The sequence below is a fragment of the Urocitellus parryii genome, chromosome 1 (assembly GCF_045843805.1).
Source record: "Urocitellus parryii isolate mUroPar1 chromosome 1, mUroPar1.hap1, whole genome shotgun sequence".
NCBI classification, from domain to species: Eukaryota; Metazoa; Chordata; class Mammalia; order Rodentia; family Sciuridae; genus Urocitellus; species Urocitellus parryii.
Window position 1 is genome coordinate 66790811 of NC_135531.1, and position 144179 is coordinate 66934989.

General features: G+C 36.5%; 1 protein-coding gene across 3 annotated transcripts; it reads left to right on the forward strand.

Annotated features, from left to right (window-relative positions):
- Positions 1-16096: 16096 nt before the first annotated feature.
- On the forward strand, positions 16097-106640 carry Vcan (versican). 3 transcript variants are annotated; one of them, XM_026394558.2, is made up of 14 exons: positions 16097-16166; positions 22521-22895; positions 25842-26016; positions 26103-26230; positions 40060-40353; positions 46521-49508; positions 67028-72247; positions 75427-75540; positions 77005-77118; positions 82224-82382; positions 83570-83652; positions 99297-99441; positions 104195-104377; positions 104521-106640. In XM_026394558.2, exons 1-14 carry the CDS (start codon positions 16097-16099, stop codon positions 104646-104648), a joined length of 10176 nt encoding a protein of 3391 aa, XP_026250343.2. In that variant the 3' UTR covers positions 104649-106640. The 3 variants fall into 3 exon arrangements, with proteins under 3 accessions (XP_026250343.2, XP_077656617.1, XP_026250344.2); XM_077800491.1 differs by lacking the exon at positions 67028-72247; XM_026394559.2 differs by lacking the exon at positions 46521-49508.
- Positions 106641-144179: the final 37539 nt, after the last annotated feature.

Below are 144179 nucleotides of genomic sequence, written 5' to 3' on the forward strand. Positions count from 1 at the left end.
TGTCATGATCACTTTGTCTTTTATAGGATTTCTTTTTATTTTTAAAAAGTGGCAACAAAGACTTTTACTCTGCATTTTCTAGAAAACCAAAAAGGATTTAAAGTGTTGGTTAGAATATTTGCCCCTAATCTGTAAAGTTTTTTTTAAAAATGTTTATGACACAGTCTTAGAGAATTCCTTTTCCCCTTTTCTAGAGTTTTTGAAAGTCAGTAAAGGTATATTTAAAATCTGTAGCATTCTTTCACCATCCAGAGAGCATAGTTGGTTCCTTGTGCCCATGTTCAGTTAGATCAGGGAACTAAACATGAACTATTAGTTTTCTAAATTTGAATAGGACTGGAATCTTGTCATTCCTAGTGCAGCAACAGATAATACCACTTATAAGAATGCTTTACCTGATCAATAAAAGAGGAGAATATGCCCAGCACAGTGGCACATGCGTGTAATCCCAGCAGCTCGGGAGGCTGAGGCAGGAGGATTGCAAGTTGAAAGTCGGCCTCAGCAATGGTGAAGCACTAAGCAACTCAGTGAGACCCTGTCTCCAAATAAAAATAGGACTCGGGATGTGGCTCAGTGTTTGAGTGCCCCTGAGTTCAATCCCTGGTACCCACCCCCCAACAGAGAGAGAGAGAGAGAGAGAGAGAGAGAGAGAGAGAGAGAGAGAAATGATCCTAAAGAGCCTTGGAGGGAGATTGATTGGCTGGCTGCCCCAAGCTCAGCCAAGTTTCTAAAGACAAGATCAAGGCAAGAAAGCGAGGCACCCTGCTTGTGGCTTATGGTCTCTCCTAGGTACCAAATGTCTGAATGTGGGCCTGGCTTTATCACTATCTGGAATCTTGGTGTTTACATAAACAACATCCCCAATACAAGGATTTGATTTCAAGGAGGACTCAGAGATTTTAATTACCATTTGATCTAGGCTTGAGTGTAATAGACAGGTAAGTATAGTTATAGTTATAAAAGCTACACAAATATTTTCCCATTCAAAGACTTCTGATAGTTTTGTCAGACATTGGAGAATAAGAAATAACTGCTTTCCTATTCTATTTGAAGAAAAAAGAAAGAAAGCCCTCAAGAAGAATTACATAGATAGCTATAGACTCTATCCTGAATATGCCTGGTATATATTTTTTTTCTTTCTCTGTTATAGATAGCTGAAGGGGGAAATCTGCTCTAGAGAAAAGAAACATATATTCAAGGTGTATCATTTCAGTTATTTGACAACCTGAACTAGTGCTTAATTTTCCAAATAATAATGTTACAAGCCATAGAAGAGACAAGGCATGCAATAGAAAGTTTTTCAGTACTGTCTATATTCTGAATAGTTGAGGCTGCCTAAGAAAGTGACTTTCCCCTGTGGAACTACTTGGTCAAGGGTTGTAATGTCTATGAATGGTATAAGAATTTGTAAACATACAAGAGCTTGAGAAACACACTTGACAAGATAAAAGAAAACTTCATAATGTAAGGAATATCTGACCCACAGCTTTTTATACAGTTCTATCACATGGAAATGGTTTTATTTATGGTGAGTGTTAACTATCTGCATTTCCATGGATATTAATATACCAATAGAAGCTTGTTTCTGCTCCAGTTCTCCTTTGTATAAATGTTTTGTTACTTAACTATATTATGAAAGGAGCATAGGGTAATGAAGAGATGATAAGATTTTTGAGTGGCAGATCTATCACAAAGTGGTCTTGGACAACTCACTTAAACTCTTCGACTCAAATTAAGTCTACTCAAATGTAAAAACATAAATACTGATACACATCTTGAAGACATTCAGAAAAACATCCACCCTAAATGCCTAGAGTACAAATTTCAATGAAAATTCATTTTGTTTCATTTTTCTTCTTTCTGAATGAAGTCATCTTGAGTGAAAGTTGTACTCTGATAAAAACTCTGCTTTTAATTGTGTGACTTTGGAAGAGTCACTTTCTGTACTTTGATGATACATTAAATGGAAAGGTTGAAGTCTGATTCTTTTCTAAACACTTGATGTAATAAAATTTCAGTGTTAAGAATGGTAGTATAACTAATGGTAGGATAAACAGTTCATTACAAAAACAAGCAAACTTATTTTCAAATTGTATGATTGATAGTTACATGGCTTACTGTAGTGAACAGATAAAAAAAAAAAAAGAAATGAAAAGTGCATTTTGAGAATTGAAATGGTCCTGATGAAACTTTCACCTATTTATCATTTAAAATCTTTGATTAAGAAATTCAGAGTGAAGCTGACTTTCTCCTTCAATCACTACTATTCTGAGGTCGGGTGATTGATACACTTTTCTAAGTAGAACCTTCCATGAGAATTATGAGGATACTTCCCTATTAGTGTAGAGAGGAAAGTTTGCTATCCTTTCCAGTATATCTAGTGTTATACTGACATGCACCTAGGACTTATTTTGTTCTCATTGTATTAAATCATACTTGACTTCAAAGAAAAAGAAAATCCCAATTCCTTCTTTCTGAGGGCAGAAATCCTTTGTGTCAACCGATTGACCCTTTGCTCTGAAAGGTCCAATTGGAAATCTTTTGTGACACAATGCAGGGGATTCTTTCTGCATAGGGGGTGTTGTTTACATAGGGGGTGGGCCTAACAAAAAAAAAATCTCATGAACCCATGAAAGATTATGGTCCTAGTTCCTGAAAACATGGAAGATGATTGTTACCTCCAACGAGTCTCTGTTTCTCAGAAAAAAATAAATAAATATTTTACTATAAGGGACACTTTGAAAGACAGAGGGAAGGAAAGAACGAAGAATGCAGAGTCTAGATTTCCGTGGAGAGATGAGGATTTGTGGTAAAGGAAGAGGATTCTCTTTGAATCCAACGAGGGATTTGCCTGGGGGTATTTCCTGTCCAGCCTTTTATTACCAGGGTCTTTGTGTATTGCGGTGCCGCCAGGCTCCCCATTGGGCAGTTCCCCGGGGAGGGTAGTGGGGAATTCTTACACTTTCTCTCGAGGACTCAGAAGGATCTCATTTTCTCAGTGTCTCTTTCAGGTTGGCAGGACTCTTGAGCCTGACACTTCTTATTTGCGACAGGCAAGCTCAGTGGGCGCATAAACGCACTGTAGCCAAGTTCTTTGCTGATTTTACAGAGTTTCCTTTGCTCCTGGGAAGGATTGACCATATTCAATTGTTTTGTGTTTGCCTACCCTACAAAAGCCTGGGGGCTCCTTTCCCCTAATTCAGGACTGGCAGCATGGGGGGCGGGGAAGTGGGGGTGGGGAAGGGGTGGGAAGGCAGTGGTTTCCGCGAGCACGATGTTACTGAGTGAGTCGCTGAATGGGGAGCGCTGCTGTCCCCAAGCCGATTGGTACTTCTCCTCAGGAAGAAACGCTGAGAAGTGGGAGTGCCTGGGGAGGGAGGCAGGCGGTCCCTACCACAGGCGCGGAGCACTGCCTTTCCGCCCCTCCGCCTGCTTTCCTAGCCTGGGCTCTTAGGAGTGGTTGAAGCTGCGGAGCGCTTCTGGAGCCTGTGAATGAACCCTCCTCCTCTCCCTCCTCCTTCTCCTTGCTGAGTCTCCTCCTCGGCGCTGACGGTACAGTGATATAATGATGATGGGTGTCACAACCCGCATTTGAACTTGCAGGCGAGCTGCCCCGAGCCTTTCTGGGGAAGAACTCCAGGAGAGCGGGTGCAACAGCCGCGAACATTAGGTGCTGTGGACAGGCGCTGGGACCGGGATTTGCGGCCAGCCCCGCATCCTCCCTCATCCTTCAGCAACGTCCCGCACCCTCCACACCCTTCCCCAGGCCACCACGCTTCCTATGTGACTCTCACGGGCAACGCCGAGTCCATTTGCACAGCGCTGCGGTGATTTTTTTACCCAAACTGCAAAAAAACCGCCTTTCAAGGTAATCATGTTTCTTTTGTTCCCCCTTTAAAAGAAACTTATAGGAGGCAGAAAAAAAAAGCCTTCAGCTCAGAAAAAGGAGGTACATTGCAGTTGGTAGAAGGATTTAATTAAGGCAAAGAAAAGTAGCTGTAACGTAAAGTTAAGGAAATGTTTGCACTTAAAAATTCAGGTAACTTTCAAAGGGATTTTTGGAGACAAAAATACAGAGGGACCTTGGTGCCGAAAAGATCCAGACAAAAGAAACCCCGGGTGGGGTGGAGGTAGTAGGACTAACGGAACTGGGAGAAGGGATTTGTAGATAAATCCTGGAAAAGTCGTGGTATCTCGAGCTGGAAGGAGGGGAGGGACCCCTGGCACCTTGATTTTGTCTTTGTTGTTAACCAGCTTGAGGCAAAAGTTTGAATGGGGGCTCCCGAGACTTGCCCACGTACAAGTCCCTGAAGCCACCTTGGTGCAGACCACCTGGTTTCCTGGTCCCTGGTGTGTGGTCAGTGCCTGCCGTTCCTGGAAAGTCACTTCTGGGCAGCTCCTGACAGTGCAACCTTATGCCTTAGCAGCCCGGGACCTGCGCGGACGTGACCCCCTCAGCCGCAGGCAGTATGGGAGGGGGGCTGACCCGGGAGGTCCGGGGTCCAGGGTTGAGTCTCTTTGACTACTTGGGGGATGTCACAGTTCTCTCCCGAAGACCCTGTGTTCTTTTGTCCTGCGCGCGGTGCTCCGGGGCCAGCGGGGAAGGAGAAGGAGATGGGGGTGGGGTTCTTGGAGCACCGCGGGGATCTTGGAGGCTCCTGGGCGGGAAAGCTTGCTCAGAACCCGCAGGTATAGGCAGGGATTTTTTTTCTCACCCTTAGGAGAGAAATGGGAGTTGTCGCTCCCGTCTGTATAAGCAAACCAGTGCCCAGGGCTCTCTCTAGACAAAGGTGGCGCGGGGTCCCAAATCAGGGGCCTCTGGTTCCAGCCTTCTCTCCTGGATTACAGCAGTTCTCGGTTCCCTTCCATATCCCCACCCCCTCCCAGTAAAGTTGAGCAACTTTACTGGCGGGTGGAATGGCTGCGGAGTGAGTGTGTCGGAAGTCCCAGGGGACTCCCTCGGCTGCAGGGTCCCATAGCCCTGCGGAGGCGTGGGTGCTACAGAGAGACTTCCTTGAGGCGAGCAGACCAGGGGCAATCTGTTGTCCCGGCTCGCTGGGTCATCGGGCGTGGAGCGGTCAGAGTGTTAGGCTATGGGGAACGGGGTAGGAAAATAGTGTCAGAGCCTAAACTATTTGCTCTCAGGTCCAGCTGCGTCTCGGCAAGTCCTGCGGGTCCCTGGGAAATTCTGAGGGAGGGGGAAGTCTAACGCGCGCCTGAAAAGCTGTACCACCGGGCACACACCCACAGCAGAAAGACCATCTCGTGGCGCGTTCCCTTCTCATCTTTGTGTCTCCCTTTCTGTCTCCATCTTCTTTAACTGCCTTCCCCTCTCCCAGCCTGTGCTCGATCTCACTCCTGGGTCCCCTCCCCCACGGCTGACAAATGAATGGCTAGTGTGAAATCTCAGCCTTCTCTGTCCGAGGAGGCAGGCTGGGAGGGCGGAGCGAGGAAGGCGGTGCGCTCCCTCGGATCTGCCCCCAGCTCAGTGTTTCGGACTTGCAAAACCCAGATGTCTAGGAATGGGGAGTTTTTGGCGGATGTGGGCGCCCCCTGATGGAGAAGTCTAGCACAAGTGGAGAAGGGGCGCTCCCCAAAGCAAGAGAACCGGGCCGACTTCACAACCTTATGTTCAAGGATAGAAGGCACTCGCTTTCCCTTTCGTAATTTTCCACTTCAGAATCCAATTCGTAAATCTAGGGGTTTCGAAAAGCTGAAAGAAGAGACGAGACTTTTGTCTTTCAAGGTGCACAGGAGCCTTTTCCGAGTTTGCTGGGCTGCACGCAGCGCTCTGAGTCCAGTCTGCCGCTTAGACTAACACAACGCCAAGGACAGATCTAGGTTTAGGGGTTCTAGACGCACAATCTTGGGTATCTTCAAGAAAGATAATACAGAATACCTACTTTTACAAATTTGAGCGAGGCCCATGACTACTTGAAACCAATGCTAAGGCCCCGCCCCAGGATATTGCAAAAGGAGGACCCATAATCTAAATCTTAAATTCTTCAACTTCAGGACGCACGTTACTCAGGGAAATTGAGAAGTCGGGAGCCTGGAGGAAAAAGAAAGGAAAGGAAGGGGAGGGGAAGGAAATGGGACAATGAAGGGAAGGAGGAAAAGAAAGGAATGGACATGGGGTAGCTGAACGCAAACGCCCGAGAACCGAAAAAACTCCTTTTAAGATTTTTGACCAAATTTCTCTTTTTCACGCTCACAAACGATAACAAATGCATCTGGAGAGGCGTGCTGAGATGGATGGGTGAGAAGGAACTTAATGAGCCGAGGTGGTCCAGCTCCACCTACAGGAGCTGGGGCTGGGCTGTGGGCAGCCTTCACTTACTCAGCCCGCGAGGGGGAGGAACCGCGCCAGACACTCCCCTCAGCACCGGGTTTCGCCAGCCGCCACGTGGGCTGGAGCTTCAGCTCCGGGCCCGAGACGGGTGTGACTTCCTGGGCTCGGAGACAGCTGCACAGCCGCACCGGCAGTCAATTCAGCCTGATTACTCTGGTTACAGCGGCCAATGGGGGCGGGGCGAAGCTGGACTCGGGCAGGACAGAGGAAGGCGGGGCCCTGGTCTAGCAGAGTGCAGGGAGGCCGCGCACCCAGCGCTCCCGGCCGGCTGAGCGTCTGCAGCTGGAGCAAACCCAACTTCTATTCAAATGGCGCTAAACTTTTATTAAAAGACTATTTAAGTTTTTTTTCCCCTCCTTTTCGTCTTACTTCTTAGGAGTGTTAGGAGAGATACAGAGTGGCTTTTTTTTTTTTTTTTTTTTTTTTTTTTTTTTTTTTTTTGCATTGAGACGAGGAAGAGGTGAAGATGTATTCCAAGCCAACTCTTTTTATTTTTATTTTGGCACAAAAATGAGACGAGAGGAGCTTATCATGTACTCTATTATATTAGTTTTTAAATACATTTGAGTCTGTCTAAAGAACACTTTTAGTCAATTACAAGATTAATCACGGTCCAGACTGTCAAAGGACAAACAGAATTGCATGGGGGCAAGCATTAAAGGGTTGTGGGTGTAACTGAGGTCCTTGTGCATCAATCAGGAGCCTTAGAGTGGGTCAGGACCACGTATGAGTTCAGAACAAATGACAGAAGGAGAGACCTAGGAGAAAGTGGCGTAGACTAGATGCTGCTAAAGTTGAATTTTAAATTTGCCTAGTTCTTCTATTTCGGAAAAACTGTTTTAATGGTCTCTCCTATCATCTTAAATTCTGTAACGAATTGATACACTTTCCTTTTGTTTCCTTCTAAAAACTGTAACCTAAGTTGTTTCAGGTGCTGCTTGGCAATTGTACAAAGCCTGTTGTGAAAATAATCATATAAAGTCCTAAAATAAGATATTGTGAGATTAATATAATAGGAAAGCAGGAAGGCACCATGGAAGCTACAATTAGTTTTCTGAGGTAGAATCCATTTCCAGTTTGGGGAATAAGTAACTTTGAAACCTAAGAACAGAGTGTATCAAAGAGGTCTTAAAGAGTCTAGCTTCTAGTTCTAATCTTTAAGAAAGGAATATTTTATAATTGTATATACCTGTTCCCAGTGTACCAATAGAATCCAAAGGATTGAGCCATTGCTTCCGCCAACAGGAAGTCTCCAGTCCTTAATCTTGTGGGTGGTGGAAAGAGGGATAAGATATAAGACAATCACTTAGGATTTATGTAAGAGTTCAAAGTTTCATTTTTTTGATAGATTAAAACAATTAAAATTCTTCCTAGATTAAACTAATTTTTTTAAAAATGAAGTTTGAAAAGAAACTTCTTAGGTTTATGTGTCTACAGATGTAGATTTCCTGTTTGTCTGTCTTTCTCCTATTTGCAAATTGAAGGGTGATATCTCTGATATTCCAAGATATCTGCATGTACATACTAGTAAATTTTGTTTGGAAAGGATCTAAATAGCTAACTCAAAGCTGAATATAATTAATGTTAAAGATACAACCATTGTTCTTTCTTTTCTTACAATATTATGGTTAAGTACTCTGTAGTTAATGATTGATCACTAATTGAACATCAGAACCTTTGAGAGCACAAAGATCAACTTAGTCTGTCTCCCACAGTCTTAGAACTAAGCTGTACTTTCCTGGTGGAGTTTAAACATTTTTGTTGACTTTATTCATGGATAAACATCAATAGACAGTGTATTTTAATGGGATATTTCTCTGTGAAGGAGTAGAAACTCTCAAGACACATGGTTCTTTTGAGGAAACAATGAATGGCTATAGTAGGTTATTTTTTCACCACCCACCTAAAGAAATCTGTTAGGACAGACAAACACTCATTGTTGGGGGTTATTTGCTCAGGTTTGAGAAAATATGCTAATTGTTGCATAGGTTTGTGCTTTACCAGAAAACACAAAGCCTGTACTCTCTCTGATTTGGAATCAGAACAAGGGAGAGTAAAGGCAAATGTCTTGGCCAAGCTCCATTTGGATTAGTGAATTTTTGCCAGTTTCTTCTTGTAATCCAGACTTAGTAAATTGTATACATTAAAATATACATGTATATATGTATAAAATGTACAAACATATGTGTACATGCAGTGTTTTCAGACACTGCTAAGTTCTTATCACTGAATGTGCCTCTGGTTGTCTTTCAATGGTCAGAACAAAGGATCTTTGTTTAATACATTTGCCTGTTATGTTTCCTAATATAAAAGATACAAATGTAGATCTACATTTAAATTTATTTCTATACTTATTATATATAGTAGACATCCTACTTCATTTTTCTAAGATTTTTAAGAAGTTTTTATGTCTATAAAATGAAATTACATATTTTATAATAAACACATCTAACATTTAATAAATTATATATTTTTCACTATTAGATTACTGATTTGATATTACCTGAGGTACAGCAGGGTAAACATTAGCCTTGAAATCATAAAGTTTGAGTTTGACCCTCCAGTTAGGAAGTAAAATCATAAAGTTTGAGTTTGACCCTCCAGTTTAGCAAGTAAAGACAGAACTTCTGGATCTTTAATGTCACAATTGATTAAATGAATATGCATTCATAAAGATCAAAAGAGTAAATACCTATGAAGGGGCTTTGAAAAGTAAAAAACTATACAAATTTGGGATGATAATATATTGTGCCCATGAAATTCATATTGATCTAATCCTGTAACCTTAATAATAACAGCATATCCAAATCAGGCGTTTTTTATTAAACAAAATGATGCAGAGAGGGACATACTATCTAAAAATTTTTCAGTTTTATTAATCAGAAATAAAAGTTCAGAAATAGACTCAAATGGCACAGTCATTCAGTGAAAAAGAAGAATTATTTAATAAATGATTTGGGGACAAGTGGTCAACTTAAAATAAATCAATATCTATTTCTCATTCTAAAATATTTTAAAGATAAATATGAAATGTAAGGAATGATTTTTTTTAAAAGAAGTTATTAAAAAACTGACTAGAGGAAGACATGGGATTTCAAAAAAAAAAAAAAAAATAAGCCAGGAGGAGAAAGACCTGTCTTAAGCAAAACATAAACCCAGAAGCCAAACCAGAAAATATGATAAGTCTGATTCAATAATAATTAAGTTATCTATACAAACATAGCACATTTGGAGACAATCTGCAACACATTTAAGACAAAGGGCTAATAACTTTAAATATAGCCAGAAAGCTTAGGAACAATTAAAATAAAGGAATCTATATTTTTTAAAGGGACAAAAGTTATACACAGGTAGTGTCAAGGAGAAATAGAAATGTTTTTAATAATATGAACATATGTATAGACTCATTTATAATTAGAATAATAAGTACCAATGTTCTGCTGTACCATTTTTTTCATCAGTCTGTACAGTAAAGAAAAAAAGTTTGAGAAATAAGTGTGTTGTCCAGGTTGTAGAAAAACTGAGTCTCATCAGATATTGTGGGAGTGCAAATACGTTTATCTCCTCTAAAAAATAGTTCGGCAATCAACTTTTTTGATTTACCATCAAGTTTTTATAAACACATATATCCTCTGACCTAACAATTCTACTGCTACATAGTATCATTTAGATATTGGTACAAATGTCCCCAAAAAGAATGGATAAAGATATACTTTGCAGCATTGTTTATTTTTCTTTTCTTGAGCCACATCCCTGGCCTTTTATTTTTATTTTTATTTTGAGACAGGATCTTGGTAAATTCCTTAGGGCCTCACTAAGTTGTTGAGGATGGCCTTAGACTTGCAATCGTCTTGCTTCAGCCTCCTGAGCCCCTGGGATTATAGGTGTGCACCACCATGTCCACCTACATTTTTTTTTTTAAGTTGTAGATGGACACAAAAACTTTATTTATTTATTTATTTATTTATTTTTATGTGGTGCTGAGGATTGAACCCAGCACCTCACACATGCCAGGCAAGGGCTGTACTAGGAGCCACCACCCCAGCCCTGCAGCACTGTTTTTAATAGCAAAAATTTGGAAACATCTTAAAGCTTCCTTATGGAGAACTGGTTAAATAAAAGTTGTTACTATATCTATTTATGAAAATAACAGAAAAGAAATGAAAGTAATAGAAAAATAGAATGTGGTGACTTGGAGCAAGAAAGTAAAGCACAGAACTGTTTATATTGTATGCATCTAATTATGTAAAAACGGATATATATTCATCCTTTTAACAAATATTTACTGAAAATCTTAGGCACTATGGACACAGGAGTGAACAAAACATCAAAGACTGCTTTCTTGGAATTTCTGTTATGATGATTAGAGAAAGGTAATTCTCAAACACATAAGTAAAATGATAACGTGTGCTACAATGAAAATAGAACACATGAAAGGTGGAGTAATAAAGGAAGCAGTTGTCAGACAGAGAACAGTGCAGGACTGAGGGACAACAACACAAAAAAGCTTAGCCAAGCCCAGGTTCAGGAATTGAGTCTCTAGTGTATGCGCTATAATGACTACAGTGACACAAATTCATGAAACTTCATGTCTAAACCACCAGATGTCTCTCTGAATTACAGCAGTTATTCTCAAGAGAAGAAGAGAGGAGTAATATGAAAAGCAATGCTCACTGCATCCACTTTGTGACCAAGGTACCCTAGACAATTGGTTGTCTAGGGTAACTAAGTAGCAGAATTGCAGACAAAACCTCTGTGTCTGCGTCCTGAAGTCACCCCTTGCTCAGTTGGACTTCTCTAAAATCAAGGGAGAATACTAAATATCTGTTTAATAGAGAGGCTTGGCTCTCTCTGAGGCAGCCTATTCCTGGCATGACCCTCCTCTCTGCAGACAGTTCTCATGGACAGGAGTCCTGTTGACCTTGTCATTTTGTCTCCCAGGCAACGGAACAGTTTCAGTCATCTGTACCTTGATTGTTTGATGGCTCTTTTCTCTTCTCATTGACTTTACTGAAGTAGAAGGCTAAATATAGGCACTGGTTCTCATATCTTCCAGGTCTTTCCATGCACACAGACTTGTTATCACTAACAAACAGTGCTTACAAGACAGACACGGAAGAGCAGAAGAATGGAAATGAAGGTTGGAGTGGTGCTAAAAACAGAGAGAGTCTTTGAGAGTTTTCCACTTAAAAAGATCAAATGCAGAAGACAAACAGTATATTTTAATAATCAAGGACACAAGCATAGCCTTAAGAAAATTAGAGAACTAAAACACAGACTCTGGGGAAGAAGCAATGGGAATGTGACTCTGTGGCAGTACAAGCACTCTGACAAATTTACTAAACAGATAAATGATCATCCTTTAATTTGAGCGTTGCAAATGCCGGTGGCTACAAGGACCCTAGAGTAGAAATGGATAAGAGGCTCATTTGGGCAGTGATGACCTCAAGCACAGGGACTCAAGGGGAGAACTGCTGCAAAATTATTGCTGATGATTGGCCACTAGGAACACAGACCTAGCATTACAACATCTTTTGCTTATTCACAAAAAGAGATCAGGACCTAGCCTAAAGACAGGAAAACACTAAGTTCTTTCTTTCTTTTTTTCTCTCTATTTTGGGGTGTGCGTGTGCACACCTGTGTGCAAGTGTGTGTTACTGGGGATTGAAAACAGGGGCTAACCCTTTGTTTTGAGGCAGGGTCTTGCTAAATTGCCAGACTGACCTTGAACTTGGGGTCCTCCTGCCTCAGTCCCCAGCATTGCTGGGATTAAAGGCAGGTGCCATAACACTGGGCTCTTCCCTATATATTTAATGCACTGGCTTCCCTCCTCTAGTCTTAGGGGCAGTCCTAGGGCAAGTAATGAGTATACTTGTTTTACTTGTATAGTTGAAGGACCACCCCCACATTCAAAAACTAAAGATGCTTTTATAAGTATTAAGTATGGCCCAAAGAATTAGAATTTTGAGTATCTTTTTTGGGGGATAGGAAATGAGGATGCAGAAGACCATCCTTGAATGAGGCTCACAACTTTCTCTGTTAGTTTTGTTATGAGATTTGACACTGTAGATATGGACAAATACCAGATATGAGGTGATAGTAAATATTCAACTGGACTGAAACAAATGTATTTCAAGTATTAATTAGCCCTGTAAGAGATTATTAATTCATAAGGAATTATTGGCACCAAAACAAAGGGTCAGCTTAGTGATAGAGTGCCCCTGTCCTGAAAAGTTATTGGTCCTGAAAAAGAAATGGAACTATTGGTCATGGTCAACCAACATTCTTTAAGGATCTGCTCTGAAGGCTTTGTGGAAATATTGTGAAAATTAGAAGTTTGAATAAGATGCTATTCCTGAAGCCTACTGGTCTACAGAGGAGATAAAACATATTTGTACACAATGATTCAAAGTACATAGCAACAAGTTGCAGGGTAATTTATTATAAGCACAAAATTGTACATTGCTATTGTATGTGACAACCTAGGTTATAATCTAGAGCTTTAAATAGTTTTAATTATTAGTGATATTAGGACAGAATTTGAACACTTGTAGAAACCCTGAATTAGAAATTTGTAAAAAATTCTCTAGTTTTAGGTGGACACAATATCTTTATTTTTATTTATATGTGGTGCTGAGGATCGAACCCTGTGCTTCGAGCAGCCAGGCAAGCACTCTACCACTGAGCCACGATCCTGGCCCCCCCGAATTAATAATTTTAATAATAAATATTGAGTATTGAATCCACTGTGTTACTGAGCAAATATTTTATGGGATTACTTTATCAATTCTTATAATCACTTCATTAATAAGTACTAATGTTCACTCTTGAATTGCTGTAGAAAATTATGCTTATAAATACAGTCATTTGCATTAAATCTGATAGTGGATGCAGGACCTGAATTCGGTGCTGTTTCATAGTGGAATCGAAATTTTAAATTATGCTTATAAAGGTTTCCTGGACAAAAGGAAAAAGGAAAAAGGGAGAACAAGTTTTCTTGTAGGCAAGTAGGAAATTATTAATTTATAAGTATAATGAAAAAAGTTTCTTATCTGGATTTAGTTAATACTCATGAAATACGTTATATTTAGTAGCATTTTATGATACAACCTAAACTTTCACGCTGGCTGTGAAATTGACATCTTTATTATTATTTTTTTTTTCTGAAATGTAATGTCATCGAGACGCAAGTAAAATATAAACTTGTAAGCCATACCAGCTTACTGAGATGTCTTAGAGGAAATCCAAGTGTAGAAAATATGGCATTGCTCAGTTAGGATTTAACAAAGTCTATTAGTATATCCCAGTGATTATACGATAAATACAAACTCAGTAATCAAGGTGAATTTAGGATTATTAACTGTATGTTTTCTTACTGTGAATTATCAATTGATCTACAGATGGAAAATCTGAGATTTGTAGTGTAATTTGGTTTAAAAAATGTGCCTCAGGCCATAGTTAGAATTATAGAAGTTTACAATTACATTTTAGAAAGGTTCTAACTCTTATTTCAAGATACACAAAATAAAGCCAGATGTAGAATAATATTCAGAAAAAATAAATAGCTGTCATAAATTATGAAGTTGAATTGGAGCACAAATTGGACTTGGAGTCTTAGAACATTTACTTCTTTTCAATCTAGGTTTCTTAGATCATAATTTAGTTGTTTTCTAAGGAAGGTCAAGGAAGTTATTTAGGGCATCAACTCAAATATGTGTCAGTATGTCTTCAGCTACAAATTACAAAAACCCTGATTTCATTTAAACTTCACTGGATATGTGAGTCAGCTTTCCATTACTGTAGCAAATACCTGAGATAGTCACCTTGTAAAGAGAAAAGACTTTTGACTCACATTACTGGAGCCTTCAATCCTTGATTAGTTGGCCCTTTTGGTTTTAGTCCTGTGGTATGGCAGTGCATGATGGTGGGAGCATGTGGCACAGCGAAACTGCTCACCTCATGGCCAGGGGAAGAAAGAGAGAGACAGAAAGGACCAGGGTCTCATGATCCCCTTTTGTGGCATGCCCCCAATGACTTAAAGATCTTCTACCAGGCCATTCCTTTAAGCCATCTGTCCCTCCCAATGACACCAAGCTGGGTCTAAGCTTTATCACTAGGCTTTGAGGGACACTTAAAATCCAAATTATAGCAAAGGGTTTAAACATAAAGAATTTATTAGCTCATATACAAGGAAGTTCAAAGGTATAGGCCACTTGAGGTCTAACACTTGAGGACTCATTGAAGCCTTGTCTTTCCTGGTTCTTTCTCACCTTCATTCTGAGAGGCTATCACCTATACTCAGGTGTGCGAGACAGCTACAACAGTTTCAGGAGACATGTTCTTTCACGACAATGTCAGTGAAGAAAAGTGGCCATCTCTTCCTTTTTTTTTTTTTTTTTTTCTCTTCTTAAGATGGATATATCTTTCCCAGGAGTTCCCTACCCCACCCAGAGGCAGGGAATTCCTTATATTTAATCAGCCAAAATTCAACCATGTATCATTACAAAACCAAACACTGGAAAAGGAAATGAGGCCACTTATAATCTACTTAGGATATCAGAATCATCTTCTTGGAATGGGGTTTGACTTAGGCTTCTCGGAAGTACATGGCTTTACTTAGGGGGAGACACTAGAATGGAGCTGGAGTTTTGTTAGAAAAAAGAAAGAAGAATGCCTTTAAGGGAACATTCTTGGCTTCCTTGGTGGTTACTGCTCGCCTCATGGGGACTGGGAAGCAAAACAATTAGGAAAGAGAGGGGAGTCCCAGAGTCTCCTGCCAGGGTCATGCCATTGACATAAGACCTCGTTCTAAGTCCTCCTCTTAAAGGTTTCTTTCAACTTCCAATTGTTCCAAACTGAGGAGCAAGCTTTTAACATGTGGGACTTTAGGAGATATTTAAGATCCAAACTATAGCAGTCCCCAACACTGGTTCTTATCCTCCTCATAATTACAGTTTCATAGAAATCCAAGATGGGAGGGCACCATTTTAAGATCCATATATTGTCAAACATCTTCCTTAAAGTTACACAATAAGTCAGAACAGTTTCCTGGCTCTCTATGCAGGGTGTTTTCTTTCAATATTTGCTCTTGAGACTTTCAAAAAGTAGGGTCTGCTTTAAAACTGAGGGCAATCATTGTCCACTTGTGTAATCCATAGCTCCTTATATTTGTTTTTTGGTTTAACCAGCTAGAAACTCAGTGGGGGTCTGTGCTCTAAAACATGCACTGAAGTCTTTACTCTCTGTTTTGATATCATGTGCCTTAATCACCAATAGGTTCCTTCTCACCTTACATTCATCTTACTTTCAACATTTCTGCTCCATTTTTTCACCTTCCTCATCTTTTCTTGTTCTATGATCAACTTCCTGTTTCTAAATCGACTCTGTGGTTGCTTTTCCCTCTTTGTGCCAGGTCCTAGCTGCTAGTTATTTAGGCTGTGGTCTCTCTTGTTCTTCCTACAGCCTACTCAGTTGTGACTGTTATTCATATTCGCACTGTTATATATCCCTGAATTGGGTTATGGGATTATTTTGGTAACTACTGTCTTGGGTGACATTCAAATTAATAATCAGAGTATTGAGATAACTTTTCCTATTACAAGTTTCCTCCTGTTTTCACAATCCAAGAGGAGCTACTTCTTTTACTCTTATTACATACAATGAACAAATAACATGTGATTTATGGCCTGCCCTGAGTCTGAATGCTTGCAATTTACTTTTTGTTTTTCTCGTGTCTAGGACAAGATGTTGATAAATATAAAAAGCATCTTATGGATGTGCTCAACTTTAATAGTAACCCATGCAATGCATAAAGGTGAGTAGTGAAAATTTCTTTATTACTAACTAAAGTAAAAATTTAAATACCAGTGGGTGGAATGACAGTATGGAATCACTAGAAAAAGTATTTCTTTTTTTTTTTGTAAAAAAATTATAATCTATTTAGTGCCCCAAACTTTTGGTTAAAATTGTATTAGGTTGTAAACAGTGATTTTAAATAAATCAAAATGAAATAATGAGCAGGTTGCTAACTATCCAGATTCTTCTTGAACTGTGCAAAAAGTCTCATATGGCATTGGACATATTTTGAAATTCTAACTTCTTCAGAACTGCTTCTCAGAGACTTTTCTATACGAGAAAAGTAAACAAACAAACAAAAAGATTACCTGGAGTTGTGGTGCACACCTGTAGTCCTAGCTACTGGAGAAGCAGAGACAGGAGGATCCCTAGTTTGAGGCCAATCAGGGAAAAGATTAAAAAAGGCTGGGGGCACTGGGGTTGTGGCTTATCAGTAGAGCACTGGCCTAGCACATGCAAGTCCCTGAGTTTGATCCTCAGCACCACATAAAAATAAATAAATAAAATAAAGTGTCCAACTACAACTAAAAATAAATATTAAAAAAATAAAGGCTGGGGGTGTGGTTCAGTGATAGAGAACCCCTGGGTTAAATCCCTATAATACACACACACACACACACCAGATTTTTAAAAACTTAAGAGGCTAAAGTTTGAAAAAAGTCAAGAAGATAAAGAGAAGTTTGACAACAAGGATTTGTCCCTACCTTCCCCCTTTTGTTTCTTTTTAAAAGGGTAACTGGGCAAGTGCATATGCACTGTTTTTCTTAGCTTAAAATTCTATATCCACATGGTTAGGGGTCCATGATCCCAAGTTCATTATTCAAAGGACATACCAAAGAATTTGAAGAAAAGACTTTCCTGCACTTCACTGACCTTCTGTCTCTGTACACTTCACACCTAACTTCCATTTCTTCTTCATGCTCCTTGCTTCAGACTTTGTAAACTAATTTGCACATGCACATACTTTTATCTTTCCTAGTTTTCCACATGTAATTCCTTTTGCTTGCTACTCCTCCTGTTTTCCACAGCTCTGCTTTAATTTATTCTTCAGTACTCAAGGTTTGAGTGTTACTCCCTCTATCATCCATGCATCCATCCCTGTGTCCATCCATTGATTCTCTCACCCACCCACTCATTTATTTACCTATGTGCAATATCTTTTTAGTACTTTTAATTTGGAAATATTATTCGGGGTGTCTGGGGATATACCAGCAGAGAAATAATACATTGTCCTAACTTCTATTAAGCTTAATCCCCTAGGAAACAGGCAATAAGAAAATAAACTATATAAGTTTTTTTTTACATTTTTGTGATTGATGAAAATAGACTGAAATCATAGAGAAAGGTTTGGGTTGGGGAGAGTATTCTTTTTGAGAAAGTATCATTAAAGCTGAAATGAGAATGTTAAGGAGTAGCCAGCCATCAAGATCTGGCCCTAAGTAAGGAAGATATGTAATGTGTTTAAACAACAGAAAGGTTACTGTAGTTGGAAAACAGTGATTAAGAGCAAGGTAGGGAATATAGACAGAAATAAACAGAGGACCAGCTCTTATAAATAATAACATCTAGACTAGAATTCCCTATGAATGAGGAACTGCTTTAGGTGCTTAATACTAATTCATTGAAACATTTATTATTAATGTATGATATACAGAAAACCAAGGGCTAAGTAACTTGTTCAAAGCCCCACACCCATTGAGTAGCTGAGCAAGGGGGAGAACCAAGGTAGTCTCAGCAGTGCATGTTCTTCTCCTCTGTTAGGCTTTGTATAGAGGGCATTGCAAGCTCTAGAGAAGATGTGATTTTATTCCAAGAGCAATGAGTCTCTGAAGAGTGTCTTTAGCCATGAAGACATGAGTTCATAAATGTTTTTAAAATCTCATTTTTGCTGCTTCATGAATATTTGGCTAAAAAGAGCAAGAGTGGCAGCAGGAAAATTATTTAGGGGGTTATTTTGGTAGCTGGTACATGAAATAGGGTAGCTTGTGTCAGGTGGTAGCCAACACCAATGGAGAGATGTGATTTGGGTGGGTAAAGAGGTAAAGTGATGCTAAGTTGGACTCAGACCCACCAATAGAAGATGGAGTCTGGTGAGGGAGGAGAAGAATCTAGAATGCGCTGAATCCTGGCATTATTTCCCTTCTTTCCCTTTCCTGTTTTTCTGTCCCCCTTTCAGGCCAACATACAAGCCTTCCTCCATCTATGTGTTTCCTTTGTACCCTGTGATATCACAACTGTCACAACACATGCCACTCTGTTATTATAAGCTGTTTGAAGTAGACTATAAGCTGCAAAAGGGCTGTCATTTATCTTCTAGCAGAGAACCTGCTGCACTACCAGCACCGAAACATTTAATGTGTTGACTGAGTGAGTGAGGGAATGAATGAATGAATGCCACCATGAAGGGCTCAGGCAATGAACTATCAGAGTCTAGGTTCCCCAATCTGTTAACAGTCCAAGAGTTCAAGAGCTGTCCTTTTAAAAGGCTTCAGGAAATGAAGGCGAAGGGCAACAGAGAGGAAAGGGCAACAGCATCCAGTGAAGAGAGGGTATATCGCAAGGGGTCTGGAAAGGGGTGGCCAGTAATGGAGGGGAAACTATAGAGGAAGTAGTAGGCAAACCTCCCACCACTTAAGTTTAGACTTACAGAAAGAACTGACACAATTAAAAGCAAAATAAAACAACATACAGTGTAGCTCTTTCATAGTATTAAAAAATAGTAATAATCAACAATATTGAGTGATTTGTACATATCAGGCCCTGAACTTTGTAAACACATGATCACTATTGGAATGTAATTATTTTGAGGCTGTCTTCAGGGAATTTAATTTCTTCTTCTGAGAGGCAAAAAATTAAAAACTACAAGATATACAATATTACGGCAGTAATTTATTGAGTTGATACAAGCATGTTCTTTTGTCCTAAGGCTTTCTCTGTTTATTTCTCAGGTACTTAAGAGGTCTGGGGCAAACATTAATGAGCACCTTGTCTACTAGTTATTAGCTTTATTTTAACACACAAAGAGCTCTTTGCCATAGCAATATATATCATATTAGATTATAAATTGTAGTGATCATTGATTATCTAGCATTGACCTAGTTATGGTAATATTTCTGTAATAATAAGAAATGGAGACATGTGCACAGTCAAGAGCAAATGAGTGAGCTAGAACATAATGATGTTTATTGAGAATGATAAATTTCCATAGTCTCTACCTGACATTTATTTGGCTCAGGTCTCTCTGTGTGTAGTTGATCCAATTGTGCAGATGGAATTTACATAATCCTTACTCTGCAGAATCTACTGACAGAATGAGGGGTAATTGATAATTCATTACTTAGAGCTTTCTCTCTTACTGTACTCATTCAGGCCACAAACCATCTGGTGTGGTGGGAACAGTGAAAGTTTCTGTTAAGATTCATTTTTATTTCTTGCATTGTCAGTTTCAGACAAATCCCTGAAGGTTGCACATTAAAAAAAAAAAAAAAGATTGCATAGTCTATACAGAGTGCATGCAGAACTACTAAATTTGCTTCTTAAAATATTTAGATTTTGTAAGCTTAGGTCTTGTGACCAGTGAATTAAGACCCAAGATTTAATACACAAAATATTTGACCACACTGCTTTTTGTTAATTTTATCATTAAGATTGGGTTCTACATGACTATGTGTTTATATCTGACCAAAGCTTTTAATTTTCTTATGTCTATAAACATCCTATCTAAGCTGGATAGACCAGCTGATTCTCATGTCTGCCCTATGCACCAAAGTTGTGAAAAGAATCATAATTTATTAATAAATACTAAGAAATTAGAAGTCAATTATCCAAGACTATTTTCTAAGGACATAGATGAAAAAGAATTTCACAATTTATGCCATGATTAAAGTTCATGGTAAAGCCTATTTATTTTTTCACTTAAAAGCAATATTTAATTAAAAACAGTATTTTATTTGTGGAAACTTACTATATTTTATTTGAAGTGAATAATTGATTTTCAGGAAGAAAGATAAGTTTTCCTAGAACATCTGCTGAGTGTACATTAGGAGAATTTCAAGTTACAGAATTCTCACCCCTCCTCTTCTTAGAATCCTATTGTTGACAAAAAAAAGAGATATCTTTGTTTTTCATCATCTTCCTAATTGAGTTCAAATTAAAGGAATATGAACCAGGTAGAAGTTACTCTTAGGATGTCTTCTGTGGACTTCATCGATTTGTTTAAAAGGTCATTAAATTTCCAAAAGATTTTGGTTTGCATAATAAAAAGTATAGAAGTAGGGTGAGTTTGGATACAGAACAGTAACTAAAATGAAAACTTACATGATTTAATCTAGAGTCAGGGGAAGAAACCAATGAATACCCAAACTAAGTCTTCTCCATTAGGTATAAAGAGAGCTGTGTTCTGGCTCTGATCTGGTTTCAGTCAGTTTGAAGCTTGTCACTTACTCTTAGTGGGCATCCTTAGTAAGGGATTGGAGCAGTTCTACTCTAAGGGTGAGCTTTATATCAGAAAATTTATTTTCTAAGTCAAGAAAATCATTAAAAATGGAACCTTGATATTGCATTACAAAAGCAACATTTCACTTTTTTTTAATTGGTGCATTATAGTTGTACATAATGGTGGGTTTGGTCGTAACATACTCATATATGCACACAATATAGCAATATAATTTGGCCACTATCATTCCCCAGCATCATAATAACATTTTAAAGAGTAGCTTACTGTTGCTAATAGCACATTGTGTTTTATTTTTAAATGATCTTTTTAAGTGCTTTAGTTCTGTTTGGAAAAGCTGCACATAGATTAATAAAATGATTAAAAATGTGTGGTAGCAATGACCATTATAAATTTGAGATAGATAGGGAATTTTTATAAGAAATACACTAAATCCAATAATGTATCATTTTAGATTTATTTGTATCATATAAAAGGTTTCATAGATCAATGTTTTTAAAGTGAAATTCTAATCTTTAGCAAAAGAGACCAATTTTTTTGGAGGATATATTATCTACATAGTATCTTCCAGGAATTTTCAAAATGAGTTATTCCCAACTGAATGTGCAGGGTTAACTGACAGCTGTATCACTTCTGATGTGCGTCCACACTGAGCTATGTGTCATGCATACCTTTGACCACAGTACTAGATACATATCATTTTGCTAATATGAAATAGATGAAAAAGAGTCTCATAATTTATGCCATGATTAAAGTTCATTATTTTTCTTCACCTGGAAGCTACTATTAGCTTGTTGAAGTGGGCATTGTTTGTGCGTCAAGGACCATTTCTATTATTACCCACACATTCTAACTTAATTAACAGAGGTTAGAAGATGGGAGGAGAGCAGGAAAGAGCAGAATGAATTCCGGTAAGAGTGAAAGGACATTTCATTTTGCACGCAATGGTGTTAAATTGTAGTCAGTGTATTCTTTGTCATTAAAAGTTTAAAGACTTAAACAGAAAAATATTTTAGGAGGGTTAGGTGAACAGAGGCCAGCTTTCTCACAGGACATAATGAGAGGTCACTCAATCACTACAAAGTGATTGCAGGTGGATTTGCCATTGTAATGAAAGACTTTGGTTCAAATAGCGGACCAAAGAGAGCCCTTTAAATGTTAAATTCCCCTTTCGCCAGTCCTGTGAAGTGCTTTAGAAAAAAAAAAAAATTCTCACTTCCTCCTTCGATTTTCATTTCCTCTAAGGTATTGTGGCAGTTATCTTAAACTTTTTTTTTGTTGTTGTTGTTGTTTTCTGACCTCTGAACATAATTTTCACCTTTCAATGAGTTTTCCTAACAAGGGTCTAGTCTGTTTAGCCTTCAGGATAGATTCTAGGGACTCTGGTCCACCCCCTCCTTTCTTAATTGTTTGCTGAAATTTTTTCTTTCTTTCTCTCCCCAGCTTTTTTTATTTTCCCTTCCCACCTCCCTTCCCCTCTTTTCTTCCTTCTGTGGTGCTGGGGATGTAACCCAGGGCCTCATGCTTGCTAGTACCAACTCTAGCAATGAGCTACACACCCACAGCCTTATTGCTTGCTTTCCCCCACTTATTTTATCACTTTTTTCATGTTAAATGCTAATTTACAAATACTTTAAAATGACCTCTACATTTCAGTACATTAAAATGAACTTCATTAACCTCTGTCTTTGTTACAGAACATTATTTCAATTGTATGTATCTCCTTTATATAAAAATCATCTAATTAGCTCACATATTGAAGATGTAACCGCTGTAAGGGGTTCTTATCCCTTCATATATTTAATAGATTTCATTTGTGATTTTCAGGACTGTTAATGCCATATTTTCTTTTTCCTTTAGTCAAAATGGAAAAAAGCCCACCTGTTAAGGGCTCTCTGTCTGGAAAAGTCAGCCTACCTTGTCATTTTTCAACCATGCCTACCTTACCACCCAATTATAACACCAGTGAATTTCTCCGAATCAAATGGTCTAAGATTGAAGTGGACAAAAATGGAAAAGATTTAAAGGAGACTACAGTTCTTGTAGCCCAAAATGGGAATATCAAGCTTGGTCAGGGCTACAAAGGTAGAGTGTCTGTGCCTACCCATCCGGAGGCCGTGGGCGACGCCTCCCTCACCATGGTCAAACTGCGTGCTAGCGATGCGGGCCTCTACCGCTGCGATGTCATGTATGGAATTGAAGACACCCAAGACACAGTGTCTCTGACTGTGGATGGTAAGGCTTAGTGAATCATCCGAGGGTGTATATAGCATGATAGCTGGTTTGGAGGTGGTGTGAGCCGGTATGCAAAAACAAATGGTTGCTTGATGTCTGGAAAATACATCCATCAACACAGTAGTCCAGTTTTCAGAATAAAGTGCTTTTCATTAAGAAGTCAAGGCAGGTGACTTGTGCAGCAACTTCACTGTTATGTAATATAGAACACTGGAAATAATGAATACCTCAAGACCTGACACATAGTCAATGATCATCACTTTGATGTTGAGACCTATCGATGATTACTTTACAAGACTATAGAAGCTGATACATTTTATTTAACTATTTGTGTATTTGTATATGCACCTATACATACATTCACAAAATTTTTCCTTTTCTCATTTTCTTAGTGTGATCATTCAAATCCTTGAGTTTGATTTTGAGAAATATAAATTTTATCTTAACTTACATTGAAGAAATAAGATATTTAGTAAGTACCATGGTATATATCATGATGTCTTAAAAAGGCCAAGACTCAATAAATATTTGAATTGGATCAAAATAAGAAATCAGTGAAAATTTATTAAGGTTAATGCAGCAGTTGTTATCCAAAGAGACATTTTAGTCTTACCTTCCTTCTAGTGAAGTTTATATGTCACTTGAATTTAAGATAGGAGACAAAGCAAAGAAAAATTGCTCTAATTGGGCACACACATAATGGCATAGCTCTTGAAAGCAGACTGTTTGGCACGTTATTAAGCAAAATTCTAATACCTAGACATGACGGAACATATTTTCTTCCAACCCTCCATTTCCCTATAAAATATTTACCTTTCAGAAATATATACAAAGGATTTTACTAAAACTCTTTCTTGTTTAGCCAAAAGGAAATACTTCGAATTCCCAGATGCAAAAGACTAACTTACTGAGCATCCTTTAACGTTTCCGTTCTGTAAATGCATTTTTGTATCACCCAGCTACCCACTAACTATCCTTTGCTCTTCTAAACTTTCCATCATTTATTTTAGTTAACCTAAGTTTGTACCACTCTTCTTATATATGTGCATCTATCACTTTTTAATTTCCCCAAAGGGATTTAACTACTTCTTACAATTTTTCATCATTAAAGAATTAGCAATGGATTTGCCCCTTGCCCCTCTGAAACAATGAAAATCCTCCACTTAATCCCCTTAGCCCCATGGGGTCTTCAAATTATTCCAACAATTGCAGATACTTGCATAGATCCATACTTACATAGACCCTGCCTTGGTTGAGAAGCCCCTCTTTCCCCCCTTTACCACCAATCTTCAGTACACGTGGAAGATTTTTAATTACCAAGAAAATTATTTGAAGCACTGATGATTATAAAACTAATTTAAAACCACTTAAATTCTTGCTTAGGCCTTACTGAGCATTTTAAGCTATCTCTCATACTTACCAGATTGTATCTTACATACTTCCTGACAATTTTCGAGAGGTCTATAAAGGTACAAATTGGCATTTGGTGATTTTTTTTTTTGAGTCATGAAAGATTAGATACAGGAAAATGAATATTAGAGCATCTACTTGGTGTCTATTCAAGTCTTTTTATATTGACATTGATCATAGGGGCTGATCTATGAGACGGCTAGTGTGTTCCACTGTAGGTACTTTATTGGCATATACTTTCCTGGAAGAGGGAGACCATATAAGGACAGACATGTAGGAGAGTCTCACAGCTGGAAGTCAGGTTGTGGAAGAGGGACTGCTGTCAACCCCAGGAAATTGGTGGGAATAAGAGGAGGGTGGCTGATCTCATGGAAACAATTCATTCCAAACAACAAAAAGTGGTTTTAAATGACATGACTCAATAAATTTCACTCATAACACCCAGTTGCCCCAATTTTCGTTTTCCTGTGACTTCCCTGGCATATTAATTTGACTCAATGTGATGTCTTTTAGAAATGAGTCATGATATTTACTCCAGTTAAAAATGGAAATGCTCTTGTTGAGATGACGAGAGAAGGCCCATAATCCCACCCCCTCAGTTGTTCTTTCCTTACCCCTTGGACAGTTCTGTTAATCTTGCAGCAAGGTTCAAAACCACTGGTTTAGGCAAACCCAAAAATACCAAAAAAGTGAAATTTGAGGCAAATACCAGGATGCCTTGCTCTACTCAAAGGAGTCTGGAGAACTTTGTTTCAAGCCTTCTTTGAGATTACTTACTTGTCATTGCAGAGACCCTAAGGTACACTATTCATACAGTGCGTATTTTACATGTTTGGGTAGCACATAATAACCCAGCTAATAGTTTAAAATAATTTTCCTAGTTTGACCTTTAAATCAATCAAATAATGAAGGTAACATTAGATTCACTTCATGGGAGAGGAAATTAAGGCTTGGGGAGCTTGACTTGTAGATGAGTAGGGAGCACACTAGGTATTGGAATACTTCTTCTCATTCGTATATGGTCCAGTGTCCTTTCTACCTAGCATATTATCTCTGATAGTAAGGCTTCCTATGTTTTATGTTGAGGAAAAAAGGACTCAGTGAACATTTTCAAAGAAAAGATGAATGTTTCAAGTCCTTCTCATGATTGGCCCTGGGTAAAAGGATGAAGTAGAGATGTTGATTTGTGATTGCCTTAAGTCTTTGAATCTTCCACAGAACCTACTAGGGTCCCCATTAGGACAAGTATCTGCCACTTAGGATTTAGTGACAAGTCTCTTTCTTAATTTTTTTTACATGTTAACAACGACAACAAAAATTCCTGGCTAGTTAATGTTCTAGTGGAGCAGAATGTGACACCTGGATGAATGGTGTTCTTGAAACTCCTCAAGTCAACCTGATTTTGCATAACTAAAATTAAGACTTATCATAGCACCATTATGGTGATTAGCTAATTTGATATATAACTCCATTGAGAAATTGCCCACAATAAAGTGGAAGATTTGGACATGCTTGTAATTGCTATTGTCTTGGCAGGGGTTGTGTTTCACTACAGGGCATCAACCAGCAGGTACACTCTGAATTTTGAAACTGCTCAGAAGGCTTGCTTGGACATTGGAGCAGTCATAGCAACCCCGGAGCAGCTCTTTGCTGCCTACGAAGATGGATTTGAGCAGTGTGATGCAGGCTGGCTGTCTGATCAGACTGTTAGGTGAGAAGTCTGGGGGCCAAGGGTTTTAACTCATTAATTGACAATGAGAAGAAAATGCCACTTACTAACCCTTTATTCTTTTCTAGGTACCCCATCCGGACTCCCCGAGAAGGCTGTTATGGAGATATGATGGGAAAGGAAGGAGTCAGGACCTATGGATTCCGTTCTCCTCAGGAAACTTATGATGTATATTGTTACGTGGATCATCTGGATGGTAAGATGTTCAAGTTTCTGTAGCTTCATTTTAACTAAGAAAATTGATAAAAGACCAGAAGCGTCTTGGAAGAGGGCAAGTCTTCAGACTTGTTTGTATTCCACACAGCAGCACTTGGTTTAAATGACTATATGATTTTGTGGTAAAATAGGATCAAATTAAAGTGAAGAAGGAAGGAGGAGTGTGTAAATGATTTTGCAGGTTCAAAATGTCTTTTGCTAATGGCAGGTTTTCTTACAGTCATGCTGCTCTTGGACTGCTTCCAATGCACTTTTAGAGCATTAAGAATAGAAACTGTAAGGGTGGTATCTATTTTAGTGAGGACTTCAGGTAAAACTCTGTGATGGCAAACCACTGGGCATCTGAGTACTGATAAACACTCAGAGCTCAACTCAACAACTCTGTAAACTAGCCCCAGAAGGGGTTTCAGTTTCCTGCCTGTTTACTGTGTTACACTGATGTTTAGAGCAATCATTTATTCATTCAACCAATCAACATTTTAAAATGTATATATTTAAAAATACCTATTTGCTAGGTACTCAGCTGTTAGAATTTTGGAGCGATTTAAGATAAAGCCCTTGCTTGAAGATGCTTTGAGTCTGATTGATTTTTGGCTCTTTTTACTTTTGCCTGAGTTAGAGGTTCTTAAAGACAAGTTTGATTGAATAGTGCTGACATTATCTAAGGGGTATCAGGCAGATTTTTTATAAAAACACATGGAATAGAAGTTTTTATTACTCTGTGAATGGACTTAAAAGCACAAGTAGTGCATTATGCTATAAATAATAGTGGGGTTCATTTTGACATTTTCATATATGCATATAACATAGTTTTCTCCATTTTAGTCTCTAGTACTTCTTCTATTATGCACTGATAAATAAAAAATTAAAACATTTAAAAGCTCATATGGAGGTATTAAATTGAATGATAATTTCAATTTTGGCTGCATACACATAAAAAGTATGACCCCAACTATTTAAATGTATAAAAGGAGAAGATTGGATTATATAATTTCTTGGTCCATTCCAACAGTAAGATTCTGGGATTCTATTTATATGATTTTTATTTTGGATATCTTTCTTTCTTTCTTTCTTTTTTCTTTCAAGTTGGAGTTTTGTTATATACTCCTGGACTAAATCAATCCTCTTGTCCTTGCCTCCCTGAATAGCTAGGGCAGGTGCCTGCCTCCATGCTTGGCCTGTGATCTTATATTGTATTAATTGAGCAAATGACCATAGAGCCTGAAATCTAGAATGTAGGTAGCTTCTATCTTCCTAACACTTTGAATTGATTTGAAAGGAAGACTGCTTTCAGAAACGGTACTTTACTGTGGTTCTCCAGCATTTTAAGAATCTCACTGTCATTTAAGACTAGCAAATGTATGTTTAAAACCAAAACTTCAGATGCTAACAGCTTCCATATTTTTGTAGAGGAAAAGAAAAACATGTGTAACATCCACTCTATGGTAAATATATGTAAAACTAGAACTTTTCTCTTCCTTTTATTTAATAATTATAAAAATAGAATAGGAGACGGTTGGTTGGTGAATCTGGTTTTAGGGAATGAATTTGACTAATGTTCTTTCAGTAGGGTAGAAATTTATATCTCTGTTGTTTAAATTTAGAATAATATATCAGAGTGTCATAAAAATATCTGGAATGCTGTTAATACTGAAACTTACCATTCCAGCATGATACACTAAAACACAGGTAGTTTTTGAAAAAGTATATGTAAGATCTTTACCAAATATTATTAAAATGGTGGGTATTCAGATACAAATTGAGGACCTGATTAAAATGTGGACAAGCATCCCAAGCCAGATTGTTTGATGGAAAGACAGATTTTTGTTCCCATGATACCATCTGCAGGAGCACCCTATGGGCCCTTCTGTGTGTCTTTCCTTCAGTTTACCCCAATGGAGCTACTAAAATCCTCCTCTCTAAGATTTTAGACTCCCCAACTTCAAGAGAATTATTTCAAGCTCAGAGGAGGGATCTGCAAAAATCCCAGAAATTCCAGTCTCTCTGAAAGTACTGTTAGAAAGTCTTGGTGGTAAAAGTCCTGCCAGGGATCTCCCACCCACATTCCACTCACTGGAGCTTCACCCTTGCCTTCTTCTCAGAGTGTCACAACCAGTGTTTAGGAATTAGGCTGTGTCAGAAGGGTGGCTCTGAGGTTATGTGCAACATCTGTATTGAGCAAGGATTTAGTTGTCTTCACAGAGTCCTTCCTACCTCTGTAAGCATAGTTGCTTCCAAGGCAAATGTTCTGTGTGGAAGCAGTTTCTGCCTCAGTGAAACCCAGCTCCATAATTAAGAATAGTTAAGAATAGGGAGGACCTCAATTGAGTCCCAGCTCTGCCATTTACTACTTGTGAGATCCTGGGCTTATATCTCTAAGCTTCAGTTTCTTCTGTTAGAAGAAGACAATAGAAATACTTGCTTTTTAATTGTAGCAGGAAGGTTGAATAAGATAATGTGTTAAAAAGCTTTTATCACAGTGTGTGGCATAGAGTAAGTGCTTAATAAATAATAGCTGTTATTATAGCTATGGGTATATGAGAAGTTCTTTATTTCCACTGAATTCTTAAGAAGAAGAAAGGAGTTAAAATCGCAACTCTGTGAATTATGTTCAATATAGGAAATTTTTTGACAATGAATATTATTGAATGTCAAAAGAATCCTGATAAACTGTGAAATTTCTTTTCCAAAGATTTCTTAAAAATAAAATTGATATTAAGTATTATAAGTGCAAATATGCTACTAAAGTCTGTTGGAGTCATGATACTTGAAAGATGTAGGGAATAACTGGGAATGAGACACTTTATGAAGAAGGGTCATTTTTAATATGAAAAATAGCTTGCTTGAATATTAGTTGAATAATTAAAAAGGACTGGTTTAATTAATGCTTGAACATTAATTGAATAGTTAAAAATAACACTGTAGTAAAATAAAAACTTTCTAAATTATTCCATCCAAATTGTATGAAATAACTTTATTCTCTAATTAGAATATCATATTCCTAACTTGTATTGTTTGGAAATAACCTGGTGTCTGATTCCCTGAAGAAGGTCAGGGACACAGGAATACACCTGTGTTGCCATTGGAGGGCTTAAATAATTCTGAAAGTATTCTTTCTGTGACTTCATATGGCATTTATTCAGAGGTGTATGTGTGTGTGTCCATCCCTAAATAAGATAAATAAGAGGGGATTGTGAGGAATACAGTATAAATATTTTACCTAAAAAATATACATTTGAACTTTGAAAAACTTCACTTCCTTTTAAACAAAATTAATAGGTTGACTATTTGATTTCTTTATGATAGCAAGTACTCATAACAACAGAGTTCCTTTTTCTTGGGCCTTTTATTGTCCCTATAGATAAATCAGAGGGTGGCAGATGTGGTCAGATTGCCTTCTGTCATGGTTGGGCCACTGAGTTCCTTTGCAAATAAGTCCATATATGCAGTCTTGTGCCCTGACCTGACAAATGATTGATCCAAGACCTCATTCTCCCATAACCCAGGAGACCCACATGCTGTCTTTGCATGGCCTGTATCTTCTATGTTGCCCTACCCTTTGGCTTTTACTTCATTAGATTAACCACCCTACTATTCTAATTCCTGGTTTTTATGCATGCTTTGCAGCTCCTTGACAGACCTACACTGTGGACTCTGTTTGTCTTGAAATCTGCTAGCTAAAGCCTGATCAACTGTCACCTATTTACCCTCATTTTCCTCCTCTCCAGAATGACCCTGCACACCTGCACCTGACCCTCCAGACCCCCTGCTTGCTGCTCCTGCAGGTCTCCTTTGTCCTCATCTTCTCAACATTCTGATCTTATCTGTACTTGAAAACTTACTTCTTCTGGGACCCCCTTTTTGGTTATTCTAGCTCACACTGAGATTTATTTGATATGAACTCTTACTTTAGTTAGAGTTGGTTCCATGTATTTTGTTGGTTTCTGGTTTCTCAGTGTTCATCAAATATAAAATGTTGCTAGTTTTATTTCTGTGAAACTACTATAAGCTCTTAGTAAAGACAAGGCCATAAACTTCTGTATCTTTCTGAGACACTCTCAATGGCTTATTTTGAAACTAGGACACAAAATAGTTACCAAGAAATACTTGGAGGTAATTGCAGTTTTCTTCCAACCTTCTTCTTTTTTTGGAAACTGCTTGATGCCACCACCTGTCCATTTTAATAGCATTTAAAAGAATGCTTTGCTTTGTTCACCAGATTCACTAAGGATTAGCGTTAGGGTTTTGCATGTGTGCTTTCATTTGTTCCAGCATCATTTCTTTAAAAATCTACTCTTTCTCCATTTAATGCTCCTAGCATCCTGTTAAAAAGCAATTGACCGTAGATATATAGCTTTGTTTCTGTACTCTCAGCTCTGTTCCATTGATCTATACGTCTACTCTTATGCCATTGTCTTTTTTCCTATTGTTTTATAGTAAAATTTGAAACTGGAAATCATGAGAGCTTTACTCTTCTTTTCAAAACCATTTTAGCTATTCTGGGTCCATTGAACTCTCACATGAATTTTAGAAGCTTGTCACTTTCTATAGAAAAGCTATCAAGGATTCTGACAGAAACAACAATGAAGTGCTAGACCAACTTGGAGTAAATTACCATCTTAACACTATGAAGTTTTCTGACCCCTGAACATGGAATATATCTTTCTGGGTTTAAAGACATTTTAAAATTTCATTCAACAATGTCTTGTAGTTTTCAGAGTATGAGTTTTACTGTTCTTTTGTTTAGTTTTAAGTATTTTATTCTTTTGGATGCAAATATAAATGGAATTTTCTTAGTTTCTTTTTCTGATTATTTATTGTCATAAGTATGTAGAAATGCAACTGATTTTTATATATTGGTCTTGTGTCTTACAATGTTGCTGTACTTGTCTATTCATATGAACTGCTTTTTAGTCTTCTTCATTTTATTATTGTTTTAATCAGCTATTTTTTTTTTTTTTGGCTGTTGTTACTAAAAGACTCAACAAGAAAATGTAGAGGAGAAAAAGTTTATTTGGCATCTCACAGTTTTAGGAGGCTCAGTTCAAAGACAGTATGATCCATTCCTCAGGTCTTGAGGTGAGGCAGGACATCATGGTGAAAGAGTATGGTGGAGGGAAGCAGCTCATATGATGATTAGAGGCAAAGAGAGAGAGAGAGTTCCTTTTGTCAGATACAAATTATACCCCACAGTCACACCCCCAATGCCCTACTATCTTAAGCCACACCCCTCCTGCTTTTAGTTACCACTTAATCCCATCCAGTGATTAATTCACTAATTGAATTAAGGCTCTCATATCCCAGTTATTTCTCCTCTAAACCTTCTTTCATTGTCTCACACATGAACTTTTGGGGGATGCCTTACACCCAAATCATAACATTTCACTCTTGGCCCCCAAAACTTCATGACCATTCACAAAGCTAAATACATTTAGTCCAACTCCAAGAGTCCCCAGAGTCTAAACAATTCAAGGATTGCTCAAAAGTTCAAGTTCAAAGTCTCCTCTGAGACTCAGGGCAAACTTGCATCATGAGTTCCTGTAAAAATCAACAGTGATTTACAAGTTTCCAATACATGAAGTTACAGCATAAACATTTCCATTTACAAGAATAGGGGCACAGAAAGATGAGATAGGACCAATGCAAGACTGAAATCTAGCTGGACAAAACCAAGCAAGTCCCATAGCTCCATGTCCAGCATCTGGGGGCACTTGGCAATGTGATATTCTGTCTAAAGGGCTTGTGTAGATCCACCCCTGTGGCCTTGTTGGTTGCAGCCCAAGTGACCTTTCTCTTGGCTTGTCTCTGCTCAATTCCTGAGCTTTTCTAGGACAATGTCCCATGTAACTGACATTTCTTAATCTTGGGTATCTGCACTGCAGCTTTGGCTTCCTCCTCAAATCTCTACACAATCACTGTCTCGGGGGTGTCTGAAGAGACTCTGACCCTGCTGCACTTTGACTGGCCCCACACCTTCCTTTGAAATTCTGGTGGAAGCCTCCATGATTACCCATCTCCGGCATCCTTTAGTCTTGTAGAACTAGCAGTTCATGGCTGATGCCAAGGTCTGCTGCCGTCTTGAGCCCTAACCAAGCCTCCAGGGTCCCTAGGTGCAGAAGCCTCTGAGTTCCTGAGTAGCTGAGCATGTTTAAAAAACTTCCTAGGCCCCCTTGTGCAAGAAGGTTAACCCATTGGTCTCTTCTTAAGAGAAGTTTTACTTTTATTTCCTTGAGTCTGAGATGGACAGGATATTTCCAATTCCTGAGATACCCTTAAGCCATCTTTCTTATTGTCTCTGGGCAAGGCTTTTAGCATTTCTTTAGTGGCAATAATGTTTTTAACAACTTCATTAGTCCCAGTTTTACTCTCACCCCCCAAGTTCAAGTTTTTCAAATTGTTCTGTTCTGCTTTCTGCTTCTGATTATCACAGTAACTCAGCTAAAAGCCACCAGCAATATCCACCACTGCTCCAATGCTATGCTATCTAGACATTTCTTCCATCAGATGAAGAAGTACATCACTTTTAAAATCAGCCTCAAAGTCATAGGACATGGACAAAGTACAGACAACTTCTTAGCTAAAGAATACCCCAAATGGCCTCTCCTCCAAATTCCAATAGTATCCTTCTTTACTCATGAGACCTGTCTTCACTGTCCACAGTCCTATTGGCTTTGTGATCTTCTGATCTCCCTGCAGAATTGGCCTCTAAACTTTGCTTACAACAATCTAAAGCCCTTCTATCTTGCACTGCTAAGCATCTCAGAATTCCACTCACAAATTCCAAAAAGCTCCAAAAGTTTCTGAACTACATGGTCAGGTTAGTAACAGCCAAAACCCTAATCCTGGTACCAACTTCTGTTTTAGTCACTTTTGCCACTATGATTAAAAGACCCAACCAGAACAATTATAGAGGAGGAAATCTTTATTTGGGGGATCATGGTTTTATGTGAGGCAGGTTATATCATGGTGGAAGAGTGTGGTGGAGGGAAGCAGCTAACATGATGATCAGAAAGCAGAGGGTGGGGGTCACTTCACTGGCCAAATACAAATATATACCCTAAAGCCATACTCCCAATGCCCCACCTCCTCTGGCCACACTTCACCTGCCTTCAGTTACCACTCAGTTAATCCTATCCAATGATTAAATTTCACTGATTGGGTTAAGGCTCTCATAACTCAAACATTTCTCCTCCAAACCTTCTTGTATTGTCTCACACATGAGCACACCTGACATCCAAACCATAACAATAATGTTAGCAAATATAAATAAAAATGTCTTAATCTGAACCCCTTGAAGCATGTGATAGTCTTTGCTTCTAAGGACCTCTGAATACAAAGAGCTTCTTTGGAAATACAGTGGCCATTTACCGCAGCTATGAAAAACCCCAAGTAAATCAAAAGAGGCTGATCCTCCTGTGTTGACCTGAGGCCATACTATGCCTGTCAAATCAAATAGCACATTCAATCTTTTACATATTTTGAAGGCTCAGAAACCCAGAAATTGTTTGGAACCTTTTTCTTACTAATTACAATTCACTGCTCTGTCAATGGGAAACAATGGGATCAGACATCCTGAAAACCATAAAAGCATGTCTATATTTTAGTGGGATCTTCTTGTGTCTTCAAAATGATATGCATGAGATCTTATATAATAATACATTTGTAAATATTCAGGTTTGCTTTCAAATTACTGTTAATATGTTTTAGAGAATATTAACTATCATGGTAGACTAATGATAATATTCTAATTATTAACTAGAAGTTTAAAATGTCAAAACCAAATTCTATGATTTTAAACCACACTACACTTTTACTTTAGCCAGAGAAAAGTAAGAAATTGGGAAGCTTCTAGACTCTTTATTCTCAAATTAGAAACATTGTGAGTCTTATGCTAACTCTAGGTTGTAAAATGGAGTGAATTTATTTTAGCAGCTCCAGTATTTTCTTGTCACTGTTAACAGAAGGTTGTATTTTGTGCAGGATGTAAGACTAAATTTTAGGGAGAATTGCCACACTTTTGAATGATCTACAAATGCTGGTGCTTTAAAGATTATTTATCAGTATATGTTAGTTGTTAACCAGACATGTACAGCTGATGGGTTTTGTGATTCAGAAGATAATCCGTAGTAGTCCATTAGTCCTTTCTGCTAAGATCTTCTATATATAGATGTTGGTAGAGAGCAAGGGGGGAGGCAGGGGGAGGGCAATTGAGAGAGCAAGTGGGTGCCTTTCTTTTAACAAAGTAAAAGTCAACACTTCAAGTTCAATGATGTTGAATTGTTATCACTATGACATTGGTATATTTTATATAAATGGTTTTATCATATGGGTATTTAGATGCTCATTGAATGTGATTTCTTCCAGCTCACTTATCATATCTGTAGATAAATGCATACTTTTTGTTTTTACTTACATACCATTTGACTCAAATTTTGAGGAAATGTAAAACCATTCATATCTCCTAAACTTTCATAATGAAAAAAATAAGCCTAGGGCAAAGGGCATCATAATCAGTTTATAGAAATTGATGTTCACATCAAACAGTTCAGTATAGTCCAATTATAAACACAAATGAAAAGAAGAAACTTGAACTTTTATGACACTACTTGGGAAATACATTCATCTAGAAGATTGTGGAACTCTCTCAGGGTTGACTACCACAGAGAGCAGCCCATTATCTGCAGCCTATGACAGAATTGCACAATTATCTGTGATCAATTTCCCTTTGGTGATTGCACACAATTGTCAGTGGGAGAGAAAGATTGTATCCCAGTTTTCCTCTAGTCTTGGGCTCCCTAATAATTTTGCTGAGTGACTCCTGAGTTTATATACTTGAGCTTTCCAACATTTTGGATTATTATTACTGTTTTGGTTTGTTTTCATCATTGTTTGCCATTTCAAAGTGTCATTTTTTTAGTCATCCAAGAAGCCGCTTTTCCACATAATGATCAAAAGTGTGGAAGAAGAACAGGAATGGTCCAGTTTCCAGGGAGTCTTTTGTGACTAATAATCACATTAATTTTCCTTTAATATTTCTACTGGCATTAATTCCATGATTAAGAAGAATTAAATTTAGGAATGTTATCATTATTAAAATCTCAACCAACAATGTGTTCTAGTTTTTTTTTGTAGATCATCCCTGGAAAATTGATGAAACAATTAATTCAAAGCTAGATGCATTTAAGTTGAAATTTTGGGAAAAAAATAAGACTTAAAATACTGCAAATATGTTTTATCTATGAATATGCAAATTCTTCTCTATGTGAAATCCTCTGTTCTGCATTATGTACATACAAATATGAATATATACATATAAACCTCAGCAAATTCTTATAAGTTGACATTTTATCTAAACTAATGTGTTACATTGTGTATATAAAAGAAATTTTGTATATTTACTGATTTTTTTTTTGCTCTCTAATTAGAGAAAATGAAAATGCTCTCATGGGTAAATTATCATGTTCCAAATCTATGCTTTAGCTATAAATTAGATTAAGTATCTTATCCATGTAGCTGTTTTGATGAGGCTACTTCTGCAACTTAATAGTAATTGAATTTTTGTCAAACTATACAAAAGACATTTGTTTTCTAAGAGGAAAAATATCAGATATCTGAAATTACATTAAACTGTTTGGTGCAAATGTCCAGAACTGAGATAGAACACAACCTCATCCTATGCTAATTAAATAGCATTTTCTCTCAGAAGACTCTGCATCCCCCACCTAGCTCTAATGTGGTTCTGAGATAAAAGGTTGGAAGGAATTTTCATTATTCACATCAGAGGCAAAAAGTTGCCTGTAAGGTAGCCTCAGGGTGGGAGCTTATGCAGCTGGGCCAATTAGGTCATGTTGAGAGAGCACAACTAAGCAAATGTCCCCAGTTGCTTTGCTTGACTTCTCATGTTTGCTGTGATCAATGGCTTTCTCTTTTGTCTCTGGTTCCTGACTTGGCTTTGCCTCTAGACTTCAGATTTTATCTTTTGACACATCCTCATATGACTGTTCCTTTCTGAAACCATGCCTGGATTTACTTTATTGTCATTAATTCAGACTTCATTTCTGTCCAGTTTCATTCCATTGTGCTGTGAGAATATCTATTTGATTTTTACGTAATTCTGAACTATGCATGGAAAAATTGAAAGTAGATCAATAAAAACTTTGAGAATGTTAACAACTTGACTGCTCTTTCCAGCGTAACAGTGTTCAATTATTTTCTGTGATATATTATTGAGGAGAAATCTGCTGCTTTTATTGTTGGTACCTTGGCTTACTTTTGCAAAATGAGATTCTTTTTAAGACACAAGTCCTTTGTATTTGGCTTAAATTGCTGTTTCAGACCCTTGCTCAGGGTTTTCGGCTCTGCCCTATTCCTTTCTTTGCTCACTTGTTGTCTTTGACACAATCTTGGGAGGCAAGTGACTTCATGTACATTTGGCTTTGTTCTCTCCTGCTCTGATTTTGTTACCTGGTCTGTTCACTCTGCTTCTGTCTGAAGATTTACACAGAGGCTTCCAGAAACTTAATACTGAGTCATGTCTGTTGTAAATCAATTCAGAATCCTCTTGATTGATACACAAGAGCAGTGTCTTAGAGCAATGTTCTTCAAACTATTCAATGAAACAGATCCATGTACAGATGTCCTGGGGGTGATGTTTCGGAGGTTGATACACAGAGAGAACAGAAGTTTGGACATACAACTTATCATATTTTGTATGAATTCAGGATTATCCAGTAAGAAATTAAAGACATGGAGAGAGTTCTATAATGTAAAGACTTCACCTTATCATTAGGTTTTATAGGTGAGCAAGTTAATTTTCATGCTAAACAATTAGGATTTAGGAAGTTTAGGTAGTTAATTTTGGAACAGGGTTAAAGTAAATGTTTTTTTATTTTTTTTCTCATTCTGAAACAAAATGACAGTTATTCCCTATATGATGGCTGATCTCTCATTGCCTTTGTAGATGAATTTTCTCATTCGTTACCTGAAAGTAAACTCAACTGATCCAATTAAATCATCCTTTTCCCAGCTGAGTTACATGAAACCTAATGGTGATGCTCTTCCAGTATATATATAGTTGTTGATGGACCTTTATTTTATTTATTTATATGTGGTGTTGAGAATCGAACCCAGTACCTCACACATGCTAATCAAGCTCTATCACTGAGTCACAACCCTAGCCCCTCTAGTACATTTTTCAAAAATTTTTATTTGCAATGTTTGAAAAATTCCTACATATAAATGAAAAGGAAAACAAGTACTCTGATGATAACAAAATTTGATCAAAGTAATAAAATCATTTTATAGGTATCAGAGAGATAAATGGAAATTATACCCTCTAAATAAATGATTAAATTAATTAAAATTTTGCTATAAAGTCAGATTCAATAGGAATTTCTACATGAGAAGTTCCATAAGTCGGCCTGTATTGATTTAATAGTAAGGGAATCCTTTTTAACCAGGCTATTTCTTTCCTTCAATATCCCAAACATGTTTGCTGCTTAAAAATGGGAGTCTAATTATCATTCTGTCATTTCTCCTCATTTAGCCCTTTGGTCTGGGCTTATTTGGAGAAGTTAAGGTCCCCTCACAGTGGTATTTGAAGAGTGGAGTTTTATTCAGTTAATGACATTTCTTTGCCCTGCTCTGTCTGGCTGATCACTCTTGTTACTTAGAAGCAACAGTGGTTTTTGCTTTAAAGTGCAAATGGCATGAAACTAAGGCAACAATGCTGATATTTCCCTATAATAGCAAGGCCAAGTGTTCTACGTTTGGGGCACAAGTGTTGGCATTCTGTCCTCCTGAACACTTGCATCCCTTTCAGGCCCAATATAAGTGTGACACTGAGATGAATTGACTGCTCAGGGTGATCTTGCTTCTACTTCTGCTATTTTCCATGTTTGAGCCAGGTCAGTCCATAGGAGATGGATTACCTGTAACAGGCAGAAGCCATCCAAAGCACTGCACTGGAGTTAATATTACTTAGTGTGCCATTTGGGAGAATTGAAAAAAGAGATCTTATTTCTTAGCAAGAACTTGAAATGCCATTCATTTAACAAGTATTATTGAGTACGTACTCTGTGAGTGGTATTGTGGCTTTTATGCTTTTTAACATTTAATAGGGAGGGAGACATCGTGGGAGCAGGGAAGGGGAACTTCTTGTGGATTTTTGGATTTGAGATTATTGTTCTTTGCTGAAATAGATAGTTAAATATAAAAACCTATTCTTACCTCTACCACTTCTTTCAGACAGGTAAAAGAAATTTTTCTCTCTCTTCTTCCAATAACTCTTATTAGGATTTGGCATGTTTTTCTCAGTAGCAATTTTAAATTTAGAGAAAAATTGATGTGTGTGCTTTGGCTGTTTTCCTTTTTTTTTTTTTTTCATGAAGTTATCACACACTCAGAGTAATGGCCCTATTCAGTTTAAACAGTTGCTTGTTATTTCTGGCTTAAGTCCAGTGAAGATTCAAATCATGAGAGCTCTTTGTATCCCTGTTGTATAATATATCACAGAATCAGAGATCAACCATAATGAGATAGAAATGGGACCTGCAGCTGCTACAATTATGAACTATCGATATTTCAGCTTCCTCTCTTATTTTTTTATTCCTCTTTGTGTCTGCTGTATTTGCTTAGGTGTTCTCTAATCCTACCTCTGTCTTTTGGCCACTTGTGCTCATATGTGAAAAGCATCATTTAATTTGAGTGGAATTTTTCTTGGCAAATTGTTAGACAAGTTACCCAAATAAAATTCCAACTTAACAATCTGTAAAATTTCCAGCATACTTTATTGCAACATGTTGACTGATACTGAATAAGCCCTCTGCTAAATAATCTGATGATAAACAAAACAAATGTCCAGGCTTTCCCTGTTATTCAATTAGCAAACATAAATGTCTCTTGAATCTAGTTAGAGCCCCTGCTGGTACTTATTGGTGCCTTTGTAAAAATTAGAAAAAAAGTGCCCCTTTTGGGTAGACAGATTCTAAAAAGTATCCTGTCTGGGCAGAGCAAGTAGAAAAATAATGTTCCTCCAAAGGGGCTTGGGTCCTTTTGGCTGGCTGGGTGCTAGCTGATGTCAACACCCATACACCCTTGGCCTATGCTGCTTTCTGGGCCACAGCCTAAAAACCAACATGGAGCTTGGAACAGGAAGCAGGAAACAGTGTCCTATTTCTTCAGTCCCTTTCTGCCTTCAAACATCTGGAAGTTTTCTTATTTGGGGTTTAATGGGAGTCAATCTATTCTGATGGTAGTGGCATGTGGGGAGTGGGATCATAGAATTACTACTTGATTTTGGTATAAACAAAGTGAAATCACCATGTGTAGATCAATACCGCTTCCTCCTTCCAGCATAAATTGTTACAAGTATATCACAGGCTCTTTCATTGAAAAGAAAATCCATTTCCTGGAACCCAATGAACCGCTTGGAAAGATTTGTTCATTTTAAGGAATTATCAAATGACGGCTTCTATGGCCTATGGGAATATATATATAACATTTAATACGGAGGGAGATATTGTAGGAGCAGGGAAGGGGAACTTCTTGTGGATACACACACACACACACACACACACACACAAACACAAACTCAGAGTCATGCACATAGAACAAAACTTTTCTGATGTGTTGTTCTTATTATATATTACTAATAATTATATCAAAATATCCCTTATGTTTTCTGATTTACAGTTTCAGAAGCTGTTACCTTGCTATGAAAAGTGTCACTCCCCCCTTGTCTGTGCTTATCAAAACAGGAAAGAAATGAATAGAAAACCTAAGGATTTCCCCCACTTCTTCTTATTCCAGGTGATGTGTTCCACATCACTGCTCCCAATAAATTCACCTTTGAGGAGGCTGAAGAAGAGTGTGAGAACCAGGACGCCAGGCTGGCGACGGTGGGGGAACTCCAGGCGGCATGGAGGAACGGCTTTGACCAGTGTGATTATGGGTGGCTGTCGGATGCCAGCGTGCGCCACCCTGTGACTGTGGCCAGGGCGCAGTGTGGAGGTGGTCTACTTGGGGTGAGAACCCTGTATCGTTTTGAGAACCAGACAGGCTTCCCTCCCCCTGATAGCAGATTTGATGCCTACTGCTTTAAACGTAAGTGTTTAATATCTTTTTAAAATTTTCAGATTTAAAAAAAAAAACTTGAAAGGCATGCACAGACTTCAACTAGCCATTGGAATGGATTCCATATCTTGCAGTATGTGCACAGAATGGAAACAGTTCAGGGACCTTCAGAAGCAAGCACATTGGACAGCAACAAGATGGCTAAAACAAGAGGAAGGGTGGCAAATGGATTTTTAGAGGGGATGGGGAAATATTTGGTTAAGGTCTTAACTTTATATGTTGTACCCAGAATCACAGAACGTATTTCTGAATAATTGTTTTATATTATTTTAAGTCCTCAAATACAATTTTTTTTATTGGTGCTATAATGTTGAGACCAACTATTACTGGGTAAATCCTTGAATTCTGTTTGTCTTATTTGATATCACTTTCTTTGAAATGGCAGAGAATTTAGATTTCTGTAATTGCAGGTGAGTAATTAGAGCTGACATGGATCATTATAACGTTCAATTCCCACTTAAAAAATGAACCATACTGTCAATAAAAATATCCATGTATCTCATCTTATTTCAAGTAATGGATATGTGCCTTTTAATGATCAAATCTATACTGAATTAATTGAAGTATAGTATGTCCCCTTTGTAACAAGTAAAGCAAACAGGCTATCTTCAATTATGTTATTTTGGCAACAATAATCACATGACATAGTATCATGATTGTAGAATGCTTTAAACAAGAAAGTAACTATAAGCTTATTGTAATATCTACTGTAGGGTCTATATTGTGCTAGCCAAACAATGAATGCCTAGAGTTTTGGGGGACCATGTGGATGTCCGACTAAGTCATATTATATTGAAATATCATAGGTTTTTTTTTTTTTTTACTAGATTGCCAATGTATCTTGTTATAGCAATATTCAACATCAATGAGTAGAAAAAACAGTAGGGTAATTATGTAATTGGTTTCTAAACTAAATATGCAGCTGTATTCGTCAGTGCAAAGGACAGAGCTATAATGTCAAGTAGTCAACAGAATAGATGTTAGTTCAATGGAAAGGTTTCTTTCCACATACTTCTTTCTGTCTCCCAGCAAGATGCCTCTGCTTGCACTTCTTCCTCTGGACTCAACTTTCTGAGTGTTAAAGCCATGTGTTGTGTGTTAGCTTGATACAAGCTGGCTGATTCACAAAAGGCCATTGAAAATATGAGCTTTTGTTTTCAGACCCTGAAACAACAGAAAAAGTCTTTCCTAATCATTTTCAGGAAAACAACAACAATTAACAAAAACCTTATTATAAAAGTAGGTGTATATACATTTCTTGAAGTTGCAGTCATACTACACTGATTTCCAGATAACTTAGGCTCTAATATCAGCTTTGTATGAAGTAGCTGATGTGATGAAGGAACAAGGTCAGATTATGTGTAGGAGGGAAGGGAAAGGCTAACATAAAGGAGGAGCAGATCATCCAGAGGGCCTTACCCAGTTGACTTTTTCTGTGCTTTATAAAACTGGCACTAGAAAACTTTTAAATAACATGTTTTCTTCCCAAGGGTAAAACTGAAATCAAAATCTGTCTGTTACCACAAACAGTAGCAAAGAATTCATCTTCCTGTGTTTTAAATTATTTATTTAAATGAAAAATTCACATGAGTGTATAAAATAAATAATGAGATACTTAGATTTAAATAGATTAATCACCTACTAAAAATCTACATAAAATAGGAAATATGTTTGAAGGTTTAGTTCTATTATTTTCTAATTCATTTAAATGTATATAACTTATAAATAGAATGGGTTCATAACTGGGTTCTTTTCTCCCTAGACTGGAGTCCAGATCCTTGTTTATTTCCTCCTTGCCCAAGACCTAAGTACATTCAGAATTCATTCAGCACATAAGAGGTTAAGAAAGTTCAGTTATAACAGGAAAGCCTTCCTTAAACTACACACAGTATCCATAGCTTCTTCAAATTTCCAGCACATTATTTAAGGATATCATATATTTTTAAAGACTTTGAGAAACATTCTCAATGATCAATGTCCACTTTTCCCACATAGTCTAGTAGTGACTAAATTATGTAGGGGAACATTTGCAGGAGTCATGAACTCAGCTATAGTCCTAATAATGATTTCCAGTGATGGACGGCTGGCTGGTTAAGTAGTAGAATTTTCTATATGCCCATAGTTTTCTCATTTGCTTTTATCAAACATGGAAATTGTTTTTTTTAAACCATGTGAGTAAATATTCTAAATCTTATTTTACTGTAATTCCCTTTTTCCTTGTAAGTCAGAATAGTACCCTTACAATAACTGATAATAAATACAGTTAGAATCTATTCTGGTTAAATAAATTTGAACAACAGGTGAATGAATGTCTTGGTGAAGTAAAGTTTTCCTAGTTCTCCTTCATGATTAAACTAGACTGTGAACTTTTAATTTTTTCTTTGACCTCAGAATTAAACATGTTCTGTGAAATTCAGAAAGTAATACAAAGGGCTTTGAGAGTTCACTCCATATATCCCCAAATTTAAATGAATCAAAACCATCCAAAACTAATGAAAATCTATGTTGCATATTATTAAGATCCCCAAGAGAAGGAGAAGGGCGTGATTCCTAGAAAAGCTGTTCTAAGATTTTAATGACTATTACCCTCCGATAGTTTTTATAATTATCTAAGAGTTTAAACATTATTTCTAATTATCTAAGAGTTTGAATCCATATTTCCCTTTTAAGTTGGAGACCAGTATCTAAATAACAGTCATTTCTATTGAACACAATTGTTTAATTGTCCCTCAGGATCTTCTCTAATTGTAATAATTTCCCTGTTTCAAAAATCTGAATTTCTAAACCCCTAATCATCATATAATTTTGTTTTGATCCTTCATTGCTTTTCACATCCCTCTGTTTGATTAAGTTTGGAATTAGAAATAGTGGTCTAGAGCAGACTAAATTGGTTCCTGCCACTTTATATACTAGTCTATATATCTGTTTACATTTAAAATTGACATGCCCTTCCAACCTGTGGTCACATCACTATTTTTTTTTGTGACCTAAACTAAATCATAATTGGCCCTATGGTGCTAATGGTAATCCTTCTCTAATTTGTATTTCAAAAATGATTCCTGTCTATTAGATTTGAATCAGGATTCAGTCACTCATGAAACTTTTAACAGATAGTTCAAACTCTAATTTCACTGTTTTGACTTTACGACTTCCCTCAACTGTGAACCCAGGGTCAACCTATCAAATATCCCCTCCATCTGTGACCTCTTCTCATGTTTATATATATTTATATGTATCAAATTTAATACAGAAGAACCAATTTAAAATTTCTCCATTATGTAGATAGTGTGGGGTAGGAGTTAAATCAACTATCATGCTGCTAATAGGGGTTTTATATTTTATTAGGAAAATCTGCCTCATGTCTTGCAACAGAAGCACAGAGAAGATAGTCCATAGGACATAAAATACCATAAGTACTGTGATGTAAAACATCTGTGGGGCAGACAGCTGCAAAGGTTGGAAGGGAACTTTTGTGGGAACAGAAATATGCTGGGTTTTGTTGGCTTCCTCAATAATGAAGTTGACGGAACATTGGTAGTTTTCCAAGACCAAACGTCTCTATGTGAATGTACCTTCTGGGAGGGGGGGGATACTTTTAGAGTACTCTAGAGTTGTGTTTTCATCTTCATAAGTCATCAGTAACACAGTGATATTTTTTCTTAAGACATTTCTTTGTAGGTATTTGTACACTTAGAAAATTATTTCCTTTTTTGGAATGGCCCGCAACAAATGGCACAGATGACCAGATACACTGAGCTATGATGGAAGTCAGCTGTTAAGTTGACGAAAAAGCCACCCAACCCCAAAAGGAAGTCTGAGGTTTTTCATTCTGGGTTGTAGAATTAATTAACGTAATTGTAAGCAGACTTTCTTAAATGGGGTTCTAAAATTATCAAAATCCTTTTTTTTTTCTGAAAACAAAATCACATAAATCCTGGTTTTGTAAGGCAGAGATACACTGCTAACACTTTACTATATGACAAGTCTAGAAGACAGCAATATTGAACTGTATAGTAATAATTAACAATGATATATGTTTATTTAGTTTTTAAAATCTGAGTCCATTTAAAAAATACTATAAAAATATTTTTGCAGCATTATAGAGAGTTGCTAGCAGAGAGCGTGGGTTGGAATGTGGGAAGACCCAATTCACAAGACTTTTCTTTGGCCCCAAAGCAATATCACCTTCTTTTAAGTTAATTTCATCAGCCATGGAAATACTCAGAGGGAAAAGGTAAAATTAGCTTTTTTGTTGTTATTAATAATAATATGATTAGATTTTCTCTAATATGTAGTTTTATAAAAGGTTATATTATGTTTCCATGGGAACTTTCTCTGTACATATTTTTTACTATTTCCCCAAAGAATGCTATTATAAGACAAACATGATATTTGGCAGTAAATGAGGTAACGGTTATGAAATTTCAGAGGATAGAGAATTGAATTAAAAGAAAAATAGCCAACCACATTTTGGGTCTTTAAGTTGTTCTTGTCAATCAAAGTGGACCAGTACTTTTTTTCAGGAAATGAAGGCAGAAAGAGTTTTTCCTAAGAAACGGGGAGAAAGAAAGATTATTTAACTTTTTTTTTTTTAAAGACTTCAGTTCTTTTTTGTTTTGTGTTGTTTAATTTTGTTTTAATAAAAGAGGATAAATAGTGACAGGATTTAAAGAACATTTACATGCACAACAATGTAAATGGTCACCAAGTTTTCCTTATAAAATTGATGATTCTGGGCTCTAAAATGATTTAGGACATGATGATAGCTAATAACAGCACGTGCCAGACAAAAAGTAAGGAACCTATTATTGTGCTATTCTGATTACTATAAAATCACATCATTTTATCATTAAGTTTTGACAGAGAAGATGGAGCCATAAAGTACCTAATTTTGTTTCTCAAGAGGTCCTGTTTGGGGATTATTAAAAAGAAGATACCAGATATTATAGATTCTGCAGATATTACAGCTATTATCAGAGAGAATGGGCATTACCTGTACAACCAGCTGTAAGTCCTACAGGATGTAACAAAACAAGAATTATGAGTTTCCTTAGAATACTTCCTATCTGAGTTCAGTGGCAACAAATTTTGATTTTCAAAAATACTAATTTCTTAAAAAGCAAATATTTATATGCTAGGCTGCTATAGTTTCCCTGTGTCAAGGAGTTTTATTTATAGTAGTCATTTTAGTGCACTATTTAAATTTCTTTAAACAGCCCAGCCATTCTCTGTCAATCTGGAGACATTATAACATGGCTTTTTATGATGATACATTCCTTTATATTGCCAGGCTCTACCCTTTTCCTGATGCTCAGGGTAGATCCAGTGACTTGTAATTATGGACATAAAACATATCATGTAGGCACTGTACTTCCTGTAAGTTTGTGTTTTATATTAAACTAAGAGTAGGACCAAGACCCTGAAGATGGTCATACATAGTGTATAGAACATAGAACCACAATGTAGAACAACACATGCCAACCATCCTCTGCCAGACACACTGTATAACTTGTTAGAAACAAATCCACAGAGTCAAAAGGAAGATGAAGACAAATGTCCAACACCTGGAATCAAGTGAAGATTGGTATAAAAAATTTAATATCCTGTTTTTATGAAAGTCTCCACATGATGGACAATGTAATGGTTTGTAACTCAGTTGCATTTGATGTGGTTTTTTTTGTTGTTTTGCAGTCTGTGACACTCCCTCTCCCCTGAGACGCTGTGCAGTTTGAGAAGGAGGGAGGGTGTGGAGAGAGCTAGTGGCAGGGCACAGTAGCTTCCAGAATAATAGTGTCAAGTTTTCCCACTAGGTGTCAAGGTGCTGCTGTTGGTTATGATAAATAAGCTCCTGTGCCTCCAGAATCTGCATTTCCACTTTTTTGGACTTCAAATTGAGAACATGCATTTATACCTGTGGGCAAAAATTCATTCCCTTACAATATAAAACAACTTACGAATTTCAGTAACTATTCAATTATCTCTCTTTGGGTTAAGTACAATTTTTAGATTCCTTTCCACCACTAAATACTTTGGGTTCACCTGAAAATAACACAGCAGCATTTAACAAACACTGGACATACAGCATTTTTTTATTTTTAGTGACTTGTCTAATCAACTCTTTGAAATTATTTTTCTAGCTAAACAGAATATAACAGAGTCTACAACCGTCGAATTGAATATCCTCGCAGAAACTACATCACCCAGTTTATCCAAAGAACCACAAATGGTACTCGACAGAACTACACCAATCATCCCTTTAGTCACCACATTACCTATCATTACAAAAAAGTTCCCTCCTATAGGAAATATGGTCAATTTTGAACAGAAAGCCACCACCCAATCTCAGGCGATCACAGACAGATTAGCCACTGTGTCACACACGTCCGTTGGGAGTTCTGAGAAGCCTTGGGATATGGACTACTACTCACCTTCTGCTTCAGGACCACTTGAAAAGCCAGACATATCTGAAATTAAGGAAGGAATGCTCCAAAGTACAACTGTTGTCTTCCAGCATGCTACTGATTCTTGGGATGGTATCATGGAAGATACAGAAACAAAAGAATCAGTAACACAGATTGAGCAAATAGAAGTGGGTCCTTTAGTAACATCTATGGAAATCTCAAAGCACACTCCTTCCAAGGAATCATTTGTAACCAAAACACCATTTGTATCCACAGAAATGACCTCAGAATCCAAAACTGAAGAGAAAACAATAAGCACCACTCCTGATTTGGTGAGCACAAGTCACTCTGAATTCACCTTGGGAAAAGAAGATAGTGAAGACAGAATACTTACAGCTAGATCTGATCAGGGTACCTTGGTCCTTAGCCAAATACCCGAAGTCATTACAGTATCAAAGACTTCAGAAGACACCACCCACTCTCAGTTAGAGGACTTGGAGTCAATCTCAGCATCCACAACTGTTTCCCCCATAATGATGCCTGACAATGATGGATCTTCGATAGACAGCTGGGAAGAGAAACAAACAAATGGTAGGATAACTGAAGATATATTTAGCCCATCTTCGTCTACTACACCTTTTCCATCACAGCACATTACAGAAGTAGAATTGTTCCCTTATTCTGGTGATAAAATATTAGTAGAGGGAATATCTACAGTTATTTACCCCTCACCACAAACAGAAATGACACAAGGAAGAGAAAGAACAGAAACACCGAGGCCAGAGATGGGAACGGGTCCTCATACAGATGTTGGAATACAGGAAAAGTTCACCAAAGATCCATTTATAGGTAAAACAGAGGAAGAAGACTTCTCTGAAATGAAGCGCTCTACGTCTCCTTCAGATCAAATTCATTTTACACAATCTACTATGGAAATGACCACATCTTTTGATTCCCCATCGTGGACAACAATGAAGCCAACTGTGAAGCCAACAGAAGCAAAAGATGTTGAGGAAGACAGTGGAACAGCTCTGGTTGGATTAGGAACAGATGGCTATCAAGGTACTGCCAAGTCTGAGGAAGATATTACCACAGTGCATTCAACCCACAGTACTTTAAGTGTGGAGGTGGTCACTGTATCAAAGTGGTCATGGGATGAAGACAATGCAACATCAAAGCCTTTAGAGTCCACAGAACATGCACACTCTCCAGAATTTCCTCCTGTCTTACTCACCACTATGGGAACAAATGGAAAGGATCAAGAAATCCCAAGCTTTACTCAAGATGGAGGAGATGAATTTACTCTTATTCCAGATAGTGCTCAAAAGCCATTAGAAAAGCTCACAGATCATGGGAAATTCACAGTTAAATTTCAGCCAACTACATCTATTAGTATAGCAGAAAAGTCAACTTCTAGACCTTCAACCACTGAAGAAAGAGTTCCACCTACCACAAGCACAGAAGAACAAGTTCATGCAACCACAGAAGGAAGTGCCATGGACGAAGAAGAAGATATAGACATCTCTAAGCCAGAACCTACTGTCTCTCCCTTTGCATACACTTCAGATGTGGAAGGAGTAACATTTGTTAATTATAGTAGCACCCAGGAGCCTACTACCTATGTAGACATTTCCTATACCATTCCTCTCTCTGTAATTCCCAAGACAGAATGGGGTGTGTTAGTACCTCCTGCTCCATCAGAAGGTGAAGTTCTAAGGGAACCCTCTCAAGACATACGTGTCATTGAACATATTCACCCAGAAGCAACTGTGTCTCCTGAAACTCTGAGAACAACAGAAATCTCACAGGGAACAAGTCAGGAAGAATTCCCTTGGGATGAACCGACTTCAGGGAAACCAGTTCCTGCTCTGAGTTCTACAGTGGGTCCCCCCCAGGAGGCAACCACATCTTTGGATGAAGAGGGTGATGGATCAGCATTTACAGTCTCTGAAGATATATTGGGAACAGGTTTTACGAGAGTCCCGATTTTAGAAACAACTCCATTTGGAAAAATTGAGTCTTATCCACCTGGTGCTGTAACTGAGCACAAAGCAGAAAAAGATGAAATGGTAACACTAATACCAAGTGTCAGGCCCAAAGAATTTTTAACTCCAGAACCTGAAGAAAAATATGAAGCAGAAGGTAGTAGTACAACAGAATTTGTGTCACCTTTGAGTCCTCTGAGCACCCGTGTTACCCAGTTTGTAGAGGAAGCCACTACTGAGAAAAGAGAGAAAACCTCTCTAGATTATATTGATATAGGCTCAGGGTTATTTGAAAAGCCCAAAGCCACAGATCTTGCAGAATTTTCAACAGTCAAAGCTACGATTCCAAGTGACATCCCCATTGCCTTCAGCCCAGTAGACAGACTCCACACAATCCCAGCATTCAAGCCATCTACCGCATTCACTGAAAAACCACTTCTCATTGACAGGGACCTTGGCGAGAAAACAACACGAGACATGGTACTCATTGCACAATCAACATCTCATGTTCCTCCCACCACCCTTGTTGATATTGTAACTAAGGAAACAGAAACCGATATTGATAGAGAGTATTTCACCACGTCAAGTATTTCTGCTACACAGCCAACAAGACCACCCACTGTGGAAGGCAAAGAGGCCTTCAGACCTCAGGCATTTTCCACTCCACATCCCCCGGAGGGGACAAAATTCCACCCTGATGTAAATGTTTATATTATTGAGGTCAGAGAAAACAAGACAGGTAAGTCTTTGCTTTCTAGACATGCCTTTCAAGGCAATCAGCATTTTATATTGAAAGTTACTTTTTGGAAAAAATTAATCAACATACCAAATGCTGCCATTAGAAGATAACTGGAGTGTGAAAAAAAATGTATTAGCTTCATATATTTGTACAAGAATTGGAAGAATATGTTAAACAATTTGGAAGAATGTTAGATACGATTTTGTTTTAAAGTCATAAGAAGCCCTGCTTTACCATCTAATATAACCAAATCATCACCGTTACATCACTTCAGAACATGCAGAACAAAATGTTTTAATTTCAGTGTCTTTCCATACATTACTACTCAAGTGTAGCACTAGACTGTGTTAACATTCCATTGGTCTGTAACCATTAACCCTTGGTACTTACAATGTGGACAGCTAAAACACTTTTGCATATCCCTAGTGTTGACAGAAAGACACCTAACCATTTACTTTGATTTTTTTCCCCATGATTTTGCAGGTTTATTATGCAACTTGTAGGTGGGTAATAGTTTAAATATATTTTCATGCAAATTCAACATATTTTTAACCTATTGTTTTTAGTACCTTGATATGTTGTTTTTAGTCCCTCAATGCGGCACTATTAGGAATGCAATCTAGCTCATTTCTAGGTGTTATTATAATTCTTTGTATCTAATGGAATTTCAGAAGATGGATATGTAAGCAGACCTTTGTTTGCAAACACTAGGCTGTAATATTGTTTGTATTATTATTTAACTTTTTTTCTCTAGGAATGTTTGCAATGCCTTCTATTCCAATTCAAATATTTTAGCTCTCTGACAGAATTCGTAAATGCTGTTTCTTTATACTGATTAATACTTGCAATTGTCATTATCAAAAGTGACTTATTCTTGCCTAATTCTTTAATTCCTTAATTCTTTTAAATTTGGTAAGTTGAGTTGAAAATGAGTAGCACATGCACCAGTGAATCGTCGGCTTTGATGATGGGTCCATCAATAGATGAATTCAAGCTTGTCTCTTTTCATTTTAAAAGCTAAGATGGCTGATTTTAGGAAATTGTTCTTTTCTAATTTTAATTTAAGAATTAAATGAATAAGCATTCATTTTTCCTTGACCTGACTTTGAGAAGCCAGACTGCAAGGATATCGTTTTGGTAGGGTTTCTTACTCCCTTTGGGTCTCATTTTTCTGAAGAGTGATGCTTTCTCTAGAGTGCTCAGGAGCACACCTGTGGGAAGTAGGCTGGTAGCTCTATTTTTAGGTCAGTTAGAATCCAGTTGGAAATATGGAAATTTATGGTTTCTATAGACTTTGTATATCTAGAATTGTTTCAGTGTAAACTGTTTGCATGGCAATGAATAGTTGATAAGAGAACATATCCCCCAGAGCTGAACTTAATCTCCACTTCTCTGCAGTTTAAAGAGGCATCCTTTCCTTGTTAATGGTGCTGTTTCTTGGAAACCATTACATATTTCCTTTCTTCTACATTCCTTTTCTGTCTCTCAGAGCTGAGTAGAAAAGAGAAGTTACCAAGAAATAGGAATGATGATTGCTGTTAGTAGGATTAGAAAAGAGAGAGAAAGATGTAACCTTTGGGGGGGGGGGAAGTGAAGAGAAACAAGGAGGAAATTACTGCCAATACATAATTGGAGAATTTGGAAAAGTACTTGAGCAACTTATTCTATAGAGGTTTTCCTCAATTTATATTACTCTGTTAATGTAAATATTGAGTTGAATTGAATAACATAAAATGCAGTACAAATGTTCTTCATCTACCAATTCTTTTAAATGGGAGATTGTACATTGTTAGGACAATCAAATTACAAAATGGAACAAGCTAAATTGAGGATACATAGCACCTTAGATTACCCGAGGAGAGTTGGCAGTCATTAGGAAAACAAAAACAAAACACTTAAGTTTATAAGTGGTTATTCAAAACAGAGAATCTGAATTACCCAGCCTGAAGCAATTTATACTAAGGGTCTAGTTTTTTTTTAATATTTATATTTTTAGTTTTAGTTGGACACAATACCTTTGTTTTATTTATTTTTATGTGATGCTGAGGATTGAACCCAGGACCTTGCATGTGCTAGGCCAGTGCTTTCCACTGAGCCACAACCCCAGCCCCTAAGGGTATAGTTTTATGTGAGTTATTGACATAAATTCATACAGACCTGGGAGATATGAATAGGTGTATTTTTCCCCTCCCACTTTTAAAATGTGGAGCTCTGCTCCTCTTCCAGCTAATTTTGTTTTATGTTGATTATAATTGGTCAGAAAACTGGAATATTTGTATACCTCCATCAGGTGGGGTTTCAGTGCATGTGTAAGAGTGTGTGTGTGTGTGTGTGGAGGTATGTTATCTATTGAGCAATCTATCATCTCTAGTTTTGTGTGTTCTATATATGCTGTCCTTAATAAAAAACCATTGTTTATTGTCTTTATAAAACAACGAGATTTATTTACTCAGGCCCAACTGCTTACTTACACTAATATTATTTGTTTCCAATAAGAAATTCAATTTTCCATCATTTTGAACTTTGGCAAGGGAAAACCCTAAAGCACATGTTCAATTAATGAGTTCTAAGGCAGGTGCATACATTAATAAGGGAAAGTGCATATATGCCTGGAAAACTAACCTTTTTATGTACCAAGGCACATTTTTCCAGACTGGAAAATCCTAGGTGCATGTATAAACTTGTATAAATCTATTCCTCTGAATAGAATTGACCTTTACATATACTTTGTATCTAAATAAGCAAAAATACCACCCATGCTACATTATACCAAGGCATTCATAATTTTTTGCTGCACTCAGCAAGTCATATAAATCTCGATTTCTTTTTTTTTTAATGCTATGAAATAAAACATGCTACTCAGGACATGCTTATGTTATATTTGTTCAAGTGGATCTTAATAGCAACTTAAGGGTGCTGTGGCTGGAGGGCAACTGGTTAGCAGTTAAAAAAATCTGAAGGAACTTTTCAGCTCATTAAAGTTTTATGAGCTGAAAAATGCTATGGGGTGTGTTTAACAGTGGTTCAGGGGATACTGAACACTTGACTCCTGTCTGTTTCAGGAGTAATTTGCACACCTGCATTTTGAAAAATTGTTGAAAGGTTTTCTTTGTGAATACATATAAAGGCTACAGAGTTTGAAGGTGTAGGAAGAGTTTCAATTCTAGAATTTTTTTTTAAAAGCACTATATTAAATCATTTGAAATGTTTCAAGTTAACGTAATAGAACTATAAGTTTTTTTAAAAAACTGATATACTGGTATCTTTAAGTTAGAGAATAATTTGGAAATCTGGACTTTAAATACCAATATTATTAGACAAATACTTAGTTATAACCTTAAAATAGGCAGTTCTTAGTTTTTTTTATATGAACGAGTTCATATATGCTACTCTGTGTCAGGCCTTCTTGATATTGTCTTGTTATATTTTCTTTTTATTGGTTTTATCATTTATTTCTACACAAATATAAATATAAGGCAGACATAAAGCCAAAATTAAACTAAAGTGATATAAAAATTAAAGTACTGATAAAATTACTAATATAATGCTATTACAGGTTAATTAGATTCTGAGGAAGAATTTTGGGCATCAAAATTAGAGTTCAGTTTGCTCAATTTCCTAATGGAGAATTATTATATATTATTGTTTATAAAATTCAGCATTAACTCCCATATGATTAATTTTTTTTCATCAATAAAGCTGAGAAATATAAATAAAGCTCAATAATTATTTTCTGAATACTGTGATGTTATGGAGAGGATAAGAATAAGGAATATTGGCTCTGAGAACAAGAGATATCTGGTCAAATACCAATATTTATATTATTGATTGCATAGTCATTGCTTTTTAGACAGTTATGTTTATGCAAGATAACCTCATATAACTTTTAAAAATCAGGTGCTTCCCTATCCATCAATTCCTATAAAAGCATAGACACTGGAAAGACTAATTTCTCAGTGGCATTCTTTTGGTTTATTGAGAGTATATAATTTAGGACTGGGGTTATGGCTTAGTTGCAGAGCACTTGCCTAGCATGTGTGCAGGAGTGGGTTTGATTCTCAGCACCGCATATAAATAAGTAAAAACTAAAAAAGTCTACTGAAAAAAAAGAAAAAAAAGGTCTACTAACAACTGAAAAAAAAGTATATATTTTAGATTTAGTTAATGTTACTATGGGAAGATACCTTCAATGGAAAGAAAATAGCATGGTGCTATTTGATATCATGGTGCTATTTGATTCTGCAGTTCTTGGCTGCTTCTTTCCTCCAGAATTTCAGAGTCCATCCACAAAAGAAGATGAGTTGGTGTCTGCACTGCACACATAGGTGGCTGCTTTTGCTGAGCTACACTTGTGGTTACTACTAGAGAAGCACATTTTTTTTTTCCCTCTACAGGGCATTAGGATGTCTTATCCCATTGCTCATTGACTACCCACAGTCTAGAAAAGGATAGAGTTCTTCTTCAATTATTCAAATAATGAAAAGGGAAAAGAACTTTTATCTTCCCTTATTTCCAATAGTGTGATGGGGAAAAAATTGACCTGTTTCTAAATTATTAGTGATGTTAACACTGTACTGTAGATAATCCTTGTAAATGAATTATTTTGTATATGTAACACATACCTACACATACAGAAATGTACACAGAGAATTTCATTTTTCAAACTGCACTGTGTATTTTTTTAACTTACTAATCTTGAGGAAAACCTTTAAACAATTCAAAGTGTTTTCTTTAAAGGTTGAGGTTTAATAACAAAGGAGGTATTGCCTGGAGAGCCAAAAGAAACTTTGATGTGTCCTTCATAAAATGAATACTTTCTGAAATTAGCATTGGCAATTACAACTTACCAGTACTAAAACTACCACCAAGGAAGAAGTGTTATCCAAAGACAAATAACCACACAACTATTATTAGCAGGTATATTGAGAAAGATGAATACATCATCTTTGAGCAGAGCATAGTCAGTCAAGAATCATCTTTAGGTAAAGCTACAACATGCCTGGTCCTTTTTCAGATATTAAAGGGTAGAGGGAGAAAAAAAAAATAAACCATAGACTCTGTTGCCAAGCCTTTCAGTGCATATTGAGGAAAATATTAACATAATCAAATATAATTGTAGTATAGAAACATATAATTACACGCTACATAATATGGTATGACAGACTATAAGTGACAGAAGAGATCATCAAAGGAAGGAATCAGACAAGAAGTTAAGGAATATTTCAAAAGAAGAAGACAATTAAGCCAATCCTGATCGAGTGGTAGATTAAAACCAAATTATTGGAATCCAGTTATTTGCCAGTTGCTTCCCAATCAAGACTCCCCAGTAGGGCTAAGAAACACCAAGTATAACTACCCATTTTTAAAAATAGGGTAATGATCAGAGAAGGCATGGCCAGCTTCAGAAACAGAATGCCTTCTTAGGATTAACCCAAAAACCTACACGTTGAAACCAGAGATATTAAGCCAGGTTTCCCAGGAAGGAGTGTTATTACACTTTTGTGTGTTTCAACAGTTATTACATTTTGATAAAGATAGCATCTTCTGTAAGTGTGTTTAGCTTTTAAAATATACTCCCACAAGGTATCATGGTTTAGTACTATGCACTTGCAAACTTAAATGACATAAAAGTACTTTTAAAGAGTGTCAACATACTTAAAGGTGACTTAAAGGTATGTGATCTCTAAATTCAAGTAAATGTTGAATCAGCAGAATCACAGAACAGGTACTCTAAGTTGCAGAATGTGGAGTCAGTCTTTCATTTGCTTATGTGCAATGTAGATCCAGAAATGTATTAATTTTCCTGCCAGAATGTTTTTACTAGAAGATGTATGTAATAACTAGTTTTATATAGAATATTTTCAAGTTTGACCCACATTCTTTCCAAATCACAGGGGTTATGAAACTGAAATTGTATATCGGTATATTTGTACATCTGTCTAATATGCCTGTGCACATGTATACATATATATCATACATACATATATTTTGTAATTTATTTAACAGCTAAATAATCACAATGTACCAACTACACTAGAATTGGAGTTTTTGAAGTATACACCGTACTATTCTGAATGAACATGAGTAGGTAGTCAATTTATTCTATAGGGTACAAGAAAAAGGTAATTGATGTAGTAGAGCCTTTGGAAAGAGACTTAGATTCATGGTCAATACTATCATTTAGGATCTATTTGGTCTTGATAAATTGCTCACCTTCTGTAGGTCTTATCTGTATCATAATACCACACCCTCATAAGATTGCTTCAAGTACAGGGTTTCCACAAGCCAGCTGCTGGGGTAGGTGTGTCTCACATGTAGTATTCCTTAAGTGAGGAAGGCAGGAAGCATGGTGCTTAGCACAAGGGAACTGCTTAGCACAAATGAACTTCTCTCAACTCCAGAAATTATTGTTTATCCAAACTTCTAAATGTAGGGAATATAGATTGTTTTGTACTAAATAGCTAAAAGTTAAACCATCTCAAAATTCAAGATGATTTATGTCTCAAGGAGCCCAGTATAATTGTACTTGGTATCTGCTTGACTGAAAGAGCATGTTAAAGTTTTAATCCTTTGTGGTTATGTTAGTTTAGGGTTATGCTGCTTTGTGCAAATCAGAAGCAGCTACAGCTTTTATTGAAACTTCAATATAGCATTGATTCTGTTGTACCTCAGAGTAGAATTCATTAGTTTTATGGTTTTTTTTTTTGGATGTGTGTGAAAATTGGGCTTAGGATTTCAACCAACTACCAATTTAACTTTTTGTCTGAAAAAAAGAGATATTTTTTTTAACCACAATTCTTTACAAGTGTGTCCAGGTGTTGGGACTGGCCTCTTCTTGCTTATTCACAGACCGCATGGCCATTCCCTGCTGTCTTTTTGTTGTTGCCAAGGAAACCCCCAGTTCTCTACACAGGGATTACATTCTTCTTTCTTAAAAGCTCTTAGATCATTCATTTGTGCAATGAATAAAAAATGTATTCACAGGTCCAGACAGAGTTCAGAACTTTTGGGGGGGAGGGGTGTAGCTGGAGAGATGTGGTGAGAGGAGCGATAGTAATAAAAAGAAAGGAAAAAAGAACACTCTCTGAGGTTGCATTTTAATGAGGTGAAGCTGAAAATTTTTATGTTTTTAAGAAGATGTTGCCTATTTTTATCAGTTTAGAATATGTATAGCATTAGTCCTCAGTGAGACTAGTTCTTCATATACAAAAAACAGTTGGTTGTGAAGAAATCAATTCCAGGATTAGGACATAATTAGCAAGGGTAGAGGTGTTTTAGTGAAAACTGGTGTATGTTTTTTCATGTGCATCTAAGTGTTTTGAATTTTTTTACAGCATAATAGAGATGATAGAAATTATGAAATTTTAAAACTAGAGCATCAAATGGACAACAGAGAACCGATTTAATTGCATTAAAATGCTGTTCCTTAGAGAGTGTCCGTTTTATTTTTTAGTATGAGTCATGAGGGAGAAACATCTATTGGCAAGAAAATAAAGGATATAATATTCTTAAAAACAGTGAATTAATACTTTAGAGGAAAATGAATTATGGAGAACCTTCTAAATACTTGCTCAAATGTTTAGGGTAATTTATACAGTCTTTCTCCATAAATAATTTAAAGTCTAAACTGGAGATTTTTAACTCAGAAATAACCTCTGATGTGAAGGGTAAAGTTTAATTGAAGTACGCTATCACTGTGATATGCCCAACTTGTTTGCACAGACGTACAGTACAATCAGTATACAGTAAACACCTTGACTGGCTTTTCGTGACTTCATCTTGTCACCTTATAGCACAGTCTTCTTGATTCTCATGAGAGCAGTTCAGTTGCTTTGTCCTTATGCTGTGAAAGGTTTAGTTTTTCTGAGATGAGAAAGGGAAAAGTAATATAATAATGTATAATTCTGGAGAATATGCTGGAATAGAATACAGTCGCCATTTCCCTATTGGAAATCTACTTCTTCTACTTTATTTGGAACCTACTTTACTATCCAAAGATAAAATTCTCAGCCTATCTTCGAATGCTCACCCCTAGAACATGTTTTAGAAGTTTGTTGAAATACAGGCATTTGATCAACACATTATGTAACTGGGGAAAGGAAAATAACAATTTATAACTTAATTGGGAAGGCAACTTAAAGTAATTAGTAAGCAAGAGAGTATGTAGTAAGGGCCAATGTTTGCTCTGAACAGAATTTTAGAGACTAATACGAAATAAGTTAAGATAAGAAGCATCTTTGGCAGGTAAAGTTTCATAAATGATCTCACAAGCAACTCAGGGTGCTCACCTGCTCCTGTAGCACCCATTTAGTTTTCCTGGAGGGCCCAGGGACAGTCCAGCCAGGCACTAGCTGCTGACCACTCATGATGCTATTTTGTGGGATGTTTGAGGAGTGATGGGAAATCACCCGGTGCTTAAATATTGCCCACACTGCTTCTTATCAAGGAGCCTCCACATAAAAATAACCACAGCCCCCTCCCCACTAGACACTTGGAATCTGAATTTCTAATGATGGAGCTAAGACATTTATATTTTTGTTTCCTTTTTTACTTTAATTTTTTTGTTAGATATTTGTATTTTAAAAATTGATCCCACATGATTTTGATGAACAGTGAGTGATGAACACAACTCTTAACAAAGGTTTTCTGAACTTCAGAGGCCAGTTAAAAGGGAAGGACCCTGGGAGGAGGCTGTTTTCAGCCTTTGTCGGTATATACTTATATGCCACCAATTTGGAAAGGAAAGTATTTATCTGACTCAGTGTTCCCTGAGTGAAATCGTGGTCTTTGCTCAGATCTGGAGGAGTGTATTGTTTTTTACAGATGTTAAGGAATATTGACTTCTGTAAATAAGGAAGAAAATAAAATTGAATATCCTTGAAATCTATGTTTTTAAAATTCAGGAATAATGATAGTTGAATCAAAATTAGTAGTGAAGGATGGGAAGTACATTTTTAATTGCTTGGAACTATATACCTCACTTTGTTGTACTCCTATCTACTTCTGTCTGCAAACATCGGAATTAAAAGGAAATATGCTTATGGCTTAAGGATTCTTATGGCTTAAGGATTCTTTTGGCTATACTACCAAAGTGAGTTTGTGCAATTTATAGTTACATTTGAGAAGTATAGTGATTACTGTCTTGATATGTCTATGTGGATTCGAAAGGAAAATAAATGATTAAAAAAAGTATTGAAATTAAGTAGATTTTTTTTTAAAGACTATTGTCTTTCTTTTTTTTTAATATTTATTTATTTATTTTAGTTATTGGCGGACACAACATCTTTGTTGGTATGTGGTGCTGAGATCGAACCCGGGCCGCACGCATGCCAGGCGAGCGCTCTACCGCTTGAGCCACATCCCCAGCCCGAAATTAAGTAGATTTTATAACCACAAAAATCTTTACTGTTCGAGTTTTTGGTAAGATTTTGTTAATTGTATGTCAGACTTTGAGCTGTAGTTGCAGCCAAAGAACAACAGTCCTCAGTCCATGATACAGATCTTTCAAAGAAAGTATTGATCCAACAGAATGTGGACTTTTTCATTCTTGATGATAAATACCTATGCAGCCATTCTTACAATGCAACTCTCAAAAGAGGGGCTAAGTGAGTAAAGTATGGAGAGCATTATGTGTTTAAAGGACCGTTCACTTCAATTTTGGCAAATGGAACTTAGGAAGGTGAGCAATAAATGAAACACCTGGGAAATTTATAAGTCAGAAACCACATGAAATAAATCTCATGGCATACACATCAAAGATATAGTCACTTGGGGCTGAGAAGTTTTAGAAAAGATATATAGAATGTCTAGGGTTTCATAGCTGGATGGTCAAGTTCAAAGCGGATGAACTTGACCATCCAGTGCTTGTGAAGCACTGATTTCCTGACAAGCCTAGAGTGAGAGTGGGGTGTGCAGGAGGCGGGTGTGTGTGTATGTGTGTGTGTGTGTGTGTGTGTGTGTGGCAGACACAGAGATAGGGATATGGGCTGCTGGGCTCCAGTGCACAGACTCAGAAAATGACAAGAGAGAACTGAAGAAGGGGCAGTGTGGGCCAGTTAGTGAACCATCTGAATACCCTATTGGAGAGGCCGGGTGGAAGACATGACCAAAAACTACTGCCAACTTTGAACAAAGCAAGGGGCTTGATTAAAAATAAATTAGTGTTTGTAAAGTTTAGTGGATAATTTTCTAGGAGCTTAAAGAGGCCTTTGTTTGACTTTAGTTAAAGCTTTTGCTTACTTTTAAGTCCTTTATTCTAAACAAAGCATTTTGCCCATATTAGAATATGTAGTTATCTGTGTGTCTGTTATCTATCATCTCTCTATCACCTATCCATCCAGCAAGGGATTTGAAAATGTTAGAATGCTAAGTGAAGAGGATAATGAAAGGGCTGTCCTGTGATGGGTTTTTGTTTATTTGCTCTATTTTTTAAGGAAAAATGTAGAAACCTAAATTACTAGAATTACATCATTTTCATATAGCTCTGTTTCACTGTTCAGAAGTTGCTCAAAGGTCCTAAAATTACTTGACTCTGCTCTCCAGGAAATCCCTCACTCTTCAAAATTAGGAAGATAGGAAATCCTTTGGGCCTTTTCTATAAGCAAGCCAAGCCCTCACTCGGTGGCATGTCCTCAAGTCACTTAGGCCACTCGGCTGTATCTAAACACATTCTTTCCACTTGAAGGAATGACATTATTTGAGGATTATCTGAAGTTGGGAGAAGAGATGATTCTCATTTATCATCTCCATAGCATGTCTGCCTCTTAAAAGTGGGGCCATCAAAGCACTCATATTATTTATGCACATATATCACCCTTTCTGGGTATAAACTTCATGAATTGAGAAATGTTGAACTTCTTGTACAGCACAGAAAGCTGCCGTTTTGAGGTAATGTGCTCTAGTGGTACACTAAATGCACCTCAGCTAGCAGAGCTAATAGGGAGATAAGGGTCACAGAACTCAATATTGATCTTTTGATCTTCTCCTTAATCTCTCTCATCCCTGGGAGGATTGAGTATTGATACAAATATCACATGATAGTTAATCATGGGAAGCAAAAATATCTGACAAGACTTGGGAAAGATGTTGATACTATAATTTCTACCTTCAAATGTTTTTTAACATATTGAGTTGGCACCCTTTTTAAAAAATGTTGAGGATTCAGGATATTGAATCTGGATAAAATTCACATTAATTGCTTGTCTTTGTTTCTGAAAGTGCCAATCAGCATTTTATTTTAGTTGAGAATATATGAAGGTGCTGGGTGTGGCGACAAATTCTTGCAATCCAAGTGACTCAGGATGCTGAAGCCAGAGGATTGCAAGTTTAAAGCCAGCCTCACTTAGCAACTTTACGCTTAGTGAGACCCTGTTTCAAAATAAAAACTAAGAAGGGCTAGGGATGTGGCTCAGTAGTTAAGTGACCTTGGGTACAAAAAAAATAAAAAGAGGGAGACTGGGAGTGTGGCTCAGAGATAGAGCGCTCGCCTAGCACACGCAAGGCCCTGGGTTCGATCCACAGCACCATGTAACAATAAATAAATAAAATAAAAGTATATATAAAAAGAGGGGATATATGAAAGGGGAATGAAATTGAAATATTTGTTTCTTATTATTAGATCTATAGGTATGTGTCCAAAAATTTAAACATTATAAATGATTTTAAGCATTCACTCTTTAAGTTCTGTAAGTATTTCTCAGGCATTTCAGTATGACTATCTATTGTATTTTTGAAATAAGGAAGAAAATATTTTGTTCTACATTACATTGGAATTCATTTTAGTAATAAAAATGTGATCCTTATATATCTTTGCTGAGTAGATTGATATTACTTACATTTAATTAAAAGCTCTTAACTTATAAAATCCCCTAGAGAATATGAACTTTAACCAGCTGCCTATGCATTGGAGCAGCTATGTTTTTGGTCTGGAAACAGCGTGACTGAAAGACTTGTGCTGTGTCTACAAAACTCTACCATGAAGTACTTAAAAATACTTGGTGAATGTTTGAGGTCAGCTAGCAATAAAGCTTTGTGTGAAATGTCATTAAAATCCCTATTAACCATGGTACTAGTATATTCAAGTCAAGCTGTTAAAATACGTTCACATAAACATAGAAAAGATTATACATACAGTCTACAGAGTTCTGTGGTTTGACTCTTGAAGTCCAAATAAAAGTTATATTATTCTTAGAGTAAAATTCTAAAATAGAGCAGTCTTTTATAAGGACTTGTTCATCTGAGAGCTTAGAATGTCAATAACTACATTAGGTTGCTCTGTTAGTGTGAAAGAGAGCAGATCCCTATTTTGGAAGGAGACACTACTTTCTACATAATAGCACAGGTGTCCCCTGCTGCACTGAACAAAGAAACTTGCCTGGTTGGCAATAATTATAGCTGTTGCAATTCTCTAATAATATGTGTGGTAGGTGGGGTGGTGGCAGGAAGGGGAGATGAAGAAGTCATTTTGGAAGATGAATAATAGACAAAGAGGAACAAGTAGGATTTGGCAAGCTATGAGAGATTATTGATGGGAATTTGGATCACTTAGCAGGAATAAAATTCACCTATCTATAGATTTTTATGCCACTGGCCTCTCCCACCATAATATGCTAGAAGTATGGGAACAAACTAGATATGCAGACAGAATAGAGTATAGATTGATATATAGAGAATCTGTTGGCAAAAAAATTAACTTGAAAGTCCTGCATAACTTATATTTTACCACCCTCAAAACAATATTAAGAAATTCAATAAGAGCACATTTATTTAAAAAATAAATATTAGTTGCTTCATTGTGGGGATATTCCTTTCATAAAAAAGAAACAAAATAATTTTAACTTTCATTTTGTATTTTTGTTTTATATAAACCCCATTTAGTAGAAAATTTTCTTAGAGATCTGATGTATAACATGAGAACCATGGCTAATAGGATTATACTATACTAGGACTTGTGTTAAATAAGTGAATTTTAGCTGCTGATGACACAAAATGTATCACTGAACTGATAGCTGTGTTAGTTTGTTTTTCTATAGTGACCATTTTACTATCTATCTATAGCTATCTGTTCATCTATCTTTCTATCATAACATCAGATTGTACTCTCAAATATGCATAGTAAAATGTATTTAGAAGAAACATTTTATAGTATTTATCAAATATTTATAATATTTAATTTATAATATTTACTTATAAATATTTCGTTATAATATTTATCTATCAAATATTATAGCAGCTATACCCAATTTTATTATTTATTACACAAATTTACAACCTAAATTTATTATTTATCTATAAAATTTATATTAATTTAAAAATAATTGTATTTATAATATTTATCATTTTATATATTTAACAAGCATATTATTTATATTGATTTTCTTCCTGCTCTCTGTTTATTATGATGAGCTGATTATTCTTTGGTCACAGTCAACTTCTTGGCACAATGAAAAACAGAATGAAATTGGTTTATGTTTCTGTTTTCTACCATTCTGAACTCAAGTCAGATCTTATGTTAGGGAGGTGAGTGAAGGGAGGAATCTTAACCTAAATTTAATGATACGCATGTTGACTATATGGACACTCAGCAAGTTTCACCTTATAATTGGGAGAAAAGAATTATAAGGGTCAGTCCAGTTCTTTAACTTACTGACAAAAGCATTTGCTTCAGGAAGCGGTAGGAGTAGATGGAGCACCTGACCGAGTCTCTGTGAAGTTGATAAGATAGTGTCATCCATGGGGTCTGAAGCATTAAAAACACTTAGTAAATTCTGTGCAGTGAGTTGGCTCCTGGGGCGATAGTACAGTTAGCATGGAACACATGGTTATGGCAGTGAGCTTAATTTTGCAGGCAAAGACCCAGTATGAAGCAGTCCTGTGGTTGTGAAATGAATGTGTGCAAAGATTATGTCTCTGATATGTTTTTATTGCTGTGATCTAAATATTGGGATATTTATTTTGGTCATAAAATGGAATATATTGCGTCTAAGGGTTGAGATTATAAAATACTCTGTCATGATGGTCTAAAATGTTAAACCTCTTAGGTTTATGAGCAATAGGAAGTACTATAGTTCTTTATCCAAGTGAAAAATGAATTGAAAGAATGTTTTACTTTGTTCATTGGAGCTAAAATGGGAGAACATAGAGTGAATTCCATGCTCTTTAATACCAAAGTCGACTTAATACGAGTTGATGGTTAACTAAATTATGTAAACTATTGATTTGCAGTTAGAGTTCTCTCTGTGTAAGTGAGCACATGATCCCCAGTGAGCATTTGACACATTGTCACACCTTAATGTCTCTGCTCCATCGCACTCTTGTAGAACCACTGGCACCACACTTCACAAAACCTCCATGTGAAGGAATGTGTTTTTATTTTTTAAAAGTAAGGACTTTATTTAGGAACTCCTACAAATCTATAATAACAGTGAAGGTTTTTACACTACTCTTGTCCCAAGACTTTATAAATATATAATGTTGAGCAGATGTTTCCATATTTATCCTGTATTTGGCTGGAGAAGCCTGTTGGAATGGCTAGTTTTAACTCCGTTATTTATTAAATGGTGCAAAATGTTTTAGGCGTTCTTTATATGCTTGGCACTAACTGATGTTTCTCATTTAAAATCAATTTTTTACTCTTAAGTAAGTGATACTGTGGCATCAAGCCACCATAGGTGTGAACTTAGTGTACTTGTGTGGAATACTTCTTAAGAGTACTAATTTTATTTATGCCTAATAAAACAACATAAAAGAGTTGCATATGAGAGTATAAACAGTTAAAGATCTGCATATTTTTGAAAATCCAGTTAAAATTCATAAAGTTGTACAGAATACTTACCATTAAGTCTGGCTTTACTCAACTATATTAAAATACTGCTAGACAACGAGAAATTACTTATTTAGTGATTAAATAGTTGATGTGATATTTTAAAAGATTCATTTGTGCAAAGGACATTTAAAATGTATTGTTTCACATAGTTCAAACATTTTCTTCACATTCTTTTTTTCATATTTTTTACTGGTGCATTATAGTTGTACATAGTGGTGGGATTTGTTACAAATGCACACAACATAGGAATTTAATTTGGCCAGTATCATTTTCCATTGTTACCGATTTCTCTCCCCTCCTCCCTCCCCATGGTTCCTTCCTTCTCCTCTACTGATTTACCTTTGATTTTCATGATTCGCATTCTTTTTTGTAACACAAAAGTCTGCCTTCAATGCAAACTGTATTAAGGTGTCATTATCTGAAAATTTTAATCTGTCATCTTTTAAAGCATATACACACTGGGTGCTTAAGATCTAAATAACAACTTTAACGGTTTAATACTGAACAAATTTCTTCTTTTTTTCTATTATTTTTTATTTGTTATTTTTAGATACACATGACAGTAGAATGTATTTTGACATATTATGCATACATGGAGTATAAATTATTCTAATTAGGATCCAATTCTTATGGTTGAACATGATGTGGAGTTACACTGGCCATGTATTCATATATGAGCATGGAAAAGTTATGTCTGATTCATTCTACCATCTTTCTTATTCCAATTTCCCCTTCCTTCCCCTCATTCCCTTTTGTCTAATCCAATGAACTTCTATTCTTCCCTCCTCCTCTCCTTTTTAATTGTATTTTTAAGAAAATCCGATGATTTAATCATTTTCTTGAATTTGGTAATTAGGTATAGCTGTGATAGCTATCCAGAAAGAGCCTGTATTCATTTTATATTTTTATAGTACATTGGAGTCAGGCATTGATCTCACTTACCTACATTACAGAGATATTTTCTCATTCATTTGAATACCCATATGCCTTAGCTTACATAGTTAAAAGTTGAATGTATAAGGTGGAATGGATGGAAATAAACAAAATGAGCTGTAGTGTGTGAAAAATAAGTAGGAAGGACATATAGATAGGGTAAGAATAATGCAAACCTACACAAATAGCATTTTAATGAGACAATTTAGTGAAGATGTGGTAGGATACAGAAAGAACTTTTCTTTTTTGTTTTTATTTTAATGAAAGAGAAAAGTAAATATAGTATATGTCTTTTATTACATGAAAGTCCTTTGGTCTTTGGTTTTTTTAATTTAAAGAAATTTAATAAACTTCCATAGAGTTTCCATTGAGAATTCATATAGTATCTACTTATCAATCTTGATGCATAATCTTGATGCACAGCCATATGATTCTGATCTCTCCTGAATAGAATTTTTTTCCTTTTCTGATTTAACAGTAAATGCTAGATATTGAGGCCTCCAAGCATGGAGAGGAACTGCCTCTTTTCTTGCAATAGGAACATACCATGGAGGGGAACTGCCTCTTTTCTTGGAACAGGAACATACCAGGAGAAAACAGTGTTTTCCCCCCTTAAAGATGGCAAATTGGGGAGGCAGAATAGGTTCCATGATAATCGTTCCTTCTGTGTATATCTCAACTTCAGCCTAAGCCTGTGTGGCATGGATTGGGGCTAAACCAAAAACTAATTCTGCAGGAATGTTTCTTCATGCAGGATAGTAAGGCACTGTGTGGTCCTTTATCTTTGTCCTGGCTTGGTGCATCAGAGGCACCTCTGTGTACTGCTGTGTAACCAGACATAGGGTAGCTGTAATGGTAGAACCACTCTCCTAGGAGAGTTGAATACCACGATGATGAGAGTGTGGAGCTTTGCTGGTCTATTTCTGGTGGCGGAGAAGCCCATTGACATTAGTGGTTGGTACCATTTGGCAATTGACAATCCAGGGAATGTTCTGATGATATGTATTATTTGAAGTATGCTACTTATAATATTTATATGTGACTCCTGAACTTTCTTCAGAGAGAATACTAATAACAAGAGCTAAATTGACCTAACTCAGGTCACATCCCCTGAAGGATAAAGGTGTACAGGGATGGAAGACTCTTCCTTCCTGGTCCTTCCAGTGAACACTCCTTGCCAAGGCCCTGCCACTCAGGGCTTCCTGAGGTGTGGCTAGGCTCCTGTCCTACTGCCACAGTGGGTAGGGGGTGTCCATTGCTCTTTTATTTTTCTAGAAACAATTTTCTTTCAGACAGATTATGAAGAGGCAGAAGGAATCTTCTCATCTTCTTATTGAATAGAGTGTGTAAGCATCCCCTGCCATATAGAACAATGATCAATCACTTTTTGTATATGGTCTGGTGAAATGGTCTTAATTTTTAATTTTTTTTGTAGTTCACACAAAGATAAATTGTTACATTGCAAAATTACCTTGCAAATGTGATTCCTTATTTTGTTTTAAGGACTTTGTTGCCTTTGTTAAACACGTTGAAGAGTTTGTGTAACCTGTTTCTGTAACTTGAGATTTATCTTTCTTATTGTTAATACAAAGCTGCAAATTTGAAGACTGAGAACCTGTAGAAGGATGATTGCACTTAATGTGAGAACATTCGAATCCTTCTTTGTGTCTATGAATGTGATCAGCCTTTGCTATCGATTTCTTCTGTCATGCACTGCCAAAGCTTCTATTTAAGTATTGTGAAAACTCTTTGTTTTTTTCAGGTCGAATGAGTGATTTGAGTGTAATTGGTCATCCAATAGATTCAGAATCTAAAGAAGATGAACCTTGTAGTGAAGAAACAGATCCAGTGCATGAACTAATTGCTGAAATTTTACCTGATTTACCTGAAATATTTGAAATAGAAATATACCACAGTGAAAATGAAGGGGAAAATGAAGACTGTGAAAATGCTACTGATGTAACCACCACACCTTCTGTGCAGTACATTAATGGGAAGCACCTAGTCACCACTGTGCCCAAGGACCCCGAAGCTGCAGAAGCTAGGCGTGGCCAGTTTGAAAGTGTTGCACCTTCTCAAAATTTCTCAGAGAGCTCTGAAAGTGATACCCAACAATTTGAAGTAGCAGAGACAGAATTGTCTACTGTTGTGCAACCTAATGAATCTAAAGAAACCACTGAATTTCTGGAAATTACATGGAAACCTGACACTTACCCTGAAACACCAGAACAATTTTCAGGTGGTGAGCCTGATATGTTCCCCACAGCCGCATCCCATGAAGGAAAAACCACAGAAGGGGCAGAGTTAATTACAGAGAGAGGTCCTAAACTTGAAAATCTGATGCATGAGCATCCTGAACCTGTATCTCCCTTTTCTGAAGAGTCTTCAGGAGAGTCTGCCATTGACCAAGTATCTCAGAAAATGATCTTTTCAAGGGCCACACAGGTAACTTTAGGTGAAGAGGTGGAAAAAAGTACTTCTGTCACATATACTCCCAGGATGGATCCAAGTTCTGCGGCAATAAATGTTTCAGAGAAAGAATCAGTTACCCTAGCAGAAAATCCACGGCCTGATGGACTTTTCTCTACAATGGAAAGCTGGATAGAAATAACTCCTAGACAAATTGTGGAGCTCTCAGGAAGTTCTGCAATTCCAATCCTGGAAAGCTCTGGGGAAGTGGAAGATTTTAAAGATAACATGTTGAACATGGTAACTGATTTATCAAAAAATACCACAGATACACTCTTTACTTTAGACACTGGCAAGATAATGATCACAGAAAATCTTTTTGATGTTCCTGCGACCACCATTGACACAGTTTCTGAAGAACCTTCCGTAGAAGTCATGCCTACAAAATTCATAAGTGAAACAGAAAATTCCAAGTGGGTTTTCAGTACATCCCTTGAGGGAAAGGAAAGGAAGGAGGAGGAGGAGGGAACAACAGGTACAACATCTACCTTTGAGGTAGAGTCACTGACACAGAGAGCAGATCAATTAATTTTACACCCTGAATTAGGAAGTTCAAATGAACCTACATCTACTGATAAAGCTACCAGGAAAAGTTTGATATCCTCGCCAACGCCCACACAATTTTCAGATGAAATGACAAGTTCTACGCTTGTCTTTACAGAGACAAATGTTTTAGTCAACTCGGGGGCACAGCCCTTTGAACACAGCAGTACTAGCCAACCAGGGGACCCAGAAAGGCTGACCACTCTTTCAGGTGGCCCTGTCTCTCTCTCTATTGAGCAGGGCTCTGGAGAAGCTGCTGCTGACCCAGAAACCACAACTGTTTCTTCATTTTCTTTAAATTTAGAACCAGAAATTCAAACCGAAAAGGAAGCTGGCACTTCGTCTCCCCATGTGGAAACAACATTCTCCTCTGAGCCTACAGGACCATTTTTGAGTACTGTAATTGACAGAAAAGTCACTGAAATTATAAGCCAAACATCCAAGGAAAAATTAATTTCAGAGGTACCAGGAGAACCAAATTATGGGGCAGAAATAAGGGTCATTCCTACAGGTTTTCCTTTGGAAGAAGATTTCAGTGGTGACTTAATGGAATACTCAACAGTATCTCATCCCATAACAAAAGAAGAAACAGTGATGATGGAAGGCTCTGCGGATGAAGCATTTAGGAATACCCAGATTTTATTACCTACCAAACCTACTTCAGATCACAGCAATCACATGCCTAACTCAGAAGCACCCAGTAGCACCATGGTCAGCACATCAGCTTTCCCCTGGGAAGAGTTTACAGCTTCTGCTGAGGGTTCAGGTGAGCAACAGGTCACAGTCAGCAGCTCTGTTGACCTAGTGCTTCCCACAGTTGTGGAAAACATTTTGGATACAGAGTCTCCATTTATTAACCCAGGATTCAGAGAAACGGATGCTATTGATGAAGTGGATAAAAGATCCACAATTTTGCCAACAGCAGAAGCTGAAAGTACTGCAGATCCAACAGGAAAGGGGGAAGTAAAGGTCAATGGCACAGCTTCAATGGACTTTCTGCAAACGATGGAGCCAGCCAGATTATGGTCCAGGCAAAACACCAACCCTGTGAGTCAAGGGATTGAGAGTGAAGCAGAATCAGAGGAAAAGAGTCAAGAACACAAATCTTTAGAATCCTCCCAAAGCTCTCTTGGACCAGAACAAACAACTTTTGATTCACAAACACTTACCGAAATTGAACTCCAGACTACAGATTATCCTACAAAGAAAACTTACAGTGCTGATAAGCAAATTGGCGTTTCCTTGGTTCACATGTCTACTCCAGATCCAGATGTAAAAAGCCTAGAGTCATATACCTCTCTCCCTGAGCCAACTGCAGAGTCACATTTCTTCTTAACTACTGCCTTAGTGACTGAATCTATACCGGCTGAAAATGCAGTCACAAACTTATCAACTAAAGATGAAGAAAGTATAAAGCTCTTTCCCAAAGGTATGAGACCAACAATTCAAGAGTTGGATACTGATCTCTTATCCTCTGGTCTGGGATCAGGAGAAGAAGTTTTGCCTACTCTGCCTACAGTGTCAGTAAAATTTTCTGAAGTGGAACAAATTATTAGCACAGTATATCCCCACACTTCTCAAGTGGCAAGTTTAGAAACAAGTATCTTCAGCGATGGAACTAAAGATGATGAGAGAGTGGAAAATGTGGTGAGTGAAGTTGGACCCCTCATTTCCAAAACAGATGAAGTCTCCAAAAGTAGTGAAGGGGCACCCAATACAACCTTAACAGAAGTCTCAGGCAACACTGGAGCAGCAGGACCCACCACGGCACCTAGCTCTGTCTCCACAGACATTGAACATCCTCAAAGTCAGACCCTCAAATGGGAAGAAGAAATGCAGACTAGTAGACCACAAACTGTAACACAGCAACTCTCCAGTGAGTATTCTTCAACGGCAGAAAATAAAGAAACAGCAAATGCTCCCACTGGTTTTCTTGAAATGGCCCAAGAATTTGTTACACCAGCACCAAAGCTGTCTGAGTTGTTTGATGAAAATTCTGGAGAAGGATCTGGGGAAGTGGATCTCTCTAATTCAATCCACGCTGCTGGAACTACTGAGGCAACGGGGCCAAGAAGCACCACATATGTTTTTGATAGCTTTCTGGAGAAGCATTCTGAAGTGCCAAGTGCTGAAGCTGTAGCTGCTGATGGATCCCCAGCGGTTTCTGTGGTGCTGCCTCTTCGTTCAGAGCAGAATGAAACCTCCCCTGAGACAAGGAGCACCCCGTCAGGCATGGTGTCCCATGAGGCACCCACAGAAAGTGTCTCCGGTAGTTTCCAAGATCATTTCATAGGATTCGAGGATGCCACCTTAAAACCTACCCGGAGAAAAGCCACCGAAAATATTATCCTTGATCTAGACAAAGAGGATAAGGATTTAATATTGACAATTACTGAGAGCACCATTCTTGAAATTCTTCCTGAACTGACATCAGATAAAAATACTATCATAGATATCGATCACACTAAGCCTGTATATGAAGATATCCTTGGAATGCAAACAGACATAGAACCAGAGGTGCCATCAGAACCACGTGGCAGTAATGAAGAAGGCATCCGGGTTCAAGAGCTGGATGTGGCAGCTGCCAACCGTTCTTTAGCTGAGGAGCCATTTGAGAGCTCTGGTGATACTCTTCTGGCTAGTAATACTCAGGCAACATATCACGAATCAATGACTCCTGATACTGGAAACCAATTAGATCACATGGGCTTTAACTTTGCCACTGGGATCCCTATCCCTACCACAGAAACGGAATTAGATATTTTCCTTCCCACAGAAACTTCTCTGCCCATTCCTAGAAGTTCTGCCACAGTTAATCCAGAGATGGAAGAACTGAAAATTGAAGCAAAACCTCTGGATGACATATTTGAATCAAGCACTTTGTCTGACAGTCAAGCTATTGCAGACCAAAGTGAAATGATATCAACGTTGGGTCATTTGGACAAGACACAGGAAGAGTATGAAGAAAAGAAATATATGAGTCCTTCTTTTCAGCCAGAATTCTCTTCAGGGGCTGAGGAAACATTGATAGATCCCACTCCTTATGTAAGTATTGGTAATATCCTCCTTACAGCTCAGAGTTTAACAGAAGCCCCTGAGGTGTTGGAGGGGTCCAGTCCCTCTTATTACACTGATACAACATTAGCAGGTTCAGCATTTGCAAAGTTGTCTTCTCAGACATCATCCTCTCCATTCCCTGCCTACTCAGGCGGAGAAACCTATGAACACACAGAGGTTCCCCAGCCAAGTGCTCTGCCAGGTACAGCTGCTGGCCCATCTCAGAGGTCTACAGAGGATTCTCTCCAGGAAGTTCATGCGGATATTGAAGCAACTGTCAAGGCATCCAATGATGAATACTTTCAGGTAACCCATCCTCCATCCTCATCTCCTGACCCAGCATTAGAACCTTTGGAGGAAGCAAGTAAATCTAATTTATTGGAAGAAAAGGAAGCTTCTCCCACACAACTAATTGCCGAGGAAGGCACTGAGACTTCCCAAGATTTCCAAAACAAAGCCAATGACCAGTTTTCTGGAGAAATAGTTGAGGTGTTTCCCAGTGTGGGGGAACCTGAGGCTGGAACTATTATTACAGCTGCCAGCGAAATTCAGTTAGAAGGTGCTGCACCATGGCCACATTCTACTTCTGCTTCTGCAACTTCCAGGGTTGAGGCAAGTGTGGTGCCTCAGCCCAGCCCACAGACTTTGGAGAGGCCCACAATTCCTTCTTCTTTGGAAATAAACCCTGAAACACAGTCAGCTTTCCCCGGAAGGGAGGGTCCCACAGTAGCAGTATCAGAAAAGCAACTATCGGTGAGAACTCTTGATTCCAATCAGGCAACAGTAAGCACTGTGGAGTTAAATACTGAGCTTGCAACGCCACCATTTTCCCTTCTGGAAACTTCTAATGAAACTGCTTTGTTGATTGGCATTAATGAAGAGTCAGTGGAAGGCACAGCAGTCTTTTTACCAGGTAAGATCACAACATTGACAAATCTGCTTCCAAATCTGGAAACAGTCCCTTGGTTCTAAGATGTATATGTATATCATTTCTATTGGGATGTTAAATTAGGGGTGTTTTCTTGCACTGTTGATGTAACAGCAGGCCATGCCACAGTATTGAGCTCATACAATGGAAGCTCATACAATGAGATACAATGGAAGTAAGTATAGAGTCTTGCTGGGGCTTTACAGATATACTTTGTGCTTTTCTGTGTTTTAAAAACATAGTTGTAACATGGATAAAATGAAATAATGTTATAAAAAAACTCAATGTGTATTTACTCACAACTATTGCTTTTTTATAGGTCCTATAGCTATATACCCTAGTTTTAAAAACAGAAAAAAAGATGCCCCATATCTTTTTTAACTATCTCACTGATGTATACTATATGCTAATTATCAAAATCAGTCAGGCTTTTAACATTTGAGAGTAGTAACTAGCTCTAATAAATATTTCACAGTTTGCTCGATGTCAGTTATAAGTTCATACATCAATGTAATTTCCCTGATGGAGGTAGTCTACATAATGCTTCTAATAGTGCCGAGCCATAGTGGATATGTATTTAGTGTATATTCATGTTCTGCCTGTTAAGAGATTTCTGTTTATTAACTGAATATACCAAAAACATGAATTTAATACTACATCCTATAGATCACTTTGTTTGATGTTACCAAAAAAGTTTTAAGGCACTTATTATCTCCATTGAAAGAGTAGGTCATGGAGATGGTCAGCAGCTTGCCCATGTTGCACAGCCACATCGTGGCAGAATAGAATTTGAATTCATCAGCCCCATTCTAAAATCCACGTTCTTTTTATTGCCCTCTGCTTATTTCCATTTTAGTACAAAAGTGAAGAATTGATGTTTAATGATATGTAAACTAGAAATCTTTGAGCATTACTTAGTATAATTTATTTTCTTCTTAATCTAGGCTGAGAATCTTGAGTAGTCAGCTTTTTCCTAGAATGCTATTATTTAAATAACAATGTCCATCAACCCCATAAGTAACCACACCAGTTAGCTGCTACCTAAACAAAGACCAAAGGCTGTACTTGTGTTGGTTGAAAATAAATGTTTAATTTTAATGAATATGATATATGTCATAACTATTGCTAGAATTATTCTTCTGATATATATCGGTATTATTTTTTGTGTCACTAATGCTTTATCTTGTGCTTTAGAAAGAGTAAAGTAGAAAGTGCAATTTTTTCATAAATGTTTTGGAGTCTTTCTCGAATAAAATTGATCAAAGGTGGCTGACATTGAATTTTTTGCTGTCCCTGTATATTTAATCTGTAACCTATAATTTAATAATCTGGCCAACTTTTATTTTTTGCAATTTATTTGAAACATCTGGTTGTTAAAATATGGTGTAGAGATAATTGACAATAACTGTATAAATATATGGAGAGTTGAGTTTGATAAATGAGTGAGAAATGTGTATCAGTTATCTAGTACACAAAACTTACTGAGAATTGAAGTTTGCGCCTTCATTGCAAAACAAAATTAGTCACTTCAGTTTAATTCAGTCAACAGTGGCTCACATGGAATTGCTTGGTCTTTCTGTTGAAGATTCAACTTTCAGAGGCTAATATGAACTATTTAGGAAAAAATTAAATTCCTGAAAGTCAGACTTTTCTCCTAATGCAAACTTCTTCAAGTTCACAGAAAGACCAACTTTCTCACCAACTCTTTGACTCATGGTCTCAGCATGGTGTTTCATGTTATGGTGGGAGAAGTAGGCCTCTGAATTTGTGAGCTCAATTCAGTCTTACACATAGGTTTTATTTGATTGTACACAAGTGTAAATATGTCACTGGCTGAGGCAGTGTCATCAAGGCCGTGTCCTTTCAACTGCAGAAAGCACAAATTGCTAGGAAGGCTTGTTTTTGGAACTGTAGGAAAAAGTGTCTTGGAAAAAATAGGGTAATTTTTTAAGAAGTCGACGTGCGCATCTGAATTTGCCTAATTCTAATGTGAACTCCAAATAGGAATGTATATCCATCAAGTCATTCTGGTTTTTTTTTTGAGTCTACTTAACACTCAGAAAGTTTGAGTTTGACTTTCTTGTGTGGGAATAACTCTTTTACAGCCAATGTTTCATCAGAAGTTGGACATATTTTCATGTGTAATTATTTTAGGGTCTCAGGACTTTTGATTCTCTAAAATATAGTAATATTCCATATACACTCTATTTTATTTCAATTATTGTCTGAAACTTTCAACTCTCATTTGGATTTTTGAACATTTAGAGAATTAAGCAGTTCTGAAAGATTATTTTAAAAAATCAATGTAAACCTTAATTGAAAATAGGCTTCTCCAAGCAATATTGCCACAAAAATATAAGAATCAAATGGTGTAAAAGTTTTGCATTTAGAAAATATATTTTAGATTATTTGTCCTCATAAATTTATGTCCTTGGCCTTTCCATTGATCTCCTAGGAGGGTTGGTTTTAAATATATTTTAACAAGAAAATTGTAATACAAATTGTGGGTTTTATTTTAGGTGAGGTTTTTGTATTGGGGTTTGTTTTTGTACAGTAGAGTTTAATCCATGTGTTGCTTTTCTTCAAGTATAGTTTAAAGGAGTACATTTGGAACGTGTTTTTGGAAAAAGCATATTAATGTAGCAGAAGAGACTTCAGTGCACACTTACGAAGAAAAACAGTTTCTGAGCATTAAGTGGTAAAAGGCAATAATAATTCAAATGATGGTAACAAGCAGTCTGCTAAAAAGAATGCATGTTCCATGTATCCAGCCATTTCACATGAACTAACCCCGTTCAAAAGAATACATGTTCCATCCACTGTGCACATATGTGTAATCATTTTTGACTAAAATCAATTACCATTATCATGCCAACTAAATCTGCAGTAGACCATATTAGTTGCCAGATAAAGTATAAAAACTCTGTTGAAAAATAATAATTGAATCCTATAAATGAATAGATACAATTTGCCACATTTTGTTATAATGCCAAGAAACACTCCAGAGTAAAGTTAATGTTAATTTTTCTATGTAGTGTTTTTAAACCGCTATGGTAAAGCTTATATTATGGTAGCAATAAGTGGCATTTTATGCTATAATATGTTGAAACCTTAGATATGAGCTTAATTGTTTTTTTTTTTTCTTATTTTCCTGAACATGGCAGGAACTGACCGGTGCAAAACAAACCCATGCCTTAATGGAGGCACCTGCTATCCTACCGAAACCGCTTATGTATGCACCTGTGTGCCAGGATACAGTGGAGACCAGTGTGAACTTGGTAAGGACTCTTCTTGGCCCAGGCACTGTCGTTCTCTTCCAGAAGCTATATAGTGGGAGAATTTGTATTGTTGAATCCATCAGAAATTTTAGGGAGACCCATGTGTAGATGAACTCTATATGAAATGAAATTAAAATCTCAGAGTAATTAATTGGGATATGGGAATGGGGACAGGGGTTGACTGAATTCTGTTGCTACAATTAAGACTAAGTAACTCCTACTGAGGTCGGTTATTCTTTTTTGTGATTTTTTAAAATGGACTTTATAAATGTAAAGATGCATATATATTGACATTTTCATCTAATCTTTATTTTTGCATTTAAATACATAACCAATTTAATAAAACATGTTTTTTAGAAAGCTCTACTTATAATTTAGGATTTGGGATAACTTCCTTAATTCTTAATTAAATTTTTAATGCGATTGCAAAATGCTATGGGAATACAGTCATTACTTTCATTGGGGTAATCACAGAGGTCTATGTAGTAAGGTTGCATTTTCCAGAGATCTTTGAAGGTGGGGAGGATTTGATAGATGGTTCAGGGAGAGATGGACCATACAGACCACAAAGTCCAGAGCCATTTGAGTGGCTGCAAGTATTCAGGTATGCCAATTAAGGGTGGGGGAGGGGGCAGGTATGTTGTGAGAGAATAACAAGCAGGGGGGGGGGTCTAGAAGATCCTGATCTCTGAGAATGTCCTGAATTCAAAGACCACATAGTTTTGATTCATATTCTAGTTGAGTGGCTTTGAAACACTGTCAGGCATCAAATCACCCAGAGGGCTTGGTAAAACACAAATTGCTTTCCCTATCTCACAGCATCCGATTCAGGAGGTCTGAAGTAGGACCTGAACATGCATTTCTAATACTCTCAGGCAATGCTGATGCTGCTGATCCAGGGACCATACTTTGAGAATTGCTGCCTTGGGTGACTGGGATCCATAGAAAGTGTGAGAACAAAAGAATAAAATTATCATGACTATGTACAAAAAGGATGAGAGTCTGTAGAATGAAGCATCTATCTAGGAGGAAAGGGTCCAGAGGCAGCTAGGTATTTTGCATATTTCACATGTGAAATAATCAGAGCATAAGCTAGGATTGGAGGTGGGAAGTTTAGGGGGGCTTTTAAAATCAATTTTAGGGTTTAAGGGATTCGCCTAATAGCAATGAAGACAATAACCCGATCTTTGAAATTTTCTTAGGATAACCAATTCAGAAAATATAAAGTTGTTCAGTTAAGTTTGAATTTCAGATTAAAAAGGTATTTTGTTTTGGTTTTTGTTTTTTAGTCAAGTTTGCCCTTAAATCTGCATGGGACATACTTTTGCTAAAACATTATGTTTTTATGTAACTTGAAATTCAAATGTAATTGGCTATCCTTTATCTATCTGGCAATCTCATAGTAAACAGATTTATTTCACCCTTTTTGAAAGTATTTTTGTGGGCTTTCAAATTTTATTTCAGATTTTGATGAATGTCACTCTAATCCCTGTCGGAATGGAGCCACATGTGTTGACGGTTTCAATACATTTAGATGCCTCTGTCTTCCAAGCTACGTTGGTGCACTTTGTGAACAAGGTAAGAGCTATAACAGCATTTGTTAAGATGAATGTTAATTGATGTTTTTCAAAATTTTGGCTTGACTGTATGTTTTTTCCCATGGAGCAAATTCATAGGTTACCCAAGTGTGTTAAGTTTCCTCAAGTGTGAATAGCTCAGCCATAGTGCTGACTTCATTATGATTGATTTGTTGATAGAATGGAGTTGCAGATAGACTCACCAAGCTGAATTCAAGGACATCTAGTCACAAAAGGAGTATCATTATATATATTCTTCCTAGGGACAAACTAGACATTGACCTTAATGTGGCTTGTGTAACAAGGAGTGCTGGATTCAGTGTTGCCTTAATTTTTCTCCTAAGCACTTGAGACTCATGAACTTATTTTTCATAGTCAATCATATCTGGAGAACGCATTGATAAAGTTGTTAGAATGCATTGGCCTTAACTTGGCACATTCTATGTAAAAGATGCGAGTCTGCTCACCAGGAAATTTTCCTACTAAAGAAGCATCTGCTTTTTTTTTCTGAATGAAATAAAGGCCTAAAATCTCATGATCCCTGTAATTTCCATTTTAAGGCCAACCTAAGAGTATATTTTAGGTGGTTAATGGTAACATTTCTTAGCCCATCAATCAGAAACAGATTGCACGCTCAGCACACTCAGCTTTGGAATGTTGGTTTCCTCTTCTTAAAGTCATACAGTGGTTTGGCTTTGATAAAAGTGTGCAGTGCCAAACTTCCATTCCAACAGACAAAATGAAAAAGTATTAGACACTTAGACACATTGGTCTGGCCACACATTCTGCTTTGCAGAGTTAATTCAGACGTCACTATAATTAAAGCAAAGCTAAAATGCTGCACATACTGAATTACTGTTACAGGGGGCTGGGCAATGGCTAAGTTTAGTGGGGGGTTTCTTTTCTTACTGCATATGGTGAGTATGTTTCATAATTTTAAACATGAAATTAGACTAAGCTAGATTCTCTTTAAAGTAAAAAAAAGCACAAAAGGGTGAGACACTTGGAGTGGTCAAATGTGTTAAAATGATCCTGGCTTCCCCTAATTTCAAGTACAGGAGAAATTTACAAATGGATTTGTTCAAAAAGTGTTTATTGAGTATCTACTCTTTTCCATACACTGGCCTGGCCACTGGAGATGGAGCTCTGAAAAACAATAGCAGGTTTTTTTAAAAAAAGGTCCCTGACTTTGGTGACTAACTTTCAGCAGAGATAGAAAAAAGCTACTACTTGTTTTATAATTTTGTAGTTTACTAATTGCTTCCAGGTACGTTATTTCATTTGACTGACCCAACATTTCTATGCATTAAGTGTGTTAGAAACTGAAGATCAGAGAGAAGAGTTGTACCCAAGATTACATAGCTAATTTATAGCATGGGCAAAACAAACCCAGGTTAACTTTAAAGCCTGAGTTTTTCTCAGTACTTCTAAAGCAGTTCTAAGAGATAAATATCTTATTTTTGTAGCTGATGGATTGAGTGGCAATACATTCTTAGAAGGGATTTGGGGGCCAGTTTCCTCCCCCACTTTTTTTTATAAAGAAATTGAAAAAAAAAGTTTTAAGTTGTTTCTTCATTTCTGGGACCACCTAACTCTCAGGCATATTCTATTTTATCTTCAATCAAGTTTAACTTTTATTCACTCTACTTGCTGAGAAACATCTACCCCCGTCTGCTTACCCAGTGCAGCTGTGCTCCTGTGATTTATTGCCAGGACACTGAAGGACTTGTTGCTCTTCTTTTCAGGTTGCCTAAGAACAAATGTTTTCTTCATTAACAGCAGCATTGTTGTCTAAACAATTTTCCATCCAAAGTTCCACGATGACTGTGTCATTATTTCTTCAGCTGACCTTTTCTCCGTGTTAGTAACTTAAGTCTCAGTAACTCTGAAGTAGGGGACATATTTTGGTGGAATCATAACAGATAGAAAATCTAGAAGTGCTCTGGGACTGTTAGAGAAACAGCTCTGCATGCATAGATTGCCCCAGTCCAGCCATGATGCAGTTTACCAGGATGGAGGGTCAGAGTGTTCCTAACTCCTTCACAGCCCTTTATCAGAGGTGTTGAAAACATTACCTGTACAGCATAAAAAATATTTTTAGGGGAGAAGATTAAGAGTAATAATTTCAGCTTCTGTGGTCAGGAACAGGAGTTTCACAACTGTAAATCTGGAATTGTAACCTATATGTGAGAGTGGTTTTAAAGCATAAGATGTCTTTTCTTGAAGCCAAATGATTTTTTAAAAAAAATATATCATTCCAAAATGTTGCCTTTTAGTAAATGAAATGCGATTCACATTACTCAGGTAAAGGTGGAAAAACAGGTAGACTAATCCTGATATTTTCTGTCAGAATAGAATTCTGGAAGATGCCTCTTGATATACAGTCCTTCATTACATATTTGTTGAATTCATGAATGATAAAAATTAAGTTGGTCTGTGTGGGTACTAGGCTTTAAAAAAATATAAAAAGCCATTCTGTTAAGTTATATTGTGTGTGTGTGTATACACACACACACATACACACACATTCATTAGAAAGCTATGGTTTAGACAGTAGAGATAAATTCTCTCACCTTGATTTTGACAGAAACTCATCTCCATATTTTTTAGAATTGTTTTCTCATAAGAATATACCTTGGGAAGGGCATTTGTCTTAGTTTTTATGGTGCTATAGCAGATAATACTGGGTACTTTATAAAGAAAAGATGTTACAACAAATCCCATTATTATGTACAACTATAATGCACCAGTAAAAATGTGGGGAAAAAAGGAAGAAACACCTGTGTATTTAGTTCCCAGTTTGGGGAGCTGAATGTCCAAGATAGAGTGACCCCATCTGTTTAGTTTCTAGTGAGAGCTTCTTGCTACATCACAACATGATGGAAAAGCAGAAAGGCAACTGGCCTCAGGTAGAAGGAAGAGATAACATGGTGAGACAGGAAGAAAGAGATGTTGGAGGGGCAAGGCTTATTCCTTTCATAACAACATACTCTAGTGAAAACTAATCTGCTCCTACTGGACTCAACTCATTCTATGAGACAGTGTGAATCCACCAGGAGGGTGCAGCCCCCAGGACCTAATTACCTTCCTCCAGGCCTCATCTCCTACATGTTCTACCACCTCTTCATGCTGCCTCACTGGAGACCAAACTTTCAGCACATGAACCTAGAGAAACAAACCATAGCAGCATTGTGTAACAATGACGTGGTCATGCATCTAAATTTTAGGGTCATTTTTTTTTTGTAAAAGAGAAAAAATGCTTAATGACAATCTATTTTAATAGTAAAAGACAAAAAGAAAAAAAAGAAAACTGAAATCATTCAGGTTAACAGAGAAGAAAGAGTGCAGAGATTTCTTTTTCTCATGTATTGTTCGAGAAGTGATGACCCTCTAGAATTTTAAACTGTATGTCTTAAAATAAGTGAAAACTTCCCAGGTTCTGGAAAGCTAAGCTATTACAATATCACAGTAATGACTTTGGTAGTGAGAATATCCTAAAATGTTTTTCAACACTCCTCCTCTATAAAAGAACCCTGCCCCTGTGTGAAGATCTGCTTCCTCCCCTCCCCACCTCACCTCTGAATTCTTCCAAATGAATTTCCCCAAAATAAAACTATAATCCAAGTGACCAAAATTTGCTTTATTGTGTGGTGCTGAGTACTGCTTTTACACCAAACCATCTGACTTTGACCTTAGGTCTTTCCTGTGAGATTTGGTGATCTCAAAACAACACTTTAATAAACTCAAAACTTCCAGTACACATTATTCAAAACAATTAGTCAGCAAGTTGTAACTAAACAACGGGCCTGATAGACTAAACTAACATGAAGACTGCCCTCCAAGATAAGCCGCATCTGTTGCATGAACATGGTCTGAATCAATGAAGCCAGGAAAAAAATTAAAACTCTTAGAAAGGATACTTCCCCATGACCATGGGAAGAGGAGTAAATTGAGTGAGAATTGGAAGATGGCTTGAGTTTTTATTTGGCCCAACTCCACCATATGAAACATCATTCATTTAATCTAGTAGGCTTCTGTTTCCTTCATGGATTATTGGAATTAGGGAAGAAGGTATGCTTATAAAATAACCCAGGAGATTTTGTTAGCTTTTACATGTAACTGCTTCAGTATATTTGTGAGATATATTTTGTAAAAGTCAAAATTGTTTCTGTTGATATTTATTTAGTATGAAGAGTATGTGCACAGTTCTACTAGCATGAGTGCACAGTTCTACTAGCAAACCTACTCTTTTGAGAATATACATCAAAACTGGCAAAATAGAGAGGAAAGCTGAAGCTTCCTCATGGTGTAAACTTCAGATATGTTTGAAAAATATTTTCATCACACCATATTATCAGTTGCGGCAGGCTATTTATTTGAAAAAGAGAGAACACACATGTGTGCACACATATATGACATGGTGGGAAGGGAGTACTAAGTACTAAGTTAAAGAACTCAGGTATTTCATTTCTAATAAAAGTCTGATGCATTTGCTCTGTGAGTTCCCTGGTTTCCCGCTCTTTGGTGGAAGAGCACACACATTCAGGCTTTATCCCCAAAGCTGCCTAAACAAGATTGATTTTTCTTTTTGCAAATTCCATATGACAAGAGCCTTTTGGCCCCCAAGATACCTCTTTGGGTAGTGGGAAAGACTATTCCCAGAGCCTTGGAAGTTGTTATCCAAATAGAGCGTGCATAATCTTGTTACCCAAAATGCTTATCACTTGAATGATTCTCTTAGGAAAGTCCTGTGGGTAAGGAATTGTCTCCACTGCTTCCCGAGTAAGTCAGCAGACACTTGCAGCCTAGGAGGTTTTGGCTGGCTGCTCTTCCAGTTTTCTCCTCTGTTGAAACTGGCTCTAATCAAGGAAGTTGCAGTTAGATACTGCCTTTTTAGTCCAAAGATGTAAAACCACCCACTTTGCTAGGATCAGTTGGGCTTACTTTATAATGATTTCTTTGTCATCGTGACCAACTTCTATGAATCAGTTACTTCAGGGACATTGCATAGATATTGGCTTGGGTATCCTATCAACACTCTTACTGGGCAGCCAAGTTTGCATGACGTAGGTGAGTTTAATAAGCTCCTGCCTTGTTTCTCTTCAGACACTGAGACGTGTGACTACGGCTGGCATAAATTCCAAGGGCAGTGCTACAAGTACTTCGCCCACCGACGCACGTGGGATGCGGCTGAAAGGGAGTGCCGTCTGCAGGGCGCCCATCTCACCAGCATCCTGTCTCATGAGGAACAAATGTTTGTGAATCGTATGTACCAGATAAACATGAGTTTTCTGAAATTTCACTCTTCTCACCATTTTCTTAGTTTTCTCCATATCCAGCTGAAAAGATGTACCTTCTTCAGTCTCGATTCAGTTTATTAAATTCCTCTGCTGTGAACTGCCTAATCTCACTTATATGACTCTTCCAGTTTGGGAAATATTCAGCTATCCTATGAGGAAGCCATTACTCAGCCTGCCAGAAGTTAATGGGTGAAACAGGCTGTAGGTAGAATCACAAGCAATTATTTTACAATAATTTTTTGATTCATAGAAATGGCTGTTTCTTGCAATTCATTATACTTCTCACCTTAGTTATTTTTATAGTCTCTATTTTGAATATTTGTATGTATTGCCTAAAGTTAAAGTTGCTTTCAATTGTTTTTGTCTTATTAGTTAAGATTGAATTATGAATAACAGCCTAATCCTACCCTTTGTGCATTTGATTCTCATCCAAGTTTCTAATTATTTTAGACCATAGAAAGTGAGCTATATATTAAGAACATGAATAGGTGGAGATTGAAAGCTCATGAAACCTAATACCAGAGCTGTTTAATAGCTTCTTAAACTATAGCAGAAGAGGGCAACTAGATTTTATGTAGCAAATATATAGAACTATTTTTTTCTCATGAAGCACTCTTCAGTGCCCTATTGAACATGTTCCCATGATGTCTGCAATCTTTTTGAAGTTTGATTATTAATTTGTAGTCTGGATAGAGGTCCATTTAACTTCATTGAATTAGTGACTCATCTCATGGTAAAAGAAAATATTTTGAGGATAATTTTTGAGAAATATCTTAACTGTTAAAAATGCTTTGAGAAGAAACATGTGGCTTCCAAAGTGAGGGTAGAATGAATAATATCTGCTATGTTTTATTGGGCCACTGAATTTTTGCCAATTACCTAAATTAACAAAAATAAGTGGAAAATTTCAATCATGAGTAAGAATGGAAAAAGTATTTAATTATAGTAAATGGCTAGGGAAGTTATTGTCTGTGTCTGATATTTTAATGTCTCACAGTGTTTTCAAATTAGCTTTTTGGGTTTTTTTCTATGCACAACTAAATAAAATTACAGCAAGAAGATGCATCATTCAGTATGAAAATAATTTTCTTTGCTATATTTTTATCCATTTATGGGAAAGGTAGTGAGAATGTGTTGTTTCCCATGCCTTAGGTGTGGGCCATGATTATCAGTGGATAGGCCTCAACGATAAGATGTTTGAACACGACTTCCGTTGGACTGACGGCAGTGCACTGGTAAGATTCTAATGAGAAGAACACAATTCTAGAAGCTTGGTGCTGTGTGCTGGTTGCATGTGACAGAGGATGCATTAGATTGGAGACAAGTTCAGTGACTGACTCAAGGTCACTCAGAGACAGGGGAGAGTTACAAAAATGTTTCAAACTAATTGATCCAACATCCATCAGCATTGTCTATGATGACTATGGCTCTCTTTCAAAGAGGATTATAACAAATTTTCATTGAAGGGAAAATTAGATAATCACCATGAGTTTGTGTTTCAGATGACTATCTTTTTTAGCTTCAGAGTAAAAAGGAAAAGAATAAAGACCTATTAAAATGCCGTTTACTCTTACATAATTGCAAAGGAAATTTGCTCTAAAACATGGCTCATTTTTATACAAGTAAATAGATTCCTTTAAGAAAATTGTTGATTTATGATATTGTGAATCCCCTTCCATTCAAACACTGCTAATTTTATATTGATTTTTTTTTCTACTGCTTAAAGAAAAAAGTGGCTTGGAAATGCTGGCCACAACTTTGAGTAAACTGCAGTAGGTTTTTAAATCAGAGACATGAAGCTGTGTTGAATCACTCCTGGTCAATATGGGCCTAATTCTCTAGAAACAGTTTGGGTGTGATTGGTACCTGGTGGTACTCAGTGCTCGCTGTTCACTAGAGTCACCAGGGGAGAATAATTAAAAAGTAGCATCTAGGCCTCAGACAAGATTTAGTTTAGCAAAACTTCCAGTAGCTCTATTTTCTACATGTTCCATGTTGACTTAAAATTCAGATAATGGGATCTACTAGCTTAGATGTCAATGTAAATCGAATTCTATATTTGATAAAAGAGTAAAAATTTAAAATAACGAAGTTCTCTTTGTGTATGAATTGCTTAGGTACTTAAATTTTATTCATACCTTCCACTCTTCTGGGTTTCGTGAGTTTGGCAATTCTACTACAAATGCCAGAGTAACATCTGTGTTTGGAAGTTTTACTCTGTTCAGGGAGCTTCTCTGTACTCTTATGTCCTGTTTGTATCTAGATGTGCACTGAGCTCAATTCTGTCACCTGTTTTGCAGGTAAAGGAAGGAAACTTCAGTCAGGTTGAGCTATATGCCCTGAGTCACAAGGCTATTAAGTGGTGAGGCTGGTGTGTGCACTCAGGCCTGACTCCAAAGCCACAATCTCCTCTGGCTGGTAGTTTTGAGTCACCTAACATAAAGCCTGGCTTGCTCTCTCTGCCATCACTCTGAATGTTAAATCAATACTACTTCTCCCTCAAGTTTATAAGTAGTTTTTTGGTTTAAAAAAAATAGGGAAACTGGCTTGTCTATAAAAGTGTTCCCTGAAAGTTATGGGAGCCACCATTGCAGGATCCATGTCTCCATTTCCCTCTAATTGTCCTAGCTAGAAGGTGTACCTGTATTGGTTGCATCTCTATGTTTTAATTTTCTGTACTTAAGGGATATAATAATGGTCACTTAGATTAATAGTGGTTGGTATTACATGAGTCCTGATATATTAATTTTTTATTGAAGACATCATTTAAATTTTATAATTTAATTTTATAAGTGAACATACAATGGGAAGCACTTTTTCTATACCTTAAAGATAATTAAAATTATTTTTGGAATTTTGTTAATATATATTATTTAGCACTGTCATTGAGCAAGTTTTCCTTCATTGAATATTTGTAGAATAAACTGGATTTGGTGGATAGATAGCCCAGTGGAAAGTGCAGCTCCTTGTGAATTTCCATTTCTATTACAGAAACTGGAATGTCCAAGGCTCAAGTGGCCAGTCCTGCTTGATACTTACTTGTATCTTGCAGATCTGGCTGGGTTCCTGTATGTTGCAGCTTGAGCCTAGAATAACTGCATTTGGTCATTTAGAGTGTTTGAAAAGTCCATCCTTTACTACACACTGACCTGACTGAGCCAAGTCCTGGTTGTTTAATATCTACATTAGTTATTTAGAATGATTGTATGTTTTCATTCTTAGCATAGATTGTATTCCTAGATGTTTACTCTGGTCTCCCCATTAGCAGTTCATCTCTTCAAAGAAGTGGTTCTCTTCCCTGCCTTTTATTTCAGATGGTGTCTAGGATAAGGCCTCATCCCATAGCACAGTAAACTTAATGAGATGGAATATTGGCTACTATCTACAGCTATGTGGGTCTGTAGAATAACTAAGGGATGTTATCTTTCCTGCCAGGTCTGTACTAGTGAGCGTGACTCAATATGTTATTATTCCACATGCCACTGCAAGGTTACTCAACTATTTTTTTTTTCACCTGCGCCCATTAGGTTTCAATGCACACAAATACTGTGAAAAAATAAATTACCATTTCCATGGCCTAGATTGGCTCTGAATTTGGTAAATTAGTAAGCATCACACCTTGGAGAAAGAGAAATATTGATCTTCCTTGGGAATTTTCAAAGGAAGATAACATAGATGATGCTCTCATAGATAACCATACAATATAATGTAGAACCTTGCTCTTAATTATTTCATCCCTTTAACTGAGAACCAAGGATTAAGTGCATGCTAAGAAAAGCCCTAATTTGAAGAAGGCAGCAAACATCATAAACAAGCAAAGTTTATTCAAGAAATGACACAAGTACTTCCAGAAAAAAACTCAGACCTTTGGTTTCTTCTTAATTCACTCTGTGTAAAATAAAAGTGTGCTAAGGAGTGTCCCTTAACTTTGAACATTTGGGAACAGAAAAGACCATCTGCCTAGCAGCCTCTCTCCCTCCCATTTGACTGATCTTGGGCCCACTTTCCTGCTTTTTGAATCCACCCTTTCCTCTGTCCCCCTTCCTTTCTGAGACAGCCTAGGTGTCTCTTAAACCCGTTTGTATTTCTTTCCACAATCACCATCCCCTTAACAGGTTCCATATGTGTGCTGGCCTTTGAGTAAAATAGTTCTCCTTTGTTTCGCTGTTTACTCCAAGTTTCTTGCTTTTGAAAATATCCCTAATAGCTCATCAGGTCTTCTCTGGGGTGAGCAGTATCTGCTTACACTTTGAAATGGTGTTAACTAGACTGAATGCAACATCTATGGACTTTGTTTATGTTTTAGAAAGATTCTTCTCCTCTTCTGTACCCTCTCTCTCTCTCTCCATTTTTTTGTTTGAAAGATTTATTAGACCTTATCCTTGTTGGGTGTTAAAACAGTGCTAAGACAAAAAGAGACTTTGGTATTTACTTTTTACTATCTTTTGGTGTTCCGTTATATGATTCAGGGAAAACAAACAAGTTTATATTAGATATTGGTTTCAATGATTTCTTTTATTAAAATAATTATATTCTACTTCCAATAAGCTTGTGGTATAATTATGTCATATTTAACATGATTATGCTTGATAGCTAGACTAATTCAATTCATGTTTATATTAAATTAGTGATATCGTTTGGCCAAATCATCTAAATTTTCTTTATTCTTCAGATTCTGATTGATTCATTCCATGTTATTGGCTTCTATAATATGATGTTGATATTGTTGATAAAATACCAAATTTTTGTTTTTGTTATATTTTAGGAACCACCTTCATTATTTACTTGAGGTATTTGCCCAATAAATTTCACAAAAGGCTTGAACCTTGTGATTTTTGTTTAAGTTACTTTCTCTTTAACACATTGCAGTTTTCACTTTGTCACTTGGGTTTCCCCTAAGCAGTTATTCTTTAACTTGACTGTTGATCCCTAACAGTGAAACAAACCCAGTGCTTTACTAGAAACCTTTACAAAAAAAACTCCCATTATGCATTTCTTTCATTGGCACCCACATTATTTTCAAAGACGCTAAGTTGAACTGTCCTAGTTAAACACATCTTAAAGATGGAGAACTTTATCCAGCATCTATACTATTAGCTGACTTTGAAGTTGTTTCTTTGACCAGTTCTTAACTGAATGACTCATCTGAAGTGTTTCTCTCAGCTCTGCCTTCAGGTGCCAGTGAAGAACTCTCCCCTGGCTGTGAACTCTTCTTGCTCCCTCCTTATAATTCTTCTTTGTCTTCCCTTTGCTTTTGGTATAAAATTCTAATTATTAGCATGACAGACAGAACCCAGCAACTCTATTTGCCAGCTTCTAAGCTATAGCATCTCAAAACCATCAGTTTCTGGAGTAAGTCATGACCTCTCTTGTGGGGCTTTACACATACTACCCTGGTGCTGAGCCTGTTCTTACCCCCGGTTCTGATTTCATTTCAGAACATACAGAAGCCCTGTGCAGCCAAGAGTCTCCTTCCTCCCAGAGGCCTTCCTACCTGGCATGATCGGAGCTCCTCCTATGTGCTCCATGGCCCTGTCATTCTATTCCCATTGTAGCACAGAGCCCCATGGGATTAACTCCCTGACACTGACCCTTCTGAAGCAGGGGTTAACTTCCATCTCTATTTTTTCCAGAAAATAGTAGATAATTTGCATAGAATAGATACTTTATAAATATTTCTGAGTGAACACATGATAATCAAAAGGCATTCATTGCTCACTGTATCTTTTGAATCCTGAAATAATCACATTAAGTCTTGCAGATGAATCTCTTTGTGACAATTCTTGTTTATCCAAATTACAAACTCTACTTACAGTTGCACAAGTAAGTAAAACCTAATAGATTCTCAAAAATGACAAAAAGAAAAAAAATATATTCCTCAATAACAGAAGTTTATAGGTGAACATAATATCTTGCAACAGGTATTAATCCCAAAGGAAACAAATGTTTCTATTGGAAATGATAACAGTTGTGTCCATGACTGTCCCCTAGGAATACCTTTGTAAAGAACTTCAAAGGTTAAAGATGGAAAGTGTACTTTGGCTTCTGCCATTCCTATATGTCTGAGTGATATCAGGGCAAATTTTCTATGAATCTGTAAGAAAACAACAATTACTTAAAAATTTGAGAGAAAAATTTTTCCCCCCTGAATTAGACACATATTTAATGTCTTTTCTGAAGAAAAACATGATTTAAAAAAAAATCTTTATCATTTATATCCAAATGTAGTGAAATAAGTAAAAGGAAATAACACTCCTAAATATCATCAGCCCATTTGATTTTTTGAACTGCTTGGCCAAGGATGATTTGATTGCTATATGTAAGTGAGAACTTCATTTATTGATCCGCTGTCTGAAGTTTATCATGCTAGCACAGAGGAAGCCAGACATCAAGAAACATTTTGGAATCATTTATATTTCTCTGTCTATGTACTTCCTGGCAAAATAATTGTCAGAGTTTTTTTCCAACTGAAAACCATATCGTGTCCATGGGACAGCACAATTTAGGAGGTAGTGGGAATTCTTAGGTGCCTTAACCACACAACTCTGTGTAATGCTCCTCCTCAACTAGTGGGTTAAAATCATACGGTGGCTCTCAGCTTTTTTTTTTTTTTTTTTTTTTTTTTGTATTAGGGATTGAACCCAGGGATGCTTTGCCACTGGCTCTTTATTTTTTATGTTGACAAAGAGTAACACTAAATTGCTTAGGGCCTCACTAAGTCGCTGAGGCTGGCCTCAAATTTGCTATTCTCCTGTCCAGCCTCCCCAGCCTCTGGGATTTTAGGTGTGTGACAGCTCACCTAGTGATTTCAGAGATTTAAGGCTCTTGCCATCTTACCACTTCTTTTCTTTGACCCCCAAGAATAAAGTTATCATAGGGGTATTCTACATGAGGCCATGGAGAAAGGTCTGTGCTCTCTTCTCTCCTCCTTCCCACCCCAACACCATCAAAGTTCACCTGGATTCCTGTGATTGGCCACTTTAGTGGATTAGACATGTTTACTTCAAAGAAAACTGACTCCTTACATGGCAATGTCCAGAGATTAAAGAGTGAATAAAATCTAGTTCCTTTATAATATGGAGGGACTTTTGGAAGGTTTGATTTTTTTTTCTGTAAAGAAGCCCTAATTTTATTCTTAAATATTAAGCATGCACACACACACACACACACACACACACATATACACACACACACACATTTTCTACATCTTTGCATTTTTTACTCCAGTCATTTCTATTTTGTTAGTGCTCCATGTCTACCCCTCTTAAGCCATTGGCTTCACTTTCTGAGAGGAAGTGTTCTGTCCTCCTCTAATCACTCTCCAGTCTTCTGTTGGGAGAGAACAGAGACTTCCTCCCTTCTGTATTTGACTGAATCTAGTCAGGAATTTCTAGAACAATTCATGGACTCACAGATCCATAAATGTCTTGTTTTCTAGCTGTAGCCAACTCAAGGTGCACCACGGTGGTTATGATGGATAGCCACAAAAGACTGATGAATAGAAAAACTTATTGTACAATTTTTTTTCTTTTGTACTTAAAAGTTCTACATAAAAATATTTCTGGAAGATAACTGAACTTTCTTTTTTCATTTTGATTGGCGTAGTGCATCCTGGCAAGCTTGTATTGCTGGAGTGTGATATGACTTGCCCTCCTCTCCTAGGTGATTAGAGTTGAGGCACAGGAATTGCCAGATAGGTCTGGATCTGACTTTAAATCCAGAGACTTCTTTTCCTCTTTCATGAGACAACACATCATTCTATTAAGCAAACTATTGTGAGACATCACAGCTTTGGAAAAAAAAAAATAGAAACAATAAAGAATAGCCCATAAGCCAGAAAGAGACTCTTACAAGGGACAGAGCAAAGAAGTAAAAAGTCATAGGCCATAAACCATTATTCCTCTTCTGCAGGAATGTATCATTATTACCCTTCTATAAACACAAAAGTTCCTATCCTCCTTCCTCTCCCAGATGTCTTGGACACTGAAAAGAGAATTGGGAGTATTAACTCATTCCGGTGCTTTCTAAGCTTGTTTGCAGGTTTCTGCTTGTTTGAAAGGACTGCACATAGTTTGGCAGAAAATAATGTAAAACAAAAGACTCTCATTAAAAACTTCAGGTTTTTTTTTTGTCTTTTTAAAAAATATTTAAAATGACTTGTTGAGAGTAAATGTTTCCAATACAGAGAAAAGATAAATGTTTGAAGCGATGGATATACTAATTACTCTGATGTGACTATCACATGCTGCATACATGTATTGAAATGCTACTTCATACTCTATGAACCCATATAATTATTGTGGATCATTTGAAAAATAAAAATATATTTTAAAAATTCTACCCCCAGCCCAAACCCTTAAGTTTTCCATTTTCTACCTGAAACTCTCAGGAGACTTCCCATAAAATATTTGCAGATGTGTCAGCTGTGGTGTGGTTTTAGCTCCAAGCCAAATGCCACTTCTTTGTGAACAAGTCACACTGCATTATCAATGTTAATTTAATTATGTTAAACGTCACAGGCTTCATTGTATTAACCTAACAGCCAAGAAAAACATATGCTCTTTCCTCATTCTTTAACATATTTCTAATGAGTGGAAGACTTCCCAGATTCCTTCCAACCCAAGACCACTGAGTTCATAATGAAAAAATCTTACTTGTGCTGCAGTTTAATTTGATTTGAAATCAAGAACTGGTTCTTCTGAATCTGCATGAGAATTACGGAGTCATAGGGTAGTTCTAGAACACAAAACCCCTCTCCACCGAGTTCAGATAGCTAGTGATAGGTTGAACAGCTGGAAAAACAATAATTACCTACACTGGAAAATCATTTCACACTTGACAAGATTATTCTGAAAAAAAGAAAAAAGAAAAAGAAGGAAACTTATCAACACTGCAGTTCCCTCTCAGAGATGTTTTACCAACAGGGTTTTATGAAACTTTAGAATCACACGCAGATGTTTAAATTTAATTGCTACTTAGTCTAAGGAAATGCATAACCATGGGAAAAGCACCCTCCCCCAAGAAATAGTTGAATGAGTTTTGGCACTTTCTCCTCTCTCCTCACATTTGGATCCCTAGCATTTCATGACTGAAGATCCCTGCAAACAGCTGGGTGAAAGGACCCACTGGCACCATTCATTGCGTGGATTAAATGCAAGTTGCTCTGTGGGGCTCTGCCTGGGGCCCCCTGTTTCACAGTGGTCTCACAGTGGGAGTAACTCACATCCCTCTGAAAATGCTGTTGATAATTACTGCTTTGTAAGGCAGTGAGCTCACACTATTACACAAGATTAGTGTTGTACTCAGGAGCAGCCAATTTGTCTCTCCTGCACAGAGGATTTGCCAGCTAGGAAAATAATGGGCATATTGCCACTTTAACAACTATCAGGAGACCCTGAGTTAGTTTTTCTTCCTTTCAGCATATTCACGTTGGTAGAATCCAACTCCAGGATGCAGGCATAGGGTGGTGATATCAAAACAAATGTCCCTTTCTCCTTTAAAACAAAGCTGCTCTTTTATTTTCAGCTGTGGGTCAGAGAATTACCCCGTTCAACTAAAAGACAACAGCAAAACCATAATCTCACTTAAAACATAAATAAATAAGGACCCAGACCAGAGAGCAGGGATCAGAGGAAGGCATCTACCTTGTAGGGAAGTCATTTGCCCTGAACAAGTTAAATAAAGCAAAGTTAAAAACACACCAGGGACTGCAAACAAATGCCCATTGTGCACCAGAGTCACCAAGAAAAAAAAAAAAAAAAAAAAAAAAAAAACACGTCATTTTAAAGTTACCAAATGTTTTAATGTCTGTAATAAGTGGTCCTCATCACCTTTTTTTCAGATGACCATTTGAACTATGATCTGAACGGCTAGGGATAACTCAGAGTAGTTAATTCTAAGTTTGTTACTTAGTGAAAAGCTGATTTCTTAATGTGTGTTTCAAATGGAGACCTCTCCTTTTGGGAAAATGTTTTCCACTTGGAATTAGCTTTTATTCTATGATGGTTATCTGCTCACTCTTGGCATTAGGTGTATTTGGATTTAAGCTGTAGTTCTGAGAATATAGCAATATCACTATGGGTCCCAGGTTAAAAAAAAAAGAGAGAGAGAGAGAGAGAGAGATCACACACATAGAAGTCAGCTTTTAGTACAGGTATCATGTTTTCAGAGCTAATTTAGATAGGTTTTCCCCTAAAATCTTATCTAGGAAACCTTTTGACTGTGTACATAGATGTTTATGATCTGCCTTGTTCTAAGGATTTTAGCTGGATGTTCTAGCCTTGACTTGGCTCCTGGTGAAACCTCAACATTGATATAAACCATCACATTATATTAAACATACAAATTATATTAAACATAAAAGGGAAAAGGATGAACTGACATAGATGAGTGCTTTAGTTAGAATTTCAGATTATAATTACAGTGGCCAGTAATGAATTAGAATGTTGTCATATTGGAAAACCCCATTTAAATGAGGTTTTTTCTTCCAGCAAATGCTTTCACTCATAAAAATGGGAGGACACACCACAGATAATCCTTTGATCTTTTTTGCCACATGGACTTAATAATGATGGTTGTTTGGGGATTTCTAAGTTCCATTTTGTTAGAGGATTTGGTGCCATACTTTTGTAACGGTGGAGATATATCGCCCTCTAGTGGTATTACTATGTTTTGTGTTGCAAAACTTGACATTTCCTGGAGCTCCACCCAGATCTGTGAAGCAATAGTATTTTCTGCAGACTAAGTTCCTCTCAATTTAAATAGTTTGAAATTTCTAGTATTGAGTTTATGATATTGTAAACATAAAAGTGAAATGTGGAACAAGGGGAGTTTTTTTTTCAATTCCCATGTGAAGCTAATATGTGTAGTCACTTGTTTAGCACAATTCTAGCAAATAAGGCAAAGAGCAGGGCTTGTGTTTCCTGAACCTTCACTTTATTCAGGTAATAGAACCCTGCAGAAGGTTTTCCTTGGCTAGTTTCCTTGGCAGATGAATCTAGAAGATGTTTGTGGTTTTCCATGAAATTCTTATTATAAATTGAATTAGCTGGGTTTAGAGGGTAGGCAAAGAGAAGTAAGTGGATTGTTCACAGAAAAAAAAAAATCCAAATTATAGTTTGAAGTTAGTAAATTCTCCTAAAAATCATGACATGTATTGTGTCATAGAAGGGACTCCTGGGACAAGTGTCAATAACAGTTTTTATCAACAGGATATTTGTGATTGTTCATGTTCAGCAAAATCATAATTTTTCCAAAACATAGTCTTTAATTGTCCATTCAAGATAACCTAAATTATAGTAAATTTGAAACAGTACAAGATGACTGCATTGAAGTTGAAAAAATATAGTTATGGTAGGTCCTTGGTAGTTACAGATTCAAGACTTGAAGTTCCATGTATACATGAGGAAGCACAAATTTGAACTGTAATCAGTGTCTGGCTAGTATTTAGGATTGTTGGATCAGCTCTCCAGTTTATATAATGGGCAGCTCAGTTTTGGGGTCGATTCCCGTCTACTCTCCTGACCATTTTGGTTTTTCTCTACTATATTTTTGCCAGGAATTTATCTGCTACATAAGTCTGTGTGAATACGTGGCTTAGCCACGTCTTTCCCTAATGCCAAGAATACTGGCAGTGTATATATGAGATGTGTGCATGTGTGTGTTCATGCTCACATGTGTTCCTGAGAGGGAGATGTAAATCACAAACTTACGACTCCCAAGGAGATGAAATTTAACTTTAGATGTCTACAACAATTCTGTTTTCTTTTTTATTTATATTGTGCCATTTAGGAACTAGCAGAGAAACGACACCAAGAGATTCTAAACAGAGTATGTGATTCTTTAGGAAAAGCAGTGATCATTGATTTTCTTTGCAGTTATTTGGCTAAGTTAAATTAACTCAATGAAAAAAAATATGAAATGGGTTGAGTATTTTGAAGAAGCATTCATTATTGCTTAAGTTTTGATAAAACAGTTGCTTTTAGAACTTCTTAGTCTTAAGATGTTGATAAAAAGGGATTTAAAAGCAAGATTCTCTAATGTTCTAGAAATTCTTGGACCTTGTGCCCTCAAGGTTTTCCTTTTAAAAATAATTCTTTAAAACTCTTGGTGTGTAAAAAAAAACATTGCTTTGGGGTATTGCAAAAGTGAGCCATTCCATGCTGCAAGAACCTTTCTTGCACCAGCCCATCATCTTCTCTACCCAATAATTCATAGATTTCTTCACAGTTACATACTTCTATATCTATCACCTAAAGACTAGCTGAGGTGTGCTGTTTCAGCCGTAATTAATACTAGATGACCTTGTTTTCTTTCAAACAATTATCAAAACTGAACCTGAGGAAACTCTTTTTTTAAAGGAAAGTAGGTGGGGAGCTCCTGGTTTAATTCTAAATCTTGTGTATATTCTGAACACATGCTAGACCAACCATAGCAGAAAGTCAGTTCCCCATCACTACATAAGGAAAAGGTGAATTAGTTATATCCCATTTATCAGTTTGTTTCGCCCATAATGTAATGCTAGTTTTATCTGCTGAAATTTTACAGCCATTGATCATGTCCATGTAGTGTGTCTTTAAGAGAGAGATCACCTGGTATCTCTGAATGACCTTTAGGACCTTCTCCACACTATATCATCAACCAGAGACTCACCTTGAACTTCTCTGACCCTCCTCCACTCTATGTCATGAAACAGGGACTCACCTTGAACTGACGTGACCCTGTCTAAATTTAGAAGATTATCCATAGCTTTCGAAAGCAGAGACTTCTCCCAGGAAACACTACCCCTCACCTCCTGCCCCCAGTATGATGACTGAATCAATTGGGAAAATTACGGAGACTGGAAAGGAGAAGTAGCTCTCCACCTACTATGAGAAAACCAGTGCATTCACAAAGGTGTGAAGTCACTCTCAGGGTGAGGGATGTTGCCTGGGAAGCTGTGCCTGCTGCCAAAGACCTTCCTTTATGTTAATGTGAGAGAGGAGTAAATTTTTTTTTTACAAGGAAGGTTATTTGGAATGAAAAACCAGTACTTATATTTTGGTAGAGTGATGAATAACTTCAGTCTTGCTGTGAGTTTTTTTTTTTTTTTCTTTCAGTGTTAGAATTGGTTTTCAATTCACACTCTGGTTGGTGGAGACAGTTTTCTTGTGAGAGAACCAAGAACCATACTTACGAACTGTTGGATTGTGCCCAGGGTTTTTTGAATCATTTTATTATTTTGGCAGCTGATTTACTTGAATCCAACTTGGGGGAGAAAGAGAAAACAATAACTGAAAAATGACTGAATTCAATTTAATTGAAATGGTTTTCTTTTTTTTTTTTGACATTTTTCTTTTTTACATTCATGGAGAGCTCATTATTTAATTAGAACTTAAAAATAAAGCAATTTAATAATATTATTATTTCATAATAGATATGAAATAATTATCTTATAATAAAATGCAAGAAAAGTTTACATGTGAGCTGGCTTCCCTCCATGTTGACCCTTTGAATTTTATGTCATGATTTTCTCTGCCAGCAGAAGAGAATGAAAGTACAATGTAATTTTAGGGTTCTTTTCCTGGCAATCTAATTCTTGTGGTCTAATTCTTATCCATGGGGAGGTAACAAGAGGTAAGGGTTTGGAGTGGGAAACATGAGTACCTGAGGCACTGATATGCTAGGCATGACTGGCATTTGTTTATATCAAAGGTGTTAAAATGAATTTCCCCAACCCATGCTGGCTTTTTAGAATAATTCCTTTTGCGCCCAACCAGGCCAGAAGTGGGTCAGTTAAGAACAGATTGCCCAAGTTGTTTGCTCATAATTCTATATGAGGAGAGAAAAAAAAAATCCAGGTGGGAGGTGGTAAGTTTCTCTCTGCCAAAAATCTATATCCATATGTAAGAAAGAGGCACTGTATATGAAAAGAGGACCTGTTATATTCCACTCAGAATTGATTTCCTGAGGAGGGATTTCTTCCTAACATTGAACTGAAAGAAAGGAAATATGTTTTGGAACCTGAAGTCATATTTATTTATTTATTTTTATAATCTTTCTCCCTGTAAGTAACGTTAAATAAGGCTATAAAAGAATTAAGGAGGAAACAAAGAAAGTTGTTCAGAAAACTAGCGTTTCCTTTGCTAAGTCAGTTTGGCAATAATATGGAGCAAAATCAAAGCATCCTAGCCAAAATAAATGTGCACAATGGAGCACTCAGATATGAGGTAATACTGTGACATGCCTGTGGGTGTCAGACATTCTTATAAAAACCATACCGCTAAAATTTGGTCCTGCACCATTAAGCCACAGCTCTGCCAAGTAACAACAGGAACACACGTTTTAAATCATTACTACAAGCCAAATGTAATTCTCACCAAAGACAATTAAATTTTTTACCAGAGGTCTGGGCAACTTAAACCCCAAGAATCACTTAAGTAGCATAGAATTTGAATTTCATTTCCCTTTGAAAATGAGACTGATATTGTTCAGATCAGGAGGGAATGTCAGTTGAAAATACATGGCAAAAATTTAGCTAGAAAATCTGAGTGTTTTTTGAAAACATTTTAGAACATTTTATAATGATCACTTTTTACTGATATAAAATAATTTATGCTCACTCTGAAAGAACTTAGAAAATTTGCAAAAATGCATTGAATAAAATATTTTCTTACAGTCTCATTAGGATAAAGCTTTCTAAGATTTTAATGTATTTCCCTTTAGTCTTACACACACACACACACACACACACACACACACACACACACACACGGAAAGAAAGAGAGCGAGAGGGAGAGTGAGAGAGAGAGAGAGAGAGAGAGAGAGAGAGAGAGAGAGAGAGAGAGAGAGAGGGAGAGAGAGAAATATCTGAGAGTATGTGTAAAATTTGTATCATTACATATCTTAATTTAATACTACTTTTACTCTTTCTTATTTCCTTAAATATTCTTTAAATACAAAATATTTAATGGCTATATAGTATTCCTTTTATCTGGCTATACCATAATTTGTTGTTCTTCATGCCTCAGATTATTTTTTAGATAAAATCTTAGAAGTAGAATTACAAGGTCCAAGGACAGGAAGATTTTAAGTCTATTGATACATGTCACCACCTATTTTGCAGAAAGGCTTAACCTGTGCTGCTTTTTCTCACCTGCAATTTGCTAGCAGCAAGCAATATCTTTGATTAGAGTAGGTGTAAGTAATGTCCTTTATGGTTTGTTATTTCTAAATATCAAGCTGCTTATTAAATATCATCAGTTAGTGCCTGATGTAGTTCCTGTGGCACCGAGGATCCAGTAGTAAACAAAAGAAACCAAATCCTTTCCACAGTGATCATATATTTTACTAGAGGAAATTCAATAAATAGTAAAAGTTAGGAAGAAGATGGGCAATGTGGGTGGGTTAAAGAATGTTTTACACATATTATTGGGTGGTTGGAAAATTCCACCTTTGAAAATAGGAGGTTGGAAGTTTTCCACCTTTGAAGACGTTTACTGGTTTCGTTTAAGAGGTCAAATTAGAAAGTAAGTTAGAAACTATTGGGCTGTGAAATTCAAATTAAATATTTGGAAAACTCTGGAATTCTTGATCATGGAAAATTTTAAATATATGTTTTAATTAATTTAATAAATTCTTACTCTTTTGGGTTTTTAAAAACAATTTATCCTGCTTTAATTCATCTGCTAAAAACAACAAGCAACAAGCAGAACCTGACATTTATACCTCTGTTTATTTGCTTATCTATGAAAGTGAAGTTTCAAATTAAAAAAAAAAAAAAGAGGCTTGGTATGTAGAGTGTGAGGGATGACAAGGGAAAGGAAGTAAGCAAAGAAAAATAGAGAAATAATTAGAAACCCAGTTCAGAGCCAAGGTCAGTTCCTGGTTGCAGGGAAACCTGCCAGTCAGAGTGCTTTGCTGAGCATGGTCCTCTGAGCATCCTTCCCGGGGCCATCTGGGGGAGGACTCTGTGGTACCATTCATATTACTAGACTAGGATTTAAATTCATCTCTTTCAGGATTAGGTTTTCCCGAGAGAAATAAAAACGCCCTCCATCAGTGTTTTGGCAAAAAAGCAACTTCATTAAGCTTCCCTTCATTCTCTGCAATTTTATTATTCTTCAAAGACTCTCTCTCTCTCTCTCTCTCTCTCTCTCTCTCTCTCTCTCTCTCTCTCTCTTCTTCTCATGACTGGAATCTCTAGTCTCCTATCTTAATTTTGGCTTGATTGAGGAGGTCTTTAAAGCTAAGCAAAGTGATCCAAAGAGATGTAGAGGTTTTCAAATTTTTGTCTTTTCACAGATTATTTTATGGAAAATCTAGGTGTTTATCATATGTAAAACTTTTAAAACCACTTCTTTTCTGAGAAGAAAAAATACAGTCTTTTTGTAGTATAGTAATTACATTTGAGTTTATAGCTAGGTAAATAAATGCTTTTGGGGGGGAGGATTCTAATGTCCCAAGTATTAAATATAATAAGGAAATATTTGGTAGGGAAAACAGAGCAAATAGCCAAATAAAGTACTTTGGAAAATAAAAAGTAAAATGGGTCTGACATTTTATGCATTTTAAAGAATATAAAAAATAACCACGATACTGTTAGGTACCAGTAGGAGTTCAATGATAATAATACAATACAATTTCTTAAATTGACAGTGGACTATGTACTTAGAAATCTTGACCAAATTTCCTCAAAGATATCTCACCGCCAAAAAATAAATATTTGTTAAACAAACACCATGAGACACATATATTTTCTACTTTGAGTTTGAAAGTCTTCATCATGGAAATTATTTCGGCTATGTGGTTCCACAAAAATTGTTGAGTCCATCTGTTTAGATTGATTATCATTTTGACCATCAAATAGTTATTCTTCTTTTTTCAATTTTTTTTTTTACAGCAATATGAAAATTGGAGACCCAACCAGCCAGATAGCTTCTTTTCTGCTGGAGAAGACTGTGTTGTGATCATTTGGCATGAGAATGGTCAATGGAATGATGTTCCCTGCAATTACCATCTCACTTATACCTGCAAGAAAGGAACAGGTAACAATTACCCCGTTAATATTCTGTAATCTGCATTTCAGTGATCAACAGAAATCAGGAAGAATACAAACTGGATATGTGTTGTCACTTCTTATTGCACTAGAAGAGTCAGTGACCTCTTTCAAAAAAGTTAAAGTTTGTTTTCAGTACTGTTCTCACCTCAGATTTCACTTGCTTAACATACCAGTGTGGATTTATATAGAAAAATTTCCAGGTAGTATCTTTAAGAAGTACACCTGCTAGCCCAAGGACTTAAGATCTCGTTATTTTAATGAAGAGAAAATATTTTTTAAAAAAGTGTCAAGAGTTAAAAATTTGAAAATATTATAAAATATTCTGGATTTTTGGCACTCATAAAATAAGAAGATGTGGTATTAATATCTCATGTTCAAGTTTGTCAGTAGAGGGAGGTAGAGGGAGCTGAGAGCCACCACCCTCCCTTGGTAAGAGCTTGGTCTCCAGCTCATTGCAGTCTTCATTCAGTCTTTTCCTTATTTTTCTAATTGTTTGATCTCTGTAGGCATTATAGTTTTTAAATCATTCCCTTAGAATATTTATCTTATGCTTATAAACCATGAAACAAAAAAATGCCATCCTTGCCTCTTTAATTAAATACTTTGAAGATGAGACAAAATAAAGATATTTATAATGAAAGATTCATACTAAGAATTGCTTGGTTAACATTAAACAGAAAAAAAAATTTATCAAGAAAGCTAATTTGTAAACATGTGTTTATTACTGGTTGATATGTTTGAATTTCTAAAGTATGCTATATAGTCCTCTTCCCTAAACACATTGAAATTTCATAAAAATTTTAAATACTATTTTTTGTGATAGTATTAAAATATGATTATCTGGTCCAGAGGCTAAGATTTTTACCTACCTCTGGTAAGGGTAAATGGTTCAAATGCAAAATGTGAAACCCATTTGATTCATCTTCAAATATAAAAATAATAAAATTGAAAATACACATTGTATAAATATTTTAAGCAAGACTTAAAAACACCAATCTTAGACTCTAGTAGAAGAGAAGAAAGATACTTGGCTTTAACAGTGGCTGTTCTGCTGCTCAGTCTCAATATCCTGGCTCCATAAGAAGCTTTTCTGACCTGCCTCCTACTCCAGCACTTCTGTGGTGGAACTTGTACAAACAGCAAAGCAAGTATTTGCTGTTTTATTTTTTCCTGTGTAAGAAGTTTCTACTAAACAATTTGTCTCTATCCATATGTCATGTTTGCCTTCTTAGGTCTTCCAGTAGCCCCTGGAGTCATGCTTTCTATTTATGGCCTGAACATCCTTGTATTTCCTATAGCAGGGCTTCTCAACAGCAGTTCATCTGAATTTGAGCCAGATCGTTCTTAATGGTGGGAGGCTGTGCGGTATGTTGGAAAATGGTTAACATCATTCCTGCCTTCCATATTCTGAATGCCAGAGACACCCTCTACACTTCACATCTCCTCTGTATAGTGGCAGCCAAAAATGTCTCTAGACATTGCCAAGTGTTTCTGGGAAGGGGGAGAGTGTTGAGGGAGAGGGCAAAAATGGCTGGAGAACTCCTGCCCTCCAGCCAAAAAAGGCACACACACAAAATGATGTTTTTACTCTTTACATTTTCCAGTGGGAAATGAGTTTGATAAAGTGATGGCTCTATTTTATTGAAGGAAGAAACACTTATTATTTTATCTCCCCACTGTCTGATTTTTATTTACATACAATTGTGTTTTTTTCCTAATCAATGCCCAGAGGAGTTTTATAAATGTTTATAGACTTTTGTAAAACAGTCTTTTCTCCTTTCAGGTACTTTAAATGCCTTTAAGTCTAAGTCAACCTTAGTAGTTATAATTTTAATTAATTCTTAAATATGTGTAAAGAGGGTTATAATATGTAAGAAAGACATTTTTTTTCAAAGAAGAATGCTTCATGCACACCATGCAAGCATCTTTGGAGTACCTTTGGTGTCCTTCTAATTCCATTCATTTACTCTCCAATTCCCCCTCCTGAGACAGTGAATCAATTCCTTGGCACATGCTTGTATCCCTAAACGACAAATTGTTTATAGTTTTGTCAATGTTTGAACTTTATATAAGCAAAATCCTACTGTGTATTTTCTCTACCTTGCCTTTCTCATTGTGCAGCATTGTGTTTGTGAAGCTTATCTATGTTGATGCATGTAACTGATATTTCCTTTGTTTGTGCTGCTGTGGACCATTTCATTATGTCCATGTATTTTATTCATCAGTTCTCCCATCAGTGGACATTTGGGTTATAGTTGGTGTTTATGGTAACATCATAGCAATGTTTCTATGAACATCTGTAAACTTGTTCTTGGTAGATTTTTGTTAAGTTTCTATCAGGTATATTTCCAGAAGTGAAGTTGCTGACTCATAGGATACATGTTATCATCAAATTTACTAGAAAATACCAAATTATTTACCAAAGGAGTTGTGCCAATTCACACTCCCAGCAGCTCTGTGTAAGAGGTCTTGTCACTCCATATCTTCGCCAACATTTGGTATTATTGGACTTGGAAATTTTTGCCAATATGGTGGGTATAAAACAATACCTCTGTGATTTAATTTAACATTTCTTCAATACTTCTCCCTGGATATCTTTTCAAAAACTTGTAGGTTATATATCGCTCGCTCTTATTTGGTAAAGTTTCTGTTTGTGTCTTTTGCTTAGTTTTTATATTTTTGCTGATCTTCTACATATTAATTTGTAGTTATTTTTAAAGTCTTATCACTAATAACTGACAATTATATATATTACAAACTTCTCCCAGTTTGTAACTTGTCTTTGACCTTATTTTATGGCTTCTTTTCTTTTTTTGGAAGTAGGGATTGAACCCAGGGATGCTCCACCACTGAACTACATCCCCAGCCTTTTTAGTTTTTATTTTGAGACAGGGTCTCATTAAGTTGCTTAGGGATTTGCTAAATTGCTGAGGTTGGCCTTGAACTTGTGATCCTCCTGCCTCAGCCTCCAGAATTGCTGGGATTATGGGTATATACCACTGTAACTGTCTCTTAGGGCATTTTTTGATGGACAGAATTCTTAATTTTGTCAAATACTCCTTTATGGTTTAAAGCTTTTTGTGTCTAAAAGAATCTATACCTACCCTAAAGTCATAAAGATATTCTAATATTATTTTTGAAATATTTTATAGTTTTATCTTTTATATTTATATACTTAAACCACCTGGAATTGATTTTTTTCATATATTCTCTGAGGTAAGGGACTAAATATATTTTTCCATATGAATTCCAACTGCCCAAGTTTTAAAACTACCCTTTCCCCTTCTCTACACTGTTGTTTCTATAAAATATCAAGACATCTGTGTGTGGATCTATTTCTAGTCTGTATTCCTGTCCTTGCCAATATCATACTTGCTGAATTATTTTAGCTTTTTAAATAATCTTCACATAGTAATAGTTTTAGAAGAAATCATTCAATTCTTTTCTTCCAATAATAAAAAAAACTTCTAATTCACCAGCATAGCACAGAATCACATATAATGAATGATCTGATTGATCATTTTAATCTTGGACCACTTGGATCTCATTCTCTCTGATGCTTGCTAGTATCTGAAGTCTCATATGGGCTTTTCACATTAAAACAGAAGCAGTACACAGGTATCCAGATTGGAATCAAGCAAAACTAAATTAGAGAAACTAAACATTTACTTCAAACCCAAATTTGTCATTGCAAATTTAGACAGCCTTCTGAATATGCAAATAAGTCTAATAATTATAAACTTTTAATATAAGGTAATAAGGTTCTTGGTAGCCACACTCTCACTGAAGATTTGCATTATTCCTGAGACAAGTGAAATATTCTTATGGATCTGTGGTGTCAGAATTCCTCAACTATGGATAAGAAATGCCAGTTAAGGAGAATTATATTTAAGCTGTTACATTTCTATTAAAGAAATAATGCAGCAAAACAATAAATTTGTAGCAATTTTAAAAGTATCATTTAAATAAATATGCTAATATGGAATAGATATATAGGTTAATACAAATTTAATTGGATCATTTTTTCCATTTCTTGAATTTTGAAATAGGAATTTTTATTTCTACTTTTTGAATTATTTCTATTTATGGCTAAGTTTTTTTGATGATTAGAATTTTTCATTTTAATTTAAAATGATAAATAAGTATTTCTAGCTTTGCCCTTATTGACTCTTCTCGAGAGTTTAAAATTATATTTGTAATTATAAAACTGAGGCATGATTACTACTTGTAATTTCAACCTGTTTCAAAACAGAATAGAAAAGAGCAAACAAACGTAAGTGGAGTGTATTCCCCATTTTAAAACTATAGTGTTATTATACATTGTACATTTTCTCAGGAAGTGATAATAAATAGCTAATTGTTATGAAGTTATTATTATCCCAAGCAAGGGTGGGTAATAAATAAAAATTGTGGGATGGTGTTGAGGACAGGTGCTTTGTAATTTGGAATTTTTCAGAAAAGTGGCCATGCCAAATGAATGTATGATTACTTAGTTTTATGGTTCTTTAATAAAATGTGATTCAAGTTAACTTAATCTGAGATTCAAACTAGGCCCAGAGACTCAAATTAATTTTTATCTTGAACAATTTTTAATTTTGATTCTAGATGATTGCCTTTTATGAAGGTGTCTGGTTTGGTGCTATAAGAGAAAGAGGAAAAGAAAGAGAGAGTGAGTGTGAGATCCACACTCATTGAAATACTTAGATTATTTGGAAATAACCAAATTTACTTTTCCTTAGTTGCTTGCGGCCAGCCCCCTGTTGTAGAAAATGCCAAGACTTTTGGAAAGATGAAACCTCGTTATGAAATCAACTCCTTGATTAGATATCACTGCAAAGATGGTTTCATTCAACGCCACCTTCCAACCATCCGATGCCTAGGAAATGGAAAATGGGCTATGCCTAAAATTACCTGCATGAACCGTAAGTGGTCCTTTAGAAAGAATGGACAACCGTGCTATAACCACTTCTAGATCCTCATTTTTCGGCTGTGGTATGGATAGTTTAGGGTATGGAGCAAGTAATATTGTTGTGTTTTCTTTCTTTCTTTCTTTTCTTCCATGTAGCATCTGCATACCAAAGGACTTATTCTAAGAAATATTTTAAAAATTCCTCATCAGCAAAGGACAATTCAGTAAATACATCAAAACATGATCATCGTTGGAGCCGGAGGTGGCAGGAGTCCAGGCGCTGATCCCTAAAATGGCGAATATGTGTTTTCATCATTTCAGCCAAAGTCCTAACTTCCTGTGCCTTTCCTATCACCTCGAGAAGTATTATCAGTTGGTTTGGATTTTTGGACCACATTCCAGTCATTTGGGGTTGCTGTGCTCCCAAAACATTTTAAGTGAAAGTATTGGCATTTAAAAAGAAAGCAAACACAATGAAAGTAAATGAGGGCAGAAAGTGAGCGTTTCCAGCCTATCCGATTTCTTTAGTTTTCTATTTGTCTCGGTGCAGACCATTTCATCACGTCCACCAGCCTACTGTACTATTTAAAACACTCAATTTTAGCACCAGTGGCCATGTAAATAAGATGATTTAATGTTGATTTTAATCCTGTATATAAAATAAAAAAAAAATCACACTGAGTTCTGGCATATTTAATGATGATTATGGAGACTTTACAGGTCTTTAATCATTGGTTTGGCTGCTTATATGTAGTTTGTTTAGGCTGGAAATGGTTTCACTTGCTCTTTGACTGACAGCAAGACTGAGGATAGCTTTTCCTGGGCAACTAGCAAACAAAACCTTGGACCGCACTGCACCCATCTCACTCAGAGGTGCCGTTTGCCTCCGAGTGATGCTAAAACCTGGCTAACGGGATCCTGATGGAACTAAGGACTCCACTGTGGACCTCTTCTTTGCTGCATCCCTTTTCCTTCACTCACAAGAAAGGCCTGAACAGAGGACTTTTCTATGACCAGGAGCATTTTTTTTTTTTTAGGGGTCAAAGTGCTAATTATTAACTCAACCAGGTCTACTTTTTAATGGCTTTCATAACACTAACTCTGGTAAGGTTACAGATTCAAGGCATTTCACATGGATAGAGACTGAGGGCTCTGGAGGGTGGGGGATTGTTAAAACCACACACATGCAGAAAAAAAAGAGAAATTTTGTATATATAACCATTTTAATCTTTTATAAAGTTTTGAATGTTCATGTATGAATGCTGCAGCTGTGAAGCATACATAAATAAATGAAGTAAGCCATACTGATTTAATTTATTCGATGTTATTTTCCCCAAGACCTGAAAATTGGTGTAGTATGCTAGTTACTTTTCAGTGTTAGCCTTTATACTTTGCTCACACAGTTTGGAACATATAATAGAGGTACTTTGTCCCTGATTAAATAATGTGATGGATAGAATGCATCGAGTGTTTACTATGAAAAGAGTGGAAAAGTGTATGGCTTTCAGCAAGTGGTGTTTGCCCATGTCCTGAGTGTTTTTGTAGAGATAGTGTGGGCATTTCTTCCCATCAGGTGGAGTGTATATGTGGAAATTTCTCCTGTCTCTTCCCACTCCATTTTCTCCTTCCTATTTGAATAAAGTGACTGCTGAAGATGACTTTGAATCCTTATCCACTTAATTTAATGTGTGAAGAAAAACTGTAATGGGAAGAAGGCATTTACAACTCTTTCCCTAATTTCAGTTACAGCAACATTAAGAAGGGTAGACGACAAATAAAATGCAAATAGGAATGACACATGTCTGAGGAGATAGGCATGTGTAACCTGATTTAAATATTACACAATGTATACAGGAATTGAATGATCACATGATATCCCATAAGTATGTAACCCTTTAATGTTTTTATGTATCAGTATAAAAAATTTAATTTAAATTTTTAAAAAAGGGAAAGAAAACTTAGAATAACAGCAGATGGGAGTTAACCCAACATTGATTGTTTTTCATCAAAACTCTTTGGCTTAGAAAGAATGACTATAGCTCACAATCATACAAGGTGTCTTTAAGCAAGTTCCCTTGGTTCCTGCATTAAATGTAACCCACCCTTAGATGTTCTAGAGCACAGAAAAACATGGTGTTGACCTATTAGGTTTTTGTTTTTTTCTTTTTTCATTACAATGCACATAATACTTTCTTGTATTTATATTATAACGTGTATAGTGTAAAATGTGAATGACTTTTTTGTGAATGAAAATCTAAAATCTTTGTAACTTTTTATATCTGCTTTTGTTTCACCAAAGAAACCTAAAATCCTTCTTTTACTATACTGTGACTTGTCTGGTTATTTATAACTTTAAATCCCGATGTGCACCAACATTTTTATATTATGGTTCCATCATAGAGAAGCAGCTTCTGACTTGGATGAAATGGTTTATGTCTATAAAATGATGATTATATGTGTACTTGCAAAAATTCAGTAATTCTGGTAGTGTTTTTATATACATACTATGCATTAATCTCAAACACAAAAGAAATATGCAATAGGAAAAGTAAAGCTCACATTAGAGACTGCTTCCTATGAACCAGGCCAGGTGTTTTGCATACATTATCTCACAAAAGGTAGATAAAAGGCATGCTGTTACTGTTTGATGAGGGATCTAGCAGAGTGATATCAAATTATGTGTCTAAAAGTACCTAGTTAGTGTGTAGTGGAAGCAGATATTCTCTACAGCCTGCATGCCATTCCCAAGAAAAACGTAAAACATTATGTTCCTTATTTTTATATATTTAGGAGCTCAATTTACTGGATAAATGCTCATGTCTAAATCATTATCAGATGTCAAAGACATCAAGTTCTAATCTATTCAGTTATCCATCTAGTCCTTCATTTTTTATTTGTTCACTATTTCCTAAATCTTTAGTGTGTGCCAGGCACTGTGCTATGCCCAGAGGATTCATCAGTGAATGAGCTAGACATGTCTCTACCCACATAAAGTTTTTTATACTGGATAACATTCTATGGGAAGTATATGACAGCCCATTTTTTTATACAGCATCTATATTAACAATCTGAAAGAATTCATTATATATCATGATGTTGTATAGGAGCTATCAGAAAGCACAAATGTGGGTTGAAAATTATTTTGAGGTTTCTTTTTTTGGAATATCAAAACTACTCAGGGAGTCAAACATGAATAGACATAGAAGACATTCTCTTCATTTTTGAGCTGTTCTTTCTGTGCATATCCCATCATTTCTTTTACACAGAAGTTGAATATAAATGACCCATGGAAGTATGCAGTCATTTGCATCATGCAAATATGCCTTTATTAAATTTGGAATCCTCTTACTTTTTGATGTATTTAGGTACAAATAGTGGAATCTGTGGGATGTTGGGAACACTGGGACAGAGTGAGAAGTTTAAGGAGACTTGTATTATTCAAAGTCAGCAAGAGGTGGTCTTTTGTAAAGAAGTGGACATTTTTAAAGACTGTCACATCAGGAAGAAGTATGTGCCTCTGTCATGGGGGGCTATTAAGAGAGGTGGGCTTTCCATCTGGAAATAGAAGAGAGTTAAGAGAGATTTTATAGGGAGAAATGTCATTTTATTGTGTTAGTAACTAGACCATTGCTGATCAGAAGTGAATTTTCAATATATTGTAGGGAGCAGGAATTAGATTAGCCATGAGCCAATTGCCTAGAAATCATTTATCATCTACAACAAAGTTATCAAGTTTGGAAGTGGATTGAAAAAATGCAAATAAGTTGTAAAAATGGTTCAGAGTTGATTTTGTGCATGATCTATGCAGGACTATTCCCCAAGACAAGAATCTGAGACAAAATATGTCCTAGGTAACAAATGTTATCAAGTAATTGAAGATTCAAGGATATCCATTTTTATGTGCTTCTTTTTATTCTGCCTAATATTAGAGGTGCAGAGAAACAGTTTTTGAAGAGCAATGTCCACAATGATGTGTTAGCTTTCATATTGGTGCATCTTTTTGTTTTCTGCGCTGCAACTCATATTTGCTAAACAAATCAGAATAATTTACCCGAATGATGCTTTCTAAAACAAGTCTAAACAGAAAGTTTATAAAGGTCTTTGAATGAGTCATTCAAGACTGTATAATCTTTTCCTACCATTACTCATTTCTATGTGTTTGGATCCCAGCTGGACAAGAAAGAGCAAATGCCAAAATAGAACAAGAAAGGTTTTTGTTAAGGTGTTTACAGAATAAGCAAAGTCTGAGTTTTAATTGAAATTTAATTCAGAATTTAGTCTGAGTCCATCAAATGATCCCTGCCAAACCTTATAAAAGTTCACCTCCTTAGGCAGTTACTTTTAAATTATTTTTGATAGTGTTTATATCAAAATAAAAATTTAAAACTATGTATGTACCCCCTCAAATTTTAAATTATCAACAAAATTTGGATTTCATCAAGAAGTTAAATGATTGTAAAAAAAATATGTCATTTTTGGCATGTTTCAAATGTTACCATTCTAAAATATACACATACATCATTCTTTTAAAGGTATTCAATGGAATTTAGATATCACAGTGATTTCTTTCTTTTTCTGTTTTTGGTAGGCAGGGGTACTGGAGATTGAACTCAGGGTACTAGACCACTGAGCCACATCCCCAGCCCTATTTTGTATTTTATTTAGAGACAGGGTCTCACTGAGTTGCTTAGTGCCTTGCTGTTGCTGAGGCTGGCTTTGAACTCGTGATCCTCCTGCCAGGTTCCTGAACTGCAGGGATTACAGGCGTGTACCATCATGCTGGGTAAGATATCACAGTAATTTAATATGTACATACCACTATTCTTTTAAGAAAAACTTGAAGATTTTTAGGTAGTCAGAAATTTTACATATTTTTTTTAAATCTTCTTTGGACTCAGTGTTTTCATTAGACCCTCCCCATGGAATTTTTCTAAATATTAAACATTTACATGTTTGAAAGTGTTCCAGATATATATGCATCAAAATTTGTACTTAAAATTTGAAAGTTAAGTTTTTCTTATGAACCTAAAGCTATAAAAGTTAGCAATTTCCTGGGCTGAGCTATCTATCATTATAATTTATTGATGTATAATTTATTGATCAAAATAATATAAAACATTATAAAATTTGAAAGATAATTATATAAATTTAAAAAATGTATTAGGAACACATCTTAGTGAGATATAACTCGAGATGTTTTTTCCCAATTCACTTTTCCATGGATAAACATAACTTACAATTAGATTGTAGCATGGTTTAGCAGCTTCTATTCCTACTCTGTTTTTATAGACTTAAACACCGGGATTTTTTTTTCCACATAAATAACTAGATGGAAATGGTAGTTTTATTACACAGTGCTACCCAATTTTTTATGCTCTTAAAGACTTATTGGCAAAAGTTGTATGGTGGGCTCAATGTGGTGGCATATGCCTGTAATCCCAGCAGCTCGGGAAGCTGAGGCAGAAGGATTGCAGGTTCAAAGCCAGCCTTAGCAACTCAGTATGATCCTAAGTGATGCAATGAGACCCTGTCTCTAAATAAAATGCAAAAAATAGGGCTGGGGATGTGGTTCAGTGGTTGAGTGGCCCAGAGTTTAATCCCTGGTATCCTAAAAAAAAAAAAAAAAAAAAAAAAAAAAGTGGTGTATGGTGTTCTATCAAAAGTTATTTTCCATTGCCTTTCAGCTATGGCACAATGAAGTTCTGATTTTTTTCAGAAACATTTGACTTGAAAAAAATTTCTTGCAGTTATAAAAAATCATTCATTGGCTTTGTTCAGAGATTTACATTCCATGGTAACACAACATAAGACTTGAAATTGATGAGTGGTGTGTTTCATAAGGTGGTTGGTTTTAAGTTATTATATATTTATTTAATGAAATAGCAAAAGGACAGTTATTTGGTCTCTGGTTTTCAAAGTTTGTTTCCTGAAACAACAACATAGTATCTAGGAATTTGTAAGAAGAGCAAATCTTCAGACCCTACCCCACTGAACTGGAGATTTTGGGAAAGGCAACAGCAATCTGGGCTTTTGCAAAGCATTCCAGATGATTCTGACACATTCTAGAATTTGTTAGAATTAATGTAAAGAGAGATACAAAAGTGGAATTGCAGCCTCCACTACAAACATCATTTTTGGAAGATGAGTGTTAGGAAAGATTCCATATGGATGGTAAAACTTTGGAAATTGCTTTCCTTGGTATGCCTGTGAATTCCTTGGAGTATGTTGGCATACTTCCAATGTAGGCAGCCTAGGTTTGGAGACCAGTACACTGCACAGTTTTATCAGGCTTCTAGTGCAGCGAGGGTCTGCATTTGTGAGCATGTGTTGTATCTGTCAGGTGGTTGTTACTTTCTAGCTTATGAATGGGTCTCTGGTTTTATAAAGAAGCAGTGAGAAAGGCTTTTGCTAAAGGGAAAACTGAATAAAATATTGTGATTAAAATATCCATTTCTTAAAGACCTGTAGCAAAGTTTTAAATGCAGGATTTACAATAAATTTAAAAACTGAGGCCAGGCATGGTGGCGTACATCTGTAATCCCAGTGGTGGCTCAGGAGGCTGAGGCAGGAGGATAGCACTTCAAAGCTGCCTCAGCAAAAGTGAGGCACTAAGCAACTCAGTGAGACCCTGTTGTCACTGACCTAGGAACACTGTGCTGTAAACTGAGATTTTCTTAAGCTGCTCACCTGTGTAAATAGCCCCTTTGTTCAACTCTCTTTGATTTGTCCAATCTGATGGCTCATCTATTTCCCATTGGATTTTTAAGGATCCTCTTACGTATTTCTTCAGGGAAATTATGGAAGTAACCCAGTTCATATCAATCAGAGGATGCTACATGACATTCTGGAAGTCTCTATATTAGTACCTTTGGGCTTCTTCCATAGCATTTCATCACATGTTTGTATAAGGTTTTGTCTTTAGTTCTGTCTTTTTAATCACTAAACATTAACCATGTGATTGTCGCAACTACCAGTCATTTTTTTTTTTTTTTTTGCCTCTGCTCTCCATAAACATGGCCACACTGTTGACTGGTTGGTCCTATTTTAGTTTAAAAAATAAAACATGATACTTCAGATCACAATCAAGTTCTGTTTTCAATGCTTTTATAATTGGGAGTCAAGAAAAGAGTAGGAAAGTTATGTACATGCACAACAAGTTTCTCTGAGACTAAACCCCAGTATGTTTGAAACCTTAAAGCTTATCCATGAACAGAGTAGGGCAAGAAGGGAAAGGAGATTGCCATTTTAAACATGCAAGCAGATTTTATTTCTCTGGATAGAGGTATTCATTTATCTTTCAAAGAAGAATTTCCCCCTTTCATTTTGAAGAAACCATCTGGAATCTGGGGGCCTTCCTTCCCAATGAATTGGCAAACAGAGAAGCTGAGCTGCCCTACATTAAAACATAGATGCTGTTCTCTTAAAAAAAAAAAAAAACATTGTATCTTTTACATTAAATTTTTACTTTACTGCATATTCTGTTTATTTTCTCTGGGTCTTGATTCCAGAGAGCTGGAAATTCTTGGCAGGAGGCCTTCTCTGTTAAAGAGGGAAGATGGTTTCAGCAACATGGTGGAAGAGGTGCTGAAACTAAGAGAAACTTCTAGTATAAATCTGTAGCAGGGCCTAGGAAATTTTTAAGTAATCTGATAAACTGCAAAATTTTAAATATTGCTCAGCGTGTTACAATTCTTTATTTCCTCAGGTGCTCAAGATATTTTTGTTCTGTCATAATTGTTTTTCAAAATTGAAAAAAAATGAACTATGGCTTCATTTGGGTATAGCAAAGAGGGAGAAAGATCAGCAACAGTGTTATGAAGCCATAAAGTTTGTCTGGAGTAATAATCCCAGTACCAGAAGGCTGGCTAGGGCTAGATGGACATACAAGGTGGATTTCTGGAACAGGGTAGCATTCCATAATGGAATAAATAAACAAAGTTTTGGGGGAAAGGAGTCTGATAATTTATATTTTTGGTCAAATAACATGTGGTCTTGGGAATACTATTTTAGCACTAAAAGGAAGTGCCACTTCTTAAAACTGAATGTGGGAACATCTGTATTACTCAGGCTTCCTAATAAGTAGCACCTTTATCATTTACTATGTGACAATCCTTTGACTTTTAACTTCAAGACTCTGCTCCTAAAGTGTGAGGTAAATTGAAGATACTCTTATTATGATCTGATGCAAATCTTCTCTTGAACACTTACTTTCCTATTTGTGCTTTTCTGTATTTTTCATCAAGTTTACAATGAACAGATATTACTTAGCTAAAAAATTAACAACGATTAACAATAACAACAGTATGTAGTTCAAAAGTGTAATTTAGGAATTTTGAAATAAATGTACAATACAAAGAAAAACTAATCTAGGAAAATAAATTTTAAAAAATTAGCAAAGTAATTCCTGAAGAATGACAGTAATCTCATTCATGGTTTTGGAGAAAGATCTTGCTGGGATTCTGGAGATTATTAATCTAAGTTGAACCAAAACATGTTATTAAAAGTCAGGCACTTGGATTTACTGATGCTCTGATTACAAAAGGAGAAAAAATATTAAGTATAACATTTGCATGTAGAGTTGAGGAAGATAGAAATACTTTAAAACACTCATGCCAAATAGAGAAAATAATTTATGTGGAAAACCAAGAAAAATTAGAAGCTCATTAACAGGAAAAACATCAGCAAGAGGTTTGGAAATATCTGATTATAGAAGGATGAAACAGATGTAGAATTATTTTTAATTAGGTGAGGGCTTAAAACATTAAAAAAAAAAAACAGTTCTGTTCATTCACAAAGAATAGAGATTAGACCAAAGGATAAGAGATGCTAAAATACCTGGGAATGAATGGGCCACTGTGCTAATGTTGGAAAATATGCATCTAGGTTGAAAACAGCACAAGCAATTAATGTTTATGGAATCATTACCTAAATCATAACTCTGCCTACCAGACACCATGAAAACATTTTCAGATATGCGTTAAATTATGTCATTGCTCTTTCTTGTTTTTGTTAATTTATTAGCTAAGTAATATCTGCTCATTGTAAACTTGCTGAAAAATATAGAAAAGCACAAATAGGAAAGTAAGTGTTCAAGAGAAGATTTGCATCAGATCATTATTTTTAACCCAAATGGCTCTAAAGTGTGGCCAATAACTATGTGTAGAAGGAACTATTTATTGAGTGCCAGTCACTCTCCTAACTGCATTGCCATCTGTTTCTTTTCACAAGAACGTAAGCCCCATGAGCACAGGGCCTCCTCTGTCTTGTATATCACCATGTCCCTAACACCTGCAATGTGCCCAGCATGTAGCAGGCACTCAATAAATATTTCTTAAATGAATGACTAAATCACCTCTCTTAATATTCACATCAATTTCTTGTCATTCCTATTTACTGATGAGGAAACAGAGGCATAGGGAGATTGTGTCGACTGCCAAAGTTGCTTAGCGCCCAAGCAGTAGAGCTAGAATGTGCACACAGAAAGGCTGACTCTGGAGCTCAGTAACACATTTTGTTATTACTCCTTACATAGAGGGGATCCTGTAGAAAGGGAGGTCAATGGGATGATGATAATAACATACTGAAACTGGATCAGAAACCCCTTACCTCTTTACAACAGAAACCATCAAATCTCACCATTATGCATATCCACAAGACACTAATTTTACAAAAAAGTGTAAATAAAGAGATCAGTAAAGTAGAGGAAAGTGATCAGGGGAAGAGAAGGGGAGAGTAAGGTTAAGTACTAGGAACTTAATTGAAGCAAATTATATTCCGTGAATTTATATAAATATCAGAATGAATACTAATCTTATTTATAACTATTATGAACCAGTAAAAATAAAAATAAGAAAGAATGCATTAAGGGGCTGGGGTGGTTGCTTAATGGTAGGGTGCTCACCTAGCATGCGTGGGGCACTGGTTTCGATCCTTGGCACCACATAAAAACAAACTAATGTATCCACCTAAAACTAAAGATACATAAATAAATAAATATTTTTTAATTTTTTTAAAAAATGCATTATTATTGATCAAACAGTTCTATTAATTGGCAGCATCTGAAGCTGAGGACAACAAAGAAAAATGTTAAGCCATTTGTCTCTACACCAAAAAAATGGTCATATGCCACTAAATTAGTGGCACAATGGTTTAGCAAATAAGAATTACAGAGGATACTGAGATTTCAAGACTATCATACAAATAAATATTTAGAAAAATATGCATAGGATCACGTGTATCTAAGCCTCCAGGGTTATCAGGAACATCAGTCATTTCATATTGGATGTCAGTACATTGTGACTTTCACAATTGCCTATTTTACCAAAGTGAATATTTAGCAGTAGAACAGAACTGGAAGTTGTTTTCTAGTAAGATGTGGACAAATCTCCACATAGTCATTTAACTTGACCCCAGAATTCAAGAAATGAGCTCATGAAATTTGCAAATGCAGTCCACTTTCCAGCATTAACAGTAGTCTCTGGTATGCTTGGACATGTGTTCTAAGAATATTCGCAATAGTATGGTGAATATGTGGTTTTTTTTGAAGTGAATAGAGATTACATAATCAATCCAATTTTTGTTTTTAAAGGAAATGTACCGAAAAAGAAATTTACTTAGATTTATGCTATAAATGTAAGAGTGCAAATTCATTTCTTCATACATTCATTTTATTCAATGATTCAACAAACACCTTTTGAGCAAGTATTATATGTACTTCAGAAATTATTCTATTTTATTTCTTGGATTCTTTTCAGACTTTATTACATCATTACTACAATAGGATAAGATGCTTCTGTTTTTTAGTAATTGTTCTAGAACTGTGAAAGTTTCAACTGTCCAGAAATGGCTTGAAAATATCCAACATCTCTTCTGACACACTGAACATGTATGATATCTGTCTCAGGATTGAAGATATTTCAAAGTAAATTAAGCTTTGTTGGAAACTACAAATTGTGAGTTCAAGTTGGAAACTACAAATTGTGAGTTCAAGTTGGAATCAGGATAGGATGAAAGATTTGCATTCAAGCAACAAGTAGCTTGCAATAATTCTGTACCAAATAAGGACATCTTGAAAGTATTGTCCCAAATATTTTTTCCATGTCATCTGTTACCTTGTAAGCAGATGCACAATGTGCTGGCCAAATATCATTTTAGCTGAACTTTAGTTCTTGCATGTCTACTTTGTTCTGTTTCTGATGGTCAAAGTAGACAGGAAAGCCCCTTTGTGTGTCCTGAACACCATTGAAAGATCCTGGGTTGACCCCATGGAGGGCGGGACCACAATTGTCAGACCACAGCCAACAGAGCAGAGTCAGGGTGGTTGAAAGCAGATCTGCCTGAAGTCAGAAAATGTAGGAACAGGGCCCAGCATATATCTCCTAGCTAAGAGTCTTCTTTAGATTCAATATCTATAAGACTGAAAATAGAAGATTTATCAATGGAGTAGATGAAGGGGATTGAGGGGAGGGAGGAAGGACAGGAAAGGAGAAGAGGGGTGAAATGAATTCTATTAAACTTCCTATGAATATATTATGCCACAGTGGATTATGCCTTTATGTGTATTTGTAAGGCACTAATTAAAAAAAAACTTAAGTAAATAGATGGAAAGCTAGCAGAAAAGAGAAAGGTGAACATGGAGAGGGAAAATGGCAGGGAAAGAGGAAATACGGGACTGAATTAGAGCAAATAATATTCCATGGTTGTATAATTACATCAAAATGAACCCCAGTGTTATACATCTCTATAATGGACTAAAAAAATGCTATCCAAAAAAAATATCTGTGCAACAACTTAGTCACATAAGATAGTTAGGGTTTACAGTTTGGGGTTGTTCAATAAACTGTGAAGAGATGATTCTTAGAATTTTTTTTTTATGAATTCATTTCTATGGGAGCTATTGGGTTAGTAAATATCTATAGAAAGAAGTTTTCTTTTTTCTTTTTATTTCTAGTGGAGAAGTGTTAAGGACAGAGACCTGTCCCATTCATATCTACCCCTTGAGAAAGAAACTCAAGGAGCTATGGGAGATTGAAACCAAAGCTTACACATTGCTGCAAAGAGGGAAAATAGTGATCGATAGTTGGAGAGGGGCCATGGAAACTGACTGGGAGAGCTGCAGGAAACTTAAAGGGCATCCATGGGAATGTCTGGATACCCAGGAAGAACCAGCTAGGGATGCTGTGAAACCTTCTGTATTGATGGAGGTAAGAATCAGACTCAGTTATATTATCCATTGTGATCCCCATAAATCGTCCCATCAGAGAGGGCTGTAGATGAGGCCAAAGGGTTTCAAACATGTTTGTTTCCTACAAGTGGAGAGCCCTTCTTCTTTACAATGAAAGCTTCTTCCAAACATAGGTATATGTGAAACAGATCAAGGTAGAGCTCACTGTGCTGAAATGAGAACAGAGAGCCATTGCGTAGCTCAGCTCATCAGAGTATTTTTTTATTATTGTATTTTTTTATGGCTTTCTTAAGGGCTTCCATTTACAGCCAAGGTTGAGAAACACTATCTTAGAGTAGAGCTTCCAAATGTATTTACCAATCACCTTGGGATCTTGTTAAGTGCAAATTTTGACTCAGGAGGTCCCAAGATGGAGTCTGTGGTGCCTCAGGTTTAACAAGCTCCCAGGTGGTGCAGATGCTGCTGGTGGGTAAAGCTTATTATAACTCCAGGATCTTGGAGCGTTGATTCTCACACTTCAGTGGGCAGCAACATTTCCTCAGGTACTTATTATATTTTCCAGGGTGCTCAATTCCCAGAGTTTCTCATTCAGTGGGATCTGAAAATTTGCAGTTCTAATACATTCACAGGTGACATTACTGTGGGCATGATCACCTAGGACAATGGTCTCAAACCTGGTCACAACTGGCAAACTCATAAAAACATCCTCATACTGAGCACCTGCACTCCTCCCAGCTTCCCTCCCTCACCCCCATTTTTGTTCCTCACAGAATCTGATTTAAGTCCTCTGGATGATTCTAATGTACAGCAGGTCTGAGAACCATTGATATAAAGCCTCATGGATCATATCAGGACTTCAGATTTTATTCTAAAGATGATATGAATCATCTCTGCTTTTAGAAATAATGCTCGACTGGGTTGAAGGCATTTTAAAGTGGATCACTGATAAAATACTGACACCTGAGAGGTATACCTTCACCTGGATGGATATCTCTGTCATCTCTTTCATTACATACACGGGAGACTTGCAAAGGTTGAGCAGAGAGTTTTTTAATTCCTATACAGAAATATGTTAAAAGGTACCCACACTGGGTAATTTTGAAATCTGCTCATGCTAAGCTGGCTATGTAGTTTTGCTCCCTCTTTGTATTAATTTGGATCTGTCTCTTCCATTGTGAGTTATGTGGCAGAAGCTAATTACTGGGAGCCTGTGATTTGAAGTGACAGGTAATTGAAACTTAGGTTCTCTATGAATATCTGTGTAATGTATAATACATTATTAAACAGTAATTACTTAAAACATAAATGAGACTGATTGAAGTCAGCTCTAGTAGTTAGTGGTTCATATTAAACCTGAAACTATAGATAATTAACAAGGGTCCAAGAAAGCTCATTTCAATGTAGCTTGCAAAAATTATTTTTTGTCATTTGGCATTAATTATGACATGCTAATATCCCTAATTTTATTTGGTCTATGTATATTCCCCTCATGTATTCAGGATGAAAACTGAAATGGAAGTTTTAAATTTAAAAAAGGAAGAAAATAATCTACCCCACACTTGTATTAATATTTAATCTTCTTTACTGAATTAATACTCTGAGGTTGCTAACACAGGCTCAGTGGAAATGGTGGCTCTTTTGAAAGAATATGAAATTGGATTTTAGAATCAAATGGGATATTATTATTTTATGAAATTTAATCACTCAATTTTTTTGAAAATGGAAAATAGTCTCAGAACATGCCATCACTATTTATATCTACACATTATACTAAATATATACATATAAATAATCATTACATTATAAAATATAGTACAATATATAAATTTTCTTCTTAGCTTTTGGCTCTGAAATGGTCCATCTGAAGCTTTGAATCTTGCAGTATTATCACTTATGCTGATACATCTTGTAAAAAACAGAAAAAAAAATGTGCAAATTTCTCAAGTTATGGTTGAAGTAATAGCTATTGGTAAATATTTCTTTGTGATTCACAGAAAAGACTCCCAAATTCTTCAGTGTGTATTGCTCCAGGACCATTATTCCATATTGCTATACAAATAGCACCTCTAAGTGCTCTATCTCCATCTACAACTTGGGGTTTGGGGAGCAAAAATCCTATTCCAGCTCATTGAAATCCTTGTGGGGGTTGTAGAAACCATAACACGCAGCACTTAGTCTTCATCATTAGCTTTCATCTTTCGGGCTAATTTGCTTTGTAATGAAAATCCATAGGCTTAATGATTTAGAATGTAATATGGGTAGAACCTACCACTTGTCCTGACCAAGGTCCTTCTTTGACTATTGAGAAAAATGTGAATTCTCTTCCTGCCTCAAACTTTTTTAAAAAAAAACTAATAATGATGGGGTTTTTTCAAAGATCATTTGGCCAAGGAGGACACATTGGCTGCACATTATACCAGTTAGCATTTGATCCAGTTGATCATTTATGTGAATTACTCCTACACAAACTTCCTTCATTTGACTTACAAGAAGCACATTCTACTGAAATTTTTTTCTACTCCTTGGGCACCTTCCTTCCTTGTTCTTCCACATGTCTTCTATGTACTTTCTCCCTTATTATTGTCATCCAGTCTTTTGGCTGCAAATGTTATTTATGTGTTGATGACTCAACTGGGACCTCTCTATTCAACTCTAGTCTATTGCCTATAATGCATCTGTACTTAAGTATTAATAGGATCTAAAAATAAACACATCCAAATACAAACTCCTGGATTCCCCTCCTACTTCCTCCATCCATCCTCTTCCCTATTTCAGCAACTGTACTGCTAACACCCTGGTCTATGCCACCCTTATCTTGTACCTGGATTGAGCATTAACCTTTCTTCTGGACTACTGTCTGGGATCATCCTTGCTTCACATTGGTTTAACCTTGACAGACTTTCTATTGTGAACCTGCTAAAACCCAAGTCAGAGCATGTTATTCTACTATTGAATATCTTCCTGTGGGTGTTCATATCTCCAGAGCAAAAATCCCTAGTGGTCCGTGTTTTTATGGGAATAGCCTGACACCCAGCAGCTCTCTAATTCCTTCTGCTGCTGCTCTCCCTCCTGCTCACCTGCAGTGGCCTTAGCAGCCTCCTTGCTGTTCCCAGAGCATGCAAGCCCATCTCACCCTGGTGCTTTGCACTTGCTTTTCCCTCTGCCTGGTCCACTCATGCTCCAGACATCCACTTGGTTTGTTCTCTTACCTCCTTCAGATATTTACTAAAATGTCAGCTTTTCAGTGAAGCCTCATTTGAACAGCTTTTTAAAATTCTGAACTCCCTGTCTAACACTTCTTGACTTCCTTCTTCGATTTTATTTTTATTTTTTAGCATGTCATAGGCTTATGGATTTTGTTTATTGACTGCCTGCTCTCATTAGGCTGTAGGCTCCATAAGGGCAGGGGTTTTTATCTGGTTTGCTCACTACTGCATCCACTCCCAGTGACTACAAGAGAACCTGGCCCTTAATAAGCATCTAATAGTATCTGTTGAATGAATGTCCAACTGTCCCCTTACACACAATTTTTCTTAAAGTCTGTATCTTAACATAATCTTTCTCCCCATTTCTCATAGCTTGTTCATTCTAAAAGCCAAATTTCTGTTTCCTATCCCTTTCATTCAATAAATATTTATTATTGATCATTGTGTGCCAGACCTTGTGCTAGATGCTAAGTAATGTAGTAATGAAGCATTGTCCTATTATCAAAAAAGACACTGGATGAATAAAAACACAAATATATGTAATATAAATTGATGTAAAATTTTATGAAGGCAAAATAGTTATTGTGAAGGGGAATGAGAATAGGTGGGAGAAAGTATTTATATGATATCAGAAGGTCACCCTAAGAAGGTGACATGTAAGGTGAGTTGAAAAGGCCCCAAAGAAAAGAAAAGAAAGAAAGAAAGAAAGAAAGAAAGAAAGAAAGAAAGAAAGACTAAACTGTTAAGACTTAGGTGTGGACTAAGGATAGTTCAGAGGTAGAGCACTTGCCTAGCATGCTTGAGGCCCTGGCTTCAATCCCAGTATCATGGGGGTAGGTGAGTATACTTTAACATGACATATACATGTTTAAATGAAAACAGACTATATAAAAGTCATGAGTAAGTAAAGAACATAGAATACTTGAGAAACCAAAAGAAAGCCATTGTGATTAAGGTTGGATCTAGATTGGCAGATCCTGTATGTCCTATAGCAACAGGTAATGGTTAAGAGATTGGTGCTCTAGAGCCAGAATCTCTGGGTATAATATGGGCTTCAGATTGTAACAGACTGAAATATTTAAAAAGTTATTTAACTACTCTTTACCATAGTTTCCTCATTTCTAAAACGGTAATAATCACAGATGCCTACCTCTTATGGTTGTTGCATTATGAAGTGAGTCATTGCATATTAAATACTTATAATGGTATCTGTAATGTAGTGCCTTAGGCCTTTTGGGCTGCTATAAGAAAATACCATAGACTGGGTAGCTTAGGAACAATGGAAACTTACTGATCCTGCCTTTGGAGGCTGGGAAGTCCAAGATCGGATGCCTGCTGATTTGGTATTTGGTTCATAGAAGGCACCTTCTCTATGTCCACATGTGGGAGCAAGGCCAAGCTAGCTCTCTGGGGTCTCTTTCATAAGGGCATTAATCCTGTTCCACACTAAACCTAGTCACCATCCAGTGACCTCATCTCTTTTGAGAGGATCTCCATATGTGAATTTTGAGGGGACACAAATATTAAGACCAAATCAGTAGTATATATTTTAATCTAAATTTGAGTACATATTCTGAATCCAATCACTTCTCCCCATATCTAGAGCTGCCACACTGGTCCACACCACCATCATTTTAAAAAATTGTATTTATTTATTTATATTTGTTATTTTTAGATATACATGACAGTAGAGTATATTTTGACATATTACACATACATGGAGTATAACTTATTCTAATTAGGATTCTATTCTTGTGGTTGTACATGATGTGGAGTTACCCTGGTCATGTATTCATATATGAACATAGGAAAGTTATTTCTAATTAATTCTACTGTCTTTTATACTCCCATCCCTTCCCTTCATCCTCCTTTTTCTAATTCAATGAACTTCTATTCTTCTTTCCCCCCTTTCTGGTGTGTCAGCTTCCACATATAAGAGAGAACATTTGACCTCTGTTTTGGGGGAATTGGCTTATTTCACATAGCACAATTGTGTCCAGTTCCATCCATTTCCAGCAAAGTCATAAAGTCCTCTTTATTATGGCTGAGTAATATTTCATTGTGTATAAATACCATATTTTCTTTATCCATTCATTTGTTGAAGGGCACTTAGGTTGATTCCATAGCATAGCTATTGTGAATTGAGCTGCTCTAAACATTGATGCGGCTGTGTCACTGTAGAATGCTAATTTTAAGTCCTTTGGGTATATTCCAAGGAGTGGGATAACTGGTTCAAATGGTGGTTCCACTCTTAGTTTTCTGAGGAATCTCCATATTGCTTTCCAGAGTGATTGCACCAATTTGCAGTCCAACCAGCAATGTACAAATGTACCTTTTTTTTAAATTACATTCTCACATCTTTGCCAACATTTATTTTTTCTTGTATTCTTGAAATTTGCCATTCTGACTGAAATGAGATTGAATCTCAGTGTAGTGTCTTTCTTTCTTTCTTTCTTTCTTTTTTTTTTAGAATTTAACCTTTATTTTATTTATTTGTTTTTATGTGGTGCTGAGAGATTGTACCCAGTGCCTCACCTGTGCTAGGCAATTGCTCTACCACTGAGCTACAACCCCAGCCATCGGTACAGTTTCAATTTGCATTTCTCTAATTGTTAGAGATGTTGAACATTTTTTCATGTATTTGTTAACCCTTCATATTTCTTCTTCAGTGAAGTGCTTGTTCAGTTCCTTTGTCCATTTATTGATTGGGTTATTTGGGGTTTTGGTACTATGTTTTTTGAGTTTTTTTTATATATCCTAGAGACTAATACTCTATCTGATGTGCAGGTGGGAAAGATTTTCTCCCATTTTGCAGGTTCTCCCTTCAGATTCTTAATTGTTTCCTTTCCTGTGAAGAAGCTTTTTAATTTGATGCCATCCCACTTATTGATTTTTTTTATTTTATTCTTGTACTTTAGAAGTCTTATTAAGGAAGTAACAGTAAATGTTGGTGAGGATTTTGGGGAAAAGGTATACAAATACATTGGTGGGACTGCAAATTAGTACAACTTCTCTGGAAAGCAATATGAATATTTTTCCAAAAACTAGAATTGGAACCACCAGATAACCCAGTTACCCCATTCCTTGGTATATATCCAAAAGATTTTAAATCAGCATACTACCATGACACAGCCACACTGCTTATAGTAACACAACTCACAATAGCCATACTATAGAGCCAACCTAGGTGCCCTTCAACAGATGAATGGATAAAGAAAATGTGGTGTATATACACAATGGAGCATTACTCAGCCATAAAGAATGGCATTTGCAATAAATGGATGGAACTGGAGGCTTCATTGTAAGTTAAATAAGCCAGTTCCCAAAAACCAAAGGTTGAAAGTTTTCTCTGATAAGAAGAAGCTAATTCAAAATGGGGGGGGGTGAGTTAAAAAAAAAGAGTAGAAGAAAGATCTGTGGAGTAGACAAAGAGGAATGAAGGGAAGGAAGGAAGAACGGGATAGGGAAAGACAATGGAGTGGATCTGAAATAACTTTCCATGAACATATATGATTATTCCACAGTGAATCTTACCATCATGTATATCCACAGGACATTAATGAATCTGAATCTTAATGTTAGGTATAACTAAAAAGAACCAATAATGAAAGTAGGAGTTCATCCAAGTTGGGGGAAGTGCTGTCTAAACTCTGTGCATGGGTGAAGAAGCAAGCTCTGGAGAACCAGGGTCTGTCATGAGCCATCCATGGGCTGCCTATGTGAGCTATGTGCATTGGAGTTATATGAAGGGACAGGTCTGGCATTGCATGCTGATTAGGCTGTGAGACGCAAGCAAATGTGCGTCTCCTCTCGCTCTGCCAGTTATCCCATACAGCACCAGAGATGAGGGTGATTTGCCAAAATGTCACTTAATCTGCTGATCACAAGACATCACAAAGCAAGACTCCACCTTTGAAACATTATCCCCTGCTTTATTTGGTAAAGAACATTCCATCGAATCTCTGTCGTGGGTCCCCCCTATAAAAATAAAGAGATTCCAGGTGCACACTCTCTTTCCCAGCTGACCCTTTAGGTCGCAGAGCCAGCTGTCCAACCTTCTCAATCTAAGAAATCCGTGTGTTGGATGATTTCTTCACGGTTTTCTTATATTAATGTTGCAGCCAGCTCTTTTGACCCCAGCACATCTCGTCTGAGCAGGCAGCTGGCTATCCCAGGTGTATGCTCAGTAACTGTGTGGTCTTGGGTGACTTCCTTAAACTCTACAAACAGGAATCATCTTGATCAGTGAAAGCAAGGTATTTTGAATTTGTTACCAAGGCTGAGAACTGAGGCAGAGTGGAGGAAGTCAATGGTAGGTGAAGTGAAAGAGTTTTGGAGTCACTCCCTGATTTTGAATACTTGCCTAGCACTTACTAGTTGTCTAGCATTAGAAGAATTACTAGAGAGCTCTGTGCTTAAGTTTATCCATTTATCTAACAGAGACAATAGCCATTCATACCTCATTATCTTATTAAATAAGATTTTAATTTTGCAGTAGTTAGCTAGCCTGTCATGGGGGTCCAATTCATGGGTGGGCTGCTGGTGCTCAGAAGAGCCTGATACACTACTGTCACTGTCTTAAGCTTCTTTCACTTCTTCACCAAGGTGCCTGAAGTTTTCCTTTTACACTGAGTTCTGAAAATTTTGTATCTAGTCCTGCCTTGCATATCCATAACAACCCATAAATACTCATGATAATGATAAAGAAGAAGAACCAGTAGAAAATATTTGCTTGGAGGTTGTGAATTACTTCCACTTTTCATGTGTTCCAATAGAAATTTATGTTCTGGGTTGGCTTATATTTTCCTCCTCTTTAAGTGATTATTGGACAGTGCTATTATTCATCATCTGAAAACCTAGTTACATATATTCTTCCCTCTGTCTTTTAGTTATTTGAAACAAAAAGGTGAACAGGGTCCCTATTACTCTGCCCTGGTGGGAACTATATGACTCTGCATATATGATTTTTATGAATTCAATTTACTTTGTATGGACTTCTTACAAATGGAGTGGCTCATAAATGCAATTCGTGCATATTAATGTGTCATTTCTTCACTTATATCCCACATCCTTAATGCCAAAACCAATATAATATTATTTTGTAAAAACTGACATGATATTAGAGATACATGGCTACCAGCTGAGAAGGCCCTATATAATGTTTTCTTGTTTGTTTGTTTTTTTTTTAAAATCTAGACCTCATCTTTGTTATTTTAGATGTTTGGTTTAAGGTGAGTGGAGAGCCAGGAAATACTCTAGAGTAGATGATTCTGAGAAACTCAAAGCCTAAGTTGTGACCTGACCTTACATGGTGCTTTGAACAATTTTTGCTTGTTTTTTCATTATAAAAAATAATTTACTTCAAATCTGAATGCTAAAAAAAAGCACACAAGTAAATATCTGCAAGAATTTAATATTTCTCAGAGTCCACACAAATTTCTGTTGTAAGATGAGGTTCTTTTTCTTTCTTCCCCCTGGAAATGCATTTGAATACTGAAATTGAATTGATGTAAAACTATTCAACAGATCTATACTTGGACATTTGGAATATGGTTCAGAACAGTAAGAAATATTTTCTATAGAAAATCAGGCTTCTATTAAATTGATTTCTAGGCAGAACATGTCAACTTAAATATCCCAGTATTGCCTTTCTATAAAACGGAGAAATAGATAATTAGATATGAATTCATCTACTAACAAGTATACTTTCTATTTTCATTGTGAAAAAAAACAATTTTCCTCATCAGTTACAATGCTGAAAATGGTTGATTTTATTATAGCTTAGAAAACTCATTGTTACTTAATCTTTTATGTAATGAAAGGGAAACACAGTATCAACTTTGAAAAAGCCTTTTTTTTTCTCTTGGTAATTATTCTGAAATGTGGTGCCAATTCTGCATTCAGACCTAATCTGAAGCCAAGAAGTTGTGTATGGATATTCTTAATATATTTTTATTATATTTGTAGCAATAAGTCATGGAGAATATAATGATACCCTGGAAAGGGAAAAACTAATTTAGTCTGAACAACCAGTTCTAATACAGATGGGGACTATCAAATAGCAAATTCATTTTAGCAGAACTTGAGTTTTAGATGTAAATAGAATATTAAAAGTTACTGGATTAACTCTTATGGCCTGACAGAGTGTTTATATTTTGAGTACTAACTTGGATTAAAATTTTGCTAAAGTGTTTTGATTAATGGAACACTTAAAAGTCTCCACTTGCAAAAATTTCATTTTCCAGAAATCTCTTAAAGATTTATTTTATTCACTGGGGAGGTAAAGGATGGAGGGTTTCAAAAAGGGAGGAAGAGAAGAAAGATTTTCTTTTTCAAGCTTATATGGATGAATCTTAAAATGATAGGTATAAATTGTCCTAAAATATTTCTGAGACACTGTAACAAATGTGAATGTATACTTATTTGATCAACAAACATGTAAACATATAACAATTAGGAAATTATTGTCAATCAATCTTCTAGGTATTTTGGAAACATTGGTAAGCAAAAGTAAAAATTCCTTTAATTCCTGCCCTCAGGAGCCTAAGTTTTAGTGGACGGTAGACACAATAATAAAAATAGATACCATAAAAAGTATACTACAAAATAGAGAGGAGATAATGACTTGGGGGTATATTTTTCCTAAAAAGGAAAAGAATTTTTTCTTGATCTTTTTTATATTCCAAACTTCAGCTTAATTCTCAATTTTTTCCTACTATTTGACCAAATTTCTAATACCCAAATCTCTGTGGATCTTCCCCTGCCTTGTTTATTTGTGAACCTAACGTATCCTAAGCGATTAGCATGCCTCTTAAGTTTAGATGCTGTAGATTTAAAGAAATGTAAGACTCTAGTTGATTTATTTATTTTTTACTTTTTTTAAGTTGTAGATGGACACAATACCTTTATTTTATTTATTTAATTTTATGTGGTGCTGAGGATGAAACCCAGTGCCTCACACATGCTAGGCAAGTACTCTACCACTGAGCCACAAACCCAGCCCCTCTGGTTGATTTCTTTTAAAGAGAGTTTGTCTTCTGGTAGGAAAGTCAATCTTGTCCACATGTGATTTTAGGCTTTTCAAGGCCTAGACTATACATTTTTTCACTTATTTTACCTTATTATGCAGTCTTTAGTCTTTGGGGGTAGCCCCTCCTTCTAGTGCATACCTCATCTGATCTCAACTGAAATTTTGTGACCTATGCTGATGCCTCTCTACTTTGTTGGAGCTTAATGGCTGCTCAGTACTGGTTGCTGCTGAAATCTGTGATCATTTTTTTTTTTCAGCTTTGTAGTTGCTCTGAGTCTTATGGAATCTCTCCAGGCTCCTGTGCAGTTTTAAGTATTGTCCAGTGATGCACAGGAATTCCAACAACTCATGGAGAATATGGGTATAGTTCTTTGGGCTTCTTTCTGAGTCTCTCTTTCTGGAGAAATTTGACTCTGAAGTCTTACCTTCAAACTCTAATATCTGGCTACTCCTTTTTGCAAGACTTTCTACTTGTGTTCTATTTCCAACTGCCTGAATACAGAAAATCACTGTAGGGAAAAAAATGAGGAGAAATGTGGAGCTAACCTTCTGTACTTCCCTTCTCTCAAAGATTATGGAATCTGTATTGCTTGTTCTCCAGTGTCAAGCAATTGTTCTGGATGCTTTATCCATTTCTCACTAATGCACTAGAAGATGTTCTGTCATGATCAGAACTGGTTCCCTTTTCCCTTCAATTTACTATAACGTAATTTCCAACCTTTTACTCCATTAAGCTGCTCTTTATAAGGTTTCCAGTGACTTCTGTGATGCAAATCCAATGGGTTCTCAATCAGTTCTTATCCTACTCTATCTCAGCAAATTTCAATAAAGATGACCACTTCTTGTCTCATGCTTTTATGCCATACATACACTCTTGGTTTTCCTTCCACCTCTGTGGCTATTCTTCCTCAGACTCTTTTCTAACTTAGCTGTCCTGTACTCAACCTTTAACCCTGGAGTTACACAGGCTCTCCTATAGAAGCCTTAGATTCTCTTTTCTCCTTACTCTACATCCCCTTTTGGGGATGATTCCTCAGAGGATCACATGGCCACAATTTTATGAAAACTTTCAAATTCTTATTTCCACTCTGGGTCTCCTTTCTTAGCTACACACATTATATCTAATGGCCTATTTCAGATTGCTGCTTGGGTGACTTACAAGAATTTCCAAACTTAATATGCATAGCATTGAGCTATTTTTGTGCTCTGTGCTGATCTCTGCACTCATCTATTTTCCAACTTCCTCATTTTGACAAAGGACATCATCCCCCCAACCCTCATAACTCTTGCTAAACACTTGAGAATAACCCCTGACTCACCACTCTGGTTTCAATACACCAAATTTCAGTAGCTCACTTTTTGATCAGACTTTCAACTTTATGAGAATTCATGTCTTTGATGATGATCTTACATTTGTGCTCTGCCCTGGGCCCTTTCCATAGTTCTGGAGTCCTTTTTTTTTATTATTTTATTTAAGGGTATGAGATGTGAATTCACTGTACTTGAGCTTAGTGATAGATATTTGTAGGAAAAATAAACGTCAGCAAAATAAAGATCAATTTATGCTCTGTATGCTGTGTTTAGATGTTTACAATCAATTTTTAAATTATTTATAGAAATTTTAAAAATTAAAGAGTTAGAGTGGTAAGCTATAGGGTAGATTCTGTGAGGTTTAGTTACCATCTTGTAAAATTGCATTTATAATTTGTGAAATTTGTATGAACTGAATGGGCTATCAATTTATGCCATTCACATATTGAAATCTTATGTCTTTTTTGTTAGTTGTGGCTAGCTGAAAAATTCAGATTCATCTAGTCTATTAAATATCTTAAAATTGAAATACCTATTAAAAAGAGCAATACATTTTCATCAATGAGTTTCTACAGAAATGATCAAATAAAATGATATGCTTATGTTTTACAAACTTACTTCAGAACTTCTAGACACAACATAGCACTCACTGACCCTAAGTGACCTTCTCTATCTTCATCGTCCTTGTTTTTGCAATGCTGAGTACTGTAGCTTAACAGGACCACAGTAAGTAACACTGGGCACTTTTATTGCACTGGATGTTCTACAGAGCACTTGACCTTGCATCATCTCCTTTAATTTTCACTACTCTGAATAGGAGGTTAAAAAAATCATCTCATTATACCCGCGGACTACAGAAGATAACCTGCTTTAAGCCACACAGCTAGTAAATGTGTGAAAAATTTGTGTTGCTCTCTGGTGCAGGCTGGGCCCAGTTCATTTCAATAGTTCACCATTTGTCTCTGGAGATGAAGAGTGGGGACTGGGCAGGCCTTTGTTCCTTGGCTTTTGGCTTACTTCTGTCACTGCTTTACTTCTAGAATGCATTTCATATTATCACCAAAATTTATGTAGAATCTAAACTTTAGTTACTTGTTTAGTATTCTCTCCTATGAATTATAACTTGGTTTATCTTGGCAACCAGGAAATTTAACCCCCACAAAAGCAAGTCTCTGTGGTTTGAGAATTTCATGACTGAATTTTGTCATCAATATAATTGCTTGTTATCCAGAATCCAGATTATTCTTGAATTGATCTCCAGAGGATATATATTTGCCCATTTATCATTTAGCATTTTTTGACTCTAATGGTGAGAAGAGCAGGCAAAGAAGAAAGAAAAAAAAATCACAAGGTAGCCAGGTTGTATATTTTTAGATTGGCAAAATCTTGTGATATTGTTAAGTTACACTGTTTGGGATGGATGGGACTTCATCTACTCCTCCACTTAGAGCCAGTTGAGTGTCAGTGCCAGTAGGTATTGTAGACAGCTTTCCATTTACCATAAAGGAGAGGACTTTGAGGTTCTTGGAAGATAATTGCCTTGCTCGAGGTTTCACAGTCACTTAGCATTTACCCAGTTCAGCAGCCCTCCTGACACCAATGCTCTTAACTATGAACCTTGCCACCTTTTTCATACCAACTTCATGTGTATAGCAGGTATGAATCTGAGACCACAGATTCAGTTGTTTAGTAAGTTGAATGGTGTTTCCCCCCAAATATGTTCAAGTCCTCATCCCTGACACCTGTGAGCATGGTCTGGAATGGAAATAGGGTTTTTCCCAGATGTAATGTTAAGATAAGTTCATGTTAGATTACAGATTAGGTCATGTTCATTATATTAAATCCAATGAATAGAATTCTATGAGAAGAGGGAAAGACACAAAGATATTCCACATAGAATTAAACGTGAAGTTGGAGACAGAGAGTGGAGTGACACAGCTACAAACCTAGGCATTTATAATTTGTGAAATTACAGAAATTGGGAAGGGATGAAGGATTCTCCTCTAGAGCCTTTGGAGAGAGCATAACCCCAGCTACAGCTCCATTCCACACTTCCAGCCCTCAGTTCATGAGAGATTATCTTGCCCTTGTTTCAAGTCTGTGGTTATGGCAGTCCTAGAGAACTAATACAAAATGGCTATTAAATATTACTTTATTTTCCTCTAATTCAATAAAATGTTTATTTTCTGATTCACTTCTTCAAAGGAGATAAACACTTAAATTCAATCAACTCAGATCTACTCTCCTTCTTCTTCCTCCCAAGACCATGTCTAAGCTACAGTGTGTCCCCATTTGTCTAACCTGAGTGGGGAAATTCCTTATTTCTGTCCCCATGGCTTCTACAGATCTGATGTCTCCAGCAGTTTCCTGCCTATGGCAGGGTCTGGGATTCTCAGCATTCTTCTGTCCACCGAGCTGCAGGCAGTGGGCATTTCATGTTACTTTATCACCAGAGCTCTCCCCAGGAAGAAGCCTTCAGGACCTTTTATCCCCCCAAGAACCACCTGTCTTTTTTGTTATCTTTATCTCTGAAGTCATGGAAACGTAATTAGACCCAGTTTCCCAGACCCTGTTTGATCTCTATCTATGCTATCCATTTAAACCTGGAATCCTCTAATTTCATAACTTAAACTTTTGGAACACAAAATTCCAATGTTTGATAGCTTTTTCAGTTTTCTGCTGTGTCATATCCTTCCCCTGAGCCACTGAAACCAGAATATTTGCTACCGGAGAGAAGGGCAAGGAGGGAGGAGAATACTCTTAGAGAATACTCCACAGAATATTTGTTCATTAATGAAAATTAGTTCATTAATTAATAAATATGATAGGCAAGAAGATATACTTATTTTAGCATTTCAAATGTTTTGATATACTTCTTTCTGGGGATTTTTTAAAAAGACAAATAGACAATTGAAACCAAAGAAACATGGACTTACATGCCAACAACGTGACTCTATAGCTATAAACATTAGAGCAAGTGATACTTAGTGTCGCTGAGACTTTTTACTTTCACTTGGCAAAATAAGGGAATTAACAGACTCCTAGAGTTGTTGTGAGGACTAATTTAATGAAATAATGTATGCAAAGTTGGACTGTCTCCTTTCAGCAAAAGCATAAATAGAATGGTGACTAGTCAAGTCAATGTTGTTGCAGAAATTATTTAAGACTGAGTTGATTTCCAAATTCTTTCCTAAGGGATCAGCATCCAGAAAGTCACCAGTTCTTTAGTCTAAAGATTGATTCTGGACGTGATCTCCCACTGCTAAGCAAGATGTTACTATGAAGGATGTGTGCTTCCTAATTTTCTTTCTTTTGTGAAACAAAGAATAATAGCCTGATGGTGAGGTCTAGGTTTTCTGTTCTTCCTTGAGCATGATTTTCAAGCTTTAGTGCCCTTTGACTTTTATGCTTTTCTGTATCCAGATAATTACTGTGCAGATAGGAAAATACCTTATATTTAATTTGCCTTGCTTTTATACTAAAATGCCACTCCTCTGGGAAAAGAGGTGTGCTCAAGTGGTGTTTTTAAGAGTTGATGAAACCTAGGTAGATACACTATTGACTTGGTCAGAGGATTTTCCTTCTGACTAAAGAGTTGTCATACAGATGCTAAGCCGCTAGGTGTCACAAATGAGGTGATGTTCTGCCCTGCTCCCCTGCAGTTCCTCCTGTAAGAAGGGATGGTGATGTGCTATAATCCTCTAGTCGGAGTGAACTCCAGTGTCACACTAGTGACAGTATGTTAATATCTGTAGTCCATTCTGACAGCAAGAGCTCAGGAGGCCTTATAGCTTCTTCATCCTTGCTTATAACAAGGACTCCAAAATGGAAATGAGATTTACTCTAAATGCTGGCAATGTAGGATAAGGGAGAGATAAGATAAAGTGATTGAAATAAGGCTGTGGAATCCCTACACTATGGATTATGTACATTATTTTGATTAGTGGCCCCTATACTGATATATGTCAGTGAAAAACTATGATATTGTTTTTAGTATTGCTAAAAAATTTACTCACAGCTACCACATGTGAGGCACTGTGCTAGGTCCTAGGAAATTAACAGCTAACAAAAACAACAATTCCTGTCTTCCTAGAGGGATTAGTGAAAGGAGCCAGAAAAAAAATCTGGTCTATTTTGGAATCAGAAACATAGGAACATGTGGTAAGTTTTCCTGTCGCTAAAAATATTAACCATGAAAAACAGATCTTTTAAAATGGTTTATGTTTAGCATCAATCTTTAAATGTCCTTTATCTCATGAAATAATAATATTAGCAGGTGGAAGTTTTTATTAAAAAATTCATATTGGAAAATATAAAATTAGCAGTTTTGTTTGTATATTTTGACATACTTTTAGAAGGAAAATTATGATCCTTAAAGTCTTAGTTTGATAACTCCTGTGTCTGATAACCCTAAATGTCTACACTCATGTCCAAAGATGCCTCCCAGGCAAGATTATTATCCTTATCACCTCTGCTTCTCAGTCCCTGTCATTGGAGAAGCCATCAAAGAAAGTAGAGGGAAACCAGAATCATAAATTAGGTAATAAATAGCATTTTAGCTCTCCCCAGGGAAACAATTTCTTAGTGTACCAGTTTTTGCCAAGAGAATGTAGATATATATTAAATTTGGGTTTCTGGGTTTGCCTTACAAAATTTACTATTTTGTATAGATCCCCGGGTGGGACTTTACCTTTTCAACATTCTTCTGGTTAAATAGCCCAATGAAATAAAAACAAAAAGGAGAACTCTCTACCTAAAAAAACTGATCCTACCAAATAAATGCAAGCTTTTTCATCCTTACCATAGTCCTCCATTTGCCTCAAATTATTTAAAAATTTCTATATAAACCTGTTGCAAAGAATGTTTGAGTAGTCTTTGTGAGAATAAAATTTGTATACAAATATTCTGGAACAAATTGTCCCATATTAATGCATGTAACACTATCCTCAAATAGAAAATTTGCTATTCTTATGGAGACAGATGCTGAAAAAGTAAAAAATATGGATCAATGAAAGGAAATGTTTCTTTTCTCTAGAATGGTGACAGAGGCAAAAGATAGAAAGCTTTGAGTTCCTCAGCATTAGCAAAATCAGCAGACAGGATATGCTCCAGAGTCAGCTGCACATCATGATAGTCATCTGTTTGGTGCCTACAAGTGGGAAAAGAACTTGTGGAGATCAGTACTCTCCTTGGCTGGAGAATTCTAAAGGAAGCAGAGCCACCCTGAGGCTACAAGGTAGATTCTTTGGGTACTGAGAACCCAAAGAAGTTAGGTAATGACCAAAACAACAGAGCATCTTTTCCATGACAGAGAGATATGTGTGTTTGATATGAAAATTTGCTAACCAGATAACCCAGATAACCCTTTGAGGATGGCCAGCTCTGAAAATTTAGAAGACAGCCTTGGGCTGCATTCCTTGGGGTGGGGGGGCCTGTGCTGCTGGTGTTCCAAGTTGCCCAAAGATGCATCAGTCCTGGGGTTGCCCATATCCAATGACTGACTGACAGTTATTTTAGTACAATGTGGGACAACTCTGAAGCACACTTTGAACTTCAAGACTCCCCCCCAGGGATCAGCTGAGCCTGAATGTTTGTGTCCCCACAAATTCATATGTTGAAACTTAATCCCCAAAGAGAGAGTATTAAGAGACAAGGGCTGCAAGATAAAACTAAGTCATAAGGCCTTCACCCTCATGAATGGAATTAGTGACATTATAAAAGAGACTCAAAGAGCTTATTTGGCCTTCTGCCATCTAAAGACCCCACAGGAAGATGAGTTGTATGAAATCAGAGAACCCTTACCAGACATTGAATTGTCTGATATTTTGATTTTGAATTTCTTGGTCTCCAGAACTGTGAGCAATAAAATTTCTGTTACTTATAAATTGTAGTCCATGGTGTTTCAGTAAAGAAGATCAAGTTAGATTAAATTAGAAATTGGTATCAGAGATGGGTTGTTAGCAATAGCAAAAAATGTGGAAACAGTTTGGAACCACATAGTGGATAGAGGCTGGGAGAATTTCAGTTGTGGGCTAAAAACGTCTACATTTCCATGAATACCTAAGAGAAATTCTGGTGAGAGCACTGAAAAAGAGAAGAGCTATAAAGAAAGTCTCAATCTTCTTAGAGATTACCTAAGTGGTCCAAGATAGAATATGGTAGAAATCTGGCTGGTGAAAGCCATTCAGATGATGAAAATGAGGAACACGTTATTGAAAACTGAAGGGAAGGTCATCTTGTTATAAAGTGGCAAAGAACGTGGCGAAATTGTTTTCATATATGGATTATTTGTGGATAGTGGAGCTTCTGAGTGATAAAATATAATATTTGACAACAGAAATATCTAAGCAGAATGTTTGGATATATATGGCTTCTCTTGGTTGTTTCTTATAAAATATGAGAAGGGAGAAACAAATTTAAAGATGGTATTTGTAATCAGAGGAGCTTTCTCAGCCAGACCATGCTGTAAAGAATAAAAATCCATACTCAGGACAGACCAAGGGTGTGGCCAAGCCATGCTTTAATAAGGATATGAGTATGGATATGAGGAAGCCAGATTTCTTTCATCCTGGAAGAATGAGCTGAAAGCAGTTCAGAGATCATTGGTTCTGTCACCACCATCACAGGCCCAAAGTGCCAAATCCTGAAGAACAGAAGGTTGTCACAATAGCCGCCTTTGCACTTGCTGCCCTATGCTGCTTCATATCTCTGCTGGCACAGAACTCCTCAGACATTGCAGGTATGGCTCATGCCACAGGCTCTAGAGTCACAGGCAGCAAAGCTTGGCTGCATATGTGCAGTGCCATCTCCACCAGTGCATAGACTACATGAGCTTATGGGAGCATGGTTATCCCCAGACCAAGAGGATTCTTTGGCGAGTCTCAGGGCACAGTCAATACCCTGCATCAGGAGCAGGACTTCTATAGGCTAGCCCCATTAGGACAGTGGCTAGTAGAGCCATTGCAGAGACTCCACACTATGTCTAGTGGAGCTACAGCAAGATCATCCTCAAAGTTTCATGTCAGTAAAGACACCAGAGAGCAACTGCAACCTAGCAGAGCAATAGCCCCCAAATCAAAACCCATGAGAGTTGTAGCATGGGCTGCCCCTAGAAAAGCCACAGGAGCAGGGCCATCCAAAATCTTGGGTTCCAATCCCCTGCCCCACCAGTGTGTCTGAGAGGTGGAAAATTGAAACAAAGATTTTTCTCCAGTTTCAAGATATAATACTGTCCTCCTTGTCGAGTTGGAAAGTTAACTGGAAACTATCACCCCTTTCTTCTTTCATATTTCTTTTCTGACATAGAAAAGTCTGCCCTATTCCTCTCCCATCATTATATTTTGGAAGCACAAAACTTGTTTGATTTCACCTGCTCATAGCTGGACAGGAACTTGCCTCAGGATGAAGTCTCAGATCTGATTTAGATAATATTCAGATGGAATTCTGGACTTCAGATTTTTGCATTGATACCGGAGCAAGTTAAGGCTTTGGAGGCTATTGGGATGAAAGGAATGCATTTTATTGTGAGAAAGGTATGAGATTGGGGGAAAACCAGAGGTAGAATGCTGTGATTTAAATGTTTGTGTCCCCCTGAAATCATATGTTGAAATGCAATCCACATGTGATAGAATTAAGAGGTGGGACCTATAGAAGGTGATTTGATCCCAAGGGATTTGCTCTCTTAGATGGAATTAGTGCCCTTATGAAAGGAACCCCAGGGATCTGATTTGCCATTTTGCCATCTGAGGACATAGAAAGAAGATGCCATTATAAGTCATCAAATCTGCTGGTGCCTTATTCTTACACTTCTTAGCCTTTAGAATGATGAGCAGTCAGTTTCTATTGATTATAGACTACCCAGCCAAAGTTTTTGTTATAGCAGCCAAAATAAACTAAGACAGGCTGATTGTAAGGCATACATCACAACTCACCTTGCCCCTGTGCTTGTCCTATTCTCTTTTCCATAGGCACTCCCTCATAAGCACTCTCCACACTTACCTCTGCCTCAGGGTCACCTCCTCATAGAACCCAAACTGCATCAGTACTCACGGAAAGACAGAAGGTCAGGGTGACCTTCAGGGTTCCTTCTCCTTCTTAAAACAAAACTGGGTATTCCCAGGTGAGAAAATGATTGATTGAGGTTATTCAAAAAGAGCAATGGTGCCTCTTAGCTGGTATGACTGAAGGAAAAACTGGTTGTTAAATGTGAACAAATAATGTCACTACACATAAAATAATGGAATCCAAAACCCAGTAAGAAATTGATATTTTATAATAGTCTAATTCCAGATAATTAAGCAAACTCTTAATTCTTTGCAAAAATCTAATTTAAATGTCACTAGTCCTGCTACTTTTTTTTTTCCTTTAGTTTCCTCAGAAAAAAATGTCAGCCTCTTTTTGGGAGAAGAAGGGCACGAAGAAGAGTATCTGGCTCTGGGGAAAGGCAATAAGAGGGCTCACTGCCTGTGGAGAATTTAAAAACAAAAATAATACTGACAAAAAGTAAGCTTCTTCTTTATTAACATCATGCATTTGCAATTTTAAACCGTGACAGTGACAAATATTCCTCCCTTTCATGAGAAATACTACCTTCTTCTAGCCCTGTAACATATTTTCTTCTTCCTTGGCATGCTATGAATCAGTATAGACCTTAACTAGGGCTCTGTTTACTTCCCTAGTACAAGTTCTTCAGGTCTCACTTAGTATGGGGGGTCTTTGCCAGTCTCTCTTCATCTCTGTAGGATCCCCTCGCTCAGAATAAATACCAACAATATTTAGTTGTACAAATGAAGGATTCAGTTCTTCATCTGTATGTGAGAATAGCAAGTCAGTAAGGGAATAATAGAGTCTTTCAGTTCTAAAACTTAACCAGTGTTCTAAATTGATGTCATTAAGATCTCCTCAAACCTGATGGTCTTCTAGTATTCTATATAGATATTAAATCCAAACTGCAGTCTTCCTGGTGATGCAATACAGGACAAACCTCTCCAAAATATGACTGTCAGAGCCTAGAATATATTACCCCAAATATGCCTCTTTGGCACAGGGTTATTTTGAGTTGATTATGTGAAGAACTTATAGATTCAGGAGACACTCTGAAAAGTTACCCTTTTGCTAGAGAAATCTACATTTTTAAAGGAAATATCTATTTATAAGATTGTCTCTCTCCCTGCACCAGAACAAGAAAGATGACTAAATTTCTAGAGACTTAATCAACAGAGAAAGCAATCTACTTAAATCTTCATGACAAATCTTACCAGAAGTACCTGGTGCAAGGGGACCTGTGTCTGAGCATCAGAACAGACTCAGCTTATCAAGCCACATTGCAGAACTCAGCAGGCAAAGATCTCCTCAAACCTGATTGTCTTCTAGTATTCTATATAGATATTAAATCCAAACTGTCCAGGAGTGACATATTTATCTTATTCTGACAGATGTCAGATGATGTTCCATTCAGGAGTGACATTTTCTCTTATCCTCACCAATGACATCCATAGTTATATTTTGTGATTCAAAATCAGGAGAGAGGTGAGAAATTTGGACAAGAGAAGAGAAGGAGAAGCACAAAACAAGAGAGGATGAGTAGGTCTGAGAATGGAGGTTATTAGGGTGGTCAGGGTGAGAAAGAACCAGAGCAGCTAGAGGTTGGGAAGAAAATAGATGTAGGAGATATAGGATTTTAAGAAGGCTCACTCAAACAGAGTCTGAGTTGCTTTGTCATTTCTGTTGTTTGCTGGACTGTTTTCTTTGCCACCGTGTTAACAAAATCACTCTGCACTCCAAATCCCACATTTCACTTAAACTAGTGAAACAGTTCAAGTTAGAAACTCCTTCCAGATTAGTGAGGGTTGGATGAAGAAATCTGTGAAAAATAGAAAGAAAGACATGATCAAAGAGACACCAAAAGCGCCTTTCAATAATGGAGCTGAGAGGCCATCCAGGGAGAGGGAGCCAGGCAGGTTCCAGCTGCTGCCTGGGAATGTGAACTCAGTTACCTTCTGCAGGCATCCAGATGGCTAATTGCATTTTGCCTAAAACTCGAGACACATACCAAGAGGTTATTGGACTCTTGTCCTACCGCCATTCTTACTAATAATGTATGTCATCCTTTTGTTGACCTTTTATTATTGTTCACATAGCTTCTGTTCTCAACTCCAACAGAAGTTTTCCCATCAAAGAATTTTTACTGCCTTGTAATAAATCAATACTGTTTGCTCAGAATAAGTTCTCACCTTCCCAGCCTTCCTTGGAACCCTGAAGTATAGCTATCTGAATCTGTTTCCCAACTTGCAATTCTTAAGACCACAAATAGAGACCTTCCTGCTTTTGCAGGATGTGAGTTTGGATTGATCAACAAATCCCCTCTTCTTTTCTTTTCATTTATCAACCGTTTGATGTAGAAAAAGCACTTTCTTTAAAAAAAATACTTTAGTTCCTACTTGCATTTAAGTTGTTAATTTCACTGTAGTCTCACAATAGACACGTATGATACCAGTGCTTTGAAATGTGCTGAGATTTACTATATGAGCTAGTGAGTGCAGACCTTTTAATTGTTCTCTATGTTGAAAATACCCTTTATTAATGCCCATTTTTTCCCATCTGCAGACCAGGACAGGAAAAGCACATGTCTTATTTCTTTTAGCATGATATTCTCCAACTCCATCCATTTACTTGCAAATGCCATAATTTTATTCTCTCGAAATGCATTCTTCTATCAAGTATACCTAATTTTTTAAAAAAGAAAGAAACAAAGAAAGAAAAGCACATGTCTTGTGGAGTGGATGTGAGGATTCAGTAAAATCATGTGTATATAATTCCCTCTATGTCCTATTATATTTTGTGTTGCTGGAAAAGTTAAAAAAAAATCATGGAGCCTCAGGAAAAATTATGGGTCCTGGTAAACTAGCCAGGACCAAATAGAATTCTCTGGGGTTTGCTGAATTAGTGACTGGAATCAAAGCATTCTTCTCTTTGCAGTGGTTCCTGTTGACAGCAGACACAGCATATTTTTGTTTCTAACTGCAAACATGTCATATTTTCCTTAAATAGTAATTTCTTATGCTAGCATTTTCATATAATTTTAACATTTTTAGCATTTCATTACGTTTTTTCTTTTATCTTTCATATGGCATCTTGTTGGCTTGCTTCTACTCAATTCTATTTGTTTTAACAGAATTTGAAGGTTGCAAACTTTTCCAGATTTGACTTCAAGCAATGAAAGGAAGCTTACTGTCTCTCTTCTTTCCAGGCCACTGCCCTCTTCCTCTCCTACCTCCCTAAATCTTACACCTTTCCCTTGGAAACACAGTGCTCCTCAGCCCCAGCTCCTGTCTTCAGAGGTGAAAAGGGTAGAGGTCTTAAATCAATTGAATCTTTGTTTCATAAAGAAACAATGACAACAAAACCACACTATTTCAACAGCTAGTGTGATTATAAGATAGATACAATTTAAAATAGAACTGAAGCAAATAAACAAAACACCAGGCAAAAGCTTTTTAAGAAGCATCACTGTCTTTTCCATGGGTTCCCTTAACTTTTCCTAAAGCTTACTCTTTGCTTGTTGGATTGCAGGGTTCTGTTTTTTTCCATACTATTTGCAAAAGCTCAATGTTCTTCATCTACAGTCTGAGAATATTGGCACAAATGCTTTCTACTTAGAATTCATGGCTGAAATTCAATTAAAACTATTTTAAAAGGTGTGTGTGGGGTGTGTGCATGTGTGTGTATACATTTGTGCATATCAGCAGACATATTTTCTGGGAAAAGAATTATATGTATCAACAAAATCTCCAAATTAGTCATATTTTCTAGGACTTCAATGATTCATCTGAATTGCATTTATTCCTGTTTTCTTCCTATTTGTCTCATTGTATTTATATTGTCCTTGTACATTAATTATTCTATGTAAGCATTTTAGATTTCAGAGCAGATTTTCTTTTCTTTTTTTTTTATTACTCTAGGAAGATTATCTTCCAGACAAGTACCTATACAGTAGGAATTTCAATTGAGATGATGTTTTCAAACTTGATACAAAAGAGAAGTATGTATGACTCTTGCTATTCAGGAACTTATCATATAACAGGAAGGCAGCTATGTTCAAAACAACAATATCAATGAAAAGTTTCACATATAAAGAGCTATGGGAAGGATAGATGAAGGATTTCAAATCTGTTTGGAAAATAATGGCAAACCTATTGGTCTGGTGTTATTCAAATATGTCTTTAAGGCCTTAGGGGTTGGTTTATTGGGAGAAGAGGTGGGAACACACATTCTTGGCAGAAATAGGAGCAACCATTAGTTTGGGTATTTGGGGGGCCTGACATGAACGCAGGTATTCTGTGACCTGGGATGAAAGAGTAGACTGGTGTCAGGCAAATGATCCCAATTAAATGACTTGAGATTTCAGGTCAAATCATATAAGGATATATATTGGCATGTATTTTAGTCAGCTTTTGTGTTGCTGTGGCAATGTGACCAAAAAAAAAAAAAGAAAAGAAAAAAAAAACCTGACTAGAACAATGCAAAAGATGAAAAGTTTATCTTAGTTCACAGTTTCAGAGGTTTGGTTCACTGGTAGGTGGACTCCATAGCTCTGGGACAGAGGTGAAGCAAACTATATTGGTGGAAGGGCAAGGCGGAGGGAAGCAGCTAAGAACATGACAACCAGGAATAGAGAGATAGCTCTGCTCACCAGGGACAAAATATAAACAACAAAATAACACCCTAGTGACCTATCTTTTCCAGCCATTACTTACCTATCTATAGTTAGTGCCCAGTTAATCCATATCAGTGAGTTAATCCACTAATCAAGTTACAACTCCTATAATTGAATTCTTTTACCCCTGAACATTCTTGCATTGTCTCATGCATGAATTTTTGAGGGATACCTGTTATCTTAACCATAACAGTGTGTGTGTGTGTGTGTGTGTGTGTGTGTGTATGCGCACACACACGCATGACATTATTTTTCCATACATGCTTCTCCAGAGAAAAAATACTTCAGGTACCATACTGCTCAGTTGCCAAGAAGTTCCAAGGTGGTAGGAGATGAGAAGGCAGAAAGTGAGTAGAGAGAGACCATTTTGAAATATGTGAAATTGTGAGTCCTGGAAATGCAGGTTCAATAGTAAATTGGAGATGGGTAGAAGTCCTTCTGGTCATGACAAAGAACTTGAATCTATCAGAGTGGAAAGAAGCCAAATTTGCTATATACATTATTCAGTTCTATGAGCATTATAAAATGCCTCAGGAATACTGACCATTAAACACTTCTTAGTTTGTTTATTTAAACTGGACCTTTCAGCTTATTTATTAAGAAGATTCTTAGGGATTATGAAGAGCATTATGCAGAGTATACCTGGTTTAGATCATGCAATTATTCCAAATGAAATCCTACTATTTATTGAAAAAGGTCAAATATAAAATGACTGTTTCTGAAAAGGTGACTCCCACATAATTCCTTAGCATTTTAATAAATAACATGGTAGTACCATTTTATTTTGAGCATATCTTTTTATTGCCCTGATAAACAAGGCTACATGGTATTTTCATTGAGGAAACATAGTACTGGTGACAGAGTCTATAGACCAAAGAATGTAAAACTAAAAATTTGTACATTGTTTTTATGCTATAATTTTCTATGAAAGAAACATGCTTGAATTCTTAGTCTGATGCTTCTTTGAAGCAGTCTATCAGTCAAGTTAAGTTTTTAAATGGGCTCTTAATTTAATATATATATCAGACCTGGGGATACTATTGCAAAAAAAAATGGTCTAATCAAGGCTGTCATCACTGATAAAGGGGCCATATTTGAAACATTGTTTCAGTTTATAAAACTGAGGTATTTTTTAGGATGCACTGAGATAATGAAATTGGTTTATTTTAGTGAGCAGAGTGCTTATGGAAAGATTTTTCTCGGCAAATGAATGTTAAAGAACTTCTTTTCCATGATAAAAATTAAAAAAAATATATTACATAGGCTGTTGTGTTTTGTTTAGTTTTAGTTTTCTCCATCAAGCAATGCCAACTGATTATCTTTCATGTTGACAAAGTTCCTTTTTTTTTCAATTTTTACCTTTTATGGTTTTGTCTAAGCATGTTTCTGATGAATAGGCTTAAATCAAGAAACCACAGGATCTGGGCTGGGCCTGTAGCTCAGTGGTGGAGCACTTGCCTAGCATGTGTGAGGCACTGGGTTCGATCCTCAGCACCACATAAAAAAATAAATAAAATAAAGGCATGCTGTCCATCTACAACTATAAAAAACATTTTAAAAATAAAAAGAAAAGATATTCCAGGGTCTGGAAAGTAGGAGAATATATGATGATGGTTCATAGGATATTACAGTGCATAGGATTTATCAGACACAGAGGAAGGGTTTTAAAGGGATCATTCATCTGGAAGTTACTTTACTCCTACCAAAGCCTGAAGTAGACTTTGGTTTAAAGTATTTTCATCCCCCCTTTAAAATTACAAGATACAGTTGCATTATTTAGAAAGCAATTTGTTAGTCCAATTCTACATATTGTCAAAATCAGTTCACCTTGGCTAGGTGTGATGGTGCACACCAGCAGTTTTAGAGGCTGAAGCAGGAGGATTCCAAGTTCCAGGTCATCCTGAGCAATTTAGCAAAAACCTTAATTCCACAAATAAAAACAAACAAACAAATAAATAAATAAATAGGGCTGAGGATATAGTTTAGTGGTGTAGTGCCTAGTATTACACACATGCAAGCACTTTGGATGCTGGGACTCTACCTTGTTGATATTTGAAGTTTTAAATATCCCTTACATATACTTTGTTAGCTAAAAACTTGGGTCCATAAACTTTAACAGTTAGCAATTCCATACAACTATTTCTCTTGTTTAAATATGAAGTCAAAGCTTTTATCTAGGAATTGTGTTATATAGAAATACTGTTTTTCAAAATTGTGGGTAAATGTAGTTACATAAAACTGTAGGATAGCTGAGCATGGTAGCACATACCTGTAATCCTAGCTACTTGGGAGGCTGAGGCAGGAACATCATAAATTTGAGGCTAGACTCAGCAACTTAGTGAGACCCTGTCTTAAAACAAACAAAAATTAAAAAAAAAAAGGTTGAGTAGGTAGCTAGTGATAGGTAGCTACCACTAAACCAAATGAATCAACCAACCAACAAAAACCCTATAGGATAGTATATATTTTAAAATATTACCATCTAACTCATTCTACTAATGAATTTGACATTACTATTCTATGTATATATATGATTACCTGACTGGTGTAATTTTACATCATGTATAGCCAGAAGAATAAAAAAATTATACTCCATTTATGTATAATGTGTCAAAATGCATTCTACTGTCACATATAACTAATTAGAACAAATTTAAAAGAAGTATTACCATCCTCCCCCAACAAATTTATTATTAGCAAAGCTATTGCGTCATGTGTTAAAAGAACTCTAATCATGTGATTAGAAATGCTTTTCTCCTAAAGAAAAGGATTCTATCAGCGTTAGTTCAAAAGGATCAGTTAGGCAGCTGATATAGCACCCAGTGTCTAAACACTTTTTACGTAAAGATTATGTGAATCTAATGCATAAAAATATTCAAATAGTCATATTTTAAATGTGATTATATCAATGCATTTGATGTGTATCAAGTTATTTCTTATTCTTTATTCCCTTTTAGCCTAATCTGGAGTTGTTTGAACATGTTTGTTTCTATCTATTTTTGCAAACTATTATCCCATTTCTTTAGTATTTCACTTAGTCACAGTGTTAGAAGATCTTGAGGTTTTGGTCAATACTAAAGGTTTAGAATTTACTTTGTAATTTCATGGAATGTCCCTGCTTGCAACACTTTAAATTATGTACACGTAAAAAAAAATCAAATTCCTCTTCAATGTTTATACGGACATTGTTTACTTCACATGCTTATTTGCTTTAAAGTAGTTAGCATTCCATGAAGCTATTAGCGTGATTGTATAGTTTTAGATGTTGTTTGAAGGGCATACACAAAAACAGCTATTAAAAACTTAAAATATTGCACTGTCATGCCTAATGTGCTTCAGATTCTGGAAAACCAGTCATATTTAGCCTAT

Coding starts and splice junctions, on each gene's coding strand:
- Vcan (XM_026394558.2), top strand. CDS start 16,097: ATGTTGATAAATATAAAAAGCATCTTATGGATGTGCTCAACTTTAATA. Junction 72,248..75,426: donor CACAGCAGTCTTTTTACCAG/GTAAGATCACAA, acceptor TGAACATGGCAG/GAACTGACCGGTGCAAAACA. Junction 83,653..99,296: donor GGACTGACGGCAGTGCACTG/GTAAGATTCTAA, acceptor TTTTTTTTACAG/CAATATGAAAATTGGAGACC.